We start from the raw sequence: 121,896 nt of genomic DNA, 5'->3' as shown, positions 1-121,896 counted from the left end.
GCAGTGGCTGGCGCTAAAGTTAACACATATCGTCTTAGCAGCAGTTTCATAACAATACATAGTAGCAGCTTCCTCCATCACATAAGAGGAGGTAGGTAGCAAAAGTCACCAAAATTTTGGCATTGAGCTTGGGGAGCAGCAGTTGCTGGCGCTAAAGGGGAAAAACGTCAGTCAAGTACCACTCTTCCTCTCTCCCGCATCACTATTCCAATAGAACTCTAGTAATGATATCCATAGCCTGTCTTATTTAGTAAGAGTGGGTTGGGAATAAAGAGCTTATTAAGAATATGGAGTATTTTTATATAAATAGATTTGAAATGAAAGCAACAACTACTATGGACTTTATTTGTGTCAAAACTGTACTTCCACACCATCACAAAGAAAGCATACACGCGAAGGAACTTACGCTAAGTCTGCCAATGTCTCAGACTTCGTCACAGCCTTTCCCTCTGGAAATTCAAGGCATGAGTAGTGCATTATCATTTCCTTCAATGTTTGCTTGGTGCTTCTAAGATTGTTGTCCCATAAGACATTCTGCACTGAAAAAAGAAAATAACGAAAAGAATCCTCCGGAAAAAAGATCGGTTTTTACTCTTGAAAAAGAAATAAATTGCTCTAGAAGCAAGATTGATTTTTTTAATATAATAAAGATGCATTCCAGAACTCAAAATACACCATTTAAGGGATGAGATGCATACCTTCCTTACATACTCTCTTCTGACATCTTCCCATGGTAATATGCCTTTGGCACTGAACATCGAAGCATTCCAGAGAGCCCCCCTAGCCACCATCACAGATGAAGCACCTAGAAACTCCAGAGGTATATGAATTACTTAAGAAGTACATTAAAACCCATGGTAGAGGTTTCAAGCTAGAATATTCTTTTATCTTTTTTTGTTAGTGAAAACTAAACAAGAGGTCATAGTCATATTTCCAGTAACACAATTACACCATTATTAAGAGTTTTTTTTTTCCTTTTTTTTTTCTCCTTAGTTCTTTTAGAGAAAAGAAAATTTTGACTGCTTCACAGTTTCTATTTTCACTTGACACTCGCCAAATTCATTTAGAGCACTTTAATATTTACAAGAATTATAAATGATTAAAAACCTATATAGATAATTATAACATTTCTTTCTGAAACAATATACATATTGTCACAAGGAAAAGTGAGGCATTTTCATCAAAGAAAAAAGGCAAAGTGAGGCATTAACAGAAATAACATATTTCAAGAATCACAAAAAAAAGAAACTCATATAAAAATATTTTTAAATGCTTTGCAGTTCTGCCAGTGACAGAGACTGTGATTTATTAAAAACCATAAAATTAAGGTGATATTAGTCATGCTACTAAAAGGCTTAATTGTAACCAGAGGGTCTGTGATCAACATTTATTGTTTTCTCGTTAGAGAGAGAAGTTACATTCTTTATCATAAGAAAAATCTTCAGACCATTTCCTTCACTAAAAAGGAAAAAAAAGGATGAACATCCAGACTAAACCCTGATATGACAATTACCAGTTGCACTTTTTATACATTGAAAATCATCGTACTCAAATACATCTCCATTTGCTATAACAGGGATTGATAATGCTGCTACAATATCAGCAATCTCATTCCATTTTGCAGGATCCCTTGTGCCCACCATGGAAGGTCAAATCACTATTCAAACAAGTATTAGGACACGTATGGGAAGCCTGAATGGCCTTCTCCAGTGTGAAAGAAGAAACGAAGTGGCAGTTGGTGGTAGAAGTGAGACTTTCACTGAAATAAAAGATGATAATATGAAATTAGAGAAACTGAGATAGTTGACATTTGTATCCTCTTCAGTTACTTAAACTGTTGGCCCCTCTCCTCCAATGCCAATGTTACTCTAGCTAATTTAGGTATGTCTGCCTTCCATGTACCTCCTAACACGAATTGGGTCATTGACTCAAGGGCTTCCACCCATGTCAAGATGTCTTTCCTATTTTCACCTTTTTCTCCATCTACTTTTATAAATATATTGTTCAGGCTGATGGGTCCACATCACGTGTTAGTAGGGAGGATATGAATCATACCACGCCTAATATATCACTGTCCTTAGTATTATAGGCTGCAAAAGTTCCCAGTAAATGTACTGTTAATAAGACAACTGACTGAATCCTTGAACTGTACAGTCACTTTCAGTCTTAATTCTTGTGTTTTTTAGGACCTACAGACAAGGAAGACAATTGGTGGAGGATGTGAAATAGAAGTTTCAACTACCTTGAGGAAGTACCTAAACGACATACCATGGCACTTCAAGGAAAGATGACTCCTTACCAATGGGACTCGTGTTTTGGGCACCCATTATCAACTAAACTCCATCAATTTCTTCTTACATTGTCTTCTGATAATTCCTTTGATTGTGACACATGTCATCTCGGAAAGCACCATAGAAAGACTTCTTTTGTCAAGTAGTAATCAAAAGAGTATGGGGCCATTTGAGTTAGTTCATTCAAATGTAAGAGCCCTATGTAGGGTATCTAATCCTTTTGTTTGTAAGTATTTCTTGTCTTTCATTGATGATTTCAGCCATGTGGCATGGGTGTATCTCCTAAGTGAAAATAACTGAAGTATTAGGGGCATTTGTGAAGTTTCGTAAGGAAATAAACTTAATTTGGTGTTTCTAGTTGTATCTTTTGATTTGATAATGGACTTAAGTTTGTAAATCAAAACTTTTGTGCCTCACATGGAATCCTACATAATATGTTTTAACCAGAACAAAATGGAGTTCTAGATAGTAAAAATCGACTTGTTGTTTCATATGCATGCCCCTACATCTTTTTTGGGAGATGATATCTCGACTTCGTGTTTTTCAATGTTGGGGGGGGGGGGGGGGGGGGGGGGGGGGTGTGCTTTCCTTTTAAGGTTCTTGAAGCCTCGTTACAAGTTGTTTAAGTTGTGTTCAAGGGTTTTTGTTTCAATTTATTTTTTGCATTCTTTTGGAGTCTAAGCGGAACAAATTGTCCCATTGGTACATCAAATGTGTTTTTCTTGATTTTCATCACCAAGAGGGTGTAGGTGTTATTACCCTAAGACCAAAAAAGATGTACCTCTTGGCCAAAGTCACCTTGTTTAGACAAGTTATTTCTCTTCATCAACTAAGTTTGGTATTGTAATGCAAAGTTCTTTGGACATTACATTACCAGCTATTGTGATGGATGAACCAAATGCATGTTTATTGCATTGCCTAAGAAACAAGTATGGTCTATAAGCACAAGCAGACACACAAGTACGTGAGTCCTCTTCTTCCATTTCCCCATCATCTTCTCCTCCTGATGCCAATGAATTTAATGAGTTGGACTTGCCCATAGCTCTTTGGAAAGGTATTTGGACATGTACATAACATCTACTTTCTCAGTCTCTGTCCTTTGATTTTCTGTCTCCCACATTTATATCCTTTGCCTTGTCCCTATCGTGTTCTTCCATTCCCAAAACAGTGCAAAAGACTTTTAATTCCCCATAAAGGAAATAGGCAATGGACAAGGAAATGAACCATTTGTTACAAGAGTGACTTGGACATTTGTGATCCACCTTCTGGGGCTGCTATAGTTGTCAATAGATGGGTATATATGACTAAATATCATGTTAATAGTACTATTGAAAGGAATGACGAATGATGATTAAGTATCATGCAATGGTACTATTGGAAGGAAGAACGAATGATGATTAAATATCATGAAATGGTACTATTGAGAGGGACAAAAAACGTTGGGTAGCCAAAGGTTACATTGAGACATATGGAGTTAGGGGTGGCTTCGAATCGAGCCGGCTCGCGAGCGGCTCGTGTTCGACTTTGTTCCGGCTCGGTTCGACTCGTTATATATCGAGCTCGAGCCGAACTCGAACTCAGAAATGGGCTCGTTTAGGTTAACAAGCCGAGCTAGAGCAGAGCCAGGTTCAGCTCGTCGGCTCGCGAGCCGACTCGTTAGGATGGGCAAATTTTCTGGAGTCTCGCACTCTCTCTCCCAAAATTTTATTTTCGGTCTCTCTTCCGCCCTCACTCTCTTCTTTTCCTCCTTCCCTTCTCTCTTCTTCCTCCGAAATTCCCTCTCTCGCCCTCCATCTCCCTTCTCCCTCTCGCTGTCAGTGCCCTTTTCGCCGCTGCCACACCTAATCTTTCCCCCCGCTCATCGCCTTCTCTTCCTCTCATCGTCGTCGCCGTCAACTCCCGTAGCGTCGCCCTCGCCTCGTCGTACCCCAACTAGAGCGGCTGCTCTAGACCCTCTCCCATCGTCGTCACCCCCCTACCACCGCTTGCTGCCGCCGTCAAATCAACCGACCACCACTCTTGTCAGAACTGCACAGAACCCCCAGATACCTAAAGTTCGGATACCTAAGTTGAGGGGGGGAGATTATTTTCCCCCCTCGACACTACATCCCGCACAGCGTGCGAACTCGCAAGTGCAGTTCACACATGCGAGTTTCGCACGTGTATTTTTTTTTTTTTAAAAAAAAACTTGCAAATCCCTTTCTCAGCCCGTTTTTCCTTTGGACGATGCAATAATACGTAAAAATATAGTGTGTTAAAGTTAGCATTTGATCAAATTTTCCTTTTTATTTTTTTATTTTTTATAATTAATCATGTACACAGTTAATTGGCTCACGTAATTATTGTATTAATGTATAATAAACTGCAATCATTAAATAATATGATATCTAATTTAACTAATTACTATATTAATTTATTTTAATTATACATTAAATTACTTATTTGTGTTGTAATCATGTTTGTTTTACCTAATTTGGGGTTTAAATATTATGTTTTAATTAAGTATACTATTAAAAGTTACTTATTTTCTTATTTTTTATATTTTTCTTATTTTGGGGCACTAACACTAGAAACTGTTTTCCAATGTATATGAACTCGTCGACACTAACACCAAGTTTGAAATTGAATTTCATGTAGAGGAATTAAATGAATTTGAAGCAGGAGATGAAGATGAACTTCAAATTTTAAGTTTGTTGACTAACCCCCTTATAATTCTCATATCCACAGTAGCTTTGGAGTCATTATTTAGTGTTGGTGGTAGAGTAATAGACTTGTATCGTTCTTCCTTGGTACCAAATATATTTCAAACTTTGATTTGTGGCAGTGATTGGGTTCAGACTCTTCATGGTATAAAGAAAAATCAAAAAGTGAATTTCTTTGATTAATTATATATTACGATATTTTTTAGTTTTATTTATTAAAATTTAGTTTTATGATTATAGCCCGAGAAGAAGAGTGCAAAGATAATGCTACCTGCTACATGATTTTTCATGTTTTTCTCATCATTGTAATTTTAATATTTTTATCGACATCATGTAACTAGTAGTGGAAGAGTATTTTTTTATCTAACAATAACTAATTTTATTTTTTTCTTTTTGTAATAGGTGGAGATTTTGCTCAAGCAAAGGTGTATATTATTTTCTAGCTTGAAGAGAAATAACTATAGTTTGTAATTTTATAATGGATTTATAGTTTTTATTTGGGTGATTATAAATTGATAGTGATATTTCTTTTAATTTTGTTGTGTTTGATTATTGTATGGAATTTATTTATAATATTATGCAGTATATGGAGTGTTTAGACTATTTTATGGAGTGTATAAACAATTTCTTGGAGTGTTTATGGAATGTATAAACAATTTTATGGAGTATTTAAGCAGGTATTATGTATGTTGATTATGCTCAATTTTAAATAGAGGTCATGTCTAATTTTATACAGGTATTATATATATAGATTATGCTCAATTTTAAGTAGAGGTTATGCCCAATCTTATAAACGTATTATATATATAGGTTATGCACAATCTTATACATGTATTATATATATAGGTTATGCCCAATTTTATGTAGAGGTCATGCCCAATTTTATGTAAAATGTATGCATAATTTTATATATATTTTATTTGATATATATTTTTTGAAAATTTTTAAATGTATGTTGAGGCTCGAGTTCTGCTCGAACTCTGGGGCTCGAGCTCAATAAAAATTTTAGGCTCGAGATGAGGCTCGGCTCGAAGCTCAGCTCAAACATAGGCAGGTTCGGGCTCAGCTTGGCTCGATGCCACCCCTAAATGGAGTAGATGTATTTGATGCATTTTCCCAATAGCTAGAAGTAGCTCGATTCACATTGTAATATCAGTTATAGTTAATAAAGGTAGGCCTTTGTATCAGTTAGACAACAAAAACACCTTCTAATATTACATGGAGCAATCTCTTGGGTATGCTGCTCAAGCAATGTTTTGGAAATAAAACAAAGCCCAAGAGTGTGAATAAGTCGAACAAAGTTTTGATAATTTTTGGTGTCTCCCAAAGTTTTTTTTTAATAAAGATATTTTTATATTAACAAGAGAAATTTTACAAAGGAAGAGGGAGCAAATCCTTAACAACAAGAGATTGCAGGGACGCTCCCTGCTTGGCTAGCAAATTTGCTGTCGAATTTGCAGATCTCGGAATGTGAGACCAAATACAAGATAGAAGTGAGTTAATATCTAAAATCTCCCAAAAGATGTCCCAATGGCGCCACGGTGGAGGGGAAGCACACTCGCACCATCCAATAACCACCTTCAAGTCCCCTTGAATGTGAATGGGACCACTGCAATTGTCTTTGAAAAAGTGAAGCCCATTGAAGAGGCCATAGAGCTCAACCGATGTTGAATCGGAAATGCCTAACGGGCCAGCATAAGAGAAACACTGATTGCCAGATGGATCCGAAATAACTCCCCCAATACCAGCGATCCCCGGATTGCCAAAAGAAGAGCCATCAAAATTCAACTTTAGGTAACCAGCTTCTCAGGGAGTCCACTCCTGCATGACTTGAATCTTGGTCCCAAAGTGCATCTTTGCCAAATTGCTCTAGTTATCATGGATAGAGGTACCCTTGAAGGAGGAAAAAGACTCCTTAGTTAGGAGCCAGGTGGAGATTTACCCTGATACCCTGTCTGCTACTCTTACCTCTGATTCACTTCTAGCATCAAAACGCTTCCAGTTACGCTCATTCCAAAGCCCCCACGGTACAAAACTAGCACAAGCGGAGATCCTCACTTTACTGAGACCAGGAAAGAGATAAGAAATGATCGACTTGCTGAAGGAGATCAGATCAACTGATATATAGAATTGCAACCCAAACTTGTAGAAGACAGAGGTCCACACATTCCATGAGAAGAAGCACTGTAGAAGAATATGACTGATGGTTTCAGCCTCACATTGCAAAAAACACAGAGGGGGTCAATAGATGGGTGACCCCTTCTTCCAAGCACATCTGCCATGAGAATCTTACTTTGGAAAGCGCTCCACATGAAGAATTTTATCTTTGGAGGTGCACAGAGAAGCCATACAAAGTAGATGAAAAAAAGAATGTCCCTCTTTTGTTATGCCACCAAATGAGCTTGTCCGCATCGGAAGGTCTCATTTTAATAGAATTCAAAGAATCCAATAAACGGCTTGCTTCCAAGGCCTCCGAGTCGAAAAGACCCCTTCAGGGATGTAGGCTCAAACCACCCCCCTCAAAAGCATCGGCTACTGATATCTCCCTTTGGGTAGAAAGGAGGAATATATTCTTGAAGGAGTTCCGCAACGGTTTCTGCATTGTCCACCCATCATCCCAAAATTTAAGAGATCTACCGCTTCCAAAAAAGAATCTACTGGCTGAGGAAAATTTCTGAAGAAGTGAGTACAATGATCTCCATATTGAGGATATCCCTCTCTAATTTCCACCAGACATCCACCATGGAGAATTCTAACCCAGCTTGACATGAACCATTTCCTTCCAAAGGTTAGAAGAAATAGTGTTAAACTTCCATATCCATTTAAGGAGCAGAGCTTGGTTCATTTCCTTTGATTTCCGAATCCCCAATCCACCCAATCTCTTTGGTAGACATACTTCATCCCATCTGACCAAGTGATATTTAAATGTATTACTTGATCCCCTGCAGAGAAACCTTCTTTTCATCTTACATATGGAAGAAGGGCAAGGCATAAGGGACAAAGCATAATTTGGGATGCCCGCAATACAAAACTTAAAAAGGATTAGCCTTCCAACTTTGTTGAGGAGACACCCCTTCCAGGTAGCTAATCAGGACTCAATTGTTTTGACCACCGGGTTCCACAAATTTTGGGATATACGCCCATTGAAGAGGGGGAGACCAAGGTATATTGCTCGGAGGCTAGTAGTTGAAAAACTAAATAAATTCACCATCTTTGCAAGAAGCTCAGGGCCAACATTGAATACTATGAGAGAGGTTTTCCCCTAATTAACTTTCTGCCAACACGCTAATTCAAAAAGGCACAAAACTGCTTTGATCCTTCTGGCTCCATCAATATTTCCGATTCCAAATAATATTGTATCATCTGCATACTGAAGTATAGGAATATTAAAAGCCTGCTAGGGACTAGTGGGGGGGGGGGGGGGGGGGGGGGGGGGGGGTAGGAGTTGTCCAAGATTAAAAGCCAAAAAAAACATAACGGAGAGGAATTTTTCTACTATGTTGAATAAGAGCGGAGAGAGAGGGTCAACTTGTCTAATCCCCCTAGTTCCTTTGAAATACCCACAGACCAAACCATTGAGGATGAGGGAATAGGATGCTGAGTCCACACAACTTCTGATCCAAAATCGCCATTTTTCTCCGAAACCCATTTTTTCCATTATCTCATCAACCAGGATCCAATTTACTCTATCAAAAAGCTTTTTCGAGATCAAGCTTAAGGGCAATTCTCGGGTCCTAGTTACAGAGGAAGTGATCCATAAGCTCATGTGCTGCCATTGTGGAATCTAAAATTTCTCTCCCCTTAAGGAAAGCGCCTTGCCCAATGTGGATGATGATATGGAGCAACACCTTTAAACGGTGAGTCAGGATTCTCACAATAATTTTGTATGCACTCGTAACAAGACTGATTGGGCAAAAATCCTCTGGTTTCTCAACACTTGCTTTCTTCGGAACCAAAGTGATAAAAGATGCACCAATACTGTGGAAGGTGATGCCAATCCCAAAGAAGCCATGAGTCATTGCAATAATATCTTCCTTGAGACGGGACCAAAATCTTTTTAAAAAATCTCGATTGAAACCATCAGGGCCAGGGGCCGTATCGCTTTCCATGCCCAAGATGGCCCCCTCAATTTCTCCAAAAGAGAAAGGAGATTCTATCAATGAAACGACTACTGGAGAGAGACGAGAGAAGTTAATCTGTTGAAACTTCAGCCTATTAGGACACTCCTCCGAATATAGATCTGTAAAAAACTTAATCAACTCATTAGTAATCAAGGTCTAACACAACATTACCTCGTTATTAATGCATAATGAGGTAATTCGATTGGATTTCCTCTTTACTGAAGCAAAGGCGTTGAAAACTTTAATATTTGCATCTCCCTCCTTCAGCCATTTAAATCTGGCTCTTTGCTTCCAACAGATCTTCTCTTAATGCAGGGTCGTATTGAGATTAGAATTTAGAGAAACTCGGGAAGAAAACTCATCAGATGTTAGGTACCTTTGTTCCTCCACCAGGTCTAGGGCTCCGATTTGAGATAGGAGGGAAGCCTTTTCAGCACCCAAAGAGGCATGACTAGTAGCCCACTCGTTCATTTTTCATTTTATGAATCAATAAGAGCTTCAAAAATTTTCTCCATAATTTTTCTTCATCAACGATGAGTTTTTGAAACGGAACAGAGAGGGCCCCCATTTTTCAAAAATAGAGGTCAACATGATAGGCCAATGATCAGACCCTACCTTATTGAGAACTCTTCCAGTAACGTTCTCAAACAGCTACAACCAATCATGACAAGGCAAGAAAAGGTCCAATTTTGAGAGGATAGGTTGTTGTTGATTGTTAGTCCAAGTGTAGTTCTTTTCGAAAAGAAGTATCTCATCCAAACCACACTTGCCAATGAAGTCCAAGAAGCCTTGCATTGAGACAGAAATGCGGGTTGACAAAGAAAAGGGAGAAAACGGCTTGCCTCACCCCTTTTCTCCCAAAATCATTGTGACCATTTAGTATTTGTTTTGATGTGGTCATTAGTTGATGATATATTGCTCTTGGGAAGAGAGATAAAAGAATTGCAGAGGTAAATGAAGTATCTAGAAAATCATTTTCAAATGAAAGACTTGAGGTACTTGAAATACTTTCTTAGCATTGAGGTTGTTTCAAGTAAGGCAAGTGTAGGTGTTATCCCAGAGGAATTATGTCAAAGATATGTTAGAAGAATATGGGTTGTTTGGATGATAACAAGAGTCCAAAGTTCAACAAAAGAATGAATACAAGCGGTTAATTGGAAAGCTCATTTATGCAACAGGCACAAACCAGATATATCATTTGTTAAGTTGGGTCCAAGGTTCATCCCAAAATGACTAGCCAAATTAGGAAACCTCTTTCCTAACTAATAAACTCAAGATTTTTGTACTCATTAATCCATGTGGGACTATTCTTTAACAGTCCCCCTCATGGGTAGACCCTCTTTTGTGGCTCTATAAGTGGCTAGTTTTAGGTGTAGGCCCTTTTTTTGTGGCTCTACAAGTGGATAGTTTAGGTGGCCCTCTTTTAGTGGCTCTACAGGTAGATAATTTAGGTGTATGTCCTCTTTTGTAGACCTATAAGTGGATAGTTTAGGTGTAGGCCCACATATGAGTACTTGCTCAGATACCATGTTAAGTTGGGTCCAATACCCATCCCAAAATGACTAGCCAACTTAGGAAACCTCTTTCCTAACTAATAAAATCAAGATTTTTTGCACTCATTAATCCAAGTGGGACTATTCCCTCATGGATTACTGAGTACAAAGATATTGAGTTTATTAGCTGGAAAAGAGGTTTCCTAAGTTGACTAGTCATTTTGGGATAGGGCCTTCGACCCAACTTAACATGGTATCAGAGTGGGTACTCATATGTGGGCCTGAACCTAAACTATCTACTTGTAGAGCCACAAAAGAGGGTCTACACCTAAACTATCCACTTGTAGACCCACAAAAGAGGGCCTACACCTAAACTGCTTACTCCTAAATTATCCACTTGTAGAGCCACAAAAGAGGGTCTACACGTGAGGGGGACTGTTAAGGAAGAGTCCCACATGGATTAGTGAGTTCAAAGATATTGAGTTTATTAGCTGGCAAAGAGGTTTCCTAAGTTGACTAGTCATTTTGGGATAGGGCCTTCGACCCAACTTAACACTAAACAACATTTATAGTAGGGATTCTACGTCAATTTATGGAGAACTTCCAAAGAGTTCATCTTGAGGCAACATAAAGGATTTTGAGATACTTAAAAGGGACTCTGGGAAAAAGGTTGTTGTATAAATCTCATGCGAAATAGGATGTTACAAACCACTATTGGAATAGGTCACATTGATGATCTAGTTAGGGTATGTCAAAGAAGTTTGCTTTTGTGTGGCCCTAGGAAGGTAGAAAAAGAGTTACACCAATTGTCTAGAGGAAAAGTTTACAAGTCTTAGGACTGAGGAAGAAGGATGTTCACCAATAAGTCATAGGAGTCTGATAGTTGGGTCTATCAATTGTGACCCTTAGAGGTCATTTAGATCATTCGATAATACAAATCATACTTTGGGGACTCACGTATGTATCAAATCTATCCTATTTTTATCTATTTTATTTAATGGTATTTCTATAGTATGGTTCTTTGATTAAAATCTTTTGTTCAGATAAAGTGAGAGAAGATAGGTCCTCCACATTCTCTTCCTTTTGTAAGGAAAAGGTATTTTACATCAATATGTGTATACCCCAAAAACAAAATTGGGCAACCAAAAGAAAAACTAGGCATTTGCTTAAAGTAGCCCAATCTTTGTTACGTGGTATGAATATTCCACAATGTTTTTGGCCGTATGTAATGTAGATGGCTTGTTATCTAATCATAGAATGCCTTGAGGTGTTGTAAATAATGAGACACCCTTTTTAAGTATTATTTTCTTAGGAAGAGTCCATTTTTTTTATAAAGATGTATTTATATATAAACAATAAAATTTACAAAGGAAGAGGGAGCAACTCCCTCACAACAAGAAGAGTCCATTTTCATTGATTCCTCATGACTTTCAGTGTGTATTTTGTGCATTGTTCATCGAAAATGGAAACAAATTAGAAGCTAGAACCACGAAGTGTATTTCATTGGGTACTTACAACTCAAAAGGGATACATATGCTATGACCCATATCCAACGAAGTTTTATACCTCGACTGATGTTACCTTCTTTGAAGCCACCCTCTTATGGTCGAGGTGAATCCTCTTTTGCATCTTAATGTCTTGCCCTAGTTTGCGGTGACCATTCATCACAAGGTAGATCCATTTTTTACTTTAAAGGTGTGCAAAAGAAGGCATCTAAACCATTTTTTTTTTTAAAAAGCATCTAAAAACTGCTCCACTTTAGTCATCCACATCGTCAAAAAATAGAGAAATATAGACATTTGGTTCATTTGATGAGGTTTTTTAGGTAAGTGATTTCTTGAATCTAGTCATCTTTGGACCACTTTTTGAATAATAGACTACGAAAAGGGGACATATCTTGTATCTAAGTGAAGGCCAATACTTCGCATCCAACATCCCATTTTGTGTCCACACAACACTTATCCCCCAATTGTGCCTCTTTTCTCTCAACCTTGTCATCCATCTTTATTTCCCAATCCTACCAACATGCTCTAACACGCCCAAGTTTGCGAATGACAATAGAAGAAGGAATGGGGGTCATTTAAAACAATCACATTCTAGGCTTGACATCATTACCCACTAAAAAAAAAAGAAAGGTGGGTGTAACAGTGAAATATAACCCTAATGATAGTAAGGAATGAGTCAAACAAAGATTGGTGGCCAAACGGGTTTACTTAAACTTAAGGAATTAATTACTCTGATTTTTTTTCTCCTGTTGCCAAATTAAATTCCATTCATGTTTTTTCTCTATTATTGCCAACTATCATTGGCCTATTAATTAGATAGATATAAAAAATAAATGCTTTCCTTATCAGAGATCTCTACAAGATGTGGATATGGAACAACTAAGTAAAATTGTGGTTGAAAGGGAAAACGAAGTTTCTATAGTAAATAAATCCATTTATGGGTTCAGCATAATTACATTCACGATATTACAAGCTAGAAATCAATAACATGTGTGCTCCAATTTGAGGGGGACTATTCAAGTATATGAAAAACCATTTCCTAGTAAAAAAAATTTAAGAGCTATTATGTAATACAGAGTGCTAATTGAAAGTCAATCTTCATGTAGTTTAAGTTTTAAACTAATGGATTTGAAGAGAAGTTTCCTTCCCTCTTGCATTATGTGGCTCTAAATCAAGGTCCATCCCAACCGAAGTTAGGAAGCCTTTTCCCACCTAATATCCGCATGACTTTTCTTGATATTTACAAATATGATATTATTTCCACTAACACTCCCCTTCACATACAAACCTACTCATAGGGACACCAGGTCTAACACATAAATAACACATATAGAAAACAAAATAAAATAGAAAAATCGAGCCAACAAGGCTCATCTATCTTTCATTCCATGTTAAAGTTAAGTCCAGGTACATCCCAATATGACAAACTGAAGTTAGGAGGCCTTTTTCCCAACTGAGAACCACTTGACTCTTCTTATTATTAACCAATATGGAATAATTCTCATTAACAAATCTTACAATGATTATATGGTTTGTATTTTGTAGGAACAAGTCAATCACTTTTCCCCTCTTATAAATTCATTTAAGTAAGAGATCAGTACATGGAGAAAGACACTCTTCTTACTACAACTTATAAACTCTTTTTCTAGTTTTAGAATGGCATAAATTCTCTTATTTTAAGTACAAAAACAATAAACTACAACCAGTAACCAAAGTCATGAAGTCTGGACATTGAGAGGGATTATTTCCAACTATACCCATGTCAGCAAATGCTTGAACCCCCTGAATATATTTCTCATCAACTAGATTGCAGGATAGTAGGGAAAAACACATTTCCATTTGGAGGAGGTCAGGTTGAGGCAGGTTAATCTGGACTTTTCTGGGGTACATACCCTTAGGAGTACTCAAAAGTAAACGCATATCTAAACATCTAATTTCTTATGCACCAGATAAATATTCAGATGGTTGTGGAACAAAGTATTAATATTGCCAGAACCTGCTGTGAATAAGCTTGAATCAATTATATTTAGTTATGTAAATCTTCCCTTTAAGTAACATTATTTATGTAAAGTTGTTACATATATTTAAAATGACCTTTAAGATAATGATGTTTGAGTGGAGGAGATCGCATTGTTCACTATAGAGGTGCCGGCGCACACTAAGCCAAATTTTTAATCATTGCAACCATGTTGACAACTTGAACTACAAACAACTCTAAATCATGGTGTCTTCTTCATCCGTCATTTCCCTGTGATCAACTCAATCTGCCTTTTTTTTTTTTTTTTAAAGGATAAGATTAACTTTGTCAGCTTGTTATGTCCACAAACTCATCAACTGCTTTTTAATAGATACACTGTAAGGTCACCATGTTGTCAACCTTTGCTTGTGCTAGATACTTATCTTCCTCTTTAAATCTAATTTAATTTCAGGCCTATACATGAAGCAAACGAGAGGAAATACAAATTCAAGTTTCACGAGAGAAGATACATTGGACAGAACAGGTCTTGAATTTTGTAGCTTATCTATAGTATTGCAAAAGGGCTCATTAAACTCATTTGGACTCTATTACCATTCTGGAGAGAGTCTGAAACTTTGTTAAAAAATGGATGATTGCTGAAGAGCATATATTTCCAGATTTTTTATTTACTTATATTTTGTTATATAAGTCAGTACTCCAAAGAGTTAAATCAGGATACATATCGAAAATACAAAATTCTTGTCCAACTTTAAAAGCACCTTCAAGTTAATTTTCTCAGAAATGTTGTAATCATCCATCCCGGTATTTGCTCCTAGACATTTCATTCAAATAGCACGCAACATTCTATATTTTCTCATCTTACTATTCTTAGTAAACAATACTTGGAAGAATCAGAGAGCAATTTCCAATATCAAAACCAGAAGTACAATGAAACACCAAATAAAACTAGAATAAACCATCAACACAGAATATACCACAACAAGAAAATATATTTTTCTATTGTAACAAACATTCAAAAAAATGACTATGAATATATGAAGTGTTGTCCTTCCATGAACCGCAAGAGCAGACACACCAGTCTTCTCAATTCGTCTAGCTAGCTCTACAGTGTCTTGACGTGACTTAAGAAATTGAATTTTACAAGTTATTGGAGTGTCTAAGTTCCTTCTTAATGTAGTTAAATCTGCATAAAATGAAACTACAACATGACACTGGATAAAAATAGAAATAATCAAAATAAAAATCATGAAACTGCCATATCTCAATAAAGACGCATCTATTACATCATCAATAAGCTCTGGCTTTGACAATAAAGCTACACCCATGCCCCCACTGATAGAGAATGACTGGGGGCAGCCCATGTTGATGTCAATAGCCGCTACATGTTTGAACCTGAAAGTGGAAATACACTCCAAAAATTCTCCAATTATGATGATCATGCAATGACTGAGATAAACATTACCAAAATGTAGAACTTGAGAAAAATATCAGTTAGGTAATACACTTTTCTTGTCAAAGTTATCTTGCATAATAACTAGAAAAGGTAAGAGTTATATAAATTCCATATGATTGACCGGTTAGACCAGTACTTGCTAAGTGCAATGCCTCAGTAATTGATCACCAATTAGATTTACATGTTTACAACTTGATCTATATCTAAGATACAACAAGAATAAACATACAACATCTGAGCAGTAGCAAGAGCCCTCACAGAATCTGAAGTACCCAATTTGCCTCCTTAGCGCAAGTCCTGAAAACTAAAGTTGTCGTTCTTTTCTCCACAAAATCTGTAGTACCAAGAGACTCTAGAAGAAAACATAATTTATTTAAGAGATTTTACCACATAATGAACAAGAATTTGTGTAAAACCACTATCCTTCTCTCAGTTAACAAAGGACATTATTTGGTACAAGTAAGATCTAGCAACCTTAGAACCATATTTCCTCTATGCTATACATCTAGATAAACAAACAATATTTCCTAGTCAAGCTGTGGAAATTGAAAATTATCAAAGAACATAAAACAAGTTCTAAACTATAATTTTGATGTTTAAAACCAGCATACAATACTATTGATCTTCCGTTCACACTTCAGCATCTTAAGATCGATTCTCTCTTCTCCGTAAGTGATGTCTGCACCATATTCTGCAGCTAAAAGCCGGAATGGTGAAGTTCCCTACATGCACAAGAATGGGATAGCACTCTTTTAGTGCAAATAAACAGCTAAAGAATGAAGGAATCAACCGCAAGAAAAGAAAAAAAAAAAAGAGGCATGGTACTGCCAACTGACCATGCGAACCATGGGGACGAGGACGTGCTTGTTCTCATACTCCATCTTCGTCTACAGGCAGCTCGGTAACGAACCGAATCAACATAGACCAGAGTCCCTCGCCCTCTTTCTTTTCGTGCCTTCGGGCGGGGGAAATCAAGAGGGCAGTGACCCTTTCCCGCTGGCGCTGTTGAAGGAGGCTTCGCAGCCGTTGATCTTCTGGAGCGCCTTCATTTTCCATCGCCAGATTTAATCACGCGGTTTCTAAACTAACTGCGGGTTTAAAGTCTGTTCGCCTACAAATTAAGGTTCCAGCTTTAGTATTCTTCCATTCCTGCTCCGCGGTTAACTCAATTCAGTCTTCTTCCATTCAATTGCTCCCTTCCTCTTCTTCCACTCCAGCTTTAGTCTGCAGGCAGCTCGGTAACGAGTCGAATCAACACATACCAGAGTCCCTCGCCCTCTTTCTTTTCGTGCCTTGGGGCGGGGGAAATCAAGAGGGCAGTGACCCTTTCCTGCTGCCGCTGCTGAAGGACGCTTCGCAGCTGTTGATCTTTTGGACCGCCTTCATCTTCCACCGCCAGATTTAATCACACGGTTTCTAAACTAACTGCGGGGTTTAAACTCTATTCGCCTATAAATTAAGGTTCCAGCTTCCGTATTCTTCCATTTCTGCTCTACGGTTAACTCAGTTCAGTCTTCTTCCACTCAACTGCTCCCTTCCTCTTCTTCCACTCCAGCTTCAGTCGTTTTTCCACTCAACTGCTCCTTTCTTTTCTTCCACTCCAGTCCGGTGCTCCTTCCTCTTCTTCCACTCCAGGTTTCGTATTCTTCCAGCAACTTCTAAACTAATTCGCTACTCCACTTTAGTCAGTCTGCTCCTTACTCTTCTTCCACTGGTCTCCGGTGCTCCTTCCTCTTCTTCCACTCCAATCGTTCCTCTTCTTCAGTGGCCTTCATGGCTGAGTACCCCGCTGCTTCTCCTGTTCCTCCCCTACTTACCCCTGAAGAACCTGTGTCTATTGAAATGAGTTTTAACCCTTCGTGTCAAACCCCAGTCGACGATCCCACGGCGGTCATCTCAATCTGCCATCAAGTCTTCTGTATGTGTTCTATGTCGGAGGGAGCCCATATTGAACAAGTTAATCTCCTCATACCGGCTATGAGCTTTCGTCTGCCGCTTTCTATATTGTTGGATCGGAGTCGCTGGCAGAATGCGGCCTCCGGAATACTAGACCACTTCTCCTTCAGCTCCAAGGCGTACGTCCAACTCCTTGCACATCTCTATATTCTTGGAGGTGATTGCGCGGAGATCACGTGGAGGAATGGGTGTACGAGGTTGGATGTGGCTGTTGACGTGAGTGAGATGATCGAAATCGACATTCGGCCATTGTTTCCTGTAGAGCCTGAGTCAATGCCTCCGGCTTCTGTCGGCCAGAACATGAAGTTGAAGGAGGTCAGCGAGATAGCTGCCGGAGAGACTTGCACAGTTTGTATCGAAGAATTAGGAGGATCGAGGAAGGAGGTGACGGAGACTCCATGCTCACATGTGTTCCACAGCGAGTGCCTCCTTCCATGGTTGAGCAGAGCGACTACATGTCCTCTCTGCAGATCCTCCCTGATTAAATGATTAAACGAATCAAAAGTGTATATTGTTGATTGTACAGAAACTTCCCTCAAAGTATTGTTGATTAAAGCAAATAAAATGCTAGTTTCTGTTCCATTGTGATGGTATTTTTTCTTTCTTTTTTTCGGGATCTTGCGTTTGTTACAAGCATGTTTTCATTTAGATTGGCATTGGTACTAATATGCTGAATTGGTTTCATCTATCATTTAAATTGAATTTTATTTTAACCTAGATTTTGAAATCTACAAATTATGATCTTCCATAATTTCTTCTTGTTATTTAAAAGTATAAATATAGATTTGAAAGCAAGTATATACATCATTTGTAGTATATTTTAAATTATTATTATTGTAATTATACCACCACTGTTTTTTTAGAGCTAGAGGTGGGTGCAGTAACCCTATCTCTTTCTTACTCAAGTTAAGAGAAGCTCTTTATAACTATAACAATAATATTTATTTATTTTAAATAAAAATGTTAATAAAATAAATATAAATATTATATAAGATTTGAATTACTATGTTTATCTTACATATTATAGTATATCATATTGTATAGTTTTATATTTGAAAACTATCTATTAGTAATAATTATTTTATTTTTATTTTAAACAATAATATTTATTTATTTTAAATAATAAATGTTAATAAAATAAATATAATTATTATATAAGATATGAATTACTATGTTTATCTTACATATTATAGTATATCATATTGTATAGTTTTATATTTGAAAACTATCTAGTAATAATTATTTTATTTTTATTTTAAACAATATTATTCTTATTGTAGAAAACTCTACAAGTATATACTATTTTATAATCAAAATAGAAAAGTAGTATATACATGTGAACAAGCATAAATAACCCTAATGAAAGTTTATTCTATTTTTATGTGAATATTATAATATTTTCTTAGATTAATGTCAAAGCAATTACATTTTGAATCGAGATTACTCACGATATATTAATAAAAAAATTAAAAATTAAAAATTTTAATTTTTTAAAATATTTCTTTTCCTTCTCTGTTTTTTAATCGATGGCCTTAATTTTGATTTATAATTTTTTAAAATATATTAATTTTTAATTTTTGTCTTTTTTTTAGTGCATCCAAATTAAAAACTAAATAAAAATAACTAGAGAGATTTTGCAGTTTTGTGCAAAGCCACTTGTCGGATGATGACAAACCTGAAGCACGTTGCCCTTTTTCCTCCTCCCACCCTCCATAAATAAAATAAAATAATTAATTAAAAATAGAAGAAAAATTCATCATTTCCTATATTAGTGCCCAAAATGAAAAATTTAGTTTAAACAAGATAATGAGTTACTTTTTTATAATATACCTAAATAACTAATTAACCTAAACAACACATGATTACTACACTAATAAGTAATTTAATGTACTAATTAATTAAATAAGATATTTCATTAACAAATTAAGATAGATTGCGGTTTAGTCTAAATTAATACAATAATTATGAGTGAAAATGAACTTATACACCAATTAATTAAAAATAGATAAATAAAAATTAAAAATTTAATAGTAATGAATATAATAAATAAATAGTATTTTAATAATAACATAAAAATAAAAATAAAAAATTTAATAGTAATGAATATAATAAATAAATAGTATTTTAATAATAACATAAAACAGATTTTTAAGTAGTATAAATGAATAATATATTTCCACAAAAATAAAAAAATCATTAGTTTAATTAATTATAAAAAATAGAATAATTAAAAAAAGTACTTGATCAAATGCTTTCTTTCACAATATTTTAATTGTCACTAATTTAATATAGTAATAAAAATATTTAATATAATAAATAAATAAATATTTAATTTTTTAATAACGTAAGATAGATTTTTACATAGTATAAATTAATAATATACTGCCAAAAAGTAAATAGTTATGGCTTTAATTAATTATAAAAATAGGATAATTAAACGAAAATACTTGATTAAAGGTTTCTTTTAATAATATTTTAATTATCACTCTTAAATATCTAATTTAATATAATAAAAAAATAATTAATATAATAAATAAATAAATATAATATTTTATTAATAACATAAGATAGATTTTTACGTAGTAGAAATTAATGATGCGAGGGAGGCCTAGAGCGAGAGGGTAGAGGGAGCGTCGACGCGAGGGAAAGAGGATGAACTAGGATTTTGGTAGGAATCCTACTTCACCCACTTTACTTAGGAATGAGTTCAAGTGAACAAACAGGTTCATCCAGTTCAACTCGCCTCTGATGTTCACACTAACGCCTTTGGATCAAGTGACAGTGTAATCACTTGCACTTTCATTTGACTCGTGCACGCACTAACACCCCCTAGAAATGTATTTTGTTTTCACTAAAATGATGTTTTCATACCTAGACTCTTAGATTTTTCCATATGAATTATGTTTCGTAACAAAAACACCGAGGAACATCAAGACAAGATCGATACATTGTACATACCAAGTTATGCAGTTCATATAAATATATAACAAATAAATATTAAGAAACATAATTTTTCATATGTTGTGTCTTCCTTGGAGAAAATTTGGTTTGTTGGCAAAGTAAAAAATAGAATATTGTAGCCCGGCCTGATGTAGAAGTTGAATACAGTGCGATGGTTCACATAGTAAACAAGTTGATGTGGGTTAGATCAGTCTCATGAGAGTTGGGTTTCAACGAGGATGAGTTTATGAACATGTTTTGTGATAATCATGTTGCAATCTTTATTGCAAGTAACCCATTTTACCATGAGAGGACTAAACATATTGAAGTGGATTACCACTTCATTCAATATGTGGTGATGAAAAATGCGGTAGCGACTCTGTTTGGAGAGCAATTGGGTAATGTCTTCACTGAGGCCCTTGGCAAATGAGAATTTATGTTATTCTACAACAAGTTGGGACTCATGGATATATATATGCTCTAGTTTGAGGAGGTGATAGAAAATACCCTTCAAGGGTATTTTTGTCATTTTAGCTTTTAGGGGTATTTTGGTTATTTTATTATTTAGTAGTTAATTTTTTTATTTAATCTTGTTCTGCATGTTAAATTATATTAGCGGTTAATTTTTCATGTACATAGGATGTGGAGTAAGGGAGAAGGTTTATTAAGTATATAGGAGTATTTTTGTAATTTGTAACTCAAAGTACCTATTTAAGAAGTCTGGGATTTCGTGCACAGTTCCCAACGAAGCCTTTCAGCACTTCAAAAATCTCTTCTTTTCTTTTCTCATTTTTCTCTCTATTTTCTCCTCTTCCTTCACCCAAATTTGGAATTTTACAAATAGTTATGTCATAACCTAAATTGTTCTCATACTCTTCAATGGGGTTAAGGTAGGTGATATTATCCTTGTGTGAAAATAATGAACTATATATAGCCACTCTCATTTTCAAACAAAAAACAACATTTTTCGGTAATGGGAATCATTATTGGAGATCATGCAATAATTTCAATGGTTTGACAAATGAAACGTAAGACATATCATTGAGGAGCAATGTTAGAATTATATATTACTAAGCGGATTTCATTACTTTTAATGTCCTATGCGCCAGATAAAAATTCAGATGGTTGTGGAACCGAGTACTAATATCGCTCATGCCCCCACTGATAGAGAATGACTTGGGGCAGCCCATGATGTCAATAGCCGCTACATCTTTGAACCTAAAAGGGGAAATACACTCTAAAATTTTTCCAATTATGACGATTATGCAATGACTAAGATAAACATTACCAGAATGCAAAACTTGAGAAAAATATCAGTTAGGTAATACCCTTTTCTTGTCAAAGTTATCTTGCATAATAACTTGAAAATGTAAGAGTGATATAAATTCCATATGATTGACCGGTTACGCCAGTTCTTACTAAGTGCAGTGCCTCAGTAATTGGAGAAAAAAGAAACTCCTATACTTTTTAATATTTTTTAAAGGTAAGAAAGAATAAAGCGAAAAAACTTTCCATCCCAAAAATGATATAAATATTAAAAAATTTGGTCAGCAGAAATTTTAATGGCATTTTTCCTAATTTTTTTTTTGGCACAAAAACATCCTAATATTGAAAAACAATATTAATAAATAATATAAAATCAGTAAAAATCTCAATATTAAATATTTTCGAGTTTAAAACTGGTGTGGATTTAGTGGAAGTTGGAAACTGAGTCGTTGAATCATCAAAGCAGAGGAATATATTTGATAAAACAGAGGAATATAATCTAAATGAGGAAATTTAAAAGTCGTAGATTCTGTTTCCTATCTAATCAATTTATTGAAGATTTGCAAAGTGGAGATATGTTACAGCATTATTTGCATGGTGGCGGCTGCACGAAAGAAGTTTCTATACAAAACCCAATACTTTTTACAAAAAAAAAAAAAATAGTAAATAGGACTTTGATTCGTTTAATCAACTAATCTTATTTGAACTTGATCATGCGAGTCGGAGGGAGGATCTGCAGAGAGGACATGTAGTCGCTCTGCTCAACCATGGAAGGAGGCAGTCATTGTGGAAAAGATGAGAGCATGGAGTCTCCACCACTGCCTTCGTGAATCCTCCCAATTCTTCGAAACAAACAGTGCACGTCTCTCCGACAGCTATCTCGCTGAGCTCCTTCAACTTCATGTTCTGGCCGACAGAAGCCACTTCTAGTGGCGGCATTGACTCAGGGTCTGCGGGAAGCAGTGGCGGAAAGTCGATTTCGATCCTCTCACGCACGTCAACCGCCACATCCAACCTCGTACACCCATTCCTCCGCGTGATCTCCGCCCAATCAGCTCCAAGAATACAGAGATGTGAAAGGAGTTGTGTGTAGGCCTCGGAGCTGAAGGAGAAGTGGTGCAGTATTCTGGAGGCCACATTCTGCCAGCGACTCTGATCGAACAATAAGGGAAGCGGCAGGCGAAAGCTCATAGCCGGTGTAAGGAAAGTAACTTGTTCAACATGGGCTCCCTCCGGCATAGGGCGCATATAGAAGAACTTGCGTCGATGGCAGATTGTGATGACTGCCGTGGGAGCATGGAGTGGGGCTTGGCACGTAGGGTTAAATGTGATATCAAAAGAGACAGGAGGAACAGGAGAAGCAGCGGGGTGATTAGCCATTCCAGTGAAGAAGAGGTAGGAGCAGTGGAGTGGAAGAAGAGGAAGGAGCAGTGGAGTGGAGTGAGCCTGAAGCTTAAATTTATAGGCGAAGTGAGTTTAGAAACCTTCCAAATTTAATCTGGCGCTGGAAGATGAAGGCTGTCCAGAAGATCAACGGCTGCGAAGAAGAGGAAAGAGCAGTTGGAGTGGAAGAAGAGGAAGGAGTAGTGATGGAAGGAGTGAGCCCTTAATTTTACATGCGAAGTGAGTTTAGAAACGCGTAGTTAGTTTAGAAACCGCGTCTTTTCGAGTTTAAAACTGGCGGTGGAAGATGAAGGCAGTCCACAAGATCAACGGCTGTTAAGTTTCCTTCAGTGGGGGCAGCTCAGCGCCAGCGGGAAAGGGTCGATGCGCTCTTGATTTTCCCCGCCCCAAGGCACGAAAAGAAAGGGGGCGAGGGACTCTGGTCTGTGTTGATTTCTTCTTCTTCCATTCGTTACCGAGCTGCCTGCAGACGAAGATGGAGTCTGAGAACAAGCACGTCCTCGCCCCCATGGTTGGCGTGGTCAGTTGGCAGAACCATGCCTTTTTTTTTCTTTCTTACTTTTGGAATTATTACTTTTTTTTTTTTTTTGACAAATAGTAGAATTTGTAGATTATTGATTTCGAAACTATGTAAGTGAACGGATCCATAGTGTTTGTGTTTTTCACATTTAAGTTAGCATTCCTTCTTTCAAACTTTTTATGAATCTACGATTGCTTTCCTTCTGCAAAGTAGGTTATAGTGTGTGTTTTCCCAGACTTTCTCTTCTAAATATCAATGTTTTAATTATGTCTATGTGAGAACTGACTCCTCCATCCATATTGAACTCCATCTACCGGAGTAGTCATGCGAAGTATGTCGCGGAGGAATTGTCCAGAATTTCCTGTTATTATTGAAAAGTAGAAAATGTCAAACCTTAGTTTTTCTCCAGTAACTTCCGAGATACAAAATATTAGATAGGTTAAAAATAGATTGCTATTAATAGTTTTTCTACAGTTGATTCCTTCATTCTTTAGCTGTTTATTTGCACTTAAGAGTGCTATCCCATTCTTGTGCACGTAGGGAACTTACCATTTCGGCTTTTGGCTGCAGAATATGGTGCAGACATCATTTACAGAGAAGAGATAATCGATCATAAGATGCTGAAGCGTGAGCGGAAGATAAATGGTACAGTATGCTGGTTTTAAACATCAAAATTATAGTTTAGAACTTGTTTTATGTTCGTTGATAATTTTCAGTTTCCACAGCTTGACTAGGAAATATTGTTTGTATATCTAGGTGTATAGCAAAGAGGAAATATAGTTCTAAGGTTGAAAGATCTTACTGGTACCAAATCATGTCCTCTGTTTACTGAGAAGGATACTGGTTTTACACAAATTCTTGTTCATGCTGTGGTAAAATCTCTTACATAAGTTCTTTTTTCTTGTAGAGTCTCTTGGTACTACAGATTTTGTGGAGAAAGGAATGGCAGCTTTAGTTTTCAGGGCCTGCGCCAAGGAGAGAAGCCCAGTAGTATTTCAATTGGGTATTTCAGATGCTGTGAGGGCTCTTACTGCTGCTCAGATGTGTACGTTTATTCTTGTTGTATCTTAGATATAGATCAAGTTGTAAACAAGTAGATCTAATTGGTGATCAATTACTGAGTCATTGCACTTAGTAATTACTGATCTAACCGGTCAATCATATGGAATTTATATAACTCTTACCTTTTCCGGTTATTATGCAAGATAACTTTGACAAGAAAAGGGTATTACATAACTGATATTTTTCTCAAGTTCTGCATTCTGGTAATGTTTATCTCAGTCATTTCATGATCATCATAATTGGAGAATTTTTAGAGTTTATTTCCATTTTCAGGTTCAAAGATGTAGCGGCTATTGACGTCAACATGGGCTGCCCCAAGTCATTCTCTATCAGTGGGGGCATGGGTGCAGCTTTATTGTCAAAGCCGGAGCTTATCCATGATGTTATTGATGTGTCTTTATTGAGATATGGCAGTTTCAGGATTTTGATCTTGATTATTGCTATTATTATCCGATGTCATGCTGTGGTTTCATTTTATGCAGTTTTTAACTACATTAAGAAGGAACTTAGACATTCCAGTTACTTGTAAAATTCGACTTCTTAAGTCACCTCAAGATACTGTAGAGCTAGCTAGTTTGTCAGAGCTTGTAAGTTGAGAATGAATTACATGGATGTAAAGTTGTCTTTGGGTGTGGATAATGTGGTTTAGGTCGCAAGATTGCTCTTGGGTGGTGTAAATGTTATTGAGATGTATATTTGGGCAGCTGAGAGCTCATTCAAAACATCAACCACTATACTGTGGCAGGTACTAATTTTTTCCCTTTACTAAATAGACTTGATATATCTTAAACAACCTAACATGTCCAAAAGTGCTTTCAAACCCTAGTTACATTTCACCAAATTTTGCTGATTAGACATTATATTACAGACGGTTGAGGTTGTTGTGGATGCAGCACAATGGTATGAAAGTGATTTGGATGAAAGGCTCCTAATTCATATTTCGTTCGTCCCAAGAAGATTTTTTAGTTTTTTTTACCCGAATGTGTTTTATATCTTATACCTGGAAGGAAAATTCTGTTAGAATGCATTGACCTTATTTTTTTCTGCTTTAGTACTATGCTATAGGATCCTTATCCCTTTTGCAAGCGACTAATAAGTGCTTATTATGCAGGTGGTCTTGCCGAAATTGCAAGTTGGGGTCTACTTTTTCATCAAGCAGCTTAAGACCTTGTGACTTCAAAATGGGAAAAGTGTTACCATCCCTTCAAAATTTTAAGTGCATGTACAACTTTAAGATGAGGTATTGCTAGATTTCTTCTTGGAGTTTCTCTCTGTTTGAATGTTGCCAAAGTTGGTTGTTTTTTTCCTTTTTTTAGCTATGGTCATGTTATGAGACTTCTTGTTATAGACATACATGAATTGTCTGGTGTTAGAGGCTAAGAGTTTGGAGATGTTTCTTGATCTGAAGATATGTTATTTCATTCATATTTTTCTGCCGGCATGGATTTGTTTTTCTAGTGTTTGTGTATTTTATTTATGGGATACAAGTACATGTTTTGTTCTGTTTTCTTTTAATATTCTACAAATGCGATTTTTTTTCTTAATATGTGGTTTCTTTTGCTCAGATTGCCCATTTTTTGTGCTGATGCTTCAAAAGCTTGGTCATTTGGAGGCTCCCTCGCAGTGAAATTGCTTCATATGCCAAGGAGTTGAGAGATGTAAAAGCATTAGTTGATGGCAATCTGGTAAACACGTTCCAGTTTATTGATTTATTATTTTTACGTCCTCTTTTTGTCATTGCATTGTTTTTTATTTTCTTTTCTTTGTTCTGTTCAGCTAAGAGACAAAAAAGCTGTGAGATCAGCATATTTCCTCTTTCTGTTTTCCTAAACCTGCTAGATTGTCGTTGTTTTTGCCATTGTTTCTGACAACCCTATTTGTAACAAACATTGTCTTTCAAAATTTATTTCAACAAATCTTTTCTAGTCATCCTGAAACAGGCGGTCACTTTTTTCGCCACTGTCCCTTCATCCGCCAGGTTTGGAACACCTTAATTTTTAAGTTTGGTCTCAAATTATGCTTCCCGCAATCAGTCCCCTCTTTCCTTATCCGAACATATCCTTTGGGAACAAAATTGGTAAAATATTTTTGTCTTTATCTATTGCCATCATCGCATGAAATCTGTTGAACTAGCATTATAAGAGAATATTTGAGAACATGCAAATGAACCAGGGGGAATTGTGGGGAAAACAATGCACTGTGTCCTTTTCTAGGCTACATGTCCTCCATCTTCTCTCATTGGAAAAGTTGGAAAGTTGTTTTTAACTTGGTCACCCAGAATTAGAATCTTATGGTATCTGATGAGGAGAATTCAAGGTTAAAAGTAGACAATGAAGGAAAATTTGGAAGTGTTGCTTCTCCTAAGAAGCCTGCTGACAAGCTCACCTTGCATGAATTAAGGTAAACTTGACATTGTTCTAATTGCCCAGCATACAGAGTTTTCATCAATTTTGAGGTGCAATCGACACCACTTGTTCAGGTTGAAGCATGTTTTCACTCAGTGGACTGATGGACCTTTTAATTGAGAGATTGTCAACAATGAGCAACCAATGAAATTGTGGTGCTCTAATTAAAAAAAAAAAAAAAAAAAAGAGATTTGGTGCAGATGTTAATGGATTTTCAATTGAATGTTTTTTCTGTTAACATAAGAATAGCTATTTTCTTTACTAGAGCATGTAGCAAAAATTTAAAACAACCTTGTTCCAGCATTGAGGTCGGAGGTTGCTCTCACCCCTTATAAATAAATTTTGAAGTGGTGGAAAGGGGGCCCACCTTCTCTACTCCTTCTCTATGTTGTCAGGAATGTAAGGGTGGGGTGGCACCCCTCCTCTCATGGTAAGGGGAAGGGACTGGGCTCTCACTCTCTCCCCACAGGTGTTGGGGTGAAAAGCCCACTGCCATGTGGGAGAAGGGGAGGTTCTGCTCGTCTTTATTATTATTATTATTTTTAAAATGGTGATTTCCCAAACAAAAGTGTAAGATTACAGCTAGAAGAGGATCGACCAAGACAGTTATTGCTGGTTGATTCCCTTCCTTGGCTAAACATTCTGCAATATCATTTGCAGATATATTTACATGGGACCATTTTACAGACTTTCTTCGCAGATCACAAATTTCATGATAAACATTCCAATGTCTCTCAATCTAGAGATTGTGCAATGAAGAGCATGGTTCCACAACCTATACCCCACCAGACAGCCGAAAGACTGTTACAAGACAGTCAAGGTCCATGGAGATAACTGATGTCCAGGGGTGTAAATAGGTGAAGTACAAAATAAAGTAAGGGTATTCTATTATCCATTTTGTTTTGGTTCTGTCTGGTTACAAAAATAACTCTTCATTACTTGTATCGGTTCTGTTTATTAAGTGGTAAGTGGTATAGTGGTAAAAGTATCCATCCTTACTCTATAAAGGATTTTTCTTCTGCTTCTGTATACAAATGAACAGGTGGTAGACCAGTTATTTAGTGAAATTGACATCTCTAATATCAGTTTTTAGCGTATTTTGAAATACAAGACTTCTCACTTCAGACGCTAAAGAGGAGATGTGGAACCCTGATAAAGAGGAGAAGATGCCATCCTTAAAAAAAGAGGATCAGAAGAAATTTGTCACTGGATACTGCGAGTTTCTTAAGAAATTTCTCATTAGACAATGCAAGTTTCTTTATATGCAATTCATAATTTGCTGAAGCTTTTTCTAATAATTATATAATATTTCTCATTGGTGTCTCAATTTCTCTCGTTAGTTGTTTATTGTAAATTTAAACTTTTCGTATTAGTTTCTTTCAAGGTTGATGATATGAAACTTACTGAGCTTTAGTTTTCTTTTTCCAGTTTACAATTCTATTACTGCCTCTATTGCATGCTCTTGAAACTTTACTCAAGTCTATTATTCATTGCTTCAGGATCTGAAGGATCAATGGAAAAGAGTTACTCTTCATTGAAGCTTTGTCTGATATGAAAGCAATTCTAGAACCAGAAGCAGAGGCCACCTCTTTGAGTACTGAATCAAAATCAGAATCAAGTGACTAATAAGTGCTTGTTATGCAGGTGGTCTTGCCGAAATTGCAAGTTGGAAAGAGTTACTCTTCATTGATGCTCTGTCTGATATGAAAGCGATTCTAGAACCAGAAACAGAGGCCACCTTTTTGAGTACTAAATCTTTTTGGGATCTTGTTTGTGACAATCCAAAATCAGAACCTGATGGTTCCCAGATGAAGAAAGGAAAGGACTCAAAGCGAAGTACAGAAACTAAGCTCCTCTATTTTATCATTTTAATTGCTCGTGCCCTTCTTCTTATGTCAGTTTTAATGGGGTTAGGGCTGATGTTCTTCAGTCGGTGAAAGCATATATTGTACTACATCAAATCTGATGGTTCAGTCTGTAACTTATATTTTTGTAATGGTAATTACTTTAAAAAGTCTCTCGTGTGAGTTTTAGTAGGATACTCAGTTCTAGAAAGTTATAAATAAAGGATTAGAGACTGTTGCTATAGCTTTGAATCAGATTTAATTTTTACTCAAAACACTTTGAACTCAAGTTTAGCATCTTCTTCTCTGCTTCTCTTTGTTGTTGTTTTGTTAGTTTCCTTCACAATCCAACATTAGTTTATAGGCTGCATTGCAGAAACAGCCAAGAAGATGTAGGTGAATACCAAATGTTCACGACACGTTTCTACAGCAAGGAAAGGAAAATTTTAATAAATGAATCTCATTTATACAAGTCTAAAACCATATTGTTTTTTTTTGAGGAAAAGGGGGTGTATTTATTAAACCCCAAGGCATACAGCAATCAAAAAACAAAAATCAAAGAGAGGGGCCCTTACAATGAGGGATCGAAGGGTAACCCCCTCTCTAGCTAGAGAATCAGTAACAGAATTTGATAATCTAGGAACAAAACACCAATTACAAAACAATATTATCTTGAATTTCACAAAAACATAGTTGATGATGCAAAACCCCAAGAGATAACTGAAGCTTGAAGTTCAGTTGTTGTTAATTTTCACATAAGAAGGCTACACACTTAGACCATGAAGTGCAACTTTCATTTTATTTTAGTTTCCCCTTCAATAATATTTGATAATCTAAATGCTAGGAAATGGAGTTGTCGAATCATCAAAACATAGGGATATGTTTGATGAGATCAGTTACCCAGCAAACGATCGTAACCAGCTACCAACATATTAATCGAAACGAGGAAATTAAAAGCTGTAGATTCTGTTTCCTATCGAATCAATTTATTGCAGATATGCAAAACGGAGATCTGTTACAGTATTATTTGTAGAAGTAAGAAGTTTTTGTATAATTAACAACATTTTTCACACACAAAAAAAAAAAAATATTGCAACAAGACTTTGATTCGTCTAATCAATTAATCAACTTCGAGCTTGGATACTGGGAGTGGAGATCTGCACCGAGTACGTGTAGTCGCTCTGTTCAAGGAAGGAGAGCTTGGATAATGGGAATCGGAGGGAGATCTGCAGCAAGGACTTGTAGTCGTTCTGCTCAAGGAAGGAGAGTTTGGATCAAGGATGTAATCGCTCTGCTCAACCAAGGAACCAAGGAAGGAGACAGTCAGTGTGGAACACATGTGAGCATCGAGTTTCCGTCACCGCCTTCGTCGATCCTCTTAATTCTTCGAAACAAACCACACACGTCTCGTCGACTGGGGCTTGGCTCAAAGGGTTGAGAATGATACGAGGTTCTTATGAAGTAGGGGAGTATCGATCAATGGAATAAGAGGAACAGGAGAAGCAGCGGGGTAATCAGCCATGAAGGCCATTGAAGAAAAGGAACGAGTGGAGTGGAGGAAGAGGAAAAGAACACCGGAGTAGAAAAAGAAACCGAGGAGCAGAGGATGGTTGGAGACTGAGGCTGGAGTGAACCCTTAATTTATAGGCGAAGTGATTAGAAACCGAGTAGTTAGTTTAAATCTGGCGGTAGAAGATGAAGGCGGTTCACAAGATTAACGGCTGTGAAGTTTCCTTCAGCGGGAAAGGGTTGCTGCTCTCTTTATTTTCCCGCCCGCCCCAAAGGCACGAAAAGAAAGAGGGCGAGGGAATGTGGTCTGTGTTGATTTCTTCGATTCGTTACCGAGCTGCCTGCAGACGAAGATGGAGTATGAGAACAAGCTCGTCCTCGCCCCCATGGTTCGCGTGGTCAGTTGGCCTTTTTTTTTTTTTTTTCTTTCTTTCTTTTTATGAATCTACGATGCTTCGTATTTCTTCCTTGTGCAAAGTAGTATTTCTTCGCTTCTAAATATTAACGTTTGTTCGTATTTTTTCTCTCTTTCGTCTCTACCTAACCAAGCAGTATATGATAAGGAGAAATCTGGCGTTTCGGTAATCAAATCAGTGTTTTTTTTTCTCTTTCTATTTAGAGAGAGAGAGAGAGAGAGAGAGAGAGAGAGAGAGAAAGAGATAATAAGCCAAGCCCCAACTCATGCATATTTGCCCTGCCTACAAAAATAGAACCACAACTACCCAATCTTGAAACACAAACAGCCTCTTCAAGGATAAGAGGCTTCTTGTTGTTGGAGTCCTCCACTACTGAGATAACGTGCTCTGCAACCTAGATGTGGACAGTTTTCCACTACTGGGTAGTAATAAAAGTCTGTATGTCAGGATACTTACAACTGAAGGGGTTGTCCGTCCAGATAGGCATGAGCATAATCACTGATCGTCCAGTAGAAAAATGAGTGTGAAGGATCAATATCCCAGTGAATAGATGGTTTATACGGTGCAAGTCATGCTAAGGCTGATTCCACACAAGAAATGGTGCTGTTGTCTTCTTCCACAAGAATGGTTCCTGGTTCGGGTTCTACAAATCACCATATATGTTATCACTAGTAATTGAATCTGCTTTAGACTCTCTCTTTGGTGGCCTGGTTTTTATATTTCTGAAGCCTCTTCCACTGGCAAGAACAAAAGTGCAGTTTCTTATGTTCGTTCAATTTTTCTTTTTCTTTTTCTTTTTTAATCAAGCAAGAAAGGAGAATCCATTAACAAGAGGACCCCTGGAGAAGTACAAACATGGAATACAAAAGAAAAACTACAAAAAATCGAAGGAGGGAAGACCAGACAACAAGGTTTTGCCGGGTGACCCCATCTTAAGCCAAAACATCATCTATATTGTTGGCACATCAAGGCGTGTGAAGCAAATCTGTCTGGTGAGCTTTTGCTCCTATTGACCTAGCTGATAACAACTGTAGAGTCCCCTTCAGCAATGAGAGGTGAAGAGAAGTGGCAGGCATAGAGCCCGAGGCCAAGGAGGAGAGCCCTCAAATTTGCCATTGTAGTGTCACTCTTGCTCAAAGGAGCAGAGAAAACGAGGATGTTACCATTAGTATGCTTCATCATCTGCAAAATGGAAGTGTATTTACCCATTTCAACCTCATATCACCACCATCAAGTTAGAAAACTTTATAAATGCATTGAGAGAACCAAATCCAAACCTCAGGAATTTTATTCATCTTCTTCAAAAATGACATAATAGGAGGCCCAAGAATTGGGTTTTCAAGTAGCCAGACAAAGAATCTCAAAGCGAAGCCAGTCAAATGAGGAGCTGGACGGCATGCAGAAGTCCATGAAAAATGTTCAGTAAGTGATACTTTTAGTTCTTCTTACTCATAATCAAGATCATTGATAAAATTAAAAAGAATCACTAGAGCCATTTTGCCGGATTTCAATTTTGAGCTCAGAACAGAAACACATAAAAGCAAATTTTTTTCAATGAACAGACCTTTGATCACTTCCGGTCGATACTTCACACTGGAAATAGCGACCTTCTTACCCATGTTTGAACCAGAAGTTTCTGTAAAAGCAAAGCGCGATGCGTTACTTCTCTGATTACATTACATGATCAAATGCAAATTCAACTGGTATTGTTACAGAAATGGCTGACCATTGGAAGTACCACCCTTAGATCACTCGAATTGGACATCTACATAAACTGGATCAATCAGCTATTTGTTGTCTAAAAAATAAACCAACATCTACATAAACTGGATCAATAAGCTATTTGTTGTCTCAAAAATAAACCAACACATGATCCAACACCAAACTATACTTTTCAAAGTGTAATTTTCTCTCTACAATCAAGAGAACTACATAATTTTTTTGCCAACCCTAGCGTCGAACCTAAAATTGTAATCGAACTCGAGCCTAATAATTTTTACTGAGTTCGAATTTAACCTACATTTGATACTCTATATAAAATATATATCAAATAAATTATATATAAAATTATGCATATATTTTAAAAAAAGAATGATAGGGGAGGTTTAGGATTGAATTTCAATAATGGATTAAAACGGACCAATATTAACCAACACATGATCCAACACCAAACTATACTTTTCAAAGTTTATGAGATGAAGTTCAATAAGTAATTTTCTCTCTACAATCAAGAGAGCAACATAAATTTTTTGATGACCTATAGGATTCAGCCTGTTGTTTTTAATTAGAGAATCAAGAGTTGGGTTGGCATCGAGCCAAGCCTGAACCTGCCTATATTTTTTTCCCCTTGCTCTCGCTCTTGCTCCTGCTCCCGCTCTCCCGCTCCCGCTCTCCCGCTCCCGGTCCCGACTCAACCCGTTAACGAGTCGGCTCGCTAGGCGTCAAGCCGAACCTAGATTCAATCGAGCTCGGCTTGTTAATTTAAACGAGCTGATCCAAATCTTGAACTCAGCTCGAGATCCAGGGGTACCGAATCGAACCGAGCGAACTCGGTTCGAAGCCACCCCTATACACCACTTCATACGAGAGTTCGTTCAAACCAAGGTAATCAAATTTGAATTTATTCCTACTAAAAATCAATAAATGAATATTTTCATAAAACCATTAAATTTTGACAGATTCTCCAAACTAAGAGGCAAACTAGGCATGAGCAACCCTTCGTAGTCCAATTAACACTTGACTACCTGTGCTAAACGATTGTGCTTGTTTCCTAAGTGGTGTTCAAGTGTGAGTCATCACAAATGATCCTTACCCGTTCCATGTACCTCAACGTGGAACACGTTGTCTCGTAGAAGTCTTTTGACCTTTTTTGTTTATTTTAATCCGATTGGTGGCCTGCTCAAGAAACAAAAAACCAGTAGATCACAAGCCGTTTACGGATGTGATTTTTCTGGCCAACTAGATCAACGGTTTCAGTACTTTCAGTAAATTAATGGTAGTTTCGTTATAATGTGTAGTTTCACGGCCTATCTTGTTCTCCAAAAAAAGCCAAACGAGACAAAAATCTGAAATCCAACAGACCAATCGGTTCAATCTGCGAAGCAGAATTAAATTTCAGAAAGCTTTCCGAAGTTTCACAGAGGTCTGGGTTTCTTATCAAATGGGGCAGGGGTGGCATAGCTGAGCCCGGACTTATCTATGTTTGACCTGAATTTTATTTAAATATTTTGAACTCAAGTTTGAGCTGAGCCTAGTCTCGAGCCTAATATTGTTATCAAGCTTGAGCCCAATAATTTTAACCGTGTTCAAGCCGAGCTTCGAGCCGAGCTCGAGCTTTAACATATATTTAATTTTTTTTTAAAAATATATCAAATAAATTATTTATAAAATTATTCATACATTTTACATAAAATTAGGCATGACCTCTACATAAAATTGGGCATAACCTATATATATAATACCTGTATAAGATTGGGTATGAAGGTCGGTATGAATTCCCATCTGATTTCCACTTTTGTAAAAGATATATAGGGTCACTTTGTTCCATTCCCCTTGGGAAATCTATTCTAGGTAGAAAGAAACTAATTCTTAGAAAAAAAGTATTATCTTCCTAGAAACTTACCCTCGAAAAATAAGGTTTTTTTTTAGGAGTCTTCACTTTTAATTTCTAAGAAAAATACTGTTAAGGAAAATCATTTATGCTGGCAGGTTCTTTTCACCAACTGAACAGAAAAAGGAGGGCATCAGACGTTTATCTATGATATTGCTTTATGTCCACATTGTTAAGACGTGTTTGTGACTTTCAAGTAGGACTTTAATAAGATTTTAAAGTGAAATTTCGTTGTAAACCTATAATCTAGAAAAAAGAAAGAAAAAAGAATCTTCTTGTAGGGGAAGGAGTTCGAACTTTGGTGACCACTGGCCACATCCACTAGTTAAAAGTAACTATGAAAAGTCTTTATTAATATGAACTTATAGTTCAAAAGTCCAAATCCAATCACCAACCAACTATAGGTTCATATTAATATGAATTACGATTACTGTGTACATAAGCAAGCAAATATCCTCGAATGAGGTAATAGTCACATATTAATAACAAGAATATTCCTTTTCACCTACCTAAGAAGTATATTTACTCCACTCTTTATTTTTTAATTATTAAAGAGTTGTTTTTTAGAGTCCTTTCCACAACTCTTCACATTCATGATGATTCATCATCCTAAGGCATATTCTACTGTGTCGGAAGAATAAAAAAATAAGTTAATTCTTTCAAGTACAAAAAGAAGAAAAAAAACAACAACGGCCATGGCGGACACATAGCCAAAACAACCGATACAGACAATTAAGATAAAAAGTTCTTGGATTAAGAAAGAGTTTTATGTACATTTTGAAGTTTGCCATCTCTAACTTAAGTTGAACCGACCTAAACTGAAACCATAGAAATCAGAATGCAGATCAATGCTATATTTGCCATGTTATTGTCATTCAAATAGAATCTGGTAGAAATATTCAAATTTTCAGTATTTATTGAAGTGAATAAGGATGCAATCACTTGCCAAAGGGATACTAGACAGTAAAAACTATTAATGACATGGTAGGCGAAAACCTGCAAAGAGCAAAGGAAGCAATGGAGAATACAAAATGTTTGCAAATCTGGTAGCAAAACACGCCGGAAGCTTCAAGTAACAACAAAGAAATATCATAAGTTTCCATAGCTGCAACCCATAGCCTCCGCCCATATCTGGTATTTTCTCTTCCCTTTCTCCGTGCAATCTTGTCGGAGGTATTTTGAAAAAAATAAAATTCCTGAGACTTCTTCTCTACACAGCCCGGCGCAACGCCAAACCCCCCCTCCCCTCTGTCGTTTCCATCGCTCTACCGCTCGTCGCCATTGAGCTGCACCTCCATCATGACCGTCACTATTTCCTTGCCGCTTGATGCCCGTTTCCAGAAACTTCTGCGTAAAGAAGAGCTCATCTCTCCTGCCGCTGTCGCCCAATGTCCTCATCGCCGATGCCTTGTTGCCACTGCCGTCCATCGTTTCCGCTACCGCTACCGCTGTCGCCATCACCGCCGCCACCGTCCACTCTGCCGAAAACCACGCTCGGCAGTGCCGCAACACAAAATCCCCCGCGCTTCCTTCGGTCTCCTCTCGTCACAGTTCAAATTTAGGTATTTGGAGATGAAATTTCTCAGAAGTGTGAAAACCAATAATTTTCTAATATTCAGATGCCTCCTGCTTTCGATTCTTAAAGTGAAAATAGGTTTTGTTGCAGTCACTTTCTAAGTGATCACTTTTAATAATTTTCTACTGAAGAGTAGTGGTTGAAATGATTAGAGAGCTTTTGGAACTGAGAATTTGACAAATGGTACATTTTTTATGGTGCATTTGAAGAACCAAATCATGCATTTAGTATATTGGTTGATGATTATTATCATTGAAGCTTATACAGGGAATTTCCTAATCTTAGTACCACTGCATTGTTTACATGTTTTGCTAATTGCATAGAGTTTTTGTCACATGCTACAACACTCTTAACTGATTTTTTGTTTTCTTGGCTGTTGTTCATTATGTTGTGGCTTACTCTCTTTGATAGACATGCTTAGATGCTGATAGGTCTTGGTGGCCTTCCAAGTTGTTACCCCTATGGTTGTGGACTTAAAATGATACAATTTACTCAAAACACATGTAAGACACATATTGAATCTCATGAATGTTTCTCTTAGCTAAATGCACAATACCAATGTTGTAGAAAGCTAAACATATATGCAAAAGAATTGGAGCATCAGGGCTGATGAATCTCATTCAGATGGATGATTCCGATGGCAAACATTATATGATTGCGGAAATTGGATTACCAAATGTAGAGGAGGAAAATGGAAAACTTGAGACAAATAAGAATAACATTGTAAAGTCTAGTTGCTAGTTATGACATCTACTGCAACCAAGCAATATATTCAGATGGATGATTCCGATGGTACTCATTGTTATTACTGACCTGTTCTAACTCATGATTTGTTCATATTGATCCTCCTCTAGGTAATGGAGTTGGACCTCAGAAAGCTAGAAGACACTATTAAATCTATCCATGAAGAGATGTTTTATCTTCGCAAGTGGTACTCTTTATGAAATCTTTTGTCTCTCAAGTCGCATCAACAAACTTGGTCATAATATGATAAACTAACTGTCATATTTATGTTTGTTTGAACTATTTTCAGGAAGGAGGAAATGCAGGATCTGAACAACACCACTAATACTAGAATGGTCCTTTTAACCGGTCTTTCGTTCTATATCTGCTTGTTGGCGGTGGGCTTGCAGCTACGGTAGTTGAAGACCTTTTTTTTCAGAGGAAAAAGATTCTATAACTTCACTGTTTATGTGAGATACAGTAGCCCATTTCCTCTTTTGTAGTTTTGAAAACTAACATACATATACTCTCTTAAATTATTCTGCATTGAGGGCATGTTTCCATAGATTGGCAGGGACAGTGAAACCAGGTTTTGCCAAGATGGGGCATGTGAGGTTAATACTGTTTAGGTGCATAAACTTGTAGATGGGGCACGTGGGGTTAATACTGTTTAGGTGCATAAACTTGTAGTCGAGCTTGACATTAACAAATAAAATAATTTTCTTCCAGGTAGGTTTGACTTACTTCATGCACAAATGCTAGACATATTTGCTCTCTGGAGAAAACAATGTTAATGGAAGTAGATATATTTTATTCCAATGTGGGATCAATAGGCACATATGTTATTAATAAATTAATAACTTAGTTTATTATATTCACTTATGTTATTTTTAACTTTATTCTTTTATAATTAATCATGTGCACAGTTAATTGGCTTATATAATTGTTGTATTCATGTACAATAAATTGTAATCATTAAATAATAAAATATCTAAGTTAATTAGTTAGTATATTAATAAATTTTAATTTTACATTAAATTACTTATTATTGTAGTAATCATGTTTTTCACCTAATTTAGGGTTTAGGTATTATGTTTTATTTAAGTATATTATTTCAAGTTACTCATTCTCTTGTTTTTTATATTTTCTTATTTTGGGGCACTAAAACTAGAAATTCGTTATCCAGTGGACATGAACTCGTCCATACTAACACCAAATTTGAAGTTGAAATTCATATAGATGATTCAAATGAATTTGAAGTTGAAGTTCATGTTGACTAACCCTCCTTACTTAAACAATTGAGAGTTGAATATAGAAGCCAAAATGCATTTTCTAATTTAAAAAATAATTAGTAAATTTTTTATTGTTTTCAAAAATCTTTTTTTCAGAACACTTTTCATTAACTCTAATTTATTAAAAATATAAATTTAAATATTATTTATATTTAATGAAATGTGTTCTGACAAAATGTTTTTTTGAAAACTTTTAAAAAATTATTAATTAATTTTAAATTAGAAAATATCTTAAATTGATGATAAAAGGTGTAAAATAGGTAAAAAATTAATTAATTAATATATTTATTATATATTTTATTATTATAGATATACGATAATAAAAAGTGTATCAATAAATTTTATATCTAATCACAATAATAAAGTTTTAATTTTTTTAATTAATAAATATTTTAAATCAATAATAAAATGTGTTAAATAGGTAAGAGTAAGATTTTTTAATTAATTAATATACTTATTATTTTTTCGTAAATATATGGTAATAAAATGTGTATTGATATATTTAATTTTTAAAATCATTTTAAAATTATTAAATATTTTAAATTGATAATAAAAGGTCTAAAATAGGTAAGAGTAAGATTTTTAATTAATTAATATCCTTATTGGTATTTTATTATTGTAAATATAAGGTAATAAAAAATATAACGATAAATTTTATTTCTAAACTTTATAATAAAATTTTAATAAATAAATATTTTAAATCGATAATAATTGGTATTGCATCCACATAATATTTAAACTGACCGTGAAGGTTTTTTGTGTCATTTTATGATGTGGTAGATGACAAAGATGGAAACTCTCCGTTGCATCTAGTTGTGATTAATCATGATCTTTCAATTATGTATTTTCTCGCTACACACAATAGAGTGGAGACTAGTATAGTGAACAATGAAGGTGTTAAGCTCTTGACCTAGCCATGACAGATAGTGATCCCCAAACATGGAAATTCACAAGGTTATTTACCCATTTCATAAGACCAAAGCGACAAACAAATCTCTATTCATTATGCCCTTTCTACATTCTTTGCCATTTTTACCCAACTTTTTTAACATATTTAGATAAATGATGAAGTTTTGAGTTTATTTAGAAAAATAATCGACTTTGACTGGTCAATTGAACACATGTAAAGTCAAAAGTGACATGTAGGCTTTGACCGATTACGTATCACCATGTCATCATGACAAATCAGCACTCGATGAGTCGAACGACACATCATCACTTGTGCAGGATGCCACATTATTAAATGAAACAAAAACCCTTAGTCTAAAATATAACATGCAAACCACGTCATCATCCATGTAGTACTTTTTATCATCGATTTAAAATATTTATAAATTAAAAAAATATTTTACACTTTAAAAATCAAATTTATTGATGCAAAAATAATAAAATAATAAAATAATAAATTAATAAATTAATAAATAATAAATTATTTAAAACTATATTTATTAATTAAAAAATTTTACTCTTACCTATTTAAAACCATTTATTATTGATTAAAATATATATTAATTAAAAAAATATGAAAATTTTATATTAGAGTTTTAAAATAAAATTCACTTTTAATTACTTTATATTAAAAAATTATACTAATTTATTAAAAAATCTTACTCTTAACGATTTACACCTTTTATTATCAATTTAAAATATTTATAAAATTAAAAAAAAATATTGAAAAAAATAATTTTAGAGTTTAAAAATCAAATTTATTATAACAATTTTTATTTCATTATTTTTAAATAATAATTTATTAAAAGTATATTAATTAATTAAAAAATCTTACTCTTGACAGCGACTAGGCAATACGCCCAACAAACTGATTTGTTAGACGAAACCACTCTGACACCCACCCCGCCCATTTTTGACCACCTCTCACAGGATTCAAATGTGGGACGTGGCATGCCCAGCTCTGATACCATGACAACGGCTATCCAATACACCCAACAAACCGATCTGTTAAGTGTAGAAAGTTACCGCTTATAAGAGTGGACAGAACCACTCTGACAAGTCTTACCTATTTAACACCTTTTATTATCAATTTAAAATATTTATTAATTGAAATCTGCGTTACTAGTCGACTGGGGCTCGATTGTCCACGAGTCCGTTGATCGTCTGGAATAGAGAGGGTTTGTAGAGATGTGCTTGGTACCTATCCAAGCAATAAGTGAAGATCCAAGAGGGCTTCTTGTTGTTGTTGCTCCCGCTTTTCCGGTGGAACTGCTCTCTGAGTTGGTAAACGAACCCCCGCATGAGTTAAATTAGCAGCTGCGCTTGCCCACCCTACAATACAAATTGTGATCCCAGCAAACAACTACATTTTATAAGCGGGTTAAAAGTAAAAATAAATAAAACGTCAGAGAATTAATATTTCTAACTAATGTTCGAGAAGGGAATTGCTTGAGCAACATCAATTGGGCCGACTAGCAGTGTCAAAAAGAACTCCCGCAAAGTCTTGATGGCTTTAACGGTGTTCAATTATCATAATCTCTCACGTACGTACATTGACTCTAATAAGAGACTCGACACCCAAAAGAAACCAATAATGGCTACTCATCGCTACAACAGTTTACTCCAAACTCTGCTTAAAGGGTGTCTGCCCATAGGGCCCTCCTGACCTCGTCACGGAAGGTGCCATTTCAACTTTTTCATAAAGCAGTAGTAGAAATAGTTAAAAAATCAACAAAAGCCCTTCTAATAATTCATCAGACCATATTCTCCTTATGTCAATAATTCTTTTGCTTGCTCACTTTATTGCACAATAAACTCCATTGTCTGATCAAAATCTATAATATTTGTCTTCATTGCTACAAACCATATGAGAGCAGTCAAAGTTTCATTTTTGAACATCTTCTTGAATTAAAATATTATTAAAGCTTTATGACATATTGGTGGTAATAACACCAAAGCGAACACTGCCATCATGCGCCAATGACCAAAACTCAAGACTCACTTCTCCTTCTGTCAATAATTCTTTTGCTCACTCACTTTGTGGCACAATTAACTCTATTGTCTGATCAAAATCTATAATATTTGTCTTCATTGCTACAAACCATATAAGAGCAGTCAAAGTTTCATTTTTGAACATCTTCTTGAATCAAAATATTATTAAAACTTTAAGACATATTGGTGGTCAACAGACCAAAGCGAACATTGCCATCACGCGCCAATTACCAAAACTTAGGACTCAATTCTCCTTCTGTCAATAATTCTTTTGCTTGCTCATTTCATTGCACAATCAACTCCAGTGTCTTATCAATATCTAAATATTTGCCTTCATTTCTACAAACCATATGAGAGCAGTCAAAGTTTCATTTTTGAACATCTTCTTGAAATTGGCAACTATATGACGAATACAAAAACGATGAAAACATCTTGGCGGTGGAAATTGTCTCTGGACCGCCCTTATCAAAACCTTTTGACGATTTGAAATTAAAGTAAAGGGTCTTCTTCCTTGATTAACAAAACGTCTAGACAAGCTAAAAACCATTCTCATCTTTTTTGATTTGTTTATTTAACAACAGCAAAAGCTACAGGAAAAATACTATTATCCCCATCAAGGGTAGTAACAGTCAACAGACATGTAAGATACTTCATATATAATTATGTTCCATCAACACTAATAAGGGGTCTATAGTATTGGAATCTAGCAATGGATGACCCAACTGCTCAAAATACACATTTAAAAATCCTTTCATGACCAAATTCATCACAACATAGTATGTATTCATTTGCTGGATTCGATTCTTTGGCAAAGGTTGAGAGAAAATCCACGTTTAGAGAGGAAACTGTCATTAAAAAGCAATTGAAATATCAAAGTGGCATCCACCCAATTGACACTCAATTTGGTTGGTTGTAATAAGGAATCCAATCTCGTTTATTTCTTTAAAGACCCTCTAATTTTGTCCATTTATCTAAATTTTGTATTTATTTGTTTGGGAAAAAAATTAAATATTCAAGTAATTTTACCCCTTTACCCGTTACTATTTATTAAATGGAAAATATATTTATAATTTTTATAAAGATAATTTAGTTGATGTGTTTCTAATAAAAATATAGTTATGCAAGTAGAGGTAAAATAGGCTAGTCTATTTCTTCCTATATTGATATATATTAACTATGATTTTCATTAATTTATATTACTTTTTTGTATGAATATATTTTGAGTTTTATAATTTTATAAAAATATTTTGTTTTATCTATTTATTTAATTTATTCAAGGCCAAAAAAGGGAACAAAGGTCTCCATAAAAAAGTTGCCTAGCACTTTATATCAGCAGATTCACTACTCTGTTCCTCGTTCTTGGACAACTGGAGACCATCCTTGTCTCAGTTACAAGTTTCTTATTCTCTGGTAAAGAAGGTACTAGAATTAGCATGCTTTGACAACTTTTTCTAAAAGTGGCTCTTGGCATGGTTTTTGCCACCACAAGAACTTGACAGAATGAAATTGGAAAAATCATATGATGCATTTGATTGATCTCCCTCTAAGTATGCTTTCATAGATTTTTTTTTTTATTTGGTACTTGGTAGATTTTTAATGTCCTCTTATAACTATGTATGATTTAACTTCTTCAACATACTTTTTTTATTTAAAATTTTAATCTGAATTATATCATGGTTAATAATTTTATATTCTTTATACATATCTTAGTCTAAATTAAGCTTGTTGTCCCCTAAAAAATTGCTTACAAGATAGATCAATGACTTCCAGAAACACACAGTGAAACACAAAATTAAAGAATTAATATAAAGAATCAAAGAAACTTTCACAGTGAAACACAAAATTAAATACAAGTGTCTGTTTACGAAGGAAGTTATAATCAATAGAAGGTCTATTGAGCAAGCAAACAAACTCCTCTGGGCCGAACGTTCTTCCTCGTTTCAGCTACCTCACGACGTTTTTCTTGAGCCCTTTTTATGGTGTCAGCAAAACGGTTCTTCAACCGGAGTTGGTGATCGTTGCAGCAATTGGCAGATAAAAGCTCCGGGCCATCAATATGTTCGATGATAGGAGAAAGCATTCCGGTCGGTAGTTCCGAAGAAAGAGTAGGCGCAGCATTAATCCCTTGCAGCACTTGCGTTCCACAATGGACTTCTGAAGTAGTTGGAAATATCTTTGTAACCAACTTGAGGCGCTTCTTGGTACTGTGACGATCCTCATCTTTGGACATGGCGGTGCGTTTCGGCATTTGGTCGAGTGATGGAGAATTTGAGAGAAGGTTGAGAGTGAAGGATTTGAGAGAAGGTTGAGAGTGAAGTCGAGTGAGTGTTATATATAGGCCGAGGTTACAGATAGAATTCCAATTGGAATGGGATTTGAATTGAAAGAAACCGCGTTTCCTTTTTTAGGATAGGAAAGAATGGATAAAGGGCATAAACTTGGTAAGTAGAGAATTCGCACGATTAGCCTTAAAGAATCAAGACTCGCTTGCATAGCTGTAATCCAACTTCGATGAAATTCATCACATGCTCTCCTACCAACGACCTGAATCCGAATTTTCCGAGCGATTCCAGCAGCGGCGAGGATCTGGCCAGAAGGATAGATCTCCAAGACGCCGAGCGTGTCGGAGATGGCGGAGTGAACGGCATTGGTGGAGACCTTTCTTCTGTTCTTCATCTTCGTCGTCGTCTTCCCTGCCTTCGCTTCTTCGGCTGGGGTCCATTTCCCATTTATTGGAGACGGTGGAGAGGGTGGAGGTGACGGTGGCGGTTTTGGAGTCTCAGAATGGGCGAGGGTGAGGATAGGGAGGAAACCGAAGGTGAGGTTGAGATAAAAACTGTTGGGGTGGAGGGGTTGGTACCCAAGAACCCGGCCTTCCTCTTTGCAGAGCATCTGTTTGTTTATTTGTTCCTTCGAGTTTTGATTTTTCAAGATGGCTTTCACTGGGACTCTTGAGAAGTGCAAGGCATGTGATAGGACTGTTTACATTGTTGCTATGTTATCTGCTGATGGTGTGGCCTATCACAAGACCTGCTTCAAATGCAGCCATTGTGGAGAGCCCCTTGTGGTTAGTATTTTTGTATTAGGATCACAGATAAGCTTTTTTTTTTTCTTGTTGTTCTGGGTAGAAGTGTTGTATTGTTGAAATCAGTATGACCCATTTGAAATAAGCTTATCTGTTTTTATTTTCCATTAATTATGCTGATGATGTATATCTTTAGATGAGTAACTACTCTTCCATGGATGAAGTCCTCTACTGCAAGCCTCATTTTGAACAGCTCTTCAAGGAGACATGAAGTTTCTCCAAGAATTTCCAGCATGAGGATTTATGCTGTTTCCCTACATGGGTTTTCTCATACTTGAAACCAATTCTTTCTCTCTCTCTCTCTCTCTCTTTCTTTTGTGGGTATTTTTTTCATGTGTGCAGTTTTATGACTTTCCAGATAGAAAACCTTTTGAAAAGTCTAATGATATGGTAGGTTGTATCATTATCTTCTGCAATGGAGTTTTTCTTCACTTTACTTGTCCAGAATGTTCACACGTGTTGGATCATTTACCTCACAGAGTAGGCAGCCCAGCAAATTGTCTTCCTTGTTCTCTGGGACCAAAGACAACTGTGCCACTTGCCAGAAAACAGCATATCCACTTGAAAAGGTCTGTCACTTTTTTTGTTCTCTTGTATTGATCCAAATGAGTTTGGTTTTCATATATATGTGCTAATAAGAGATTCATATAACTACTGCATTTTTAGGAATTTGTTTGTACATTGGAACAAAATAAATGAAACATTCAATGACTTTGGGGTAATTTTCTCTTTTGTCAAGATTCTTCTGTGAGATGTCTAGCACATACCTGAAAAGAAATCATGATGACTTGAGATATGAAAGTTAACTGTTTCAATATCTAGCTTGTTCACCAATTCCTTTTTTTTTTATTTTTTATGAAATGGTGAAATTATTAAGCGGCTAAAAGCAATCCTAAACAGAGAGGACCATTCAAGCAATAAGGAAGGAGACCCAGAAACAAAGGACGAACGAGTGAGACCATCTTTGGCAAGAGCATCGGCTAGGGAATTGGCTTCTCTGAGTAAACTCTTCTGCAGTACTAGGGGAGTCTCAGAAAGAGGAGGTAGCACAAGATGAAAGCCAAGAAGCAAAAGAAGCTGAAACAGGAGGCAACAACAGAGCAGGAGCTTTCAAATTTTCACCAATATTTATCGTGGTCGTTTTGGTTGGTTATCTTTTTTCCATCCTTCACTATATTTTTCTAAATTCATTTCATCCAGACCAAATCCTAATCGGTTTTGCATCAGGCAAGTTTCCATATCCATTAGACAAAAGGGACTGGATATCTCTTGAATCTTCGGATGAGATGCAACTTGAAAGCAATAAATCTTCTCCTCTTGTAGGATGACACTCTTGCCTTGCAACCTTGTATAAACAATTCATTGAACTTTAGAAACATATTTTTTCCTTTTCTCCTTATCTGAAATAGTAGGAAATGTTGTAATGGCTGGTGCACTGGGTTTTAAAATCCTGGATATACTCTTATTGCTTAAAGTGAATTTCATTAAATTTAGAGTTGTAATAAGATAAAATTATATTCATATTGGCTCTTGTTTGTGGGAGTTGTAATGGGTCAACAAAGGTGGGGTGGCAGATACTTTCTTCTGGGGGGTCATGGTGGAGCCAAAATTTTCCTCTGGGGAGATAATCTAATGTTATGCAGTAAAATAATTTTTTTTTACTTTGAAAATTAATGATTTTTAGAATAATTATAAAAATGAATGTTAAAAACAGAAAGGAACAAAAACCCAATGTTTAATCTTTTGTTAACAAACTTCATTTACTTTCAATACTGCTTTTTTGGATCAAGGATTATTAAAATAACTAGGAAAAGACAAGCCTTGAAATCCACTAGTATATTGTTCTACAACTTCAGCATGATATATTCATAAGAAGCAGAATAATCAAATTATCATAGGGATTACTATTGCTCAATTCGAAGTTGAACTAGCTCTAGAATTTCAAGAAAGGAAACGAATGTTTGATTCTTCGCTTTCCTCCATGCTTGTTACTTCGTTTGCCTTTCTATTAGATCTATGATGTGGTATTTCTCTTAGGGTGTGTGTGTGCCAATACAAAAATATAGGAAGAAAATTTCCCGTTGACTAAATTTTTTTCGCATTTGCACCATTTTTGGGGACTGGAAAATTTCCTGGTGATTCTTTTTGATTCATTTCATCTTTAAGAAATGTTAAAAAGGATTAGAAAATAAGTTTCCACTTGCTCAAATAGGAAACAATAGGAAAAATAAACCAAGAAACACTAAAGTGGTTCTTGATCATTTACCTCTTACTTTTAAGATAAAGTAAGATAAAATTGCTTGCATTTTTATCAACATCTTCCCAAGTTACTTCGACTTGAGGTAATCCATCCCAGTTTGAGGTAGTGTACTAGTCAAGCAAATTTAGCTCTTGGGTTTGATAGTTCGATCTGAATTTACCTTTGGGGTGGTTAGTGCACTTATATGGGAGAAGAAAAATGGAAAGTGAAAGAATTAGGAAAGTGGAACATTTTTTAATGTTAGTGTGCTCGGCGGAAAATGCACTGGAAAGTACTTTCTTGTTTTAGTGCACAAAATGAAAAATGTAGTGGAAAAAAAAAGAATGAGTTACTTTTATATTATACCTAAAAAAATAATATACCTAAATAAATAATAAACATAAACAAACATGGTTACTTTTTTAATTAGCATTAAAAATATTAACATAATAAATAATTAAATAGGGTATTTTATTAATAAATCAAAATAGATTGTAGTTTAATCTCAATGTCAATATCAGCTCACCAACATGCAATTCCTAAGCCTCTTCCTAATACTACAATATTGTTGTTCCAGCATTATCTAACAAATTTATTTCAAGGAAACTAGTCTAAGCCAACCATAAGCCAACAACCAAGAGACTAGTCCAAGTAATTTTAATGAAGTAGGGTGAAGACTTCAATTCAAACTCAAGATTGAGTAAACTTTCATCCCTTCAGCTAGGCTCTCAAATAAATTAATATCTGAATAACATGAATTTCTTCATCATCCTTGTTTATTTTGATATTCACAATTGAACACCAGGCTTTATTTTCCGATCCATGCTAAAAGAGAAATATTGCGGAAACTTATTCAATTCCTCTAATTCTCCATTCATTTCATTCAAGAAATAATTGACTTTCAGTCTGAAATTATTCTCTACACTAAACGTCAACAGGCCAGGCGACCTCAAGACCATTTTCACGGTCTACACTAAACTCTACAAATACTCGAGCTTGGGAGTCAAGGTTGACTTCACGCTAGACACTAGGAGAAGAGAATTCTTACAAGTGATCTTGTGAGGTCCCTAGAAACCCGATGTTCACAAGAAGAAAAGGGTCATTCGAAGCTGATCAGGCATGTTGGAGATGAGTAGCCTCATGCATCGAGTGATGGATATTTGAATATCCGCAAACGGAATTTGAACATGGGTTAGGAGAAATTCAAAAACAAGGAGGAGGTCAGAGGTGGTCTTAGCGGTCAAGAGCTGTCGAAGCAGCCCGAGATTCGTCCTATATCATAATGTTCAATACCGAAGTATAGAAGACATTTTTCGGCGCATATGACGCACTCGAGGGAGGTGGAGCTGAAATTAGGGTTTTTCTCGAGGGCCTCGGAGGTGTCGACATCGAGGCACTCTAGGTAGAGGAGCTTTCGAGTGAGCGAATGAAAGTGAATGGACAAGGTGAACCATTGGAATTATTTTTCACTCGTTTTTCATTAGAGTGACTGAAAATGAATTATATAGTTCATTCACTTGCACTTTCCCTCGTGTGTGATCACTAACAATTTTGGGTAAGTAACGGGGGGTTAGTGCATTTTTGGTTAAGTTCAAGTTCAAGTTCAAGAGAATGAGCTAGTTAAAATTCATGTAAATTTTGGTGTTAGTGTGGATTAGTTGAAATGCATTGGAAAAAAAGTTTGCAGTGTTAGTGCCTAAAATGAAAATTATGATGTAAAGAAGAGAATGAGTAACTTTTTATAATATACCTAAACATATAATTAACCAAAACAAACGTGGTTACTCAACTAATAAGTAATTTAATGTTGTATTAAAATATATTAATATACTAATTAATTAAATAAGATATTTCTTTAATAAATGATTGTGGTTTGTTGTAAATTAATACAATAATTTCGTGTGACAAATAATTGTGTACTAATTAATTATAAAAAAAATAAAAAAATAAAAAAAATAAATGAATATAATAAATAAATGAATATAATAAATAAATAAATTATTTTATTAATAACATAAGAAATATTTTAACATAAAAATGAAATAATTAAAAAAAATAATTGATCAAATGGTTACTTTAACAATTTTTTAATTACCACCCTTAAATCAATAATTTAATATAGTAAAAAATGAATATAATAAATAAATAAATAAATAAATAAATAATTTTATTAATAACAAAAAATAATGACTTTCAATTGTAAGACAATTTCCATATATGACCCATTCACTGGGTGGCTTCCTAGGTAGATGGTGGTCATCGGTTGTAACTAGTAGCAATTACAACCTCTCCTCTCTTTGATGGAAAGGAGGAGTTTAAGTTTGGATTTGGTCAAGCTGAGGGATGCCTGGACATTGCCATCGATGAACCTCTGTGATAGACGAGACATCTTCAATCTCCAAAAATTGATCGCCGTGACGAGAGGTGCGTTTTTTTTTTTTCAGTTTTTATGATTTCATCTATGTTAAGAAGTTCTTGAGTTGAAGTCTTACATTTTTGGTATCAAAGCTTTCCTCTATGATAATGGCTTCATTCAGTTGAGAAAAGAGAGCCAAGTTCTGTGCTTTGTGCGCGTGTCGGCCATCATTTCACAACCTGGCAACTTGCGCGAAGTGGTGTTGGATGCGTCGACGGACGACTCCCTTCATCCGTCGTGTTCTCGGGGCTTTGTGGCGAACGAGTGCCGCTGGTCAGAGCAAGGTCCGCAAGTGACGCCGAAGACGGTGGTTGACGTCCGACGGGGGAGGGGGGGTGACAGTCACCGCCATCAATAGCCCCTCTACGCGTGGCTGGAGGTTGAAGACGACCTCCATCTCGTGAAAAAATAAAAAAATAAAAGAGAAAGAAAAAAATGAAACATAAGTTCAGTTTCATTTAAATAATGAGTCGGGATTGAGTCGACTCGGGTCAAGTTGGGTGCGCGGATGGGTTGAATCGTGGCAAGACAAGTTGAGTTGGCTCGGCTTGCCCGTCACAACTCGCTAACCCGACTCAGTTCACAAATTCAAAATTTTGAGCTAGCGGGAATTCAAACCCGAGGATACAATCCTGACACCAATGATCATTAGGCCCACTGTCCTTCATATATTATCGTTGAATACACATTTAATACATATTTAAATTGTAGTAAAATTAGTAAATATGTTTTTATGCAATTTCTCTTTTAATTCATATGAATTAAATGATTGTGCATGCATATATAGTTGTATACTATGCATATTTTGTTAATTTTTCAATTGTAAAATTTTTTTATTTAGGTTGTAGGCTTAATTCATTTTTATACATATTTTAAGTTGACCTAAATATAAGGAATTGATAATTGACATCAATTTTAGTCAATTATTTTTATGTCATATTTTTCGTATGCATTTGAATAATTGAGTAATTGCCCCAACATTCTTAATTATAAAAATGTCTAGTGACATTAATTTAGTCACATAAAGTTAATGACATAAAAAATTATGATTAATCATGCAGATATAATAATTTAACCCTACAGGGTAAATATTATATTTAAGTGATTAATTAGGAAGGGAAACAATTACTTTAAGATTCTAGTTGTCCACAAGCGTAGAATATTCCTTTATAAACAAATTTTTGGGTCCCATCATAAAGAGACATAAATCGCATATGTGTTATAATCTATGCCCACGGGAAAGATTATAATAACACGCTTATTTATTCGTTTGAAATATTTACATGGGTAAATATTCAAAAAAATTGGCTTCATTACAAGTTTGGTAAGCTTGTTGTCTACTTTACAGTTCTTCAAACTTTGTCTATTCCAAACCTTGATTCCTCTATTATTCCCCTAAATGGAGAAAATTATATTGAGTGGAAAGAGAAAATTTTCCTGTTATTAGGGTGCATGGATCTTGATTAGCTCTCCTGTTTCAAAGAAGTATTCATTTCAGATAAACACGGCATTAGTAGCTCATTATGATATGGAGTTACATCAAATAGATGTGAAAACAACTTTCCTCAATGGAGACCTAGAAGAAAAGGTTTACATGAAAAACCTACAGGTTTCATTTAAGAGGGGAATGATCACTTGGTTTGTAGACTTAAGAAATATATATATATGGCCTACAATAAGCTTTCTGTCTATGGTATTTTAAATTCCATGATGTTATTTCTTCTTTTGGTTGTACGGACAATATCATGGATCAATGTATATACCATAAGGCCAGTGGGAGCAAAGTAATTTTCTTAGTCCTATATGTAGATGATATTCTGCTTGCTTCTAGTGATTTAGGATTACTTCAAGAGGTCAAACGATTTATCTCGATGAAATTTGATATGAAGGATATGCGCAAACCTAATCATAGGCTTAATGAATGATAGAGAAAGACCCCCAAGGGACATTAGGATTGTTTCAAGATACCTATAACAATAAAATTCTAGAGATATATCGTATGAATAATTGCTCATCTGGTGTTGCACCTATTGTCAAATGTGACAAATTAAGTTTGGAACAAGGTCCATGAAATAATTTAGAGAGGGAACAACTGAAAAACATTCCATATGCTTATGCAATTGGGATTTTAATGTATGCTCAGATTTGCACAAGACCTGACATAGCATATGCGGTGGAAATGTTGGGCAGATATCAAAGTAATCCCGGTTTGGACCATTGGAAAGTTGCAAGGAAAGTTATGTGATACCTTTAGGGGACTAAAGACTACAAACTTACATACAATTGATCTGATCATTTAGAAGTGATAGCATATTTAGTTTTCGACTTTACTGGCTGCCTTGGTTTTAGAAAGTTGACATCAAGATACGTCTTCTTATTAGCTGGAAGGGGTCATTTCTTGGAGAAGTCCAAAGCAATCTTTGATTGCTACTTCAACCACATAAGCAAAGTTTGTAGCTTGAACTGTATTTGGTGCCAAGGAAGAACAATACGAGTCTATTACTCTACCACCAGCACTAAAGGTAGACTCTGATGCTACTGTGGATATGGGAATTATAAGGATGTCTACTGCCATCTTAGATAATACCCAAAATTTCATATGATTCACTTTCCACTATTCTAAAACATCAAAATCATATTGTGACCTTCGTAAATTAACTATTTTCACTTATTTCACATAAGTCATTAACTTTGACCAACCTGAACTTGATGAAACCTACGACTTCTAGAAACACCCATAGAGCTAGTACTTGAAGCAATCCCATTATTTCATGTTGGAGGATAAGGCCCAAACCCATATGACCAAGGAAGACCCACAAATCCAAGTGTATTAGAAGATGGGTCCAAGCCCATAAGACCAAGGAAAACCCATGTAAGTAAGAGATATAGAATACAGGTCTCACAAATCAAAGAGAATGCCCATAGCCCCATAGACAAGATAGCAGGAAGGTAAATAAAGGGTCATCTCATAGAGATGACATTGATATAATTAATTTAAAGTTCTAGGGTTTAAATCCTAAACCCTAAACCCTAAGTTCAGGGTATTATTGTAATACAATAGTTTCATAAATCTATAAATAGAGCTTCAGGGGGAGGGTTAGAAATCAAGTCCATAACCCTTCTTCCTCCAGTTTTCTCCCAATGGTTTCTCTCCCTTTTTCTCCATGAGCTAAATTCATGGAGTCCTGAAAATCAACATGGTATCAGAGCATTGATTTTCAGGACTCCCACTATGGGTTTTCAAAGTTCATTCTTGTCGGTTATTAGATTTTTTTTTCTTTTATCTCTTTGTGGTCGTGCATTGGTTTTTTGGTTCTTTTGATTAAATCAAATTGCCTTCCTCTTCGTTATCTTTCCCATCTATCTTCCGAATTTTATTTTCGTTGTTGTCTGATTGCCGTCGAAAGTTATTGTTCTCCGCTGCATGCCAAAACTTCTTTAGCCAGACCATTGGCTCGCCTGGTTCTGCGGTCGCACCGCCATCGCAAGGAAGACAGACATGCCAGCCACAAAATCCATGAGAATATTTTGTGCCGATGATTGAGTAGAAGACCGTCTCTGCTTTGGAAGTTGCTAATTTACAGATCTTATTTTTGGAAGTCTCCTCTATTATATGAAACTCCTCTAGCTCATCTTCATCGTCAACTCTATTTTTTTGGAAACTAATTTGTTGCTGCGTTGGTTAGTTGTTTCCGAGTTTCCGTCGGCTGCACCCAAGCTGGTCTGTCATCTCTGCCGTGAATGACAATCTTGTTGGTGTTTCCGGAGAAAACATTCTACTATGAGCCTCTGCCTAGTCTTGTTTCTAGTTTCTGATTTTGCTCGCTGGTAGAAAAGACATGTGTTGTTATTACTCGTTGCTGATCCATCGTTGACTGAGAAATTCTTTGGTAGAAGTTACCATTTCTGCTACTTGGTTTCCGTCGGAGGACGACGATGCCGTGATTTCCGTTTCTGGATAACAAAATAGGGAAACCAATTGGCATCGGGGAAGAAGACGTCCTGTTGCCACTACTGCTGCTGGCTATCTTCAGAAAGATTTTTTGGAAACTCCTCTCTATTGCCGATTAATCAGCTAAATTGTTGTTATTCGGAAAGTTTACTATGTTTCTGCTGTTCGATTGAGGAAGAAGAAGATGAAGATGTTCCAGATTTAATGCTTCCTAACTTAGGAAACATTAAATTCGGGTCAAGGGCTAGCTCCAATCCAAAAATCGTCGAGTTAATCCCACGCTCGTTCCAACCCAACTTGGACTGGACTGAATTCCCATCCAACAAGAGGGCACTATTTTTGCACTTGCTAGACCGAGTCAACTGGGACCAACTCGGTCCAGGTCAACCTGACTCGGGCCTCTTATTTTCTACCTCTGTATATGTACCCAAGTTTTATACATATTTCAGCGTGTCCTGGTAATGTTTTTCTCTAGTTTGATTATTATTTTTGATGGATTGACAGATTATTCCTTGGTCAACATATTATTTGGTACAAATATGTGCATTGAATTATTTCATGGGTCAATTTTACAAGGATTATTTTGGTTCGTGTTAAATGGGTCCAAGCCCATTTCAGCTGTTGCTATTGTGTCTCTTTTGATGAGACATTATTATTGAAGAAGAGGTAGCCGCATACCATTATTTATTTGTTCCCGTAAAAAATATCAAAATTATTTGTGGTTGGGAGTCCATGACGGAGGAACTTGATCTCCATAAAAAATATAAAAATTATTTGTGGTTGGGAGTACATGACGGAGGAACTTGATCCCCGTCAAAAATATCAATATTATTTGTGGTTGGGAGTCCATGATAGAGGAACTTCATCCCCATAAAAAAATATCTAAAATATTTGTGGTTGGAAGTCCATGACGGACGAACTTCATTCCCGTATATAAAAATTATTTGTGGTTGGAAGTCCATGACGGAGGAACTTGTTATTGCATTTATGTTACTTCCTCCCATTAATGTCATATATTACTCTACTAGTTGAGAGTCGTTGTCATATGGAGGGCCACGGTGGTGGAGGTGGACACTTCAGAGCAATGCCGATAGACACACTACCTACAGAAGACAGAGTGTGCCAACATCCAGCATGCGTTAAGATTATAGTATGGAGCAATGTCTTAGCAGCTAGGAGTGATTTACTCTCACTGATATTATGCCAGTTGGGCCTCATGAATGAGTGCACTAGCGTGAGGGGGAGTGTTGGAAGCTGAAGGCATATTGGAAGATGTGCCAATTTATACAAAGATTTTGTACATCATTTGCAGCAAGCTGAGAGTTCATGCTGTTCTCTCACCCCCAACTTGAGGGGGAGTGTTGGAAGATAGGGCTCAAGCCCACGCGACCACGGAAGACCCACACATCCAAGTATATTATAAGAGGGGCCCAAACCCATATGACTAAGGAAGACCCAAGCAACCAAGAGATGTAGAAAAAGGGCTCAAGGCCCACAGATCAAGGAGAAGGCCCATAAGCCCACATACAAGATAGCAGGATGGTAAATAAAGGGTCATCTCATAGAGATGACATTGATGTAATTAAGTTAAAGTTCTAGGGTTTAAACCCAAAACCCAAAACCCTAAGTTCAGGTGTATTATAGTAATGTAGTAGTTTCATAAATCTATAAATAAAGCTTCAGGGGGAGGGTTAGAAATCAAGTCCATAACCCTTCTTCCTCTAGTTTTGTCCCAATGGTTTTCTCTCCCTTTTTCTCCATGAGCTAAATTCATAGAGTCTTGAAAATCAACATTTCTAATATCCACATTATATAAGGATACATATTCATTGGAAATCTCATATTAGGTGCGTCAAATTAAGTTTATATTCATCGTAGCTTCCTCCTCAAAATATATCTCTAGAAAACACATTTCGATCAATCTTTTACTCTTGGATCCAAAACTGCAGCAACAATTATAAACAAATTGCATTCACTCCGGTACTTCTCAAAATTCTCTTTCATTCTACTAACCATTGTCCAAATGAAAACATATTCAATTGTAAAATGAAAATTCAGAACTTCTTTTACCCTATATACCTCACTAAGGTACAAATAAGATGTAGGGTAATCACTCCCAGAAATTATATTAATAACTGCATTAAAAACTTCTAGAATCTCACACACTATTTCAACCTTTTCCCATTCATCAAGACTTGGCAAACAATCATACGTTGGTTCTCTAACTTGAAATCTAGGGAATACATCTTTGAATTTTAATGCAGAAGAAAACATGTTATAAGTGAAGTTCCAACGAGTTGGACAATCAATAACCAACATCTTTTCATCTAGTTCTAGTCGTTGTAAAATTTCAAAAAAAGTGTGAAGTCTAGCCTTAAAAAAGATTTATAAATTTAACACTCTCATGCACATTCTCAATGATATCCTTAATTTGAACAAGAACATCTTGGACTAATAAGTTCAGATTATGAGCACAACATCGCACATGAAATAACTTCCCACCACAAACCAATTTCTTTTTTCTTGAAAAATCTTCTTTCAAAACTCTCAAACAAACATCATTATATGCAGCATTATCAACTGAGATACTAAATACTTTATTTTCAATTTTCCAATCTTTCAAACACTTTTAAATCGCATATGCTATGTTAACACCACGACGAGGAGGAGGAAATTGAATTTGAAGTTGAAGTTCATGTTGACACTAGAGTTGTCTAACCCTCCTTACTTAAACAATTAAGAGTTGAATTTAGAAGCCAAAAAGCATTTTCTAATTTAAAAAATAATTAGTAAATTTTATATTGTTTTCAAAAATCTTTTTTTCAGAACACTTTTCATTAACTCTAATTTATTAAAAATAAAAATTTATTATTATTTATATTTAATGAAATGTGTTATGACAAAATGTTTTTTTGAAAACTTTTAAAAAAATATTATTAATTTTAAATTAGAAAATATCTTAAATTGATGATAAAAAGGTGTAAAATAGGTAAAAAAATTAATTAATTAATATATTTATTTTATATTTTATTATTATAGATATATAATAATAAAAAGTGTATCAATAAATTTTATATCTAATCACTATAGTAAATTTTTAATTTTTTTAATTAATAAATATTTTAAATCAATTATAAAATGTGTTAAATAGGTAAGAGTAAGATTTTTTAATTAATTAATATACTTGTTATTTTTTTTGTAAATATAAGGTAATAAAATGTGTATCAATATATTTAATTTTTAAACTCATTTTTCAATTAATAAATATTTTTAATTGATAATAAAGGGTCTTAAATAGGTAAGAGTAAGATTTTTAATTAATTAATATACTTATTTGTATATTTTTATTGTAAATATAAGGTAATAAAAGTGTAACGATAAATTTTATTTTTAAACTCTATAATAAAATTTTAGTTAATAAATATTTTAAATCGATAATAATAGGTATTGCATCCACATAATATTTAAACTGACCATGAAGGTTTTTTGTGTCATTTTATGACATGGTAGATGAAAAAGATGGAAACTCTCTGTTGCATCTAGCTATGATTAATCATGATCTTTCAATTGTGTATTTTCTCGCCATATACTAATATTAGAGTGGAGACTAGTACCGTGAGCAATGAAGGTGTTAAGCCCTTGACCTTGCTTTGGCAGATAGTGATCCCCAAGCATGGAAGTTCACAAGGTAATTTACCCATTTCAGAAGACCAAAGCGACAAACAAATCTCTGTTCATTGTTCCCTTTCTACATTTTTTGCCAATTTTACCCAACTTTTTTAACATATTTAGATAAATGATGAAGTTTTGAACTTATTTAGAAAAATAATCGACTTTGACCGGTCAATTGAACACATGTAAAGTCAAAAGTCAAATGTAGGCTTTGACCGATTACGTATCACCACGTCATCATGACAAATCGGCACTCGGTGAGTCGAACGACACATCATCACCCGTGTAGGATGCCACATTATTAAATGAAAAAAAACCCTTGGTTTAAAATATAACATTTAAACCACGTCATCATCGATGTAGTACCTTCTATATTCAATTTAAAATATTTATAAATTAAAAAAATATTTTACACTTTAAAAATCAAATTTATTGATGCAATTTTTATTACCTTATATTTAAAATAATAAATTATTTAAAAGTATATTTATTAATTAAAAAATCTTACTCTTACCTATTTAAAACCATTTATTATTGATTAAAATATTTATTAATTAAAAAATATGTAAATTTTATATTAGAGTTTTAAAATGAAATTTATCGGTGCACTTTTAATTAATTTATATTAAAATAATTATACTAATTAATTAAAAAATCTTACTCTTACCCATTTAGCACCTTTTATTATCGATTTAAAATATTTATAAAATTAAAAAAATATGTTCAAAAAATTATTTTTAGAGTTTAAAAATCAAATTTATTATAACAATTTTTATTTCATTATTTTTAAAATAATAATTTATTAAACATAATATTAATTAATTAAAAAATCTTACTCTTGACAGCAACTAGGCAATACGCCCAGTAGACCGATCTATTAGGTGCGGAAAGTTAACGTCTACAAGAGTGGACGGAACCACTCTAACACCCATCCCGCCCATTCTTGACTGCCTCTCACGGGATTCGAAGGCGGGACGTGGCGTGGCTCTGATACCATGACAACAGCTAGCCAATACACCCAACAAACCGATCTGTTAGGTGCAAAAAGTTACCGCCTATAAGAGTGGAAAACCACTCTGACAACTCTTCCCTATTTAACACCCTTTATTATCGATTTAAAATATTTATTAACTGAAACAAATTTGAAAATTTTAGTTTAGAGTTTAAAAATAAAATTTATTGGTGCACTTTTTATTACCTTATATTTCAAATAAATCCATTATTAAAAAACATATTAATGAATTAAAAAATCGTACTCATACTATTTAACACCTTTTATTATTGATTTAAAATATTTATTAACTAAAAAAGAAATTGAAAATTTTATTTTAAATAAAATTTATCGGCACACTTTTCATCACCTTACATTTAAAATAATAAAAAATAAAATATGTATTCTAATTAATTTAAAAGTCTTACTCTTACCTATTTAACACATTTTATTATCGATTTAAAATATTTATTAATTGAAAACATTTTTCAAAAAAGTTACTGTAGAGTTTAAAAATCAAATTTATAGGTACAAATTTTGTTACCTTATATTTAAAATAATAGAATATAAAATAACCTTATATTAATTAATTAAAAACCTTACTCCTACCTAATTAATACCTTTTATTATCGATTTAAAATATTTAATAAATTAAAAAATATTTAACATTTTTATTTTAGACTTTAAAAATCAAATTTATTGGTACACATTTTATTTCCTTATATTTAAAATTTTAAAATATAAAATAATTATATTAATTAATTAAAAAAATTACTCTTACCTTTTTTACGCCTTTTATTATCGATTTAAAATATTTTTTAATTAAAAAATATATGAAAAAATTATTGTTGAATTTAGAAATAAAATTTAGAGCTGAGTACTATACTTAGAGCTCTATTGGATAATAAGATAATCAGTAACCAAACATGATCATGAAGTGTTGATGTCAAAGCCAAAACATCAAAGGTGAGACAAGTAGATAACATCAACGATAATCAATTACCAATAGCATTCTCATAAATAGTGTTTGGACAACAAGGGTTTATATTGAAGCATTAAACATGAATATATCAATAGTTTCTATCAATCGTAATAGTTTACAAGCCTAGAGCTGAATGACTTCACTAAAAGGCAACAAGACAGCCTCTCCCAAAACAGATTGTCACCAATGACAAGATAGTGAGGCTCCAACCAAAATCGAGTACTGCTCAAAGAGAATATCCATCTTGTCTTCCCAACAAAACTTCTACTTCGATCTCTACCTCATCTTTGGGCATTTCCTCTTAGTTTCCTCATACAATTTTTCTTCCACTGCAAAATGCAACAAAGAACCCATATAAAAAGTATAGTTGACCAGAGACTTAGCCACATGATGAAACAAGCAGTAATTACATGTACCCAAAGATGTAAAAAATAGTAAATTTAAAAAAAATTCATTCAGTTTAAGTCAGCATATAGGGATCAATAGCATGACTTGCCTAATACAAGAAAACAACAAGCTCTAAGTATAGTATTGAGTAAGTCAAGGTCGTTACTAAAAAATCTTGCTAAGTATGTCTTTGACATGTAAAATAAATCAAGAGGTATGTGAGAATTTGGAACAAATTCCCAGCCACTATCGAATGTAAGACTATAATCCATGCAAACACTTGCATGATACCTAAGTTGTTTCAATATTGCAATTAAATGCCCAACAATGGCGGTTGAGTACAATGAAAAAATTATGGAGATTATCACAAACGAGAATATCTTTGTTGCATGCCTTTTGACGATTTTAAATAAACAAATGAAAATAACCATTACCACTACTTTCAAATACCAGACAAAAAATCAATAGCTAAGCACACCTGAGTTCGAGATATCTTTCTCTGCTTGAAAATTGTGAAGGCGAATGAAATGATATCATCGACGACTAGATTTGATGACACTTTGGTGAGGTAGTCACATGCAAATGTCAATCCCATCTGAAACTTGATTATTCTACTGTCACTTCAAATCAAAACTGAATTTTATATCTCTGGTGCATATAAATGATGGGATGGGAGTGCTTACCCGGAACTAACCATGTATCCCAACACAGTGGCTGTAAGTAAAAAAGGAAGGTGAGTTCTAGCACTTATCCCTGGTGTTGCTGGTACAAAAAGTGTCAGAGCAAATGAAAACAATTTTCATAAGAAAAATAATAAAACTACGTAGACAAAATATATAGCTAGACTCCAATTAGTTTTATTACATGGGTACTAACCACAACTTCCACTAAGAACAGCTAAACAATGTAAAAATTTAAAATGACTAATTAATACATATAGAATACCAAAAAATAAAAGACAATTATCAATACTAATACTTAAATTTTACAAGTGGTGAAAATGTTCACCTTGGATTGTTACTTCCTGAAGTGCTTGTTGGGGTGTTAATTGGTCGGTTTAGACATTTTCTAGTATTATGCCCCGATTGTTTACATCTATAACAGACACAGTACCACTTTCTTCTTTATCCATTTTTGTACGTATACGAACTGAATGTGGTTGATCGGGTTGCTCCTTTCAATAGGTGGAACAACTCGTACACCCATATTAGGCCAATAGAGTTTATCTTTAGGAGGATATAATCCAATTGCATATGTTTGTCTATATGCCTCTATTGTATACCAAAGATCACACAATTGATTGAAATCATAATTGATTTTTCCACACATCGCAATTGCGTGGGCACAAGGAATTTTTTCCATTTGAAAGTGAGTGCATGTACATGTCATATTCTCCAAATCAACCTGATACAACCTTTCCTGATCCACACGGATTTCATACACATTATCTTGATACCTCAAATTTACATGCTCTTGCTATATCCACCTTTGTTTTTAGATAAGCATCAGCAGAGGGAGTACAAAATGATGTCATCTTTCCCACAATTTCATGTCTTCTCACAAAAAGTTTATTTAATCTATAAAATGTTCATGCCTCCAATGCTTCAATTGGAAGACTTCTAGCATATTTCAAAACATTATTATAGCTTTATGACATATTGGTGGTCATTATACCAAAGCGAACATTGCCATCATGCGCCACTAACCAAAACTCAAGACTCAATTCTCCTTCTATCAATAATTCTTTTGCTCACTCACTTTGTTGCACAATCAACTCCATTGTCTGATCAAAATCTATAATATTAGTCTTCATTGCTACAAACCATGTGAGAGCAGTTAAAGTTTCATTTTTGAATATCTTATTGAATCAAAACATTATTAAAGCTCTAAGACATATTGGTGGTCATCATACCAAAGCGAACATTACTATCACGCGCCAATGACCAAAACTCAAGACTCAATTCTCCTTATGTCAATAATTCTTTTGCTCGCTCACTTTGTTGCACAATCAACTCCATTGTCTGATCAAAATCTATAATATTTGCCTACATTGCTACAAATCATATGAGAGCAATCAAAGTTTCATTTTTGAACATCTTCTTGAAATTGGCAACTATATGACGAATACAAAAACGATGAAAACATCTTGGCGGTGGAAATTGTCTCTGGACTGCCCTTATCAAAACCTTTTAACGATTTGAAATTAAAGTAAAGGGTCTTCTTCCTTGATTAACAAAACGTCTAGACAAGCTAAAAACCATTCTCAACTTTTTTGATTTTTTTATTTAACAACAACAAAAGCTACAGGAAAAATACCATTATCCCCATCAAGAGTAGTAACAGTCAACAGACATGTAGGATACTTCATATATAATTATGTTCCATCAACACTAATAAGGGGTCTATAGCATTGGAATCTAGCAATGGATGACCCAACTGGTCAAAATACACATTTGAATATCCTTTCATGACCAAATTCATCACAACATAGTATGTATTCATTTGCTGAATTCGACTCATTGGCAGAGGTTGAGAGAAAATCCATGTTTAGAGAGGAAACTGTCATTAAAAAGCAATTGAAATATCAAAGTGGCATCCACCCAATTGACACTCAATTTGGTTGGTTGTAATATGGAATCCAATCTCGTTTATTTCTTTAAAGACCCTCTAATTTTGTCCATTTATCTGAATATTTATTTGTATTTATTTGTTTGGGAAAAAATTAAATATTCAAGTAATTTTACCCCTTTACCCGTTACTATTTATTAAATGGAAAATATATTTATAATTTTTTATAAAGATAATTTAGTTGATGTTTTTCTAATAAAAATATAGTTATGCAAGTAGAGGTAAAATAGGCTAGTCTATTTCTTCCTATATTGATATATATTAACTATGATTTTCATTAATTTATATTAATTTTTTGTATGAATATATTTTGAGTTTTATAATTTTATAAAAATATTTTGTTTTATCTATTTATTTAATTTATTCAAGGCCAAAAAAGGGAACAAAGGTCTCCATAAAATAGTTGCCTAGCAGTTTATATCAGCAGATTCACTACTCTGTTCCTCGTTCTTGGACAACTGGAGACCATCCTTGTCTCAGTTACAAGTTTCTTATTCTCCGGTAAAGAAGGTACTAGCATTAGCATGCTTTGACAACTTTTTCTAAAAGTGGCTCTTGGCATGGTTTTTGCCACCACAAGAACATTGACAGAATGAAATTGGAAAAATCATATGATGCATTTGATTGATCTCCCTCTAAGTATGCTTTCATAGATTTTTTTTTTTTATCTGGTACTTGGTAGATTTTTAATGTCCTCTTATAACTATGTATGATTTAACTTCTTCAACATACTTTTTTTTATTTAAAATTTTAATCTGAATTATATCATGGTTAATAATTTTATATTCTTTATACATATATTAGTCTAAATTAAGCTTGTTGTCCCCTAAAAAATTGCTTCATACCACTGCTTATATGGAGATTAGACCAAGTCAGTAAGCATATTTTGTTTTAGTTGGGATACGCTTATAAATCCTCTAATTGACGACCCCTCCAACAAATTAGAGAATTCAAAGAACAGACGAAGATTACAGAGATGAACTCATGGATGTTTCGCATAACGCACCATCAACGAAGGAAACCAACTGGGATACACTATTGAGGAACTCTCTGAACTTGGGATCTTGATTCTTTGGCCATCTTGAAATCCTGAAGTTCGTGGAATAAAAAAAATCGAGAATGGAAAGGGAAAGGGAAAGTGCAACAGGCAGGGATGTCTCATTGTTTGAACTGAGAACTCCCTTGATAGTTCTGCTGTTTTCTCAGTCCTCCACAATTGAACTAGTCGAGGTGATTCAACATTTATCATAATTCTTCTACTTGGGCGAAGCCCATTTTTCTGCGGGTAGGCATAGTTTTTACTAATCTACGAGAGATAATAGAATCACTTCGTAAAAGAAAGAGGGATTAACTCTTTTCTCTCCTCCGAGTTCCAACACCAAGAAAAAAGGAAAATGGATCATGCAAGGAGAGGAAGACTAACAGGCAGCTCCCTCTAATCGCAGACAGGAGGTCCTGAGTGAAAATTACTTCCTCACTAAAATCTAAGCATTTAGATAAAGCCATAATTGTAAGCATTTCAGAAATTGAAACAAAATTTCTTATAAACCAGTTATATAGTTTCGAGAAATGTTTACAAGATAGATCAATGACTTCCAGAATAAGATTGTAGTCCAAGATGTCGATTAAAGAATTAGTAATTAATATCACGAATCAAAGAAACTTTCACAGTGAAACACAAAATTAAATACAAGTGTCTGTTTACGAAGGAAGTTATCATCAATAGAAGGTCTATTGAGCAAGCAAACAAACTCCTCTGGGCCAAACGTTCTTCCTCGTTTTAGCTACCTCACGAAGTTTTTCTTGAGCGCTTTTTATGGTGTCAGCAAAACGGTTCTTCAACCGGAGTTGGTGATCATTGCAGCAATTGGCAGAAAAATGCTCCGGCCATCAATATGTTCGATGATAGAAGCTGAAACAGGAGGCAACAGCAGAGCAGGAGCTTTCAAATTTTCACCAATATTTATCATGGTCGTTTTGGTTGCTTTTCTTTTTTCCATCCTTCACTATATTTTTCTAAATTCATTTCACCCAGACCAAATCCTAATCGGTTTTGCATCGGGCAAGTTTCCATATCCATTAGACAAAACGGACTGGATATCTCTTGAATCTTCGGATGAGATGCAACTTGAAAGCAATAAATCTTCTCCTCTTGTAGGATGACACTCTTTCCTTGCAACCTTGTATCAACAATTCATTGAACTTTCAGAAACATATTTTTCCTTTTCTTCTTATCTGAAATAGCAGGAAATGTTGTAGTGGCTGGTGCACTGGGTTTTAAAATCTTGGATATACTCTTAATGCTTAAAGTGAATTTCATTAAATATAGAGTTGTAATAACATAAAATTATATTCATATTGGCTCTTGTTTGTGGGAGTCGTAATGGGTCAACAAAGGTGGGGTGGCAGATACTTTCTTCTGGGGGCTCATGGTGGAGCCAAAATTTTCCTTTGGGGAGATAATCTAAATTTATGCAGTAAAATAAATTTTATTTACTTTGAAAATTAAAGATTTTTAGAATAATTATAAAAATAAATGTTAAAAATAGAAAGGAACAAAAACCCAATGTTTAATCTTTTGTTACCAAAATTCATTTACTTTCAATACTGCTTTTTTGGATCAAGGATTATTAAAATAACTAGGAAAAAGACAAGCCTTGAAATCCACTAGTATATTGTTCTACAACTTCAGCATGATATATACATAAGAAGCAAACTAATCAAATTATCATAGGGATTACTAAATCTCAATTCGAAGTTGAACTACCTCTAGAATTTCAAGAAAGGAAACGAATGTTTGATTCCTCGCTTTCCTTCATGCTTGTTACTTCCTTTTCCTTTATATTAGATCTATGATGTGGTATTTCTCTTAGGGTGTGTGTGTGCCAATACAAAAATATAGGAAGAAAATTTCCCGTTGACTAAAATTTTCTTGCATTTGCACCATTTTTGGGGACTGGAAAATTTCCTCGTGATTCTTTTTGATTCCTCTCATCTTTAAGAAATGTTAAAAAGGATTAGAAAATAAGTTTCCACTTGCTCAAATAGGAAACAATAGGAAAAATAAACCAAGAAACACTAAAGTGGTTCTTGATCATTTACCTCTTACTTTTAAGATAAAGTAAGATAAAATTGCTTGCATTTTTATCAACATCTTCCCAAGTTACTTCGACTTGAGGTAATCCATCCCAGTTTGAGGTTGTGTACTAGTCAAGCAAATTTAGCTCTTGGGTTTGATAGTTCGAGCTGAATTTACCTTTGGGGTGGTTAGTGCACTTATATGGGAGAAGGGAAATGGAAAGTGAAAGAATTAGGAAAGTGGAACATTTTTTAATGATAGTGTGCTCGGCGGAAAATGCACTGGAAAGTACTTTCTTGTGTTAGTGCACAAAATGAAAAATGTAGTGGAAAAAAAAGAATGAGTTACTTTTATATTATACCTAAAAAAATAATATACCTAAACAAATAATAAACATAAACAAACATGGTTACTTTTTTAGTTAGTATTAAAAATATTAACATAATAAATAATTAAATAGGGTATTTTATTAATAAATCAAAATGGATTGTAGTTTAATCTCAATGTCAATATCAGCTCACCAACATGCAATTCCTAAGCCTCTTCCTAATACTACAATATTGTTGTTCCAACATTATCTAACAAATTTATTTCAAGGAAACTAGTCTAAGCCAAGCATAAGCCAACAACCAAGAGACTAATCCAAGTAATTTTAATGAAGTAGGGTGAAGACTTCAATTCAAACTCAAGATTGAGTAAACTTTCATCCCTTCAGCTAGGCTCCCAAATAAATTAATATCTGAATAACATGAATTTCTTCATCATCCTTGTTTATTTTGATATTCACAATTGAACACCAGGCTTTATCTTCCGATCCATGCTAAAAGAGAAATATTGCGGAAACTTATTCAATTCCTCTAATTCTCCATTCATTTCATTCAAGAAATAATTGACTTTCAGTCTGAAATTCTTCTCTACACTAAACGTCAACAAGCCAGGCGACCTCAAGACCATTTTCACCGTCTACACTAAACTCTGCAAATACTCGAGCTTGGGAGTCAAGATTGACTTCATGCTAGACACTAGGAGAAGAGAATTCTGACAAGTGATCTTGTGAGGTCCCTCGAAACCTAATGTTCACAAGAAGAAAAGGGTCATTCGAAGTTGATCAGGCACGTTGGAGATGAGTAGCCTCGTGCATCGCGTGATGGATATCTGAATATCCACAAACGGAATTTGGACATGGGTTGGGAGAAATTCAAAAACAAGGAGGAGGTCAGAGGTGGTCTTAGCGGTCAAGAGCTGTCGAAGCAGCCTGAGATTCGTCCCATATCATAATGTTCAATACCGAAGTGTAGAAGACATTTTTCGGCGCATATGACGCACTCCAGGGAGGTGGAGCTGAAATTAGGGTTTTTCTCGAGGGCCTCGGAGGTGTCAACATCGAGGCACTCTAGGTAGAGGAGCTTTCGAGTGAGCGAGTGAAAGTGAATAGACAAGGTGAACCATCGGAATTATCTTTCACTCGTTTTACATTAGAGTGACTGAAAATGAATTATATAGTTCATTCACTTGCACTTTCCCTCGTGTGTGATCACTAACAATTTTGGGTAAGTAACGGGGTGGGTTAGTGCATTTTTGGTTCAATTTCAAGTTTAAGTTCAAAAGAATGAGCTAGTTCAAATTCATGTAAAATTTGGTGTTAGCATGGATGAGTTCAAATGCATTGGAAAAAAAGTTTGCAGTGTTAGTGCCTAAAATTAAAATTATAATGTAAAAAAGTGAATGAGTAACTTTTTATAATATACCTAAACAGATAATTATCTAAAAAAAATGTGGTTACTCAACTAATAAGTAATTTAACGTTGTATTAAAATATATTAATATACTAATTAATTAAATAAGATATTTCATTAATAAATGATTGTAGTTTGTTGTAAATTAATACAATAATTACGTGTGACAAATAATTGTGTACTAATTAATTATAAAAAATGATAAAAAAGTAAAAAAACATAAATGAATATAATAAATAAATAAATTATTTTATTAATAACATAAGAAATATTTTAACATAAAAATGGAATAATTATACAAAATAATTGATCAAATAGTTACTTTAAATTTTTTTTAATTACCACTCTTAAATAAATAATTTAATACAGTAAAAAACGAATATAATAAATAAATAAATAAATAAATAAATAAAAATTTTAATTAAAAAAATAATGACTTTCAATTGTAAGACAGTTTCCATTTATGACCCATTCACTTGGTGGCTTCCAAGGTAGATGGTGGTCATCGGTTGTAACTAGTAGTAATTACAACCTCTCCTCTCTTTGATGGAAAGGAGGAGTTTAATTTTGGATTTGGTCTAGCTGAGGGATGCCTGGACATTGCCATCGATGAACCTCTGTGATAGACGAGACATATTCAATCTCTAAAAATTGATCGCCGTGACGGGAGGTGCGTTTTTTGTTTCAGTTTTTATGAATTTCATCTATGTTAAGAAGTTCTTGAGTTGAAGTCTTACATTTTTGGTATCAAAGCTTTCCTATCTGATCATGGCTTCATTTCAGTTGAGAAAAGAGAGCCAAGCTCTGTGCTCTGTGCACGTGTCGGCCAACATTTCACAACCTGGCAACATGCGCGGAGTGGCGTTGGATGCATCGACAGACGACCCCCTTCATCTGTCGTGTTCTCAGGGCTCTGTGACGAACGAGTGCCGCTGGTCGGAGCAAGGTGCGCAAGTGACGCCGAAGATGGCGGTTGACGTCCGACGGGGGAGGGGGGGTGACAGTCGCTGCCATCAATAGCACCTCTGCGCGTGGCTGGAGGTTGAAGATGACCTCCATCTCGTGAAAAAATAAAAAAATAAAAGAGAAAGAAAAAAATGAAACATAAGTTCAGTTTCATTTAAATAATGAGTCGGGATTGAATCGACTTAGGTTAAGTTGGGTGCGCGGATGGGTTGAATCGTGGCAGGACAAGTTGAGTTGGCTTAGCTTGCCCGTCACAACTCGCTAACCAGACTCAGTTCACAAATTCCAGCGGGAATTCAAACCGTGGATACAATTCTGACACCAATGATCATTAGGCCCACTGTCCTTCATGTATTGTCGTTGGATGCATATTTAATACATATTTAAATTGTAGTAAAATTAGTACATCTGTTTTTATGCAATTTCTCTTTTAATTCATATGAATTAAATGATTGTGCATGCACAGTATACTGTGCATATTTTGTTAATTTTTCAATTGTAAAATTTTTTATTTAAGTTGTAGGCTTAATTCATTTTTATACATATTTTAAGTTGACCTAAATATAAGGAATTGATAATTGACATCAATTTTAGTCAATTATTTTTATGTCATATTTTTTGTATGCATTTGAATAATTGAGTAATTGCCCCAACATTCTTAATTATAAAAATGTCTAGTGACATTAATTTAGTCACATAAAGTTAATGACATAAAAAATTGTGATTAATCATGCAGATATAATAATTTAACCCCACAGGGTAAATGTTATATTTAAGTGATTAATTAGGAAGGGAAATCATTACTTTAAGATTCTAGTTGTCCACAAGCGTAGAATTTTCCTTTATAAACAAAATTTTGGGTCCCATCATAAAGAGACATAAATCGCATATGTGTTATAATCTATGCCCACGGGAAAGATTATAATGGCACGTTTATTTATTCTTTTGAATTATTTACATGGGTAAATATTCAAAAAAATTGGCTTCATTACATGTTTGGTAAACTTGTTGTCTACTTTACAGTTCTTCAAACTTTGTCTATTCCAATCCTTGATTCCTCTATTATTCCCCTAAATGGAGAAAATTATATTGAGTGGAAAGAGAAAATTTTCCTGTTATTAGGGTGCATGGATCTTGACTTGACACTTTGAGTGGATGAACCTCCAAATCTCATGGAATCCAGTACCCAAATTGAGAAAACATCATTTAAACTTTGGGAACGATTCAATCGATTAGGTTTAATGTTTATTAAGTCTCATATTGGGAAGAGTATTCGTGGATCCATTCTTGAATGTGCCAACGCAAAGAAAGAACTTCATGCTATTCAGGAACAGTTTAAGACTTCCGAGAAGACATTAGTGAGCACTGTGATAACCCAAATGTGTTCCATGAAATTTACTGGCATCGAGGGTGTGTGTGAGTACATCATGTAGATGCATGATATAGCCACAAATCTAAAATCGAAGGAGATTGAGATGTCCAAGTTATTTTTGGTCCACTTCGTCCTAAACTCGCTTCCGTATGAATAAGCACCCTTCAAAATCTCTTACAACACACATGAGGAGAAATGGTCAATTAATGATCTTTTGACCATGTGTGTACAAGAGGAAGGGAGGCTGAATCAGGAGAGGATCGAAACTGCGTATTTGACGACTCGAGACAAGAAACCTTTTATGAAAGGGAAGGGAAAATGCTTCTTAATAAAGAATATAAGGGCGGTGCCAAATGTTTCTTCTGCAAGAAGAAATGACATATAAAGAAAACTTGCCCCAAGTTCAAGCATTGGCTTGAAAAGAAAGGTAATCTCATATCCTTAGTGTGTTTTGAATCTAATATGACTCATGCTTCTTATAACACTTTGTGGATTGATTCTGGTACTACAATCCATGTTGCCAACACCATGCAGGGTTTCTTGAACAACCGAAAACCGACACCAAGTGAATGCTCCATCTTTTCAGGAAACAAAATGGGTTCACATGTGGAGGCGGTTGGAACTTAAAAACTTGTCCTCAATACTACCTTTGTATTAGACCTTGAAAGGACATTCTTTGTTCCATCTTTTTCTAGAAACCTTATCTCAGTTATTAGACTTTCACCTTTTGGATTCAACAAAAGAGTTCTATGCCTCTTATTGAAAATTGAATTTTAGATGAAGGATTGTTCAAAATTCTTCTAAACCTTTCTTTTCACTGCAGTCTTACGATTGTGCATGGTATTAATGATGGCATTAAGTGTAGTGTTATAAATGAGAAATCCTCCATGTTGTGGCATAAGAGATTAGGTCATATCTCCATTGATAGAAATACAAGAAAACTAACAAGTACAAGAAATGTGCCAGGAGGACTTTTGATGTCTTAGAAATAATGCACAGTGATATTTCAGGTCCTTATGATGCATGTGTCAATGGTTAGAAATATTTCATTACCTTTATTGATGACCATACACGATATATGTATGTCTATATGCTTTATGATAGAAGTAAAGCAATAAATGCTTTGAAGGTCTATAAAGTAGAAGTAGAGAATTAATTATGCAAACAAATCAAAATCGTGAGGTTAGATGGAGGTGGTGAATATTATGGAAGGTACACTGAAAGTGGACAATTGCTTGGTCCTTTTGCAAAATTTCTTGAGGAACATAGAGTTGTGCCACAATACACAATGCCTGGCTCACCGTCTCAAAATGGTGTGGTTGAAAGAAGAAACGGAATATTAATGGACATGGTTAGGAGTATGAATAGTAACTCTGACCTCCCATTGTATTTGTGGAGTGAAGCTCTCAAAATTGCAGTTTATGTACTCAATAGGGTTCTAACCAAGGCGGTTTACAAAATGCCATTTGAGTTATAGAAATGTTGGAAACCTAGTTTAAGGCATGTACATGTTTGGGGCTGTGCAGCTGAAGTTTGGGTTTACAATCCACTTGAGACAAAGTTAGACTCAAGAACAGTCGATGGACATTTCATTGGCTTTGTGGAATAGTCTATAGGATATAGATTTGATTGTCAATCTCGTTCGACAAGAATTGTTGAATCTAAGAATGCAAGGTTCCTTGTGAATGATAAGATTAGTTGGAGTAGCCTACCTCAAAACTTAGTTTTTGAAGAGCATACAAATTCTCAAACGGCTCCTACAACTTCAATGAGATAGGTTGCCATTCAGGATAATCACCAGGATTCGATAACTCAAGAACCACCAATAGTTGAAGAACCATCTCATCACGAGGATATTCTTATAGATCCAGTTACTCAACATTCTTAACCTGAAAATATTGAAGTACCATTAAGAAGATCTTCAAGAGTTAGGAAACCTACATTCTTTTCAGAATATGAAGTGTACCTTGAAGATTCTGACATGGAGATTGGTGCTAAAGATGATCCTATTACTTTTTCACAGGCCATGAGTGGACATAAATCAACATTATGGAATGATGCCATGAAGGAAGAGTTGGATTCAATAGCTAAAAACAAGTCTAGGATCTTGTTGAATTACCTAAAGTGGGGAATGCCATTGGCTGTAAGTGGGTTTTTAAAACCGAAAGAAACTCTTTAGGCAATATTGAAAGTTATAAGGCAAGACTTGTAGCCAAAGGATTTATTCAATAGGAAGAAATTGATTATCTCTCCTGTTTCAAAGAAGTATTCATTTCGAATAATCATGATATTAGTAGCTCATTATGATATAGAGTTACTTGAAATAACCTACAGGTTTCATTTCAGAGGGGAATGATCACTTGGTTTGTAGACTTAAGAAATATATATATATATATGGCCTACAATAAGCCTTCTGTCTATGGTATTTTAAATTCCATGATGTTATTTCTTCTTTTGGTTGTACGGAGAATATCATGGATCAATGTATATACCATAAGGCCAGTGGGAGCAAAGTAATTTTCTTAGTCCTATATGTAGATGATATTCTGCTTGCTTCAAGTGATATAGGATTACTTCAAGAGGTCAAACGATTTATCTCGATGAAATTTGATATGAAGGATATGAGCAAACCTAATCATAGGCATAATGAATGATAGAGAAAGACCCCCAAGGGACATTAGGATTGTTTCAAGATACCTATAGCAATAAAATTCTAGAGATATATCGTATGAATAATTGCTCATCTGGTGTTGCACCTATTGTCAAAGGTGACAAATTAAGTTTGGAACGAGGTCCATGAAATAATTTAGAGAGGGAACAACTGAAAATCATTCCATATGCTTATGCAATTGGGATTTTAATGTATGCTCAGATTTGCACAAGACCTGACATAGCATATGCAGTGGAAATGTTGGGCAGATATCAAAGTAATCCCGGTTTGGGCCATTGGAAAGTTGCAAGGACAGTTATGCGATACCTTTAGGGGACTAAAGACTACAAACTTACATACAATTGATCTGATCATCTGGAAGTGATAGCATATTTAGTTTTTGATTTTACTGGCTGTTTTGATTTGAGAAAGTTGACATCAAGATACGTCTTCTTATTAGCTGGAAGGGGTAATTTCTTGGAGAAGTCCAAAACAATCTTTGATTGCTACTAGAGTTGATTGCTACTAGAGGGAGGAAATTGAATTTGAAGTTGAAGTTCATGTTGACACTAGAGTTGTCTAACCCTCCTTACTTAAACAATTAAGAGTTGAATTTAGAAGCCAAAAAGCATTATCTAATTTAAAAAATAATTCGTAAATTTTATTTTGTTTTCAAAAATCTTTTTTTAAGATCACTTTTCATTAACTATAATTTATTAAAAATAAAAATTTAAATATTATTTATATTTAATGAAATGTGTTCTGACAAAATATTTTTTGAAAACTTTAAGAAAAATATTATAAATTTTAAATTAGAAAATATCTTAAATTGATTATAAAAAGGTGTAAAATAGGTAAAAAATTAATTAATTAATATATTTATTTTATATTTTATTATTATAGATATACAATAATAAAAAGTGTATCAATAAATTTTATATCTAATCACTATTGTAAATTTTTAATTTTTAATTAATAAATATTTTAAATCAATTATAAAATGTTTTAAATAGGTAAGAGTAAGATTTTTTAATTAATTAATATACTTTTTATGTTTTTTTAAATATAAGGTAATAAAATGTGTATCAATATATTTAATTTTTAAACTCATTTTAAAATTAATTAATATTTTTAATTGATAATAAAAGGTCTTGAATCGGTAAGTGTAATATTTTTAATTAATTAATATACTTATTTGTATTTTATTATTGTAAATATAAGGTAATAAAAAGTGTAACGATAAATTTTATTTCTAAACTCTATAATAAAATTTTAATTAATAAAATTTTTAAATCGATAATAATAGGTATTGCATCCACATAATTTTTAAACTGACCATGAAGGTTTTTTGTGTCATTTTATGACATGGTAGATGATAAAGATGGAAACTCTCCGTTGCATCTAGCTGTGATTAATCATGATCTTTCAATTGTGCATTTTCTCGCTACACACATTAGAGTGGAGACTATTACCGTGACCAATGAAGGTGTTAAGCCCCTGACCCAGCTATGGCAGATAGTGATCCCCAAGCATGGAAGTTCACAAGGTAATTTACCCATTTCAGAAGACCAAAGCAACAAACAAATCTCTGTTCATTGTTCCCTTTCTACATTTTTTGCCAATTTTACCCAACTTTTTTAACATATTTAGATAAATGATGAAGTTTTGAACTTATTAAGAAAAATAATCGACTTTGACCGGTCAATTGAACACATGTAAAGTCAAAAGTGACACGTAGGCTTTGACCGATTACGTATCACCACGTCATCATGACAAATCAGCACTCGGTGAGTCAAACGACACATCATCACCCGTGTAGGATGCCACATCATTAAATGAAAAACAAACCCACGGTTTAAAATATAACATTTAAACCACGTCATCATCGATGTAGTACCTTCTATCGATTGAAAATATTTATAAATTAAAAAAATATTCTACACTTTAAAAATCAAATTTTTTGAAGCAATTTTTATTACCTTATATTTAAAATAATAAATTATTTAAAAGTATATTTATTAATAAAAAAATCTTACTCTTACCTATTTAAAACCATTTATTATTGATTAAAATATTTATTAATTAAAAAAATATGAAAATTTTATATTAAAGTTTTAAAATGAAATTTATCGATGCACTTTTAATTACTTTATATTAAAAAAATTATACAAATTAATTAAAAAATCTTACTCTTACCGATTTAGCACTTTTTATTATCGATTTAAAATATTTAAAATATTAAAAAAATATGTTCAAAAAATTATTTTTAGAGTTTAAAAATCAAATTTATTATAACAATTTTTATTTCGTTATTTTTAAAATAATAATTTAATAAACAGAATATTAATTAATTAAAAAATCTTACTCTTGACAGCAACTAGGCAATACGCCTAATAGACCGATCTGTTAGGTGCGAAAAGTTACCGCCTACAAGAGTGGATGGAACCACTCTAACACCCATCCCGCCCATTCTTGACCGCCTTTGACGGGATTCTAACGCGGGACATGGCGTGCCCGACTCTGATACCATGACATCGGCTAGCCAATACACCTAACAGACCGATCTGTTAGGAGCGGAAAGCTACCGCCTACAAAAGTGGACGGAACCACTCTAACACCCACCCCGCCCATTCTTGACCGCCTCTCATGGGATTTGAACGCGGGACGTGGTGTGTCCAACTCTGATACCATGACAGCAACTAGCCAATACACCCAACAGACCGATCTATTAGGTGAAGAAAGTTACCGCCTATAAGAGTGGACATAACCACTCTGACAACTCTTACCTATTTAACACCCTGTATTATCGATTTAAAATATTTATTAACTGAAACAAATTTGAAAATTTTAGTTTAGAGTTTAAAAATAAAATTTATTGGTACACTTTTTTTTACCTTATATTTGAAATAATCCATTATTAAAAAAATATATTAATGAATTAAAAAATCGTACTCATACTATTTAACACTTTTTATTATTGATTTAAAATATTTATTAACTAAAAAAGAAATTGAAAATTTTATTTTAAATCAAATTTATCGGCACACTTTTCATTACCTTACATATAAAATAATAAAAAATAAAATATGTATTCTAATTAATTTAAAAGTCTTACTCTTACCTATTTAACACATTTTATTATCGATTTAAAATATTTATTAATTGAAAATATTTTTCAAAAAAATTACTATAGAGTTTAAAAATCAAATTTATCGATACAAATTTTGTTACCTTATATTTAAAATAATAGAATATAAAATAAACTTATATTAATTAATTAAAAATCTTACTCCTACCTAATTAATACCTTTTATTATCGATTTAAAATATTTAATAAATTAAAAAATATTTAACATTTTTATTTTAGACTTTAAAAATCAAATTTATTGGTACACATTTTATTTTTTTATATTTAAAATAGTAAAATATAAAATTATTATATTAATTAATTAAAAATTTTACTCTTACCATTTTTACTCATTTTATCATCGATTTAAAATATTTTTTAATTGAAAAAATATATAAAAAAATAATTGTTGTATTTAGAAATAAAATTTAGAGCTGAGTACTATTCTTAGAGCTCTATTGGATAATTAGATAATCAGTAACCAAACAAGATCATGTAGTGTTGATGTCAAAGCCAAAATATCAATGGCGAGACAAGTAGATAACATCAACGATAATCAATTACCAATAGCATTCTCATAAACAGTGTTTGGACAACAAGGGTTTATATTGAATCATTAAACATGAATATATCAGTAGTTTCTATCAATCGTTATAGTTTATAAGCCTAGAGCTGAATGACTTCACTAAAAGGCAACAAGACAACCTCTCCCAAAACAGATTGTCACCAATGACAAGATAGTGAGGCTGCAGCCAAAATCGAGTACTGCTCAAAGAGAATATCCATCTTGTCTTCCCAACAAAACTTCTACTTCGATCTCTACCTCATCTTTCGGCATTTCCTCTTAGTCTCCTCATACAATTTTTCTTCCACTGCAAAATGCAACAAAGAACCCATATAAAAAGTATAGTTGACCAGACACTTAGTCACATGATGAAAAAAGCAGTAATTACATGTACCCAAAGATGTTAAAAATAGTAAATTTAAAAAAAATTCATTCAGTTTAGGTCAGCATATAGGGATCAATAGCATGACTTGTCTAATACAAGAAAACAACAAGCTCTAAGTATAGTATTGAGTAAGTCAAGGTCATTACTCAAACATCTTGCTAAGTATGTCTTTGACATGTAAAATAAATCAAGAGGCATGCGAGAATTTGGAACAAATTCCTAGCCACTATCGAATGTAAGACTATAATCCATGCAAACACTTGCATGATACCTAAGTTGTTTCAGTAGTGCAATTAAATGCCGAACAATGGCGGTTGAGTACAATGAGAGAATTATGGAGATTATCACAGACGAGAATATCTTTGTTGCATGCCTTTTGACGATTTTAAATAAACAAATGAAAATAACCATTACCACTACTTTCAAATACCAAACAAAAAATCAATAGCTAAGCACACCTGAGTTCGAGATATCTTTCTCTGCTTGAACATTGTGAAGGCGAATGAAATGATATCACCGACGACTAGATTTGATGACACTTTGGTGAGGTAGTCACATGCAAATGTCAATCCCATCAGAAACTTGATTATTTTGCTGTCAGTTCAAATCAAAACTGAATTTTATATCTCTGGTGCATATAAATGATGGGATGGGAGTGCTTACCCGGAACTAACCATGTATCCCAACACAGTGGTTGCAAGTAAAAAAGGAAGGTGAGTTCTAGCACTTATCCCTGGTGTTGCTGGTACAAAAAGTGTCAGAGCAAATGAAAACAATTTTCATAAGAAAAATAATAAAACTACGTAGACAAAATATATACCTAGACTTCAGTTAGCTTTATTACATGGGCACTAACCACAACTTCCACTAAGAACGGCTAAACAATGTAAAAATTTAAAATAACTAATTAATACATATAGAACACCAAAAAATAAAAGACAATTATCAATACTAATACTTAAATTTTACAAGTAGTGAAAATGTTCAACTTGGATTGTTACTTCCTGAAGTGCTTGTTGGGGTGTTAATTGGTCGGTTTACACATTTTCTAGCATTATGCCCTGATCGTTTACATCTACAATAAACACATGTACCACTTTCTCCTTTATCCATTTTTGTACGTATACGAACTGAACGTGGTTGATCGGGTTGTTCCTTTCAATAGGTGGAACAACTCGTATACCCGTAATAGGCCAATAGAGTTTATCTTTAGGAGGATAGAATCCAATTGCATATGTTTGTCTATGTGCCTCTATTGTATACGAAAGATCACACAATTGATTGAAATCATAATTGATTTTTCCACACATCACAATAGAGTGGGCATAAGGAATTTTTTCCATTTGAAAGTGAGTGCATGTACATGTCATATTCTCCAAATCAACCAGATACAACCTTTCCTGATCCACACGGATTTCATACACATTATCTTGATACCTCAAATTTACATGCTCTTGCTATATGCACCTTAGTTTTTAGAGATACATCAACAGAGGGAGTACAAAACGATGTCATCTTTCCCACAATTTCCTGTCTTTTCACAAAAAGTTTATTTAATCTATAAAATGTTCATGCCTCCAATGCTTCAATTGAAAGACTTCTAGCACATTTCAAAACATTATTATAGCTTTATGACATATTGGTGGTCATCACACCAAAGCGAACATTGCCATCATGCGCCACTGACAAAAAATCAAGACTCAAATTCTCCTTCTGTCAATAATTCTTTTGCTCACTCACTTTGTTGCACAATCAACTCCATTGTCTTATCAAAATCTATATTATTAGTCTTCATTGCTACAAACCATGTGAGAGCAGTTAAAGTTTCATTTTTGAATATCTTATTGAATCAAAACATTATTAAAGCTCTAAGACATATTGGTGGTCATCACACCAAAGCGAACATTACCATCATGCGCCAATGACCAAAAATCAAGACTCGATTCTCCTTATGTCAATAATTCTTTTGCTCGCTCACTTTGTTGCACAATCAACTCCATTGTCGGATCAAAATCTATAATATTTGTCTTCATTGCTACAAACCATATAAGAGCAGTCAAAGTTTCATTTTTGAATATCTTCTTGAATCAAAATATTATGAAAGCTCTAAGACATATTGGTGGTAATAACAACAAAGCGAACATTGCCATGATGCACCAATGACCAAAACTCAAGACTCACTTCTCCTACAGTCAATAATTCTTTTGCTCGCTCACTTTGTTGCACAATCAATTCTATTGTCTGATCAAAATCTATAATATTTGTCTTCATTACTACAAACCATATGAGAGCAGTCAAAGTTTCATTTTTGAACATTTTCTTGAATCAAAACATTATTAAAACTCTAAGACATATTGTTGGTCATCACACCCAAGCGAACATTGCCATCACGCGCCAATGACCAAAACTTAGGACTCAATTCTTTTTCTGTCAATAATTCTTTTGCTCGCTCACTTTGTTGCACAATCAACTCCATTGTCTGATCAAAATCTAAATATTTGCCTTCATTACTACAAACAATATGAGAGCAGTCAAAGTTTCATTTTTGAACATCTTCTTGAAGTTGGCAACTTTATGACGAATACAAAAACGATGAAAACATCTTGGTGGTGGAAATTGTCTCTGGACCACCCTTATCAAAACCTTTTGAAGATTTGAAATTAAAGTAAAGGGTCTTCTTCCTTGATTAACAAAACGTCTAGACAAGCTAAAAACCATTCTCAACTTTTTTGATTTTTTTATTTAACAACAGCAAAAGCTAGAGGAAAAATACCATTATCCCCATCAAGAGTAGTAACAATCAACATACATGTAGGATACTTCATATATAATTATGTTCCATCAACACTAATAAGGGTTCTATAGTATTGGAATCTAGCAATGGATGACCCAACCGTCAAAATACACATTCAAATATCGTTTCATGACCAAATTCATCACAACATAGTATGTATTCATTTGCTGGATTCTACTCTTTGGCAGAGGTTGAGAGAAAATCCTTGTTTAATGAGGAAAGTGTCATTAAAAAGCAATTGAAATATCAAAGTGGCATCCACCCAATTGACACTCAATTTGGTTGGTTGTAATAAGTAATCCAAACTCGTTTATTTCTTTAAAGACCCTCTAATTTTTTTCATTTAGCTGAATATTTATTTTTATTTATTTGTTTGGGAAAAAATTAAATATTCAAGTAATTTTACCCCTTTACCCGTTACTATTTATTAAATGGAAAATATATTTATAATTTTTATAAAGATAATTTAGTTGATGTGTTTCTAATAAAAATATAGTTATGCAAGTAGAGGTAAAATAGGCTAGTCTATTTCTTCCTATATTGATATATATTAACTATGATTTTCATTAATTTATATTACTTTTTTGTATGAATATATTTTGAGTTTTATAATTTTATAAAAATATTTTGTTTTATCTATTTATTTAATTTATTCAAGCCCAAAAAAGGGAACAAAGGTCTCCATAAAAAAGTTGCCTAGCACTTTATATCAACAGATTCACTACTCTGTTCCTCTTTCTTGGACAACTGGAGACCATCCTTGTCTCAGTTACAAGTTTCTTATTCTCTGGTAAAGAAGGTACTGGAATTAGCATGCTTTGACAACTTTTTCTAAAAGTGGTTCTTGGCATGGTTTTGGCCACCACAAGAACATTGACAGAATGAAATTGGAAAAATCATATGATGCATTTGATTGATCTCCCTCTAAGTATGCTTTCATAGATTTTTTTTTTATCTGGTACTTGGTAGATTTTTAATGTCCTCTTATAACTATGTATGATTTAACTTCTTCAACATACTTTTTTTTATTTAAAATTTTAATCTGAATTATATCATGGTTAATAATTTTATATTCTTTATACATATATTATTCTAACTTAAGCTTGTTGTCCCCTAAAAAATTGCTTCATACCACTGCTTATATGGAGATTAGACCAAGTCAGTAAGCATATTTTTTTTTTAGCTGGGATACGCTTATAAATCCTCTAATTGACGACCCCTCCAACAAATTAGAGAATTCAAAGAACAGACGAAGATTACAATTATTATAATTGCTATGTTATCTGCTGATGGTGTGGCCTATCACAAGACTTGCTTCAAATGCAGCCATTGTGGAGAGCCCCTTGTGGTTAGTATTTTTGTATTTGGATCACAGATAAGCTTTTTTTTTTTCTTGTTGTTCTGGGTAGAAGTATTGTATTGTTGAAATCAGTATGACCCATTTGAAATAAGCTTATCTGTTTTTATTTTCCATTAATTATGCTGATGATGTATATCTTTAGATGAGTAACTACTCTTCCATGGATGAAGTCCTCTACTGCAAGCCTCATTTTGAACAGCTCTTCAAGGAGACATGAAGTTTCTCCAAGAATTTCCAGCATGAGGATTTATGCTCTTTCCCTACATGGGTTTTCGCATACTTGAAACCGATTCTCTCTCTCTCTCTCTCTTCCTTTTGTGGGTATTTTTTTCATGTGTGCAGTTTTATGACTTTCTAGATAGAAAACCTTATGAAAAGTCTAATGATCTGGTAGGTTGTATCATTATCTTCTGCAATGGAGTTTTTATTCACTTTACTTGTCCAAAATGCTCGCACGTGTTGGATCATTTACCTCACAGAGTAGGCAGCCCAGCAAATTGTCTTCCTTCTTCTCTGGGACCCAAGACAAATGTGCCACTTGCCAGAAAACAACATATCCACTTGAAAAGGTCTGTCACTTTTTTTGATCTCTTGTATTGATCCAAATGAGTTTGGTTTTCATATATATGCGCTAATAAGAGATTCATATAACTACTGCATTTTTAGGAATTTGTTTGTACATTGGAACAAAATAAATGAAACATTCAATGATTTTGGGGTTATTTTCTCTTTTGTCAAGATTCTTCTGTGAGATGTCTAGCACATACCTGAAAAGAAATCATGATGACCTGAGATATGAAAGTTAACTGTTTCAATACCTAGCTTGTTCACCAATTCCTTTATTTTTTATTTTTTATGAAATGGTGAAATTATTAAGCGGCTAAAAGCAATCCCAAACAGAGAGGACCATTCAAGCAATAAGGAAGGCGACCCAGAAACAAAGGACGAACGAGAGAGACCATCTTTGGCAAGAGCATCGGCTAGGGAATTGGCTTCTCTGAGTAAATGCTGCTAAGAAACATCAGTGGGCCTGCATGAGTCATGGATTTCCTCAAAGATGAGTCTGAACCTCCACGGAGGCTTGGATTGTCCTTTCATCCAGTTGAAATTAGTTCCCTGTCTGCTGAAATTATTCCTTAAAATCTAACTCATACTAGCGCTCATGTTTTGAGAAATGTTTTGAATAAATTTTTTGGAAGCTGTAACAGGTAACTCTAGAAGTGAAATCATATCAGAAGTCTTGTTTCAAGTGTGCCCTTGGAGGCTGTGTCCTCACTCCTTCATCCTATGCTGCAATGGATGGTGTTCTTTACTGCAAGGCCCATTTAACACAATTGTTCAAGGAGAAAGGAAGCTACAACGATGTTCTTAAGGGCGCAACTCTGCTGCAGTACCAGGGGAGTCTCAGAAAGAGGAGGCAGTACAAGATCAAAGCCAAGAAGCAAGAGAAGCTGAAACAGGAGGCAACAGCGGAGCAGGAGCTTTCAAATTTTCACCAATATTTATCATGGTCGTTTTGGTTGCTTTTCTTTTTTCCATCCTTCACTGTATTTTTCTAAATTCATTTCACCCAGACCAAATCCTAATCTGTTTTGCATCGGGCAAGTGTCCATATCCATTAGACAAAACGGGCCGGATATCTCTTGAATGTTCGGATGAGATGCAACTTGAAAGCAATAAATCTTCTCCTCTTGTAGGATGACACTCTGGCCTTGCAACCTTGTATCAACAATTCATTGAACTTCAGAAACATATTTTTCCTTTTCTTCTTATCTGAAATAGCAGTAAATGTTGTAATGGCTGGTGCACTGGGTTTTAAAATCCTGGATATACTCTTAATGCTTAAAGTGAATTTCTTTAAATTTAGAGTTGTAATAAGATAAAATTATATTCATATTAGCTCTTGTTTGTGGGAGTTGTAATGGGTCAACAATGGTGGGGTGGCAGATACTTTCTTCTTGGGGGTCATGGTGGAGCCAAAATTTTCCTTTGGGGAGATAATCTAATGTTATGCAGTAAAATAAATTTTATTTACTTTGAAAATTAATGATTTTTAGAATAATTATAAAAATGAATGTTAAAAATAGAAAGGAACAAAAACCCAATGTTTAATCTTTTGTTACCAAACTTCATTTACTTTCAATACTGCTTTTTTGGATCAAGGATTATTAAAATAACTAGGAAAAAGACAAGCCTTGAAATCCACTAGTATATTGTTCTACAACTTCAGGATGATGTTTTCATAAGAAGCATAATAATCAAATTATCATAGGGATTACTATTGCTCAATTTGAAGTTGAACTACCTCTAGAATTTCTAGAAAGGAAATGAATGTTTGATTCATCTCTTTCCTCCATGCTTGTTACTTCCTTTGCCTTTCTATTAGATCTATGATGTGGTATTTCTCTTAGGGTGTGTGTGTGCCAATACAAAAATATAGGAAGAAAATTCCCGTTGACTAAAATTTTCTTGCATTTGCACCATTTTTGGGGACTGGAAAATTTCCTCGTGATTCTTTTTGATTCCTCTCATCTTTAAGAAATGTTAAAAAGGATTAGAAAATAAGTTTCCACTTGCTCAAATAGGAAACAATAGGAAAAATAAACCAAGAAACACTAAAGTGGTTCTTGATCATTTACCTCTTACTTTTAAGATAAAGTAAGATAAAATTGCTTGCATTTTTATCAACGTCTTCCCAAGATACTTCGACTTGAGGTAATCCATCCCAATTTGAGGTAGTGTACTAGTCAAGCAAATTTAGCTCTTGGGTTTGATAGTTCGATCTAAATTTACCTTTGGGGTGGTTAGTGCACTTATATGGGAGAAGAGAAAAGGAAAGTGAAAGAATTAGGAAAGTGGAACATTTTTTAATGTTAGTGTGCTCGGCGGAAAATGCACTGGAAAGTACTTTCTTGTGTTAGTGCACAAAATGAAAAATGTAGTGGAAAAAAAGAATGAGTTACTTTTATATTATACCTAAAAAAAGAATATACCTAAACAAATAATAAACATAAACAAACATGGTTACTTTTTTAATTACTATTAAAAATATTAACATAATAAATAATTAAAAAGGGTATTTTATTAATAAATCAAAATAGATTGTAGTTTAATCTCAATGTCAATATCAGCTCACCAACATGCAATTCCTAAGCCTCTTCCTAATACTACAATATTGTTGTTCCAACATTATCTAACAAATTTATTTCAAGGAAACTAGTCTAAGCCAAGCATAAGCCAACAACCAAGAGACTAATCCAAGTAATTTTAATGAAGTAGGGTGAAGACTTCAATTCAAACTCAAGATTGAGTAAACTTTCATCCCTTCAGCTAGGCTCTCAAATAAATTAATATCTGAATAACATGAATTTCTTCATCATCCTTGTTTATTATGAAATGCACAATTGAACACCAGGCTTTTTCTTCCGATCCATGCTAAAAGAGAAATATTGCGGAAACTTATTCAATTCCTCTAATTCTCCATTCATTTCATTCAAGAAATAATTGACTTTCAGTCTGAAATTCTTCTCTACACTAAATGTCAACAAGCCAAGCGACCTCAAGACCATTTTCACGGTCTAGACTAAACTCTGCAAATACTCGAGCTTGGGAGTCAAGCTTGACTTCACGCTAGACACTAGGAGAAGAGAATTCTGACAAGTGATCTTGTGAGGTCCCTCGAAACCCAATGTTAACAAGAAGAAAAGGGTCATTCGAAGCTGATCAGGCACATTGGAGATGAGTAGCCTCGTGCATCGAGTGATGGATATCTGAATATCCGCAAACGGAATTTGAACATGGGTTGGGAGAAATTTAAAAACAAGGAGGAGGTCAGAGGTGGTCTTAGCGGTCAAGAGCTGTCGAAGCAGCCCGAGATTCGTCCCATATCATAATGTTCAATACCGAAGTGTAGAAGACATTTTTCGGCGCATATGACGCACTCAAGGGAAGTGGAGCTGAAATTAGGGTTTTTCTCAAGGGCCTTGGAGGTGTCAACATCGAGGCACTCTAGGTAGAGGAGCTTTCGAGTGAGCGAGTGAAAGTGAGTGGACAAGGTGAACCATCGGAATTATCTTTCACTCGTTTTACATTAGAGTGACTGAAAATGAATTATATAGTTCATTCACTTGCACTTTCCCTCGTGTGTGATCACTAAAAATTTTGGGTATGTAATGGGGGGTTAGTGCATTTTTGGTTCAATGACACACTTATAATCTATGCCCACGGGAAAGATTATAATGACACGCTTATTTATTCGTTTGAATTATTTACATGGGTAAATATTCAAAAAAATTGGCTTCATTACATGTTTGGTAAACTTGTTGTCTACTTTACAGTTCTTCAAACTTTGTCTATTCCAAACCTTGATTCCTCTATTATTCCCCTAAGTGCAGAAAATTATATTGAGTGGAAAGAGAAAATTTTCCTCTTATTAGGGTGCATGGATCTTGACTTGACACTTTGAGTGGATGAACCTCCAAATCCCATGGAATCCAGTACCCAATTTGAGAAAACATCATTTAAACTTTGGGAACAATTCAATCGATTAGGTTTAATGTTTATTAAGTCTCATATTGGGAAGAGTATTCGTGGATCCATTCTTGAATGTGCCAAAGCAAAGAAAGATCTTCAAGGTATTCAGGAACAATTTGAGACTTTCGAGAAGACATTAGTGAGCACTGTGATAACCCAAATGTGTTCCATGAAATTTACTGGCATCGAGGGTGTGTGTGAGTCCATCATGTAGATGCATGATATAGCCACAAATCTAAAATCGAAGGAGATTGAGATGTCCAAGTTATTTTTGGTCCACTTCGTCCTAAACTCGCTTCCGTATGAATAAGCACCCTTCAAAATCTCTTACAACACACATGAGGAGAAATGGTCAAGTAATGATCTTTTGACCATGTGTGTACAAGAGGAAGGGAGGCTGAATCAGGAGAGGATCGAAAGTGCGTATTTGACGACTCGAGACAAGAAACCTTTTATGAAAGGGAAGGGAAAATGCTTCTTAATAAAGAATATAAGGGCGGTGCCAAATGTTTCTTCTGCAAGAAGAAATGGCATATAAAGAAAACTTGCCCCAAGTTCAAGCATTGGCTTGAAAAGAAAGGTAATCTCATATCCTTAGTGTGTTTTGAATCTAATATGACTCATGCTTCTTATAACACTTTGTGGATTGATTCTGGTACTACAATCCATGTTGCCAACACCATGCAAGGTTTCTTGAACAACCGAAAATCGACACCAAGTGAATGCTCCATCTATTCAGGAAACAAAATGGGTTCACATGTGGAGGCGGTTGGAACTTAAACACTTGTCCTCAATATTACCTTTGTAATAGACCTTGAAAGGACATTCGTGATGTCAGATGGAGGTGAATATTATGGAAGGTACACTGAAAGTGGAAAATTGCTTGGTCCTTTTGCAAAATTTCTTGAGGAACATGGAGTTGTGCCACAATACACAATGCCTGGCTCACCGTCTCAAAATGGTGTGGTTGAAAGAAGAAACGGAATATTAATGGACATGGTGAGGAGTATGAATAGTAACTCTGACCTCCCATTGTCTTTGTGGAGTGAAGCTCTCAAAATTGCAGTTTATGTACTCAATAGGGTTCCAACCAAGGCGGTTTACAAAATGCCATTTGAGTTATGGAAATGTTGGAAACCTAGTTTAAGGCATGTACATGTTTAGGGCTTTGCAGCTGAAGTTCGGGTTTACAATCCACTTGAGAGTAAGTTAGACTAGAGAACAGTCAATGGACATTTCATTGGCTTTGCGGAATAGTCTATAGGATATAGATTTGATTGTCAATCTCGTTCGACAAGAATTGTTGAATCTAAGAATGCCAGGTTCCTTGAGAATGATAAAATTAGTTGGAGTAGCCAACCTCAAAACTTAGTTTTTGAGGAACATACAAGTTCTCAAACGGCTCCTACAACTTCAATGAGATTGGTTGTCATTTAGGATAATCACCAGGATTCGATAACTCAAGAACCACCAATTGTTGAAGAACCATCTCATCACGAGGATATTCTTATAGATCCAGTTACTCAACATTCTTAACCTGAAAATATTGAAGTACCATTAAGAAGATCTTCAAGAGTTAGGAAGCCTACATTCTTTTCAGAATATGAAGTGTACCTTCAAGATTCTGACATGGAGATTGGTGCTAAAGATGATCCTATTACTTTTTCATAGGCCATGAGTGGACATAAATCAACATTATGGAATGATGCCATGAAGGAAGAGTTGGATTCAATAGCTAAAAACAAATCTAGGATCTTGTTGAATTACCTAAAGGGGGGAATGCCATTGGCTGTAAGTGGGTTTTTAAAACCGAAAGAAACTCTTTAGGCAATATTGAAAGATATAAGGCAAGACTTGTAGCCAATGGATTTATTCAATAGGAAGAAATTGATTATCTCTCCTATTTCGAAGAAGTATTCTTTTCGGATAATCATGACATTAGTAGCTCACTATGATATGGAGTTACATCAAATAGATGTGAAAAAAACTTTCCTCAATGGAGATCTTGAAGAAAAGGTTTACATGAAATAATCTACAGGTTTCATTTTAGAGGGGAATGATCACTTGGTTTGTAGACTTAAGAAATATATATATATATATATATATATGGCCTACAATAAGCCTTCTGTCTATGGTATTTTAAATTCCATGATGTTATTTCTTCTTTTGGTTGTACGGAGAATATCATGGATCAATGTATATACTATAAGGCTAGTGGGAGCAAAGTAATTTTCTTAGTCCTATATGTAGATGATATTCTGCTTGCTTCCAGTGATTTAGGATTACTTCAAGAGGTCAAATGATTTACCTCGATGAAATTTGATATGAAGGATATGAACAAACCTAATCATAGGCATAATGAATGATAGAGAAAGACCCCAAGGGACATTAGGATTGTCTCAAGATACCTATAGCAATAAAATTCTAGAGATATATCGTATGAATAATTGCTCATCTGGTGTTGCACCTATTGTCAAATGTGACAAATTAAGTTTGGAACAAGGTCCATGAAATAATTTAGAGAGGGAACAACTGAAAAACATTCTATATGCTTATGCAATTGGGATTTTAATGTATGCTCAGATTTGCACAAGACCTGACATAGCATATGCAGTGGAAATGTTGGGCAGATATCAAAGTAATCCCGGTTTGGACTATTGGAAAGTTGCAAGGAAAGTTATGCGATACCTTTGGGGGACTAAAGACTACAAACTTACATACAATTGATCTGATCATCTAGAAGTCATAGCATATTTAGTTTCTGATTTTACTGGCTGCCTTGATTTGAGAAAGTTGACAACAAGATACGTCTTCTTATTAGCTGGAAGGGGTCATTTCTTGGAGAAGTCCAAAACAATCTTTGATTGCTACTTCAACCACATAAGCAAAGTTTGTAGCTTGAACTGTATTTGGTGCCAAAGAAGAACAATACGAGTCTATTACTCTACCACCAGCACTAAAGGTAGACTCTGAAGCTACTGTGGATATGAGAATTATAAGGATGTCTACTTCCATCTTATATAATACCAAAAATTTCATATGATTCACTTTCCACTATTCTAAAACATCAAAATCATATTGTGACCTTGGTAAATTAACTATTTCCACTTATTTCACATAAGTCATTAACTTTGACCAACCTGAACTTGATGAAGAATATGACCTATGACTTCTAGAAACACCCATAGAGCTAGTACTTGAAGCAATCCCTTTATTTTTTGTTGGAAGATAAGGCCCAAACCCACATGACCAAGGAAGACGCACATATCCAAGTGTATTAGAAGATGGGCCCAAGCCCATAAAACCAAAGAAGACCCATGCAACTAAGAGATATAGAATACGGGTTCAAGGCCCACAAATCAAAGAGAATGCCCATAGGCCCATAGACAAGATGGTAGGATGGTAAATAAAGGGTTATCTCATAGAGATGTCATTGATATAATTAAGTTCAAGTTCTAGGGTTTAAACCCTAAACCTTAAACCCTAAGTTCAGGGTATTATTGTAATACAATAGTTTCATAAATCTATAAATAGAGCTTCAGGGGGAGGGTTAGAAATCAAGTCCATAACCCTTCTTCCTCCAGTTTTCTCCCAATGGTTTCTCTCCCTTTTTCTCCATGAGCTAAATTCATGGAGTTCTGAAAATCAACATGGTATCAGAGCATTGATTTTCAGGACTCCCACTATGGGTTTTCAAAGTTTATTCTCGTCAGTTATTAGATTTTTTTTTCTTTTATCTCTTAGTAGTCGTGCATTGTTTTTTTGCTACTTTTGATTAAATCGTATTGCCTTCCTCCCATCTATCTTCTGAATTTTATTTTTGTTGTTGTCTGATTGCCGTCAAAAGTTATTGTTCTGCGCTGCATGCCAAAACTTCCTTAGCCAGAGCATTGGCTCGCCTGGTTCGGCGGTCGCACCGCCATCGCAAGGAAGACAGACATGCCAACCATGAAATCCATGAGAATATTTTGTGCCGGTGATTGAGTAGAAGACCGTCTCTACTCTGGAAGTTGCTAATTTACAAATCTTATTTTTGGAAGTCTCCTCTATTACAGGAAACTCCTCTAGGTCATCTTCATCATCAACTCTATTTTTTTAGAAACTAATTTGTTGTTGCGTTGGTTAGTTGTTTCTGAGTTTCCGTCGGCTGCACCCAAGTTGGTCTATCATCTCTGCCGTGAATGACAATCTTGTTGGTGTTTCCGGAGAAAACAATCTACTATGAGCCTCTGCCTAGTCTTGTTTCTTGTTTCTAATTTTGCTCGCTGGTAGAAAAGACATGTGTTATTATTACCCGTTGCTGATCCATCACTGGCGTGAGAAATTCTCTGGTAGAAGTTACCATTTCTGCTACTTGGTTTCCGTCGGAGGACGACGATGCCGTGATTGCCGTTTCTGGATGACAAAATAGGGAAACCAATTGGCATCGGGGAAGAAGACATTCTGTTGCTACTACTGGCTATCTTCAGAAAGATTTTTTGGAAACTCCTCTCTGTTGTCGATTAATCAGCTAAATTGTTGTTATTTGAAAAGTTTACTATGTTTTCGCTGTTCGGTTGAGGAAGAAGAAGGTGAAGATGTTCCAGATTTAATGCTTCCTAACTTAGGAAACATAAAATTGTGGTCAAGGGCTAGCTCCAACCCGAAAATCGCCGAGTTAATCCCACACGCATTCCAACCCAACTTGGACCGGACCGAGTTCCCATCCAACCTGAGGGCACTATTTTTGCACCTGATAACCAGGTCAGCCTGGACCAGGTCAACTTGACTCGGGCCACTTTTTTTCTACCTCGGTATATGTGCCCAAGTTTTGTACATATTTCGGTGTGACCTGGTAATGTTTTTCTCTAGTTTGATTATTATTTTTGATGGATTGACATATTATTCCTTGGTCAGCATATTATTTGGTACAAATATGTGTATTGAATTATTTCATGGGTCAAATTTACAAGGATTATTTTGGTTCGTGTTAAATGGGCCCAAGCCCATTTCAACTATTGCTATTGTGTCTCTTTTGATGATACATTATTATTGAAGATGAGGTAGCCTCATACCATTATTTATTTGTTCCCGTCAAAAATATCAAAATTATTTATGGTTGGGAGTCCATGACAGAGGAACTTCATCCCCATAAAAAATATAAAAAATATTTGTGGTTGGAAATGCATGACGGAGGAACCTGATCCCCATAAAAAATATCAATATTATTTGTGGTTGGAAGTCCATGACGGAGGAACTTTATCCCCATAAAAAATATCAAAAATATTTGTGGTAGGAAGTCCATGACGGACGAACTTCATCCCCGTAAAAATATCAAAAATATTTGTGGTTGGATGTCCTTGACGGAGGAACTTATTATTACATTTATGTCACTTCCTCCAATTAATGTCATATATTCCTCTACCAGTTGAGAGTCGTTGTAATATGGAGGGCCACGGTGGTGGAGGTGGACACTTCCGAGCAATGCCGATAGACACACTACCTACAGAAGACAGAGTGTGCTCTACATCCAGCATGCGTTAAGACTATAGTATGGAGCAATGTCTTAGCAGCTAGGAGTGATTTACTCTCACTGATATTATGCCAGTTGGGCCTCATGAATGAGTGCACTAGCGTGAGGGGGAGTGTTGGAAGGTGAAGGCATATTGGAAGATGTGCCAATTTATACAAAGATTTTATACATCATTTGCAGCAAGCTAGGAGTTCATGTTGTTCTCTCACCCCTAACTTGAGGGGGAGTGTTGGAAGATAGGGCTCAAGCCCATGCGACCAAGGAAGACCTACACATCCAGGTATATTATAAGAGGGGCCCAAGCCCATATAACTAAGGAAGACTCAAGCAACCAAGAGATGTAGAAAAGGGGCTCAAGGCCCACAGATCAAGGAGAAGGCCCATAAGCCCACATACAAGATGGCAGGATGGTAAATAAAGGGTCATCTCATAGAGATAACATTGATGTAATTAGTTAAAGTTTTAGGGTTTAAACCTAAACCCTAAACCCTAAGTTCAGGTTTATTATTGTAATATAGTAGTTTCATAAATCTATAAATAAAGCTTCAAGGGGAGGGTTAGAAATCAAGTCCATAACCCTTCTTCCTCCATTTTTGTCCCAATGGCTTTCTCTCCCTTTTTCTCCATGAGCTAAATTCATGGAGTCTTGAAAATCAACATTTCTAATATCCACATTATATAAGGATACATATTCATTGTAAATCTCATATAAGGTGCGTCAAATTAAGTTTATATTCATCGTAGCTTCCTCCTCAAAATATATCTCTAGAAAACACATTTCGATCAACCTTTGACCCTTGGATCCAAAACTGTAGCAACAACTATCAACAAATTGCATTCACCCCAGTACTTCTCAAATTTCTCTTTCATTCTACTAACCATTGTCCAAATGAAAACATATTCAATTGTAAAATGAAACTTCAGAACTTCCTTTACCCAATATACCTCACTAAGGTACAAATAAGATGTAGGGTAATCACTCCCTGAAATTATATTAATAACTGCATTAAAAACTTCTAGAATCTCACACACCATTTCAACTTTTTCCCATTCATCAAGACTTGGCATACAATCATACGTTGGTTCTCTAACTTGAAATCTAGAGAATACATCTTTGAATTTTAATGCAGAAGAAAACATGTTATAAGTGAAGTTTCAACGAGTTGGACAATCAATAACCAACATCTTTTCATCTAGTTCTATTCGTTGTAAAATTTCAAAAAAAGTGTGAAGTCTAGCCTCAGAAAGATTTATAAATTTAACTCTCTCATGCACATTCTCATTGATATCCTTAATTTGAACAAGAACATCTTGGACTAATAAGTTCAGAATATGAGCACAACAACGCACATGAAATAACTTCCCACCACAAACCAATTTCTTTTTTCTTGAAAAATCTTCTTTCAAAACTCTCAGACAAACATCATTATATACATCATTACCAACTGAGATACTAAATACTTTATTTTTAATTTTCCAATCTTTCAAACACTTTTAAATAGCATATGCTATGTTAACACTACGAGGAGGAGGAAATTGAATTTGAAGTTGAAGTTCATGTTGACACTAGAGTTGTCTAACCCTCCTTACTTAAACAATTAAGAGTTGAATTTAGAAGCAAAAAAACATTATCTAATTTAAAAAATAATTCGTAAATTTTATATTGTTTTCAAAAATCTTTTTTTTAGAACACTTTTCATTAACTCTAATTTATTAAAAATAAAAATTTAAATATTATTTATATTTAATGAAATGTGTTCTGACAAAATATTTTTTTGAAAACTTAAAAAAAAATATTATTAATTTTAAATTAGAAAATATCTTAAATTGATTATAAAAAGGTGTAAAATAGGTAAAAAACTAATTAATTAATATATTTATTTTATATTTTATTATTATAGATATACAATAATAAAAAGTGTATCGATAAATTTTATATCTAATCACTATTGAAAATTTTAAAATTTTTAATTAATAAATATTTTAAATCTATTATAAAATGTGTTAAATAGGTAAGAGTAAGATTTTTTAATTAATTAATATACTTGTTTTGTAAATATAAGGTAATAAAATGTGTATCAATATATTTAATTTTTAAACTCATTTTTCAATTAATAAATATTTTAAATTGATAATAAAAGGTCTTAAATAGGTAAGAGTAAGATTTTTAATTAATTAATATACTTATTTGTATTTTATTATTGTAAATCTAAGGTAATAAAAGTGTAACGATAAATTTTATTTCTAAACTCTATAATAAAATTTTAATTAATAAATATTTTAAATCGATAATAATAGGTATTGCATCCACATAATATTTAAACTGACCATGAAGGTTTTTTCTGTCATTTTATGACGTGGTAGATGATAAAGATGGAAACTCTACGTTGCATCTAGCTGTGATTAATCATGATCTTTCAATTGTGTATTTTCTCGCTACACACATTAGACTAGAAACTAGTACCGTGACCAATGAAGGTGTTAAGCCCTTGACCTAGCTATGGCAAATAGTGATCCCCAAGCATGGAAGTTCACAAGGTAATTTACCAATTTCAGAAGACCAAAGCGACAAACATTTTTTGCCAATTTTACCCAACTTTTTTAACATATTTAGATAAATGATGAAGTTTTGAACTTATTTAGAAAAATAATTGACTTTGACCGGTCAATTGAACACATGTAAAGTCAAAAGTGACACGTAGGCTTTGACCGATTACGTATCACCACGTCATCATGACAAATCAATACTCGGTGAGTCGAACGACACATCATCACCCGTGTAGGATGCCACATCATTAAATGAAAAAAAACCCTCGGTTTAAAATATAACATTTAAACCACGTCATCATCGACGTAGTACCTTCTATCATCGATTTAAAATATTTTATAAATTAAAAAAATATTTTACAATTGAAAAATCAAATTTATTGAAGCAATTTTTATTACCTTATATTTAAAATAATAAATTATTTAAAAGTATATTTATTAATTAAAAAATCTTACTCTTACCTATTTAAAACCATTTATTATTGATTAAAATATTTATTAATTAAAAAATATGAAAATTTTATATTAGAGTTTTAAAATGAAATTTATCGGTGCACTTTTAATTACTTTATATTAAAAAAATTATACTAATTAATTAAAAAATCTTACTCTTACCGATTTAGCATATTTTATTATCGATTTAAAATATTTATAAAATTAAAAAAATATGTTCAAAATTTTTTTTAGAGTTTAAAAATCAAATTTATTATAACAATTTTTATATTATTATTTTTAAAATAATAATTTATTAAACAGAATATTAATTAATTAAAAAATCTTACTCTTGACAGCAACTAGGCAATATGATACTATGACATCGGCTAGCCAATATACCCAACAGACCGATCTGTTAGGAGCGGAAAACTACCGCCTACAAGAGTGGACGGAACCACTCTAACACCCACCCCGCCCATTCTTGACCGCCTCTCACGGGATTTGAACGCAGGACATGGTGTGTCTAGCTCTGATACCATGACAGTAACTAGCCAATACACCCAACAGACGGATCTGTTAGGTGCAAAAAGTTACCGCCTATAAGAGTGGACATAACCACTCTGACAACTCTTACCTATTTAACACCCTTTATTATCGATTTAAAATATTTATTAACTAAAACAAATTTGAAAATTTTAGTTTAGAGTTTAAAAATAAAATTTATTGGTACACTTTTTATTACCTTATATTTCAAATAATCCATTATTAAAAAAATATATTAATGAATTAAAAAATCATACTCATACTATTTAACACCTTTTATTATTGATTTAAAATATTTATTAACTAAAAAAAATTAAAAATTTTATTTTTGATAAAATTTATCGGCACACTTTTCATTACGTTATATTTAAAATAATAAAAAATAAAATATGTATTCTAATTAATTTAAAAGTCTTACTCTTACTTATTTAACACATTTTATTATCGATTTAAAATATTTATTAAATAAAAATATTTTTCAAAAAAATTACTGTAGAGTTTAAAAATCAAATTTATCGGTACAAATTTTGTTACCTTATATTTAAAATAATAGAATATAAAATAAATTTATATTAATTAATTAAAAACCTTACTCCTACCTAATTAATACCTTTTATTATCGATTTAAAATATATAATAAATTAAAAATATTTAACATTTTTAGTTTAGACTTTACAAATCAAATTTTTTTGGTACACATTTTATTTCCTTATATTTAATATAGTAAAATATAAAATTATTATTTTAATTAATTAAAAATTTTACTCTTACCATTTTTACTCCTTTTATTATTGATTTAAAATATTTTTTAATTGAAAAAATATATGAAAAAATAATTGATGAATTTAGAAATAAAATTTAGAGCTGAGTACTGTACTTAGAGCTCTATTGGATAATAAGATAATCAGTAACTAAACAATATCAAAGCCAAAACATCAAAGGCGAGACAAGTAGATAACATCAACGATAATCAATTACCAATAGCATTCTCATAAACAGTGTTTGGACAACAAGGGTTTATATTGAAGCATTAAACATGAATATATCAATAGTTTCTATCAATCGTAATAGTTTACAAGCCTAGAGCTGAATGACTTTACTAAAAGGCAACAAGACAGCCTCTCCCAAAACAGATTGTCACCAATGACAAGATAGTGAGGCTCTAGCCAAAATCGAGTACTGCTCAAAGAGAATATCCATCTTGTCTTCCCAACAAAACTTCTACTTCGATCTCTACCTCATATTTCGGCATTTCCTCTTAGTCTCCTCATACAATTTTTCTTCCACTGCAAAATGCAACAAAGAACCCATATAAAAAGTATAGTTGACCAGAGACTTAGTCACATGATGAAACAAGCAGTAATTACATGTACCCAAAGATGTAAAAAATAGTAAATTTAAAAAAAATTCATTCAGTTTAGGTCAGCATATAGGGATCAATAGCATGACTTGTCTAATATAAGAAAACAACAAGCTCTAAGTATAGTATTGAGTAAGTCAAGGTCGTTACTCAAACATCTTGCTGAGTATGTCTTTGACATGTAAAATAAATTAAGAGGTATGCGAGAATTTGGAACAAATTCCCAACCACTATCGAATGTAAGACTATAATCCATGCAAACACTTGCATGATACCTAAGTTGTTTCAGTAGTGCAATTAAATGCCCAACAATGGCGGTTGAGTACAATGAGAAAATTATGGAGATTATCATAGACGAGAATATCTTTGTTGCATGCCTTTTGACAATTTTAAATAAACAAATGAAAATAACCATTACCACTACTTTCAAATACCAGACAAAATATCAATAGCTAAGCAGACTTGAGTTCGAGATATCTTTCTCTGCTTGAAAATTGTGAAGGCGAATGAAATGATATCACCGACGACTAGATTTGATGACACTTTGGTGAGGTAGTCACATGCAAATGTCAATCCCATCAGAAACTTGATTATTCTGCTGTCACTTCAAATCAAAACTGAATTTTATATCTCTGGTGCATATAAATGATGGCATGGGAGTGCTTACCCGGAACTAACCATGTATCCCAACACAGTGGCTGCAAGTAAAAAAGGAAGGTGAGTTCTAGCACTTATCCCTGGTGTTGTTGGTACAAAAAGTGTCAGAGCAAATGAAAACAATTTTCATAAGAAAAATAATAAAACTACGTAGACAAAATATATACCTAGACTCCAGTTAGCTTTATTACATGGGCACTAACCACAACTTCCACTAAGAACGGCTAAACAATGTAAAAATTTAAAATGACTAATTAATACATATAGAATACCAAAAAATAAAAGACAATTATCAATACTAATACTTAAATTTTACAAGTAGTGAAAATGTTCACCTTGGATTGTTACTTCCTGAAGTGCTTGTTGGGGCGTTAATTGGTCGGTTTAGACATTTTCTAGCATTATGCCCTGATTGTTTACATCGACAACAGACATAGGTACCACTTTCTCCTTTATCCATTTTTGTACGTATACGAACTGAACGTGGTTGATCGGGTTGTTCCTTTCAATAGATGGAGCAATTCGTACACTGTATTAGGCCAATAGAGTTTATCTTTAGGTGGATAGAATCCAATTGCATATGTTTGTCAATATGCCTCTATTGTATACCAAAGATCACACAATTGATTGAAATCATAATTGATTTTTCCACACATCGCAATTGCGTGGGCACAAGGAATTTTTTCCATTTGAAAGTGAGTGCATGTACATGTCATATTCTCCAAATCAACCTGATACATCCTTTCCTGATCCACACGGATTTCGTACACATTATCTTGATACCTCAAATTTACAAGCTCTTGCTATATCCACCTTAGTTTTTAGAGATGCATTAGCAGAGGGAGTACAAAATGATGTCATCTTTCCCACAATTTCATGTCTTTTCACAAAAAGTTTATTTAATCTATAAAATGTTCATGCCTCCAATGCTTCAATTGGAAGACTTATAGCACATGTCAAAACATTATTATAGCTTTATGACATATTGGTGGTCATCACACCAAAGCGAACATTGCCATCATGTGCCGCTGACCAAAACTCAAGACTCAATTCTCCTTCTGTCAATAATTCTTTTGCTCACTCACTTTGTTGCACAATCAACTCCATTGTCTGATCAAAATCTATAATATTAGTCTTCATTGCTACAAACCATGTGAGAGTAGTTAAAGTTTCATTTTTTAATATCTTATTGAATCAAAACATTATTAAAGCTCTAAGACATATTGGTGGTCATCACACCAAAGCGAACATTACCATCATGCGCCAATGACCAAAACTCAAGACTCGATTCTCCTTATGTCAATAATTCTTTTGCTCGCTCACTTTGTTGCACAATCAACTCCATTGTCTGATCAAAATCTATAATATTTGTCTTCATTGCTACAAACCATATGAGAGCTGTCAAAGTTTCATTTTTGAACATCATCTTGAATCAAAATATTATGAAAGCTCTAAGACATATTGATGGTAATAACACCAAAGCGAACATTGCCATCATGCGCCAATGACCAAAACTCAAGACTCACTTCTCCTACTGTCAATAATTCTTTTGCTCGCTCACTTTGTTGCACAATCAAATCTATTATCTGATCAAAATATATAATGTTTGTCTTCATTACTACAAACCATATGAGAGCAGTCAAAGTTTCATTTTTGAACATTTTCTTGAATCAAAATATTATTAAAACTCTAAGACATATTGTTGGTCATTACACCCAAGCGAACATTGCCATCATGCGCCAATGACCAAAACTCAGGACTCAATTCTTTTTCTGTCAATAATTCTTTTACTCGCTCACTTTGTTGCACAATCAACTCCATCATCTGATCAAAATCTAAATATTTGCCTTCATTACTACAAACCATATGAGAGCAGTCAAAGTTTCATTTTTGAACATCTTCTTGAAATTGGCAACTATATGACGAATACAAAAACGATGAAAACATCTTGGCATTGGAAATTGTCTCTGGACCGCCCTTATCAAAACCTTTTCACAATTTGAAATTAAAGTAAAGGGTCTTCTTCCTTGATTAAAAAAACGTCTAGACAAGCTAAAAACCATTCTCAACTTTTTTGATTTTTTGATTTAACAACAGCAAATGCTGGAGGAAAAATAGAATTATCCCCATCAAGAGTAGTAACAATCAACAGACATGTTGGATACTTCATATATATTTATGTTCCATCAACACTAATAAGGGGTCTATAGTATTGGAATCTAGCAATGGATGACCCAACTGCTCAAAATACACATTTAAATATCCTTTCATGACCAAATTCATCACAACATAGTATGTATTCATTTGCTGGATTCGACTCTTTGGCAAAGGTTGAGAGAAAATCCACGTTTAGAGAGGAAAATGTCATTAAAAAGCAATTGAAATATCAAAGTGGCATCCACCCAATTGACACTAAATTTGGTTGGTTGTAATAAGGAATCCAATCTCGTTTATTTCTTTAAAGACCCTCTAATTTTGTCTATTTTTCTGAATATTTATTTGTATTTATTTGTTTGGGAAAATTTTAAATATTCAAGTAATTTTACCCCTTTACCCGTTACTATTTATTAAATGAAAAATATATTTATAATTTTTATAAAGATAATTTAGTTGATGTGTTTCTAATAAAAATATAGTTATGCAAGTAGAGGTAAAATAGGCTAGTCTATTTCTTCCTATATTGATATATATTAACTATGATTTTCATTAATTTATATTTCTTTTTTGTATGACTATATTTTGAGTTTTATAATTTTATAAAAATCTTTTGTTTTATCTATTTATTTAATTTATTCAAGCCCAAAAAAGGGAACAAAGGTCTCCATAAAAAAGTTGCCTAGCACTTTATATCAGCAGATTCACTACTCTGTTCCTCGTTCTTGGACAACTGGAGACCATCCTTGTCTCAGTTACAAGTTTCTTATTCTTTGGTAAAGAAGGTACTAGAATTAGCATGCTTTGACAACTTTTTCTAAAAGTGGCTCTTGGCATGGTTTTGGCCACCACAAGAACTTGACAGATTGAAATTGATAAAATCAAATGATGCATTTGATTGATCTCCCTCTAAGTATGCTTTCATAGATTTTTTTTTTTATTTGGTACTTGGTAGATTTTTAATGTCCTCTTATAACTATGTATGATTTAACTTCTTCAACATACTTTTTTTTATTTAAAATTTTAATCTGAATTATATCATGTTTAATAATTTTATATTCTTTATACATATATTAGTCTAAATTAAGCTTGTTGTCCCCCAAAAAATTGCTTTATATGGAGATTAGACCAAGTCAGTAAGCATATTTTGTTTTAGCTGGGATACGCTTATAAATCCTCTAATTGACAACCCTCCAACAAATTAGAGAATTCAAAGAACAAACGAAGATTACAGAGATAAACTCATGGATGTTTCGCATAATGCACCATCAACGAAGGAAACCAACTGGGATACACTATTGAGGAACTCTCTTAACTTGGGATCTTGATTCTTTGGCCATCTAGAAATCCTGAAGTTCGTGGAATAAAAAAAATTGAGAATGGAAAGGGAAAGGCATAGTTTTTACAAATCTACGAGAGATAGGGAGCTGTCGCTTAATGTCTGTAAACAGTGGCCAACATCCTTTATGCTTCGAGGGCTAAGTAAAAAACAGAGGATTGGATAAGAAACCTTCAAATTTTTGACTTTTGAGGAATAAAACCATCTTTAATCATTTAATTATAATAGAATCACTTCGTAAAAGAAAGAGGGATTAACTCTTTTCTCTCCTCCGAGTTCCAACACCAAGAAAGAAGGAAAACGGATCGTACAAGAAGAGGAAGACTAACAGGCAACTCCCTCTACTCGCAGACAGGAGGTCCTGAGTGAAAATTACTTCCTCACTAAAATCTAAGCATTTTGATAAAGCCATAATTGTAAGCATTTCAGAAATCGAAACAAAATCTCTTATAAACCAGTTATATAGTTTCGAGAAAAGTTTACAAGATAGATCAATGACTTCCAGAATAAGATTGTAGTCCAAGATATCGATTAAAGAATTAGTAATTAATATAAAGAATCAAAGAAACTTTCACAGTGAAACACAAAATTAAATACAAGTGTCTGTTTACGAAGGAAGTTATCATCAATAGAAGGTCTATTGAGCAAGCAAACAAACTCCTCTGGGCCGAACGTTCTTCCTCGTTTCAGCTACCTCACGAAGTTTTTCTTGAGCCCTTTTTATGGTGTCGGCAAAACGGTTCTTCAACCGGAGTTGGTGATCGTTGCAGCAATTGGCAGAAAAATGCTCCGGGCCATCAATATGTTCGATGATAGGAGAAAGCATTCCGGTCGGTAGTTCCGAAGAAAGAGTAGGCGCAGCATTAATCCCTTGCAGCACTTGCGATCCACAATGGACTTCTGAATTAGTTGGAAATATCTTTGTAACCAACTTGAGGCGTTTCTTGGTACTGTGACGATCCTCATCTTTGGACATGGCGGTGCGTTTCGGCATTTGGTCGAGTGATGGAGAATTTGAGAGAAGGTTGAGAGTGAAGGATTTGAGAGAAGGTTGAGAGTGAAGTAGAGTGAGTGTTATATATAGGCCGAGGTTACAGATAGAATTCCAATTGGAATGGGATTTGAATTGAAAGAAACCGCGTTTCCTTTTTTAGGATAGGAAAGAAAGGATAAAGGGCATAAACTTGGTAAGTAGAGAATTCGCACGATTAGCCTTAAAGACTCGCTTGCATAGCTGTAATCCAACTTCGATGAAGGGGATGGAATCTGGCCAGAAGGATAGATCTCCAAGACGCCGAGCGTGTCGGAGATGGCGGAGTGAACGGCATTGGTGGAGACCTTTCTTCTGTTCTTCATCTTCGTCGTCGTCCCTGCCTTCGCTTCTTCGGCTGGGGTCCATTTCCCATTTATTGGAGACGGTGGAGAGGGTGGAGGTGACGGTGGCGGTTTTGGAGTCTCAGAATGGGCGAGGGTGAGGATAGGGAGGAAACCGAAGGTGAGGTTGAGATAAAAACTGTTGGGGTGGAGGGGTTGGTACCCAAGAACCTGGCCTTCCTCTTTGCAGAGCATCTGTTTGTTTATTTGTTCCTTCGAGTTTTGATTTTTCAAGATGGCTTTCACTGGGACTCTTGAGAAGTGCAAGGCATGTGATAGGACTGTTTACATTGTTGCTATGTTATCTGCTGATGGTGTGGCCTATCACAAGACCTGCTTCAAATGCAGCCATTGTGGAGAGCCCCTTGTGGTTAGTATTTTTGTATTAAGATCACAGATAAGCTTCTTCTTTTTTTCTTGTTGTTCTGGGTAGAAGTGTTGTATTGTTGAAATCAGTATGACCCATTTGAAATAAGCTTATCTGTTTTTATTTTCCATTAATTATGCTGATGATGTATATCTTTAGATGAGTAACTACTCTTCCATGGATGAAGTCCTCTACTGCAAGCCTCATTTTGAACAGCTCTTCAAGGAGACATGAAGTTTCTCCAAGAATTTCCAGCATGAGGATTTATGCTCTTTCCCTACATGGGTTTTCTCATACTTGAAACCGATTCGTTCTCTCTCTTTCTCTCTGTTTCTTTTGTGGGTATTTTTTTCATGTGTGCAGTTTTATGACTTTCCAGATAGAAAACCTTATGAAAAGTCTAATGATCTGGTAGGTTGTATCATTATCTTCTGCAATGGAGTTTTTCTTCATTTTACTTGTCCAGAATGCTCACACGTGTTGGATCATTTACCTCACAGAGTAGGCAGCCCAGCAAATTGTCTTCCTTCTTCTTTGGGACCCATGACAAATGTGCCACTTGCCAGAAAACAGCATATCCACTTGAAAAGGTCTGTCACTTTTTTTGTTCTCTTGTATTGATCCAAATGAGTTTGGTTTTCATATATATGCGCTAATAAGAGATTCATATAATTACTGCATTTGTAGGAATTTGTTTGTATATTGGAACAAAATAAATGAAACATTCAATGACTTTGGGGTAATTTTCTCTTTTGTCAAGATTCTTCTGTGAGATGTCTAGCACATACTTGAAAAGAAATCATGATGACCTGAGATATGAAAGTTAACTGTTTCAATACCTAGCTTGTTCACAAAGTCCTTTTTTTTATTTTTTATGAAATGGTGAAATTATTAAGCGGCTAAAAGCAATCCCAAACAGAGAGGACCATTCCAGCAATAAGGAAGGAGACCCAGAAACAAAGGACGAACGAGAGAGACCATCTTTGGCAAGAGCATCGGCTAGAGAATTGGCTTCTCTGAGTAAACTCTGCTGCAGTACCAGGGGAGTCTCAGAAAGAGGAGGCAGCACAAGATGAAAGCCAAGAAGCAAAAGAAGCTGAAACAGGAGGCAACAACAGAGCAGGAGCTTTCAAATTTTCACCAATATTTATCATGGTCGTTTTGATTATTTTTCTTTTTTCCATCCTTCACTATATTTTTCTAAATTCATTTCACCCAGACCAAATCCTAATCGGTTTTGCATCGGGCAAGTTTCCATATCCATTAGACAAAACGGACTGGATATCTCTTGAATCTTCGGATGAGATGCAACTTGAAAGCAATAAATCTTCTCCTCTTGTAGGATGACACTCTGGCCTTGCAACCTTGTATCAACAATTCATTGAACTTCAAAAACATATTTTTTCCTTTTCTTCTTATCTGAAATAGCATGAAATGTTGTAATGGCTGGTGCACTGGGTTTTAAAATCCTGGATATACTCTTAATGCTTAAAGTGAATTTCATTAAATTTAGAGTTGTAATAAGATAAAATTTAAATACATATTGGCTCTTGTTTGTGGGAGTTGTAATGGGTCAACAAAGGTGGGGTTGCAGATACTTTATTCTGGGGGGTCATGGTGGAGCCAAAATTTTCCTTTGGGGAGATAATCTAATGTTATGCAGTAAAATAAATTTTATTTACTTTGAAAATTAATGATTTTTAGAATAATTATAAAAATGAATGTTAAAAACAGAAAGGAACAAAAACCCAATGTTTAATCTTTTGTTACCAAACTTCATTTACCTTCAATACTGCTTTTTTGGATCAAGGATTATTAAAATAACTAGGAAAAAGACAAGCCTTGAAATCCACTAGTATATTGTTCTACAACTTCAGAATGATATATTCATAAGAAGCAGAATAATCAAATTATCATAGGGATTACTATTGCTCAATTCGAAGTTGAACTACCTCTAGAATTTCAAAAAAGGAAACGAATGTTTGATTCCTCGCTTTTCTCCATGCTTGTTACTTCCTTTGCCTTTCTATTAGATCTATGATGTGGTATTTCTGTTAGGGTGTGTGTGTGCCAATACAAAAATATAGGAAGAAAATTTCCCGTTGACTAAAATTTTCTCGCATTTGCACCATTTTTGGGGACTGGAAAATTTCCTGGTGATTCTTTTTGATTCCTCTCATCTTTAAGAAATGCTAAAAAGGATTAGAAAATAAGTTTCCACTTGCTCAAATAGGAAACAATAGGAAAAATAAACTGAGAAACACTAAAGTGGTTCTTGATCATTTACCTCTTACTTTTAAGATAAAGTAAGATAAAATTGTTTGCATTTTTATCAACATCTTCCCAAGTTACTTCGACTTGAGGTAATCCATCCCAGTTTGAGGTAGTGTACTAGTCAAGCAACTTTAGCTCTTGGGTTTGATAGTTCGATCTGAATTTACCTTTGGCGTGGTTAGTGCACTTATATGGGAGAAGAAAAATGGAAAGTGAAAGAATTAGGAAAGTGGAACATTTTTTAATGTTAGTGTGTGTTAAGCACCTAGCCAATACTACCCAAAAGACCGGCCTGTTAGGAGCGGAAGACATAGGTACTTAACCCTAGGACCATAACAGTACCCCGCCCTTCCCCGAGCCGACGACCACGGAGGCTACCACAACAGAGCAACCGGAGCCGGGTCGAACCCCGGTCAGTCCAGGCGCGTGACCACCCGCATCCGTTTTTGGGGGCGCCGGGATTCGAAGTCGGGACGCATCGCTAGCTCTGATACCAAATGTTAAGCACCTAGCCAATACTACCCAAAGACCGACCTGTTAGGAGTGGAAGACATAGGTACTTAACCCCAGGACCATAACAGTGTGCTCGGCGAAAAATGCACTGGAAAGTACTTTCTTGTGTTAGTGCACAAAATGAAAAATGTAGTGGAAAAAAAAGAATGAGTTACTTTTATATTATACCTAAAAAAATAATATACCTAAACAAATAATAAACATAAACAAACATGGTTACTTTTTTAATTAGCATTAAAAATATTAACATAATAAATAATTAAATAGGGTATTTTATTAATAAATCAAAATAGATTGTAGTTTAATCTCAATGTCAATATCAGCTCACCAACATGCAATTCCTTAGCCTCTTCCTAATACTACAATATTGTTGTTCTAGCATTATCTAACAAATTTATTTCAATGAAACTAGTCTTAGCCAACCATAAGCCAACAACCAAGAGACTAATCCAAGTAATTTTAATGAAGTAGGGTGAAGACTTCAATTCAAACTCAAGATTGAGTAAACTTTCATCCCTTCAGCTAAGCTCTCAAATAAATTAATATCTGAATAACATGAATTTCTTCATCATCCTTGTTTATTTTGATATTCACAATTGAACACCAGGCTTTATCTTCTGATCCATGCTAAAAGAGAAATATTTCGGAAACTTATTCAATTCCTCTAATTCTCCATTCATTTCATTCAAGAAATAATCGACTTTCTGTCTGAAATTCATCTCTACACTAAACGTCAACAAGACAGGCGACCACAAGCCCATTTTCACGGTCTACACTAAACTCTGCAAATACTCGAGCTTGGGAGTCAAGGTTGACTTCACGCTAGACACTAGGAGAAGAGAATTATGACAAGTGATCTTGTGAGGTCCCTCGAAACCCAATGTTCACAAGAAGAAAAGGGTCATTCGAAGCTGATCAGGCACGTTGGAGATGAGTAGCCTCATGCATCGAGTGATGGATATTTGAATATCCGCAAATGGAATTTTAACATGGGTTGGGAGAAATTCAAAAACAAGGAGGAGGTCAGAGGTGGTCTTAGCGGTCAAGAGCTGTCGAAGCAGCCCGAGATTCGTCCCATATCATAATGTTCAATACCGAAGTGTAGAAGACATTTTTCGGTGCATATGATGCACTCGAGGGAGGTGGAGCTGATGTTAGGGTTTTTCTTGAGGGCCTCGAAGGTGTCGACATCGAGGCACTCTAGGTAGAGGAGCTTTCGAGTGAGCGAGTGAAAGTGAATGGACAAGGTGAACCATCAAAATTATCTTTCACTCGTTTTACATTAGAATGACTGGAAATGAATTATATAGTTCATTCACTTGCACTTTCCCTCGTGTGTGATCACTAACAATTTTGGGTAAGTAATGGGGGGTTAGTGCATTTTTTGTTCAAGTTCAAGTTCAAGAGAATGAGCTAGTTCAAATTCATGTAAAATTTTGTATTAGTGTGGATGAGTTCCAATGTATTGGAAAAAAAGTGCAGTGTTAGTGCCTTAAATGAAAATTATGATGTAAAGAAGAGAATGAGTAACTTTTTATAATATACCTAAACAGATAATTAACCAAAACAAACGTGGTTACTCAACTAATGAGTAATTTAATGTTGTATTAAAATATATTAATATACTAATTAATTAAATAAGATATTTCATTAATAAATGATTATGGTTTGTTTTAAATTAATACAATAATTATGTGTGACAAATAATTGTGTACTAATTAATTATAAAAAAAAGATAAAAAAGTAAAAAAACATAAATGAATATAATAAATAAATAAATTATTTTATTAATAACATAAGAAATATTTTAAAATAAAAATGGAATAATTAAACAAAATAATTGATCAAATGGTTACTTTAACAATTTTTTAAATACCACTCTTAAATCAATAATTTAATACAGCAAAAAATGAATATAATAAATAAATAAATAATTTTATTAATAACAAAAAATAATGACTTTCAATTGTAAGACAGTTTCATATATGACCCATTCACTGGGTGGCTTCCTAGGTAGATGGTGGTCATCGGTTGTAACTAGTAGCAATTACAACTTCTCCTCTCTTTGATGGAAAGGAGGAGTTTAAGTTTGGATTTGGTCTAGCTGAGGGATGCCCGGACATTGCCATCGATGAACCTTTGTGATAGACGAGACATCTTCAATCTCCAAAAATTGATCGCCGTGACGAGAGGTGCGTTTTTTGTTTCAGTTTTTATGAATTTCATCTATGTTAAGAAGTTCTTGAGTTGAAGTTTTACATTTTTGGTATCAAAGCTTTCCTCTCTGATCATGGCTTCATTTTAGCTGAGAAAAGAGAGCCAAGCTCTGTGCTCTGTGCGCGTGTCGGCCAGCATTTCACAACTTGGCAACATGCGCGGAGTGGCGTTGGATGCGTCGACGGACGACTCCCTTCATCCGTCGTGTTCTCGGGGCTCTGTGGCGAACGAGTGCCGCTTATCAGAGCAAGGTGCGCAAGTGACACCGAAGACGACGGTTAACGTTTGACGGGGGGGGGGGGGGGGGGGGGTGACAGTCGCCGCCATCAATAGCCTCTCTGCGCGTGGCTGGAGGTTGAAGACAACCTCCATCTCGTGAAAAAATAAAAAAATAATAGAGAAAGAAAAAAATGAAACATAAGTTCAGTTTCAATTAAATAATGAGTCGGGATTGAGTCGACTCGAGTCAAGTTGGGTGCGCGGATGGGTTGAATCATGGCAGGACAAGTTGAGTTGGCTCGGCTTGCCCGTCACAACTCGCTAACCCGACTCAGTTCACAAATTCAAAATTTTGAGCCAGCGGGAATTCGAACCCGTGGATACAATTCTGACACCAATGATCATTAGGCCCACTGTCCTTCATGTATTATCGTTGAATACACATTTAATACATTTTTTAATTGTAGTAAAATTAGTAAATCTGTTTTTATGAAATTTCTCTTTTAATTCATATGAATTAAATGATTGTGCATGCATATATAGTTGTATACTATGCCTATTTTGTTAATTTTTCAATTGTAAAATTTTTTATTTAGGTTGTAGGCTTAATTCATTTTTATACATATTTTAAGTTGACCTAAATATAAGGAATTGATAATTGACATAAATTTTAGTCAATTATTTTTATGTCATATTTTTTGTATGCATTTGAATAATTGAGTAATTGCCCCAACATTCTTAATTATAAAAATGTCTAGTGACATTAATTTATTCACATAAAGTTAATGACATAAAAAATTGTGATTAATCATGCAGATATAATAATTTAGCCCTACAGGGTAAATATTATATTTAAGTGATTAATTAGGAAGGGAAACAATTACTTTAAGATTCTAGTTGTCCACAAGCGTAGAATATTCCTTTATAAAAAAAATTTTGGGTCCCATCATAAAGAGACATAAATCGCATATGTGTTATAATCTATGCCCACGGGAAAGATTATAATGACACGCTTATTTATTCGTTTGAATTATTTACATGGGTAAATATTCAAAAATTTTTGGCTTCATTACATGTTTGGTAAGCTTGTTGTCTACTTTACAGTTCTTCAAACTTTGTCTATTCCAAACCTTGATTCCTCTATTATTCCCCTAAATGGAGAAAATTATATTGAGTGTAAAGAGAAAAATTTTCTGTTATTAGGGTGCATGGATCTTGACTTGACACTTTGAGTGGATGAACCTCCAAATCCCATGGAATCCAGTACCCAAATTGAGAAAACATCATTTAAACATTGGGAACGATTCAATCGATTAGGTTTAATGTTTATTTAGTCTCATATTGGGAAGAGTATTCGTGGATCCATTCTTGAATGTGCCAAAGCAAAGAAAGATCTTCAAGCTATTCAGGAACAGTTTGAGACTTCCGATAAGATATTAGTGAGCACCGTGATAACCCAAATGTGATCCATGAAATTTACTGGCATCGAGGGTGTGTGATTACATCATGTAGATGCATGATATAGCCACAAATCTAAAATCGAAGGAGATTGAGATGTTCGAGTTATTTTTGGTCCACTTCGTCCTATACTCGCTTCCGTCTGAATAAGCACCCTTCAAAATCTCTTATAACACACATAAGGAGAAATGGTCAATTAATTATCTTTTGACCATGTGTGTACAAGAGGAAGGGAGGCTGAATCAGGAGAGGATCGAAAGTGCGTATTTGACGACTCGAGACAAGAAACCTTTTATGAAAGGGAAGGGAAAATGCTTCTTAATAAAGAATATAAGGGCGGTGCCAAATGTTTCTTCTGCAAGAAGAAATGACATATAAAGAAAACTTGCCCCAAGTTCAAGCATTGGCTTGAAAAGAAAGGTAATCTCATATCGTTAGTGTGTTTTGAATCTAATATGACTCATGCTTCTTATAACACTTTGTGGATTGATTATAGTACAACAATCCATGTTGCCAACACCATGCAGGGTTTCTTGAACAACCGAAAACCGACACTAAGTGAATGCTCCATCTATTCAGGAAACAAAATTGGTTCACATGTGGAGGCAGTTGGAACTTATAGACTTGTCCTCAATACTACCTTTGTATTAGACCTTGAAAGGACATTCTATGTTCCATCTTTTTCTAGAAACCTTATCTCAGTTCTAAGACTTTCACCTTTTGGATTCAATAAAAGAGTTCTATGCCTCTTATTGAAAATTGAATTTTAGATGAAGGATTGTTCAAAATTCTTTTAAACCTTTCATTTCACTGCAGTCTTACGATATTGCATGGTATTAATGATGGCATTAAGTGTAGTGTTATAAATGGAAAATCCTCCATGTTGTGGCATAAGAGATTAGGTCATATCTCCATTGATAGAAGTACAAGAAAACTAACAAGTACAAGAAATGTGCCAGGACTTTTGAAGTCTTAGAAATAATACACAGTGATATTTCAGGGCCTTATGATGCATGTGTCAATGGTCAGAAATATTTCATTACCTTTATTGATGACCATACACGATATATGTATCTCTATCTGCTTTATGATAAAAGTGATGCAATAAATGCTTTGAAGGTCTATAAAGTAGAAGTAAAGAATCAATTATGCAAACAAATCAAAATCGTGAGGTCAGATGGAGGTGGTGAATATTATGGAAGGTACACTGAAAGTGGACAATTGCTTGGTCCTTTTGCAAGATTTCTTGAGGAACATGGAGTTGTGCCACAATACACAATGCTTGGCTCACCGTCTCAAAATGGTGTAGCTGAAAGAAGAAACAGAATATTAATGGACATGGTGAGGAGTATGATTTGTAACTCTGACCTCCCATTGTCTTTGTGGAGTGAAGCTCTCAAAATTTCAGTTTATATACTCAATAGGGTTCCAACCAAGGCGGTTTACAAAATGCCATTTGAGTTATGGAAATGTTGGATAACTCAAGAACAACCATTAGTTGAAGAACCATCTCATCACGAAAATATTCTTATAGATCCAGTTACTCAACATTCTTAACCTGAAAATATTGAAGTACCATTAAGAAGATCTTCAAGAGTTAGGAAACCTACATTCTTTTCAGAATATGAAGTGTACCTTCAAGATTCTGACATGGAGATTGGTGCTAAAGTTGATCCTAATACTTTTTCACAGGCCATGAGTGGACATAAATCAACATTATGGAATGATGCCATGAAGGAAGAGTTAGATTCAATAGCTAAAAACAAGTCTAGGATCTTGTTGAATTGCCTAAAGGGCGGAATGCCATTGGCTGTAAGTGGGTTTTTAAAACAAAAAAAAACTCTTTAGGCAATATTGAAAGATATAAGGCAAAACTTGTAGCCAAAGGATTTATTCAATAGGAAGAAATTGATTATCTCTCTTGTTTCAAAGAAGTATTCATTTTGAATAATCATGGCATTAGTAGCTCATTATGATAAGGAGTTACATCAAATAGATGTGAAAACAACTTTCCTCAATGGAGACCTAGAAGAAAAGGTTTACATGAAATAACCTGTAGGTTTCATTTCAGAGGGGAATGATCACTTGGTTTGTAGACTTAAGAAATATATATATATGGCCTACAATAAGCCTTCTGTCTAAGCTATTTTAAATTCCATGATGTTATTTCTTCTTTCGGTTGTATGGAGAATATCATGGATATATGTATATACCATAAGGCCAGTGGGAGAAAAGTAATTTTCCTAGTCCTATATGTAGATGATATTCTACTTGCTTCCAGTGATTTAGGATTACTTCAAGAGGTTAAACGATTTATCTTGATGAAATTTGATATGAAGGATATGAGCAAACCTAATCATAGGCATAATGAATGATAGAGAAAGACCCCCAAGGGACATTAGGATTGTCTCAAGATACCTATAGCAATAAAATTCTAGAGATATATCGTATGAATAATTGCTCATCTGGTGTTGCACCTATTGTCAAAGGTGACAAATTAAGTTTGGAACAGGGTCCATGAAATAATTTAGAGAGGGAACAACTGAAAAAAATTCCATAATCTTATGCAATTGGGATTTTAATGTATGCTCAGATTTGCACAAGACCTGATATAGCATATGCAGTGGAAATGTTGGGCAAATATCAAAGTAATCCCGGTTTGGACCATTGGAAAGTTGCAAGGAAAGTTATGCGATACCTTTAGGGGACTAAAGACTACAAACTTACATACAATTGATTTGATCATCTGGAAGTGACAACATATTTAGTTTCTGATTTTACTGGCTACCTTGATTTGTGAAAGTTGACATCAAGATACGTCTTCTTATTAGTTGGAAAGGGTCATTTTTTGGAGAAGTCCAAAGCAATATTTGATTGCTACTTAGACCACATAAGCAAAGTTTGTAGCTTGAACTGTATTTGGTGCCAAGGAAGAACAATACGAGTCTATTACTCTACCACTAGTACTAAAGATAGACTGTGAAGCTACTGTGGATATGAGAATTATAAGGATGTCTACTGCCATCTTAGATAATACCCAAAATTTAATATGATTCACTTTCCACTATTCTAAAACATCAAAATCATATTGTGACCTTGGTAAATTAACTATTTCCACTTATTTCACATAAGTCATTAACTTTGACCAACCTGAACTTGATGAAGAATATGACCTATGACTTCTAGAAACACCCATAGAGCTAGTACTTGAAGCAATCCCTTTATTTCTTGTTGGAAGATAAGGCCCAAACCCACATGACCAAGGAAGACCCACATATCTAAGTGTATTAGAAGATGGGCCCAAGCCCATAAGACCAAGGAAGACTCATGCAACTAAGAGATATAGAATATGGGTTCAAGGCCCACAAATCAAAGAGAATGCCCATAGGCCCACAGACAAGATGGCAGGATGGTAAATAAAGGGTCATCTCATAGAGATGACATTGATATAATTAAGTTAAATTTCTAGGGGTTTAAACCCTAAACCCTAAACCCTAAGTTCAGGGGTATTATTGTAATACAATAGTTTCATAAATCTATCAATAGAGCTTCAGGGGGAGGTTAGAAATCAACTCCATAACCCTTCTTCCTCCAGTTTTCTCCCAATGGTTTCTCTCCTTTTTCTCAATGAGCTAAATTCATGGAGTCCTGAAAATCAACATGGTATCAGAGCATTGATTTTCAAGACTCCCACTATGGGTTTTCAAAGTTCATTCTCGTCAGTTATTAGATTTTTTTTTCTTTTATCTCTTAGTAGTCGTGCATTGTTTTTTTGCTTCTTTTGATTAAATCGTATTGCCTTCCTCTTCGTTATCTCTCCCATCTATCTTTCGAATTTTATTTTCGTTGTTGTCTGATTGCCGTCGAAAGTTTTTGTTCTGCGCTGCATGCCAAAACTTCCTTAGCCTGACCATTGGCTCCCCTAGTTCTGCGGTCGCACCGCCATCGCAAGGAAGACAGTCATGCCAGCCATGAAATCCATGAGAATATTTTGTGCCGGTGATTCAGTAGAAGACCGTCTCTGCTCTGGAAGTGGCTAATTTACAAATCTTATTTTTGGAAGTCTCCTCTATTACGGGAAACTCCTCTAGCTCATCTTCATCGTCAACTCTATTTTTTTGGAAACTAATTTGTTGCTGCGTTGGATAGTTGTTTCCGAGTTTCCATCGGCTGCACCCAAGCTGGTCTGTCATCTCTGCTGTGAATGACAATCTTGTTGGTTTTTTCGGAGAAAACAATCTACTATGAGCCTCTGCCTAGTGTTGTTTCTAGTTTCTGATTTTGCTCGCTGGCGTTAGAAATTCTCTAGTAGAAGTTACCATTTCTGCTACTTGGTTTCCGTCGGAGGACGACGATGCCGTGATTGCCGTTTCTGGATGACAAAATAGGGAAACCAATTGGCAACGGGGAAGAAGACGTTCTGTTGCCACTACTACTGCTGGCTATCTTCAGAAAGATTTTTTGGAAACTCCTCTCTGTTGCCGATTAATAAGCTAAATTGTTGTTATTCGGAAAGTTTACTCTGTTTCCGTTGTTCGGTTGAGGAAGAAGAAGATGAAGATGTTCCAGATTTAATGCTTCCTAACTTATGAAACATTAAATTCGGGTCAAGGGCTAGCTCCAACCCGAAAATCGCCGAGTTAATCCCACGCTCGTTCCAACCCAACTTGGACCGGACCAAATTCCCATCCAACCTGAGGGCACTTTTTTTGCACCTACTAGACCGAGTCAACTAGGATCAACTCGGTCCAGGTCAACCTGGACCGGGTCAACCTGACTCGGCCACTTATTTTCTACCTCGGTATATGTGCCCAATTTTTATACATATTTCGGCGTGACCTGGTAATGTTTTTCTCTAGTTTGATTATTATTTTTGATGGATTGATAGATTATTCCTTGGTCAGCATATTATTTGGTACAAATATGTGCATTGAATTATTTCATGGGTCAATTTTACAAGGATTATTTTGGTTCGTGTTAAATGGGCCCAAGCCCATTTCAGCTGTTGTTATTGTGTCTCTTTTGATGAGACATTATTATTGAAGAAGAGGTAGCCTCATACCATTATTTATTTGTTCCCGTCAAAAATATCGAAATTATTTGCAGTTGGGAGTCCATAACAGAGGAACTTCATCCCCGTCAAAAATATCAAAATTATTTGTGGTTGGGACTCCATGACGGAGGAACTTGATCCCCATAAAAAATATAAAAATTATTTGTGGTTGGGAGTGCATGACGGAGGAACTTGATCCCCGTAAAAAATATCAATATTATTTGTGGTTGGGAGTCCATGACGGAGGAACTTCTTCCCCATAAAAAATATAAAAAATATTTGTGGTTGAAAGTCCATGACGGACGAACTTCATCCCCGTAAAAAATATCAAAAATATTTGTGGTTGGAAGTCCATGACGAAGGAACTTATTATTACATTTATGTTACTTCCTCCCATTAATGTCATATATTACTCTACCAATTGATAGTTGTTGTCATATGGAGGGCCACGGTGGTGAAGGTGGACACTTCAGAGCAGTGCCAATAGACACACTACCTACAGAAGACAAAGTGTGCCCTACATCCAGCATGTGTTAAGACTATAGTATGGAACAATGTCTTAGAGGCTAGGAGTGATTTACTCTCACTAATATTATGCCAGGGTGGCCTCATGAATGAGTGCACTAGCGTGAGGGGGAGTGTTGGAAGGTGAAGGCATATTGGAAGATGTGCCAATTTATACAAAGATTTTATACATCATTTGCAACAAGCTGGGAGTTCATGCTGTTCTCTCACCCCCAACTTGAGGGGGAGTGTTGGAAGATAGGGCTCAAGCCCACGCGACCAAGGAAGACCCACACATCCAAGTATATTATAAAAGGGGCCCAAACCCATATGACTAAGGAAGACCCAAGCAACCAAGAGATGTAGAAAAGGGGCTCAAGGCCCACAGATCAAGGAGAAGGCCCATAAGCCCACATACAAGATGGCAGGATAGTAAATAAAGGGTCATCTCATACAGATGACATTGATGTAATTAAGTTAAAGTTCTAGGGTTTAAACCCAAAACCCTAAACCCTAAGTTCAGGTGTATTATTGTAATATAGTAGTTTCATAAATCTATAAATAAAGCTTTAGGGGGAGGGTTAGAAATCAAGTCCATAACCCTTCTTCCTCCAGTTTTGTCCCAATGGCTTTCTCTCCCTTTTTCTCCATGATCTAAATTCATGGAGTCTTGAAAATCAACATTTCTAATATCCACATTATATAAGGATACATATTCATTGTAAATCTCATATAAGGTGCGTCAAATTAAGTTTATATTCATCGTAGCTTCCTCCTCAAAATATATCTCTAGAAAACACATTTCGATCAACCTTTGACCCTTGGATCCAAAACTGCAACAACAACTATCAACAAATTGCATTCACCCCAATACTTCTCAAATTTCTCTTTCATTCTACTAACTATTGTCCAAATGAAAACATATTCAATTGTAAAATAAAAATTCAGAACTTCTTTTACCCTTTATACCTCACTAAGGTACAAATAAGATGTAGGGTAATCACTCCCAGAAATTATATTAATAACTACATTAAAAACTTCTAGAATCTCACACACCATTTCAACCTTTTCCCATTCATCAAGACTTGGCAAACAATCATACGTTGGTTCTCTAACTTTAAATATAGGGAATACATATTTGAATTTTAATGTTGAAGAAAACATGTTATAAGTGAAGTTCCAACGAGGTTGACAATCAATAACCATCATCTTTTCATCTAATTCTAGTCGTTGTAAAATTTCAGAAAAAGTACGAAGTCTAGCCTCATAAAGATTTATGAATTTAACACTCTCATGCACATTCTCAATGATATCCTTAATCTAAACAAGAACATCTTGGACTAATAAGTTCAGATTATGAGCACAACAACGCACATAAAATAACTTCCCACTACAAACCAATTTCTTTTTTCTTGAAAAATCTTCTTTCAAAACTCTCAGACAAACATCATTATATGCAGCATTATCAACTGAGATACTAAATAATTTATTTTCAATTTTTCAATCTTTCAAATATTTTTAAATAGCATATGCTATGTTAACACCACGACGAGGAGGAGGAAATTGAAATTGAAGTTGAAGTTCATGTTGAACATAGAGTTGTCTAACCCTCCTTACTTAAACAACTAAGAGTTGAATATAGAAGCCGAAAAGCATTTTCTAATTTAAAAAATAATAAGTGAATTTTATATTGTTCTCAAAAATATTTTTTTCATAACATTTTTCATTAACTCTAATTTATTAAAAATAAAAATTTAAATATTATTTATATTTAATGAAAAGTGTTCTGACAAAATTTTTTTTGAAAACTTAAAAAAAATTAATAATTAATTTTAAATTAGAAAATATCTTTAATAGATGATAAAAAGGTGTAAAATAGGTAAAAAATTAATTAATTAATATATTTATTTTATATTTTATTATTATAGATATACAATAATAAAAAGTGTATCGGTAAATTTTATATCTAATCACTATAGTAAAGTTTTAATTTTTTTAATTAATAAATATTTTAAATCAATAATAAAATGTGTTAAATAGGTAAGAGTAAGATTTTTTAATTAATTAATATACTTATTTTTTTTAAATATAAGGTAATAAAATGTGTATCAATATATTTAATTTTTAAACTCATTTTTCAATTAATAAATATTTTAAATTGATAATAAAAGGTCTTAAATAGGTTAGAGTAAGATTTTTAATTAATTAATATACTTATTTGTATTTTATTATTGTAAATATAAGGTAATAAAAAGTGTAACGATAAATTTTATTTCTAAACTCTATAATAAAATTTTAATTAATAAATATTTTAAATCAATAATAATAGGTATTGCATCCACATAATAGTTAACCTGACCGTGAAGGTTTTTGTGTCATTTTATGACGTGGTAGATGATAAAGATGGAAACTCTCCGTTGCATCTAGCTGTGATTAATCATGATCTTTCAATTGTGTATTTTCTTGCTACACACATTAGAGTGGAGACTAGTACCGTGACCAATGAAGGTGTTAAGCTCTTGATCTAGCCATGGCACATAGTGATCCCCAAGCATGGAAGTTCACAGGGTAATTTACCCATTTCAGAAGTCCAAAGCGACAAACAAATCTCTGTTCATTGTTCCCTTTCTACATTTTTTGCCATTTTTACCCAACTTTTTTAACATATTTAGATAAATGATGAAGTTTTGAACTTATTTAGAAAAATAATCAACTTTGACCGGTCAATTGAACACATGTAAAGTCAAAAGTGACACGTAGGCTTTGACCGAGTACGTATCCCCACAGCATCATGACAAATTAGCACTCGGTGAGTTGAACGACACATCATCACCCGTGTAGGATGCCACATCATTAAATGAAAAAAACCCTCGATTTAAAATATAACATGCAAACCACATCATCATCGATGTAGTACCTTCTATCATCGATTTAAAATATTTATAAATTAAAAAAATATTTTACACTTTAAAAATCAAATTTATTGGCGCAATTTTTATTACCTTATATTTAAAATAATAAATTATTTAAAAGTATATTTATTAATTAAAAAATCATACTCCTACCTATTTAAAACCATTTATTATTGATTAAAATATTTATTAACTAAAAAAATATGAAAATTTTATATTAGAGTTTTAAAATGAAATTTATCGGTGCACTTTTAATTACTTTATATTAAAAAAAAATTTATTAAATAGAATATTAATTAATTAAAAAATCTTACTCTTGACAGTAACTAGGCAGTACGCTCAATAGACCGATCTGTTAGGTGCGGAAAGTTACAGCCTACAAGAGTGGACAGAACCACTCTAACACCCATCCCGCCCATTCTTGACCGCCTCTCACGGGATTCAAACGCTGGACGTGGTGTGCCCGACTCTGATACCATGACATCAGCTAGCCAATACACCCAACAGACTGATCTGTTAGGAGCGGAAAGCTACCGCCTATAAGAGTGGACAGAACCACTCTGACACCCACCCCACCCATTCTTGACCTCTTCTCACAGGATTTGAACGCGGGACGTGGTGTGTCTAGCTCTGATACCATGACAGCAGCTAGCCAATACACCCAACAAACCGATCTGTTAGGTGCAGAAAGTTACAGCCTATAAGAGTGGACAGAACCACTCTGACAACTCTTACCTATTTAACACCCTTTATTATCGATTTAAAATATTTATTAACTGAAACAAATTTGAAAATTTTAGTTTAGAGTTTAAAAATAAATTTTATTGGTACACTTTTTATTACCTTATATTTCAAATAATCCATTATTAAATAAATATATTAATGAATAAAAAATCGTACTCATACTATTTAACACCTTTTATTATTAATTTAAAATATTTATTAACTGAAAAAGAAATTAAAAATTTTATTTTAAATAAAATTTATCGGCACACTTTTCATTACCTTACATTTAAAATAATAAAAAATAAAATATGTATTCTAATTAATTTAAATGTCTTACTCTTACCTATTTATCACATTTTATTATCGATTGAAAAAATTTATTAATTGAAAACATTTTTCAAAAAAATTACTGTAGAGTTTAAAAATCAAATTTATCCGTACAAATTTTGTTACCTTATATTTAAAATAATAGAATATAAAATAACCTTATATTAATTAATTAAAAACCTTACTCCTACCTAATTAATACCTTTTATTATCGATTGAAAATATTTAATAAATTAAAAATATTTAACATTTTTATTTTAGTCTTCAAAAATCAAATTTATTGGTACACATTTTATTTCCTTATATTTAAAATAGTAAAATATAAAATTATTATATTAATTAATTAAAAATTTTACTCTTACCATTTTTACTCCTTTTATTATTGATTTAAAATATTTTTTAATTGAAAAAATATATGAAAAAATAATTGTTGAATTTAGAAATAAAATTTAGAGCCGAGTACTATACTTAGAGCTCTTTTGGATAATAAGATAATCAGTAACCAAACAAGATCATGTAGTGTTGATGTCAAAGCCAAAACATCAAAGGCGAGACAATTAGATAACATCAACGATAATCAATTACCAATAGCATTCTCATAAATAATGTTTGGGCAACAAGGGTTTATATTGAAGCATTAAACATGAATATATCAGTAGTTTCTATCAATCGTAATAGTTTACAAGCCTAGAGCTGAATGACTTCACTAAAAGGCAACAAGACAGCCTCACCCAAAACAGATTGTCACCAATGACAAGATAGTGAGGCTCCAGCCAAAATCGAGTACTATTCAAAGAGAATATCCATCTTGTCTTCCCAAAAAAACTTCTACTTCGATCTCTACCTCATATTTCGGCATTTCCTCTTAGTCTCCTCATATAATTTTTCTTCCACTGCAAAATGCAACAAAGAACCCATATAAAAAGTATAGTTGACCAGAGACTTAGTCACATGATGAAACAAGCAGTAATTACATGTACCCAAAGATGTAAAAAACTAGTAAATTTAAAAATAAATCATTCAGTTTAGGTCAGCATATAGGGATCAATAGCATGACTTGTCTAATACATGAAAACAATAAGCTCTAAGTATAGTATTGAGTAAGTCAAGGTCGTTACTCAAACATCTTGCTAAGTATGTCTTTGACATGTAAAATAAATCAAGAGGTATGCGAGAATTTGGAACAAATTCCCAGCCACTATCGAATGTAAGACTATAATCCATGCAAACACTTGCATGATACCTAAGTTGTTTCAGTAGTGCAATTAAATGCCCAACAATGGCGGTTGAGTACAATGAGAAAATTATGGAGATTATCACAGACGAGAATATCTTTGTTGCATGCCTTTTGATGATTTTAAATAAACAAATGAAAATAACCATTACCACTACTTTCAAATACCAGACAAAAAATCAATAGCTAAGCACTCCTGAGTTCGAGATATCTTTCTCTGCTTGAACATTGTGAAGGCGAATGAAATGATATCACCAACGACTAGATTTGATGACACTTTGGTGAGGTAGTCACATGCAAATGTCAATCCCATAAGAAACTTGATTATTCTGCTGTCACTTCAAATCAAAACTGAATGTTATATCTCTAGTGCATATAATTGATGGGATGGGAGTGCTTACCCGGAACTAACCATGTATCCCAACACATTGCTGGAAGTAAAAAAGGAAGGTGAGTTCTAGCACTTATCCCTGGAGTTGCTGGTACAAAAAGTGTCAGAGCAAATGAAAACAATTTTCATAAGAAAAATAATAAAACTACGTAGACAAAATATATACCTAGACTCAAGTTAGCTTTATTACATGGGCACTAACCACAACTTCCACTAAGAATGGCTAAACAATGTAAAAATTTAAAATGACTAATTAATACATATAGAATACCAAAAAATAAAAGACAATTATCAATACTAATACTTAAATTTTACAAGTAGTGAAAATGTTCACCTTGGATTGTTACTTCCTGAAGTGCTTGTTGGGGTGTTAATTGGTCGGTTTAGACATTTTCTGGCACTATGCCCTGATTGTTTACATCTACAACAGACATAGGTACCACTTTCTCCTTTATCCATTTTTGTACGTATACGAACTGAACGTGGTTGATCGGGTTGTTCCTTTCAATAGGTGTAACAACTCGTACACCTGTATTAGGCCAATAGAGTTTATCTTTAAGAGGATAGAATCCAATTGCATATGTTTGTCTATATGCCACTATTGTACACCAAAGATCACACAATTGATTGAAATCATAATTGATTTTTCAAAACATTGCAATTGCGTGGGCATAAGGAATTTTTTCCATTTGAAAGTGAGTGCATGTACATGTCATATTCTCCAAATCAACCTGATACAACCTTTCCTGATCCACACAGATTTCATACACATTATCTTGATACCTCAAATTTACATGCTTTTGGTATATCCACCTTAGTTTATAGAGATGCATCTGCAGAGGGAGTACAAAATGATGTCATCTTTCCCACAATTTCTTGTCTTTTCACAAAAAAAATTATTTAATCTATAAAATGTTCATGCCTCCAATGCTTCAATTGGAAGACTTCTAGCACATTTCAAAACATTATTATAGCTTTATGACATATTGGTGGTCATCACACCAAAGCGAGCATTGCCATCATGCGCCACTGACCAAAACTCAAGACTCAATTCTCCTTCTGTCAATAATTCTTCTGCTCACTCACTTTGTTGCACAATCAACTCCATTGTCTGATCAAAATCTATAATATTAGTCTTCATTGCTACAAACCATGTGAGAGCAGTTAAAGTTTCATTTTTGAATATCTTATTGAATCAAAACATTATTAAGGCTCTAAGACATATTGGTGGTCATCACACCAAAGCGAACATTACCATCATGCGCCAATGACCAAAACTCAAGACTCGATTCTCCTTATGTCAATAATTCTTTTGCTCGCTCACTTTGTTGCACAATCAACTCCATTGTCTGATCAAAATCTTTAATATTTGTCTTCATTGCTACAAACCATATGAGAGTAGTCAAAGTTTCATTATTGAACATCTTCTTGAATCAAAATATTATGAAAGCTCTAAGACATATTGGTGGTAATAACACCAAAGCGAACATTGCCGTCATGCGCCAATGACCAAAACTCAAAACTCACTTCTCCTACTATCAATAATTCTTTTGCTCGCTCACTTTGTTGCACAATCAAATCTATTGTCTGATCAAAATCTATAATATTGTCTTCGATACTACAAATCATATGAGAGCAGTCGAAGTTTCATTTTTGAACATTTTCTTGAATCAAAACATTATTAAAACTCTAAGACATATTGTTGGTCATCACACCCAATCGAACATTGCCATCACACGCCAATGACCAAAACTCAGGACTCAATTCTCTTTCTGTCAATAATTCTTTTGCTCGCTCACTTTGTTGCACAATCAACTGCATTGTCTGATCAAAATCTATATATTTGCCTTCATTAATACAAACCATATGAGAGCAGTCAAAGTTTCATTTTTGAACATCTTCTTGAAATTGGCAACTATATGACGAATACAAAAATGATGAAAACATCTTGGCAGTGGAAATTGTCTTTGGACCGCCCTTATCAAAACCTTTTGACGATTTGAAATTAAAGTAAAGGGTCTACTTCCTTGATTAACAAAACGACTAGACAAGCTAAAAACCATTCTCAACTTTTTTTATTTTTTGATTTAACAACAACAAAAGCTAGAGGAAAAATACCATTATCCCCATCAAGAGTAGTAACAGTCAAAAGACATGTAGGATACTTCATATATAATTATGTTCCATCAACACTAATAAGGGGTCTATAGTATTGGAATCTAGCAATGGATGACCCAACTGCTCAAAATACACATTTAAATATCCTTTCATGACCAAATTCATCACAACATAGTATGTATTCATTTGCTGGATTCGACTCTTTGGCAGAGGTTGAGAGAAAATCCACGTTTAGAGAGGAAATTGTCATTAAAAAGCAATTGAAATATCAAAGTGGCATCCACCCAATTGACACTCAATTTGGTTGGTTGTAATAAGGAATCCAATCTCGTTTATTTGTTTAAAGACCCTCTAATTTTTTCCATTTATCTGAATATTTATTTTTATTTATTTGTTTGGGAAAAATTAAATATTCAAGTAATTTTACCCCTTTACCCGTTACTATTTATTAAATGGAAAATATATTTATAATTTTTATAAAGATAATTTAGTTGATGTGTTTCTAATAAAAATATAGTTATGCAAGTAGAGGTAAAATAGGCTAGTCTATTCCTTCCTATATTGATATATATAAAATCATATGATGCATTTGATTGATCTCCCTCTAAGTATGCTTTCATGGATTTTTTTTTTTTTTTATCTGGTACTTGGTAGATTTTTAATGTCCTCTTATAACTATGTATGATTTAACTTCTTCAACATACTTTTTTTATTTAAAATTTTAATCTGAATTATATCATGGTTAATAATTTTATATTCTTTATACATATATTAGTCTAAATTAAGCTTGTTGTCCCCTAAAAAATTGCTTCATACCACTGCTTATATGGAGATTAGACCAAGTTAGTAAGCATATTTTGTTTTAGCTGGGATATGCTTATAAATCCTCTAATTGACGACCCCTCCAACAAATTAGAGAATTCAAAGAACAGACGAAGATTACAGAGATGAACTCATGGATGTTACGCATAACGCACCATCAACGAAGGAAACCAACTGTGATACACTATTGAGGAACTCTCTGAACTTGGGATCTTGATTCTTTGGCCATCTTAAAATCCTGAAGTTCGTGGAATAAAAAAAGTCGAGAATGGAAAGGGAAAGGGAAAGTGCAACAGGCAGGGATGTCTCATTGTTTGAACTGAGAACTCCCTTGATAGTCCTGCTGTTTTCTCAGTCCTCCACTATTGAACTAGTCGAGGTGATTCAACATTTATCATAATTCTTCTACTTGGGCGAAGCCCATTTTTCTACGGGTAGGCATAGTTTTTACAAATCTACGAGAGATAGGGAGCCGTCGCTTATGTCTGCAAACAGTGGCCAACATCCTTTATGCTTCGAGGGCTAAGTAAAAAACAGAGGATTGGATAAGAAACCTTCAATTTTTTTACTTTTGAGGAATAAAACCATCTTTTAATCATTTAATTATAATAGAATCACTTCGTAAAAGAAAGAGGGATTAACTCTTTTCTCTCCCCCGAGTTCCAACACCAAGAAAAAAGGAAAACGGATCGTGCAAGGAGAGGAAGACTAACAGGCAGCTCCCTCTACTCGCAGACAGGAGGTCTTGAGTGAAAATTACTTCCTCACTAAAATCTAAGCATTTTGATAAAGCCATAATTGTAAGCATTTCAGAATTCGAAACAAAATCTCTTATAAACCAGCTATATAGTTTCAAGAGGGGGGGGGGGGGGGGGGGGGGGGGGGGGGGGGGGGGGCGGAATTCGAAGCAAAATC

At 34.4% G+C, this 121,896-nt stretch overlaps 3 protein-coding genes and 7 pseudogenes across 3 annotated transcripts; 3 read left to right on the top strand and 7 right to left on the bottom strand.

Annotated features, from left to right (window-relative positions):
- Window positions 1-402: 402 nt before the first annotated feature.
- On the bottom strand, window positions 403-16,424 carry LOC137944784 (uncharacterized; annotated as a pseudogene).
- A 5,992-nt stretch (window positions 16,425-22,416) lies between these two features.
- LOC137943598 (uncharacterized) lies at window positions 22,417-22,944 on the bottom strand. Its single transcript, XM_068789065.1, has one exon. The coding sequence runs from the start codon at window positions 22,942-22,944 to the stop codon at window positions 22,417-22,419; it is 528 nt and encodes a 175-aa protein (XP_068645166.1).
- Window positions 22,945-23,953: 1,009 nt separating this feature from the next.
- On the top strand, window positions 23,954-28,331 carry LOC137943597 (uncharacterized). The gene is made up of 7 exons (XM_068789063.1): window positions 23,954-23,960; window positions 24,143-24,274; window positions 24,537-24,672; window positions 24,965-25,073; window positions 25,174-25,436; window positions 25,803-25,931; window positions 26,257-28,331. Exons 1-5 carry the CDS (start codon window positions 23,954-23,956, stop codon window positions 25,285-25,287), a joined length of 498 nt encoding a protein of 165 aa, XP_068645164.1. The 3' UTR covers window positions 25,288-25,436; window positions 25,803-25,931; window positions 26,257-28,331.
- Window positions 28,332-43,368: 15,037 nt separating this feature from the next.
- LOC137943596 (LIM domain-containing protein WLIM2b-like) lies at window positions 43,369-82,054 on the top strand (annotated as a pseudogene).
- Window positions 47,119-48,590, bottom strand: LOC137944437 (transcription termination factor MTEF1, chloroplastic-like; annotated as a pseudogene).
- LOC137944435 (transcription termination factor MTEF1, chloroplastic-like) lies at window positions 65,221-67,232 on the bottom strand (annotated as a pseudogene).
- Window positions 82,055-82,781: 727 nt separating the features above from the next.
- Window positions 82,782-83,912, bottom strand: LOC137943595 (transcription termination factor MTEF1, chloroplastic-like; annotated as a pseudogene).
- Window positions 83,913-99,541: 15,629 nt separating this feature from the next.
- Window positions 99,542-101,573, top strand: LOC137944484 (LIM domain-containing protein PLIM2a-like; annotated as a pseudogene).
- A 2,017-nt stretch (window positions 101,574-103,590) lies between these two features.
- Window positions 103,591-105,129, bottom strand: LOC137943593 (transcription termination factor MTEF1, chloroplastic-like; annotated as a pseudogene).
- An 8,285-nt stretch (window positions 105,130-113,414) lies between these two features.
- On the bottom strand, window positions 113,415-115,006 carry LOC137943592 (zinc finger BED domain-containing protein DAYSLEEPER-like). The gene is made up of 3 exons (XM_068789062.1): window positions 114,946-115,006; window positions 113,850-113,920; window positions 113,415-113,771 (listed from the first exon to the last, which is right to left on the bottom strand). The coding sequence occupies exons 1-3, from the start codon at window positions 115,004-115,006 to the stop codon at window positions 113,415-113,417; spliced, it is 489 nt and encodes a 162-aa protein (XP_068645163.1).
- Between the last annotated feature and the right edge of the window lie 6,890 nt (window positions 115,007-121,896).

Source organism: Aristolochia californica, unplaced genomic scaffold (genome assembly GCF_029961685.1).
Source record: "Aristolochia californica isolate CCGP_79_NKW_82.1479 unplaced genomic scaffold, dmAriCali1.0.hap1 SCAF_11, whole genome shotgun sequence".
NCBI lineage: Eukaryota > Viridiplantae > Streptophyta > Magnoliopsida > Piperales > Aristolochiaceae > Aristolochia > Aristolochia californica.
This window is presented reverse-complemented; position numbering and strand designations above follow the sequence as displayed.

What these genes read in the sequence shown, in the direction of transcription:
- LOC137943598 (XM_068789065.1), bottom strand. Translation starts at nt 22,944, where the DNA reads ATGCCGGAGGGAGCCCATGTTGAACAAGTTACTTTCCTTACACCGGCT.
- LOC137943592 (XM_068789062.1), bottom strand. Translation starts at nt 115,006, where the DNA reads ATGCTTGGGGATCACTATGTGCCATGGCTAGATCAAGAGCTTAACACC. An exon ending in TAACACCTTCATTGGTCACG is followed by an intron (nt 113,921 to 114,945) that starts GTACTAGTCTCC and finishes TTAGTATCTCAG; the next exon opens with TTGATAATGCTGCATATAAT. An exon ending in TTTCAAGAAAAAAGAAATTG is followed by an intron (nt 113,772 to 113,849) that starts GTTTGTAGTGGG and finishes GTTCTTGTTTAG; the next exon opens with ATTAAGGATATCATTGAGAA.
- LOC137943597 (XM_068789063.1), top strand. An exon ending in GCGTGAGCGGAAGATAAATG is followed by an intron (nt 24,275 to 24,536) that starts GTACAGTATGCT and finishes TTTTTCTTGTAG; the next exon opens with AGTCTCTTGGTACTACAGAT. An exon ending in GCTCTTACTGCTGCTCAGAT is followed by an intron (nt 24,673 to 24,964) that starts GTGTACGTTTAT and finishes TTCCATTTTCAG; the next exon opens with GTTCAAAGATGTAGCGGCTA.